Source organism: Bufo gargarizans, chromosome 6, assembly GCF_014858855.1.
Source record: "Bufo gargarizans isolate SCDJY-AF-19 chromosome 6, ASM1485885v1, whole genome shotgun sequence".
In the NCBI taxonomy this organism is placed as follows: Eukaryota; Metazoa; Chordata; class Amphibia; order Anura; family Bufonidae; genus Bufo; species Bufo gargarizans.
This window is the reverse complement of record NC_058085.1, coordinates 387362948-387507126: the sequence shown is the minus strand read 5'-3', so window position 1 is coordinate 387507126 and position 144179 is coordinate 387362948. Positions and strand designations below refer to the sequence as shown.

At 46.4% G+C, this 144179-nt stretch overlaps 3 protein-coding genes across 4 annotated transcripts; 1 reads left to right on the top strand and 2 right to left on the bottom strand.

The window, feature by feature from the left end:
• Window positions 1-1630: 1630 nt before the first annotated feature.
• On the bottom strand, window positions 1631-16465 carry PGAM1 (phosphoglycerate mutase 1). Its single transcript, XM_044297976.1, has 4 exons — window positions 16285-16465; window positions 10837-11111; window positions 8211-8391; window positions 1631-3901 (listed from the first exon to the last, which is right to left on the bottom strand). Exons 1-4 carry the CDS (start codon window positions 16421-16423, stop codon window positions 3732-3734), a joined length of 765 nt encoding a protein of 254 aa, XP_044153911.1. The 5' UTR covers window positions 16424-16465; the 3' UTR covers window positions 1631-3731.
• A 22729-nt stretch (window positions 16466-39194) lies between these two features.
• On the bottom strand, window positions 39195-69022 carry LOC122942268 (M-phase inducer phosphatase 1-B-like). The gene is made up of 12 exons (XM_044299772.1): window positions 68856-69022; window positions 64218-64324; window positions 54285-54303; window positions 51095-51125; window positions 50922-50987; window positions 50369-50488; window positions 49553-49618; window positions 48069-48131; window positions 44739-44837; window positions 43664-43788; window positions 40493-40604; window positions 39195-39455 (listed from the first exon to the last, which is right to left on the bottom strand). The coding sequence occupies exons 1-12, from the start codon at window positions 69020-69022 to the stop codon at window positions 39273-39275; spliced, it is 1158 nt and encodes a 385-aa protein (XP_044155707.1). The 3' UTR covers window positions 39195-39272.
• Window positions 69023-76232: 7210 nt separating this feature from the next.
• On the top strand, window positions 76233-127140 carry LOC122941112 (RRP12-like protein). Of its 2 annotated transcripts, none has more exons than XM_044298123.1 (34): window positions 76233-76433; window positions 84634-84857; window positions 86255-86338; window positions 86458-86534; window positions 86624-86729; window positions 88199-88315; window positions 88413-88551; window positions 89275-89402; window positions 90613-90711; window positions 90828-90919; window positions 91494-91605; window positions 91743-91843; window positions 93451-93565; window positions 93659-93801; window positions 93880-94001; window positions 96892-96956; window positions 97737-97899; window positions 99724-99878; window positions 99996-100057; window positions 102422-102515; window positions 103425-103583; window positions 107364-107444; window positions 110271-110376; window positions 110633-110740; window positions 114372-114529; window positions 115412-115503; window positions 115810-115965; window positions 117293-117462; window positions 117944-118051; window positions 123503-123552; window positions 124293-124371; window positions 125319-125386; window positions 125734-125816; window positions 126736-127140. In XM_044298123.1, exons 1-34 carry the CDS (start codon window positions 76295-76297, stop codon window positions 126833-126835), a joined length of 3855 nt encoding a protein of 1284 aa, XP_044154058.1. In that variant the 5' UTR covers window positions 76233-76294; the 3' UTR covers window positions 126836-127140. The 2 variants fall into 2 exon arrangements, with proteins under 2 accessions (XP_044154058.1, XP_044154057.1); XM_044298122.1 differs by having other exon boundaries at window positions 93877-94001.
• The last annotated feature ends 17039 nt before the right edge of the window (window positions 127141-144179 follow it).

Here is a 144179-nt window from a genome sequence, read left to right as displayed (position 1 = left end):
ACATACAGAGACAAGCGAACGCCCATTGTCGCGCGTTCCCGCTGAAGTCTATGTACGGGAACGCGCGACAAGACGCCCCAAAGAAGCTCATGTACTTCTTGGGGCGTCGGGCGTTTTACAGCGCGATCGTACGCGCTGTAAAACACTCAGGTGAGAAACATTCCCATAGGGAATCATTGGTTCTTGCCTGTTGAGCGTTTTACAGCGCGTAAGAACGCGCTGTAAAACGCTCAGATGTGAACCCAGCCTTAAAGTCAAGCTCACTGTGACCCCCTTCCCATTTGACTGATGGGCTTTTGGATTCTTTCAGACGCTATTCCACCACAAGATTTCGCGGATGCGCTGTATGATCACCTTTCCGACGCAGACTCACGTGGGCAAGTGCTTTAGAGAACATTACCCCGTATCAATGTCAGTCACACCATCAGGAACGCCTGCCATTGACTCGCTGAAGCCAAGTACACTACAGCGGAGATCAATGTGCAGGCGCCAGAAACGAGAACATACAGCTCATGCAGAAAATCTCAGGATGGAAGCGTGCCTGGAAAATCCAAAAGACCATCAAATGCAAAGGAGCGGGAAGGGGGCGCTGTGAGCTCGACTTCAAGCGTGAAAGTTGCTGCCCCCTTGACTTCAAGAACCTCATTTGCGTACAATCTGCGGGGGAATACGTTTTTCTTTACAGAAATCATGAACCTTGGACATCTTACACAAGAACATAATTAGAAACCTGGCGTCAACAGCTGTAAGGTACTGCTGGCGGTTTATGGTCCATTTTGCTGCTGACTGGTTCCCTTTAACTACCAGAAAACCCTTTAAAGGGGTTGCCTCATGTCACACATTGGTAGCATATCACTAGGATATGCTACCAATGTCCGATAGGTGCAGGTCCCGCCTCTGAGACCATCACTTATCTCTAGGACAGGGCCCCCAAAGTAAAGGAGCGTGCAGCGGGCATGTGCAGGGTGCTCTACATTCAGTTCTATGGGGGTGCTGAAAAGAGCCGAGCGAACGAGCTCAGCTATTTACGGAACCCCCATAGAACTGAATGGAGAACGCAACCGCAGCTACCTCTCCATTCATCTCTATGACAAAAGCCGAGCCAGCGGCTATTTTAAGCACTTCAATAGAAATGAACGGCGAGCACACTGCACATGCCCAGTGTGCTGTCTGTGTGGGTCTCTGCGTGGGACCTGCACCTATCTGACATTGGTGGCATACCCTAGCAATATGCCACCTATGTGCGAGATGGGACAACCCCATTAAGTTTGTCGCTGCTTTGTAACACGTCAGTTAGATATGCCTTAACCTATCCAGTAGAGCAGGCATGGCCAACCTGCGGCTCTCCAGCTGTTGTAAAACTACAACTCCCACCATGCCCTGCTGTAGGCTGATAGCTGTGTAGACTGTCCGGGCATGATGGGAGTTGTAGTTTTGCAACAGCTGGAGAGCCTCAGGTTGGCCATCCCTGCAGTAAAGGAAGGATCCAGAGAGGAGAGAGCAGGTGGTGCAGAAGCTATGGATCTTTGACAACCCCAATGGATCAATGTTTTATGACAAATCTGATACGTCGTAGAATAACACACCCTGTGCCGACTTAAAAATAATGACAGACCCCCACAACAGCAGAGTAATTGCACATCACTCCTTTATTGTCATGGTTTAAATAACAGAAATCTCTACAAAAAGGAAAAAAGTGACCACCGTGAGACAAGCGCCAGGACCTGGCCGGGCCGTATCGGTAGAGAGCATTGATCTCTAATACCCACAGAGGAGACGCGAAGCACAATAAATAGCCACAGTATCGGGATGTACTTTACCGTTAACATGAGTGACTAATGGGGCCACAGGGACTCGAAAATACAGGCCATGTGTCCGCTACTACCTGCAGTATTACACCTGAGGTGACCGCAACATTGCTATCTGGAACGTACTGGCAGAAAAGGATTGGTCCTAGATTAAAAAGCTGCACCGAAACGGGTGTACTGACCGTCTGAACCTGCACCTATAAGGAGGAGACGCTCTTGAGAAGCCCTCGAGTCTCGCTTGATATCTGGAAATGCAATCAGCTCAGAAAGAGATAATCATTCAGCTTTCCTGGAGTCCTGAACGGCAAATACACCTATGCCGGCACATAGCAGCCGAGGGAGCATCGCTACATCATTCAGGAGTCTGGGGAAAGCTGGGAGATGCAACACTGCTCGCCGTCCATCTTGCCTAGAGACAGTTAGAGTGGCATTCCCAAGATAGGGATAGCAAATGGCCAGGATACCCCATCCGGGATCACTGGGGGTCCGACTGCCTGGACCTTCCATAATCCTCAGTGGAGCTGTGAAGGGGCACCTGAATGGAGCACAGTTCGAAGGAACCTGTCCCTTTTGTTTCTGTGAATGTCGTGGTCCGACACCATCACAACACTAAGGTGGGACTGGCCCTTTAACACCATCCTGGTTGGACGAGGTTTCCATGAACCCCAGTACATGCGAGATCGGGAATGGCACAGGTTCAGGAGCAACATGCAGCCGATACCCGCATCCGAGCGTCCTTAAAGGGGTTGTCACATCTCAACATTTCTGGCATATCGCTAGGAGATGCTACAAATGTCAGGTGAGGGTCCCACCTTGGGGATCGGCTCCTATCTCCAGAACCGGGCCATCAAGGTGAAGGAGAAAGCACCGAGCATGCGCAGCGTCCTCTCCATTCACTGCTATGGGAGCGCTCAAGCTGTTTTCGGAAGTCCCATAGCAGTGAATAGAGGGGCAAGGCTATTCTTGGCTCCCATAGGGGTGAACGCACATGTGTTGCTGCTCTCCCATCACTTTAGGGGCCCCATCTGGAAAATAGGAGCAGTTTCCAGAGAGGGAAACCTGCACCTTTCTGGCATTAGGGACGTATCCTAACGCCATGCCATCAATGATGACGAGGGAAAACCTCTTTAGAACAGGAAATGGCCAAAGTGAATTTCCGTTAACTCAGGGATGCCCAATCTGCGGCCCTCCAACTGTTGCAAAACTACAACTCCCAGCATGCCCTGATAAATGTAGACTGTCCATGCATGCTGGGAGTTGTAGTTTTGCAACAGCTGAAGAGCTGCAGGTTGGGCATCCCTGCGTTAACTGGACAGCAGAGATCGACTCAAGGGCTTTTATCAAATTAGTAAATTCTTTTTAGGGGACAAACTCTTACGTCTCAGCAAATTTGGGGCTGAAATAACAAAGAAAATCCCGAATTTTGGTGTAAATGCCCAAGATGCATCATCAGTATTTAAAACGCACACCATGCTATGAATGTGACTGGCCACAGAGGAATATCGCAAGTGCATTCGAAATGGAATAAAAGTGACGCTAACTTGGAAAAAGTACAACAGAACCCGCATGGGAGCGCTGCGCAGTAAGTGCCCTTATCAACCGTAACAGAAGACTACAGAAGGGAACTACTACCCCCATCGTCTTGGACAGTTAAGTGATGTGTGACTGGACTGCGCGGCGACCACACGTTCTATCAAACTATACACATAATAGCCAAGGACACTGGAATGAAATGCACAAGCAACACACTAAAGTCGGCTCCAGCTGCGAGGGCGGTGCTGGAGACGCGAACGGTTTGCTAGGGGCGCACTACTTCAGATATAGCGGTATTTTTGAATCCCTAGCTGTCAAGTGTCGGCTTTAAAAAGTGAACTAAATAAAATAAAAAAGGGATGGATGACGCCGTCTTCTGGCAAGGACCGTTTACTTCTTGGCTTTTCCTTGGGCGGCCACGGCTTCCATGGCTTTGCGCACCGTTTCTTCGTCTCCTAGAAACTGCATGGGTTTGATGGGCTTCAGGTTCTTGTCGAGCTCGTAGACGATAGGGATGCCGGTGGGGAGGTTCAGCTCCATGATTGCTTCCTCAGACATACCTGTGAGGGAAAGGAAAAAGCCGTGCGAAATCTCAGACAGGCGAATATAAGAGCAATTCTCTACAATGGATGACCGCAAGAAAGGACTACATACATGGTGGGCGTCTAATACAGGGTCCTGCAGATCATCAATGGAAACAGTCAATAAGGGGGTCATTTACGATCAGAAATACGCCTATATTAGGCGTATTTCTGGTGCAGATGGCGGTGCAATGGTTATTTGTACTGCAATCTGCAACTTTTCCCCCGCTCACGTCAGGTTTAGGCCCATTTCATTTGTCATTTTCTACACCTGTTTTAGGCGTAGAAAATGGTCTAGATGTAAAACAGCAAGAAAGCTGGCTTACGTTTAGACCGCTGCTGGATACGTCAAAGCTATGTAGAAGCCGGCGCCTCTTCATAGCTTTGACGGATCCACCGCCAGCTATAGGGGTTATTAAGACTGAAGTCTAAAACGGCGGTCCTAATAAATGACCCCCTTGGTCTGTATTCAGCACTGCCTTATGGCCACCCCTTTATAAGTCTGCTTTCACACATTATGGAAGGGTGGTGCATGGCCAAAAACGACACACCTTGCACTATAAATTGTCGCGGGTGTTGGCCATGCAGTGTTGATTATAAATCATGCCTTTTACGCTTTCAGCCTGTAATGGACCAGTTTTAAAACCAGCACCCCACTGACTTGTGCGTTATGTCCCCCTGAGGTGTCTGTCCATTGTACAATGCGTGTAGTGCTATGTTACAGGGGTTCTCCGGGATTATGATACCGATGGCCTATCGCAGAGGGGTCCGACTCAAGACCTCTGCCAATCAACGGTATGAAGAGGCTGCGGCGCTCCGTCTGTGCTTAGGGGATCATTTACAAACAGATAAATGCCACTTTTGAAGTGTATATCTTACGCAGATTCTATCGCACGCCATATTGCAGCAGAATCTGCGAGTTCTTCCCCACTCACGCCAGGTCTAAAAAAAGGGGCCGTGGCGTAGGTGGGGATGGGCTGGCAGGCCTGTCTCATTTATTATTTTGTAAGCCTGTTTTAGTTGTAGAAAATAGTCTAAATGTAAGGGAAGCAAGGAAGCGGTCTTACATTTAGAAGCGCCAAAGATATGTAGAGGCCAACGTCGGTCTTAATAAATGTGCCCCTTAGCCCTCTTCCTGGAACACTGCGTCCATTGCTCACATAGACACAGCTTATTAAAGTGAATGGACCTGGACTGCAATACCAAGCACAGCCACTATACTATGTACGGCGCTGTGCTTGGCAAGATGCGAGGAGGCCATGGTGCTCACCGGAGCCGATCTCATATTGACGGGCTATCCTAAGGATAGGCCATCAATATAAAAATCCTGGAAAATCCCTTTAACGTATCAAAGATCAACAGAATCTGTGGCATAGGCTCCAAGTGGACAGAGGCGCCAATGCAGGTGTGAACAGAGCCTTAGCAGAGCCCAAAATGATACAGAGGAACAGTTAGTTTTTCCAATGTCAGATTAACGTACAGTGCCCGGTGTAAAGCCTGACTCTCCCGGAAAGCAATTTATGAGAGTAAACTGTGTGCTGAAGCAAGCAAGCAATGCTGGAAGATTACAGCTCTGAAGACTGAAGAACTGTGAATGCAGCTTTGCACTATAATACAATGTAAGATACATAATATTTTAAAGGGGTTGTCCGGGTTCAGAGCTGAACCCGGACATACCGTTATTTTCACCCAGGAAGCCCCCCTGAGGCTAGTGTGTTCGGTGACGTCACCGGCTCTGATGGGCGGGCTTTAGCGCTGCACTAGCCGTTTTACTGGGTAGGGCAGCACTAAAGCCCGCCTATCAGTGCGGGTGACCTCACCGGGCTTCCTGGCAGCCCCATGGAAAGCCCCGGTACGTCACCGGATCTCCTAAAAATGCCTTTGCCCTGCGCGATTTAGCGCAAGGCAAAGGAGAGCATCGGAGCATGAACTGCTCCGATGCTCAAGTCAGGGGTGCTGCCGGGGTGAAAATGGGGGTATGTCCGGGTTCAGAGCAAGCCCTTTAAAGGGGTATTCTGATCTGGGACATTTAGGGCATGTCGCAAGGATATACAATCAATGCCAGATCCGTTCCTATCTCCAGAACAGGGACTCCGAAGTGAATGGAGTGTGCACTACGCATGCTGCGTCCTCTCCACTCACTGCTATTTCTGTAACGCCCATAGATGTGAACAGGGGGTTGCCACGCATGCGCAACTTGCTTTCTCTTAACTTTGGGGTCCCGTTCTGTAGATAGGAGCGAGTCCTAGAGGTGAAAGCCGCCTCTATCTGACATTTATGGAGTATTCTAGAGATTTGCTATCAGCGTCCCTGATGGAAATACCCTTTTGACAATATGCAGCTCTCAAGCTCCCCCTAGTGGTGACCGCAGACGCAGTATAGAAGGTGATCTGCTTTAGTCAGATGGATCCAATATGATTTCTTCTGCGTCTGGAGCGGCTCTGGACCTGGTTCAGATTGATCAGAGACGTCTTATGTATTATCAAAGCCTTCCTAAAGAAAAACTGTGATAGAAGAGGCAATTCAACTGTTTTTAAAGGGGTTTGTAGGATTTAATGGATGAAATATAGGTCATCTATATCTGATCGGTGGGGAGGGCTGACTCCTAGTACCCCCTGCTGTGTTCGGATCAGCACTGCAGTTATTTCTTAGTATAGCAAGCACAGCGCCACACATCATCTAGTGGCCGAGTTTGATATTGCAGGTCAATACCATTCACTTGAATGCGCCTGATCTCCACAAAGGCCATGTGAACAAAAACTGCTACATAAACCCCTGGTAGCCGAAGGTCTTTGTCAGCCACATTTACTACTCGGCAGCGTGCTTTGGAAAGCTCTGAGCTAAGCAGATTGACGGATTTGCTTGAAACAACTTGCGCTGCATCTCTGCGTTTGATGTTCATGGAAGACTCTGCATCAAAGTAAAAGGACGGTGAATGGTGGGATCAGCGGCATGGCATCTCAGTTAGACAGGTCAATGCACGTCTAAAAGGTTGGGGTCTGATGCCAGCAGCCGGTTCACTGCCGGTTTCCCCTGAAACACCAATCCTGATCAAGCGCCGTGTGTGAACTGCAATACGACCCCATTCCTTCCGATTAGATCTGTGGTTCACTACAGGCTCGGATCTAGGGGAACGTTCTCACGGCCGCACATCTGGCAATCTGCTGAGAACGCACTCTTAACCCTTTTGGGCCTGTTTTTAATTTTTCCTTCCCCGCCTTCCAAGAGCCATTATTTATTTTTCCCTTTTCTTTCGTCGTACAAGGGCTTGTTTTTTTTTCGGGACAAGTTGAGCTTTTTAAATGGCACTGTTTATTTTACCATTGCTTGTACTGGAAAACTAGAAATTGTTTATGGGGTGAAACTGGGTGGAAAAAAAAAAAAAAAAAAAAAAAAAAAAAAGTCTGCCAAGGTTTTTGGGGTTTTGATATTACAGCGTTCACTGTGCGCTAAAAGTGACATGGTAACCTTATTCTGTGGGTCGGTATGATTACAGCAATGCTATATTTGTATAGGTTTTATTTTGTTTTACTTTAAATAGTTTCTTTGAATCACCATTTTCTGACAGCCATAACTTTCTTATATTTCCGTCTACACGGCTGTATGAGGGCTTGTTTTTTCTTATTTGTAAAAACTTTCTATAAACTTTTATTTAATTTTCTGGGGGGATAAGGTGAGCAAAAAAAAAAATGGAGAAATGTGATTTTTTTTTTTTTCTGCTCCGGCATTCACCGCACGAGAAACATTTTCGGCATTTTGAGACACAGCAGTGTTTGGTTTATTTATTATTGGTAAACTAGGGAAAGGGGGGGGGGGCGATTTGAATTTATATATTTTTTAAACTTTTTTTCCCCACTTTATTTTAAGCCCCCCTAGTGGACTTAAACATGCGATCCTCTGATCACTTCTCCCATGGCCTGGAATAATTTACCATTGCAGTCTATGGGAGGTTTGCTATGTTCCTATGGAGCCTTGCCACAGGCGGGGCTTCACAGGAATGTATTGCCGTGGTACCCTCGAGTCTTCCTAATACTGAAAGCTATCACAGAGAACAGAAGTTCGGGTCCCGGGAAAGATACTACAGATGCCGTGGTCACAGTTGACCACAGCATCTGAGGGGTTATATGACGGGGGATCAGCAACACTGCCGATCCCAGTCATTGAAACCGGGTGCTGGCTGTATTACGCAGCTGGTCCATGCAGTGTGCCCGCCCCATACTCCTTACGGCGCACCTTACGTTACTGTATGTGGTGGCGCATGCAAGGGTAAACTAAGGCAGCAACTTACCTTCAAGGTGCTTGACGATCCCTCTAAGACTGTTTCCATGAGCTACAATCAGGACTCTCTTCCCCTCCTTGATCACTGGGACGATTTCATCATTCCAAAATGGCAGGGCTCTGGCGATGGTGTCCTTCAGACTCTCACAGCTTGGTAGCTGGTCTTCTGTCAAGTCAGCGTAGCGACGATCCTGAGGGAAGGAAAAAAAAATTATAAAATCAATGAGTCTCTCACTGGAGAAAGCAGAGACTGCAGAAATCAATACACAGGAATAACAGGCTGAGGCATAGAGGCGGCCATTATTTACTCGGATAGATCTAATCACAAGGCTGCACAGTGCAGGGTCGGTCTAAACGGTGCATACATGGTAAGACCTCTCCAGTGCGGTCTGGTGTCCAGCTGTGGGACCATGTGGCGGTATTACACAACATTCAGTGAGCACTCTGCCTGATCACTAGCTCAGAAACGGCACGCACACTGCAGAAGCCTTTCCCAAATGGCACTAGGGAGTTTGGGGTAATCGGGAGCCTGCACCCCTAACTTTATCTAGTTCTCCCCGCTTATGGCAGTGCCTAAAGCAGCATAGCTCTTTTAAAGGGGTTGTCAATTATTTATTTTTTAAGGCAGAGAATAAATCAGAATTAAAAAAATAAAAATGTTATACCTACTACCTTGAACCCTGCCGGTCCAAGTGCCGCTGCTTCGACAATGATTTGCCGATTACTGGTCTCAGTGGTATACAGCAGGAGACTGTTGCAGTCAGTGACTGGCTGCAGCGGTCACATGCACAATACAGGCAAGTCACCTCTGCAGTCAGGAAAGCAAAGCCAGGGCGAAGCAGCAGCGCTGGAATGGAGAGGGTTTGGAACACTTAGTATTTATTTTAATTTATTATTCTAATAGGTTTCTTATCTAGACTCTTCTCCTGTGTGCGCACATTGTAACAAACCCCCAGCTGTGTATCCATGAGGCGGTTAAGTTGTGACCCTCTGCATGTAAAGTTAAAGGGGTTATCCTCCACTAACAAATGCTCCCCCATATGCTGGGCCCCTCACACTGATTCTACCTTCTTGGCTCCCCGTTCCGCTCCTGGTCCCTGCACAGCCACTGCTGCTTCTCCCAGTGCGCAGATGAAAACATCCCTTGTCGGTAGGGGGGAGCAGCCAATGGCAGGCGATGACGAGCCTCCTTAGTGTCACCTGCGATACTATAGGGAGACTCGTCCCCGTCACCACCTGCCATTGGCAGCTCCCCCACCCCCCACGGGGAGAAGCAGCAGTGGCTGTGCAGGGTCCAGGAGCAGAACGGGGAGCCAGGTAAGTAGAATCAGTGTGAGGGGCCCGGCATATGGGGTAGCATTTGTTAGTATCGGATAACCCCTTTAAGGCTGTATAAGTCTGGCCGATATCTCGGCAGATAATCGCTAAAGCGCATTAGCGATCATCTGGCAGTGTAATTCTACTGCCCGCTGCCTGATAACCAAGCAAACGCTCGTTCATCAGGCAATTCTGATTTTAAGGCATGCTTAAAAAGCAGCGTTTGCCGCCGGCAAACCACTAGACAGCATAGGGACGAGTGATGGCATAGCGATAGCTCCTCGCCATGCTGAGGAGATCACTGCATGTAATAGCAGCGGTGTCCTCCGCTAGCTAGCAAGCTACTGCTGATCTGCCTGTCTAAAACTGGATTTCCACAGGCCGACTGAAACATTCCCTCCCGACAGTCAGCTGCTCGTTCAGTGAAGGAGATCACCTCCATAGTATGAGGACGGGGCTATAGCGATCCCTCCTCCCCATACAGAATCATGGTTTCTGAGCAGCAGATCTCTGTTTAGACCACACAATCTGCTGCCCAGAAGCCATGATCAGTGGTGCCTGCATGAACAACAGGATCACCCAATGAACGAGCGTTTCGCTCGTCCACCCGGTGATCGGCAGCACATTTACATGGCCAGATTGTCGAGAAAGACCGGCTGCAAGGACGGTCGTTCCAAATAATCTGCCCGATTCTTGGGCTGTGTAAATGCATCTTAATACAGGCTTTGGGGGTCTGTTTCCAAAGATGTAGACCAGGGATGCTCAACCTGCGGCCCTCCAGCTGTTGCAAAACTACAACTCCCAGCATGCCCAGAAAGCCTACAGCTATCAGCCTACAGCCGAGCATGAGTAGTAGTTTTACAACAGCTGGAGGGCCGCAGGTTGAGCATCCCTGATGTAGACAATCACATATTTCGGTAATTCAACCTTTTTACTTTTGAGCAGGTTTGTACGACGAGCCCTTCTACACATGACGTTAAAGGGGAGAAGACAACCCCTATTGTCCTAACCCCTGCCCAACAACATTCCCCTGTCTAGGGTCCTGCTTTTCAGTAGCTTAGTCCCACAACTCTGGACAATAAGACACGGAAGAAGAAGCGGTCAGGACGGGCAGTGGCTCGGCACGGCAGGACTGCAGACAGGCGATTTATGGGGCACAGGTTAGGACAATAGGGGTTGTCTTCTCCTAAGCCGGACAACCCCTTTAATAATCATGTACATACTGATACACTTGCAGTTTGAGTTTATTTTCCTATATTCTGGCGGTTTGTCTACTTTAGGCCTGACTCAGGAGGACTCCGACACTTCTCACTCCTTACCTTGCTGATGATGCTATAATAATCATGGTCGGCATCCATGGAGGGTGGAGGGATATCGTACGACCGCCTCCAGATCTTCACCTGCTCCTCTCCGTGCTTGGCCGCCGTCTCCGCCTTGTTCAGTCCGGTCAGCCCGCCGTAGTGCCTCTCGTTCAGCCTCCAGGTCCTCACCACCTTCACCCACATCTGGTCAGTGCCGTCCAGCGCCAGCCACAAGGTGCGTATGGCCCTCTTCAGCACGGATGTGAAGCAGATATCAAACTGATAGCCGGCATCTGTCAGACAAAAGCGTTGGAAGCCATTGAATATCATCTATGGATCTACAGGAGATCGTCCAGTTATCCGTATATTCACTCGTAGTGGATTTGTTGCAGAAATTTTGGAAAGTTTCCAATTCATCTTAATGTGGCGTGCAGAAATCCATGCACACGGCGCAAAAAAAATAACCCAATTAAGACGTAAAGAACGTTTTCTGCAACAAGCCTGATGCATGCGAATATAAATCTGGTCTCGTGTTAAAGGTGTTGTCCCTACATTATTCAAACCAGCATCTAGATATGAAAACAGGCAATTACAGAAGTAATAAAAAACAAAGTGTATCTGTATAGCGCCACCTACTGTCTGTTCTTTTCCTTACTTCTCTGTCCACCTCAGTAAGGTTGCTGAGGGGGACGCACATGCTCAGTTCCATCTGTCAGCTGCCACCAGCCGCACCTACTGAAGCTGTGACAGGGCTCATGCGCACGACCGTATTTTGGGTCTGTGTCCCATGTCATCTGTGTGCTGTCCACATTAGTGTAGCCTTTCTGCAAAATATAGATTGTGTGTTATTCTTGTCCGTTTTGTGGACAAGAATATCTAGTTCTATCTAAGGGAGTGAAAAGATCCGAGACGTGTACACGGACAGTATATGTATTTTGCAGATCTATGGCTTGTGGACCGCAAAATGGATATGGTCGTGTGTATGAGGCCTTAAAGGGGTTGTCCGGGTTCAGAGCTGAACCCGGACATCCCTCCATTTTCACCCCGGCTAAATCGCACAGGGCAAAGGCATTTTTTTTAGATCCGGTGACATACCGAGGCTCTCCATGGGGCTACCAGGAAGCCCGGTGATGTCACCGGCACTGATGGGCGGGATTTAGCGCTGCCCTAGCCAGTAAAACAGCTAGGGCAGCGCTAAAGCCCGCCCATCAGAGCCGGTGACGTAACTGAAGTTTCCGCCCGGCAGTGTGTTATTGAAAACAGGAGAGACCTTGCCCTGCGCGATTTAGCAAGGGCAAGGGAGCACATCTGAGCAAGAGATGCTCCGATGCCAACATCAGGGGGGCTGCCTGGGTGAAAATAAGGGTATGTCCGGGTTCAGCTCTGGACCCGGACAACCCCTTTAAAGCAGAAAGGACACCTCCTGATAAAGGACATGCCCCTTGAGCTATGACAGGGAGAGCTGCAGCAGAAAGGACACACTCCCTGAGCCTAGAGAACTGCAGAACGGACAAGATTAAAAATTCATAACCATCTTTACAGGGGATGTCCAGAATTTAATACCTGATAAGCCATCAATATCTGATCAGTTGGGCTCAGACACCCCGCACCCCTGCCAATCAGCTGGTTACTGCAGTGCCGCTCCCATCACATTCCCTAACAACCGCTATATAGCTGATCGCTGGGGTTTAAGGATGCTAGACCCCCCCCACCCCCAATCTGACGTGCTAGGGTTAGGGAATCAATTGTTAAAACCCAGAATACCCCTTTAAAATAAGGCCTGCATGGGGTGAATACCCATGTATAAGGTAAGTGTCACCGCATGGGCCCACGGTGCGCTATGGTCCCTGTCCTATGGATCCTGGCCTTGGACGTCGCCCATACATAGTGCATGTTCATCTGATCTGCATTCAGACTCGGTGACGCAGGACGCTTTCAGGTCGCGCTTCTACAAGGTCAAAACCGCTACAATCCAGAGTAAATTCTGCACAACTGCCCTTGGACACGACGTGTCCTATTATCTCCAATCACAGACCACCTCCCGCACATTTCAGGTTCACCCACATTCAGCCACAGAAGGTGTTTTTCACTAATACACAGCAAAACAAGACAAAGGTCAAAACTCATCAGCCCAGAGGATGCAGCAGAGCCAGGAGCGCGCTATGTTCCGTGGCCGCTCTTATCTGTGCCGTCACTCACTCGGCTGCAGTGCAGATGTGATATTAATAGTCGTCCTCTTCTCAGTTCTATCTGTTCCTGGAGAACCTGGATGTCCAGCAACATGGCCGCCAGAAGCACAGTTTGTAGCTCCAGGGTCCCAATGCAAAAACTTTTAACAGGGCCCCCCCAACTACCGTGCTTCATTTACAGTACTGGTCCACCGGAAAGAGACCATCTGGGCCCCCTCCGGCTCTTGGACCTGGTTTAGCTACACTCTCTGCACCCCCTATGGCCACCCTTACAGCCACCACAGGGGAAGTCACCCAGCTTTCCCGGAATCCTGAATGTCTTGGGACATGTTCATACTGTGGATTTTGACGCGGCAGAATCCGCTGTGGTTTCTCACTTTGAATATCCCTGACCCGTTTCCAGTATAGCCTCACTGAAAGGAGCTAAACCGCAGGTGGGTACCCACCATGGCTTCCAGCTGCATCTGTCTGGGCACAGCATCAATAGGGCACATGTCCCTTCTTGGCGCAGTCGCGGCTTTGAACTGCGGAAAAAAAAACGGGAGGCGGACACCAAGCAGCCGCCAGTGGAAAGTGGGGGCGAAAAGCTGCACCAAAATTCCAATGGCAAATTCCGCAGCGCGAACGGGCCCTTGGAGGGATAGAGAGCAAGCTGTGCGACGCTAGGGGCCGTAGGGCCACCATTACAGCTATGGGACCGCCACCAAGAATGAAGGGGCTGCAGCTCTGACTTAACGCCCCCCACTTCATTCTGGGGATCGGTAGGGGCCCCCAAGGTTGAAAGCCAACCGAACATAACATGATGGCATATCCTAGAAATATTACATCACTTATCGGGAGGGGAATACCCCTTTAAGCTATGCAGAGGATGGATGGCCAAGGGTCTTCTTTGGGAACCCGGGAAAGCTAAGTGATCAGCCATACTCATTGCAAAAAAAAAAATTTAAATATAAAAAATCCCCTGCTTTGGACCCTGCAGCATCCAGCGACATTTCTCCCCTGGCCAAGATCCCGCCGCACTTGTATCTGACTTGATGATTCATCGTCCGGCAGACACTGAGCAATGGCGGGGAAGGAGAATGAATCATTTTCTTCCCTCCTTCGTACAGGGAATGGAGCGTTTCACGACACGGAGGAAATAAGACAGAGATTACGTAATAACGGCAAAGGAAATGAGTCAAAGAGAAATCCTCCAGCGCGCACACCCCACGGCCGAAGCTGCCCATACGTGATACGAGATCCCAGACTGCACTGCTTTGAACGGAGATAAGCGGCTGTCGGAGCCATCAGGTGGCGCTTATCACAGGGAACTAAAGGGATGTTCACACGGAGAATCTTACACATTGATTCTGGAGCATTTTCTGTTCCAAAAACTGTACAAAATTGGTTTCAAAGCCATTCTGCAGTTCACCCACATGCACATCATGGGGGGGGGGGGGAAGCATGTGAAAGAGCGGTGGGCGGCCGCATGCAGATGAGGGTACGTGCACACGGCAGGGCAGATTACGGGGATTTTAGTGCTGTCTTCGCTGCATTTCAGCACGTGTTACTTGCAGATTCTATTGCGGATGTTGATGCAGACTTGGTCCAGATCTCGCCCTTTGCAATGCAAATCTGCACAAACTGACATAACGCAGGTCCATTTCAGCACCGGGTGCATAAGATTTTAAAGATCTCATCTACTCAGCTGGTAGAACCTGTATTGCGCTGTGCACGGAGAACCCACAAGTAAAAAACACCCACAATGGGGCTGAATCCGTGTGGATCTGCAGCAGAAAGGCAACGCTCAGCCTTGGGCCTCATGCACACGACAGTATTTTGAACGTGTCCAATCCGCATTTCTTGTGGAATGCCCATGGACCCATTCATTTCAATGGGTCTGCGGAAAAATCGGACAGAGCTCGGATGTCATCCGTGTGTCCATTCATTCTGCAAATGACAGAACCCGTCCTATTCTTGTCCGTATTGCTTATGCGGATTGTACACGGAAGGTGCCTGTATGGTGCAGATCCGTGGTTTGCAAACCGCAATACGGACACGGTGGTGTGAATGGGGCTTTGGATTTCTGCAGCCGATTCCACCCTATGCGCACACCGTAAAGATAGAACACTATCAAAGGGTCCGACACTGATGGCCTGACCGAGGTGGCCATCAGGACTCGAAACCCCAGGATGGGCGATCAATGTCTGAGTGGCAGGAGACTGATCCCCATTGATCAGCAGGATGACAGGGCCCCAACTCAGGCCCCACCCAGGCACAGGGGCTCCTGGTCCTGCAGCACAGCGCCTGGCCTCCCGCCAATCAATCACCGGTCACCCGTCCCTGGACAGGCAATCAATGGCGGATTCTCGGAAAACACTTCTATTCTTTCTGCTCGTTAGGACTGGCGCACAGCACAGAATCAGCATTAGGGCTCATGCACACGAACATGGAAAATGAAGAAAAATGGAAACGACTCCGTGTGCATTCCGTGTCCGTATGTCCATTCTGCAATGCAAAAAAAATATAAAAAATAGAACATATCCTATTCTTTTCGGTTTTCGGACAGTCATTGTTACAATGTATCCACACACAAAAAAATGGATGCAACAAGGACGTCACACAGATGTCATCCGTTTTTTTTCCGCAGATCTGTGTTTTGCAGACCGCAAAATACATCCCATCGTGTGCACGAGCCCTTAGTATTCCAGCTCTTCCATCCTGCTGATCACTCATCGATCGGCCATCCTAACGACTCCTGGAAAACCCCCTTTAAATCCAATCAGGCTCTCTCCATAAACATGAGTGTACATGCGTATCCCTCGACTAGACCTGATCAAACACCCCACCTTAAAGAGTCCCTCCGCCAGAATTCATCTTGTAACCCATGACTACATGATACTGGCCGAGGACCAGGACCCAGAGTCCCTGCCAAATCCTAATGAAAGAGGATGCAGTGAGAAGAGCGGAGTCCCCGGGGCGCTGCGCCCTTGGCAGTAGAGCTGCTTGCTTGTGCTGAACGGAACTCCAATGCAGTCACAAACTCTACTGAGGTCATGTAGCATCTGATGATGGCGGAATACGTTATAATGGAGATCAGGGCGCCATGACTACCCAATACACGGCGTGCAAACACTTCATGCTCAATATATGACTGCAATCCCCCAAAAGGCGGCGGTGCACACTACATACGTGTGCATACACACATATATTAACCCTTTCCTTTAAATAATCAACCAATCAATAACATTTTGTGCATTCCTTCATCTGCACCTACACCCACTTTAAGGGCTATTACCTTTCAGTGCCTCGCCGCCCTTCTTGGCCTCCTCCACTCCTGTGTCACTTAAGTCAGCGTCAAACCAGCCGCAGAATCTGTTCTCCTGGTTCCAGGTGCTCTCCCCATGGCGGATAAGGACGATCTTGTAAGCTGCCATGTCTCCTGCTCTCCCCGGCTGTCAGACTGCGGAACAGAGTGAGGACTGCGCCTGCGCACTCACCGTTTAAGAAATGGGCGTGGAATCGTGACGTGTGCGCTTCACAGACTTGAGTGCGCCTGCGTACAAAGCGTACTTCAAACGCAGGGAACTCAACGGTTAGCCATATTTGTTTTGGGGAAATTGATTATAGGGATACTTAGAGAGTTCTGGCGGTAGTTAGAACTCAAGGTTAACGAAGGCCGACTGGGAATAGTATGTGGGGCTTCTCGGGTGCGAAATGAATGTTTATAGACATGAAGATAAGAAGGTTGCCCTTCAAAAAGATGGCTGCAGCGGTATCAGCAGGTGCTGCTGGATGTTGGCTGAGCTTGTCCTCTGTGGCACGTAAGGCACGTACCAGCAGCAGGAAGACGTGACCTTCATGAGTGTATCATGGGGCTCCTGTGACTGAACAGTGGCTGCGCAGCCCCCTAGTGGTGATTTATGGGAACATACACGTTCGATGAGGTAAAAAGGTGTCTCACCAGCAATGAGGACGGGGTCGTTTGGTGAATTGTGTCTCATTGCTGCACTGTGACCCATTAATTAGCCTGGATTCCAACTAGGGTCGCCACCTGGCTGGTAAACTGTCAACCTACCCAGTATTGCCAGTAGGAGGCGGTAATTCTCCCTTCTGTAACCAAAGAGGTATGAGATTCCTCCTTGCTACTAATAAATAATAATAATACAATTTATTTATATAGCGCCACCATATTCCGCGGCGCTTTACAAGTTCATAGGGTTCATATACAAAACAAAAATAACTGGATGATATGCAACTGAAACACTAGGAGTCAGGGCCCTGCTCGCAAGAGCTTACAATCTATGAGGAATTGGGGGTGACACATAAGGTAGTTGATTAGTAGGATTTAAGCCATTATTGAACTGACAGGAGTGGTGCCGGCCGATCTGCTTTGGGTTTGGGACTACTAGAGGATCAAGTTCAGGCCAGAGGAGTTGGTGGGGGGAGGTTTAGTCGGGGAATAGTCAGTTTAGGAAGCCTGCCTGACAAGATGTGTTTTTAAGGCACGTTTGAAGGTGGAGAAGTTGTGGATTGACCTAGTATTCCAGGGAAGAGTATTCCAGAAAGTAGGTGCAGCTCGAGAAAAGTCTTGAAGACGGGAGTGAGAGGTACGAATTATGGAGGTTATTAATCTTAGGTCGCTAACAGAACGGAGAGCACGAGTAGGGTGGTAGACGGAGATGAGGGAGGAGATGTATGGAGGTGCAGCACTGTGGAGAGCACGAGTAGGGTGGTAGATGGAGACGAGGGAGGAGATGTATGGAGATGCAGCACTGTGGAGAGCACGAGTAGGGTGGTAGATGGAGATGAGGGAGGAGATGTATGGAGGTGCAGCACTGTGGAGAGCAGGAGTAGGGTGGTAGATGGAGATGAGGGAGGAGATGTATGGAGGTGCAGCACTGTGGAGAGCACGAGTAGGGTGGTAGATGGAGATGAGGGAGGAGATGTATGGAGGTGCAGCACTGTGGAGAGCACGAGTAGGGTGGTAGATGGAGATGAGGGAGGAGATGTATGGAGGTGCAGCACTGTGGAGAGCACGAGTAGGGTGGTAGATGGAGATGAGGGAGGAGATGTATGGAGGTGCAGCACTGTGGAGAGCAGGAGTAGGGTGGTAGATGGAGATGAGGGAGGAGATGTATGGAGGTGCAGCACTGTGGAGAGCACGAGTAGGGTGGTAGATGGAGATGAGGGAGGAGATGTATGGAGGTGCAGCACTGTGGAGAGCACGAGTAGGGTGGTAGATGGAGATGAGGGAGGAGATGTATGGAGGTGCAGCACTGTGGAGAGCACGAGTAGGGTGGTAGATGGAGATGAGGGAGGAGATGTATGGAGGTGCAGCACTGTGGAGAGCACGAGTAGGGTGGTAGATGGAGATGAGGGAGGAGATGTATGGAGGTGCAGCACTGTGGAGAGCACGAGTAGGGTGGTAGATGGAGATGAGGGAGGAGATGTATGGAGGTGCAGCACTGTGGAGAGCACGAGTAGGGTGGTAGATGGAGATGAGGGAGGAGATGTATGGAGGTGCAGCACTGTGGAGAGCACGAGTAGGGTGGTAGATGGAGATGAGGGAGGAGATGTATGGAGGTGCAGCACTGTGGAGAGCACGAGTAGGGTGGTAGATGGAGATGAGGGAGGAGATGTATGGAGGTGCAGCACTGTGGAGAGCACGAGTAGGGTGGTAGATGGAGATGAGGGAGGAGATGTATGGAGGTGCAGCACTGTGGAGAGCACGAGTAGGGTGGTAGATGGAGATGAGGGAGGAGATGTATGGAGGTGCAGCACTGTGGAGAGCACGAGTAGGGTGGTAGATGGAGATGAGGGAGGAGATGTATGGAGGTGCAGCACTGTGGAGAGCACGAGTAGGGTGGTAGATGGAGATGAGGGAGGAGATGTATGGAGGTGCAGCACTGTGGAGAGCACGAGTAGGGTGGTAGATGGAGATTAGGGAGGAGATGTATGGAGGTGCAGCACTGTGGAGAGCACGAGTAGGGTGGTAGATGGAGATGAGGGAGGAGATGTATGGAGGTGCAGCACTGTGGAGAGCACGAGTAGGGTGGTAGATGGAGATGAGGGAGGAGATGTATGGAGGTGCAGCACTGTGGAGAGCACGAGTAGGGTGGTAGATGGAGATGAGGGAGGAGATGTATGGAGGTGCAGCACTGTGGAGAGCACGAGTAGGGTGGTAGATGGAGATGAGGGAGGAGATGTATGGAGGTGCAGCACTGTGGAGAGCACGAGTAGGGTGGTAGATGGAGATGAGGGAGGAGATGTATGGAGGTGCAGCACTGTGGAGAACACGAGTAGGGTGGTAGATGGAGATGAGGGAGGAGATGTATGGAGGTGCAGCACTGTGGAGAGCACGAGTAGGGTGGTAGATGGAGATGAGGGAGGAGATGTATGGAGGTACAGCACTGTGGAGAGCACGAGTAGGGTGGTAGATGGAGATGAGGGAGGAGATGTATGGAGGTGCAGCACTGTGGAGAGCACGAGTAGGGTGGTAGATGGAGATGAGGGAGGAGATGTATGGAGGATGCAGCACTGTGGAGAGCACGAGTAGGGTGGTAGATGGAGATGAGGGAGGAGATGTATGGAGGTGCAGCACTGTGGAGAACACGAGTAGGGTGGTAGATGGAGATGAGGGAGGAGGTGTATGGAGGTGCAGCACTGTGGAGAGCACGAGTAGGGTGGTAGATGGAGATGAGGGAGGAGATATATGGAGGTGCAGCACTGTGGACAGCACGAGTAGGGTGGTAGATGGAGATGAGGGAGGAGATATATGGAGGTGCAGCACTGTGGAGAGCACCAGTAGGGTGGTAGATTGAGATGGAGGGGATATATAGAGATGCAGCACTGTGGACAGCACGAGTAGGGTGGTAGATGGAGATGAGGGAGGAGATGTATGGAGGTGCAGCACTGTGGAGAGCTTTGTGTGTGAGGGTGAGAAGTTTAAACTGTATTCTGTGGTGGACGGGCAACCAGTGAAGTGACTGGCACAGATTAGTAGCATCAGTATAGCGGTTGGATGGATAGACGAGCCTGGCTGCAGCATTTAGGACAGACTAGATTTGACGACACACAAATCTACCTATCTGTTCCAGACATCACCACCTTATTATCCTGAATCCCACAGTGTCTATCTTCCAGATCCTCCTTTTCACCTTTCGCTTTCTAAAACTTAACATGGATAAAACAGAATTCATCATCTTTCCCTCATCATGCTCACCCCCCCCCCCCCCCCAACAGACCTATCTATCACGATCAATGGCTGCACACTATCCCCGGTCAATCGTCCGCTGCCTTGGAGTGACCTTGGATTCTGCCCTCTCCTTCTGACCGCACATCCAAGCCCTTTCCACCACTTGCCGCCTCCAACTCAAAAACATCTCCCGCATCCGCGCTTTCCTTAACTTTGAATCTGCAAAAATGCTTGTAGATGCCCTCATCATCTCCCGCCTAGACTACTGTAACATTCTCCTCTGTGACCTTCCATCTAGCACTCTCGCACCCCTCCAATCTATCTTCAACTCTGCTTCCCGACTAATCCACCTCTCACCCTGTTACTCCTCTGCCTCTCCGCTCTGCCAATCCCTTCACTGGCTCCCCATTGCCCAGCGAATTCACTTCAAAATACTAACAAATACATACAAGACCGTCCATAACCTGTCCCCTCCCTACATCTCTGAGCTACTTTCCCGATACATCCCCACACACTCTCCGATCCTCACAAGACCTCCTTCTCTCCTCTCCTCTTATTGCCTCTTCCCACAATCGACTCCAAGATTTCTCCTGCGCATCCCCCACACTCTGGAACTCGCTACCCCAACATATCAGACTCTCACCTACAGTGGAATCCTTCAAAAGAAACCTGAAAACCCACCTCTTCAGACAAGCCTACAACCAGTGACCCTGCTGCCTCTATACCGCCATGACCAGCTTCACCCGCACCTACTGTGTCCTTCTCCCATACCATGTAGATTGTAAGCCCTTATGGGCAGGGCCCTCTCTGCTTCTGTACCAGTCTGTAACTCGTCTTGTTCATGATTAGTGCAATTGTCTGTATTATGTACAGTACAGACCAAAAGTTTGGACACACCTTCTCATCCAAAGAGTTATCTTTATTTTCATGACTATGAAAATTGTAGATTCACACTGAAGGCATCAAAACTATGAATTAACACATGTGGAATTATATACATAACAAAAAAGTGTGAAACAACTGAAAATATGTCATATTCTAGGTTCTTCAAAGTAGCCACCTTTTGCTTTGATTACTGCTTTGCACACTCTTGGCATTCTCTTGATGAGCTTCAAGAGGTAGTCACCTGAAATGGTTTTCACTTCACAGGTGTGCCCTGTCAGGTTTAATAAGTGGGATTTCTTGCCTTATAAATGGGGTTGGGACCATCAGTTGCGTTGTGGAGAAGTCGGGTGGATACACAGCTAATAGTCCTACTGAATAGACTGTTAGAATTTGTATTATGGCAAGAAAAAAGCAGCTAAATAAAGAAAAAAACGAGTGGCCGTCATTACTTTAAGAAATGAAGGTCAGTCAGTCCGAAAAATTGGGAAAACGTTGAAAGTGTCCCCAAGTGCAGTCACAAAAACCATCAAGCGCTACAAAGAAACTGGCTCACATGCGGACCGCCCCAGGAAAGGAAGACCAAGAGTCACCTCTGCTGCGGAGGATAAGTTCATCCGAGTCACCAGCCTCAGAAATCGCAGGTTAACAGCAGATCAGATTAGAGACCAGGTCAATGCCACACAGAGTTCTAGCAGCACATCTCTAGAACAACTGTTAAGAGGAGACTGTGTGAATCAGGCCTTCATGGTAGAATATCTGCTAGGAAACCACTGCTAAGGACAGGCAACAAGCAGAAGAGACTTGTTTGGGCTAAAGAACACAAGGAATGGAACATTAGACCAGTGGAAATCTGTGCTTTGGTCTGATGAGTCCAAATTTGAGATCTTTGATTCCAACCACCATGTCTTTGTGCGACGCAGAAAAGGTGAACGGATGGACTCTACATGCCTGGTTCCCACCGTGAAGCATGGAGGAGGAAGTGTGATGGTGTGGGGGTGCTTTGCTAGTGACACTGTTGGGGATTTATTCAAAATTGAAGGCATACTGAACCAGCATGGCTACCACAGCATCTTGCAGCGGCATGCTATTCCACCCGGTTTGCGTTTAGTTGGACCATCATTTATTTTTCAACAGGACAATGACCCCAAACACACCTCCAGGCTCTGTAGGGGGTATTTGACCATGAAGGAGAGTGATGGGGTGCTGCGCCAGATGACCTGGCCTCCACAGTCACCGGACCTGAACCCAATCGAGATGGTTTGGGGTGAGCTGGACCGCAGAGTGAAGGCAAAAGGACCAACAAGTGCTAAGCATCTCTGGGAACTCCTTCAAGACTGTTGGAAGACCATTTCAGGTGACTACCTCTTGAAGCTCATCAAGAGAATGCCAAGAGTGTGCAAAGCAGTAATCAAAGCAAAAGGTGGCTACTTTGAAGAACCTAGAATATGACATATTTTCAGTTGTTTCCCACTTTTTGTTATGTATATAATTCCACATGTGTTAATTCATAGTTTTGATGCCTTCAGTGTGAATCTACAATTTTCATAGTCATGAAAATAAAGAAAACTCTTTGAATGAGAAGGTGTGTCCAAACTTTTGGTCTGTACTGTATGTGCACTGCTTATCATATGTACAGCGCTATGGAATGAATGGCGCTTTATTAATAAATAATAATAACAAATAATAATAATACGGTATCGAATGCTGCAGAGAGATCCAACAGAATCAGTAGAGAATAGTCACCATTTCTTTTTGCTGTTAGGAGGTCGTTAAAAAATGTAGTAAGGGCAGTTTCTGTAGAGTGAAGAGGGCGAGAGGCAGATTGTAAGGGGTCGAGAAGAGAGTTTGCAGAGAGATAGCTTATTAAGCGAGAGTTGACAAGACGTTCAAGGAGTTTAGAGATGAATGGAAGAGATAGAGCAGGGATCAGCAACCTCCGGCACTCCAGCTGTTGTGAAACTACAATTCCCAGCAGGCTCCATTAATTTCTGTGACCGTTCTTAGAAGAGCAGAGCAAGTATGCATGCTGGGAGTTGTAGTTTCACAACAGCTGGAAGTTGCCTACCTCTGAGATAGAGCCTTGAGAAACCACGTCAGGCGTGAGGTCCGCAGGTATCTTCTGCTGTGTGGTGGCTAAGGGTCCATTCACACGTCCGCAAATGGGTCCGCATCCGTTCTGCAATATCGGGAACGGGTGCGGACCCATTCATTCTCTATGGGGCAGGAATGGATGCGGATAGCACACAGTGTGCTGTCCGCATCCGCATTTTCGGAACGCGCCCACGATCTTCTGTTCCGCGGCTCCGGAAAAAAGTAGAACATGTCCTATTCTTGTCTGCAATTGCGGATAAGAATAGGCAGTTCTATGGTGGTGCCAGTCAGGTGTACTGCGGATCCGCAATGCATTACGGACGTGTGAATGGACCCTAACACTGCTAGCGCTTACTAGTGCGTCTCAATAAATTTGAATATCATTGAAATGTCAATTCATTTCAGTAATTCAATTTAAAAAGTGAAACTCATATATTCTATACATTATCTCACAAAAGTGAGTCCTCCCCTGACATTTTTGTAAATATTTTATTCTATCTTTTCCTGGGATATCACTCAAGATCTGACACTTTGATACAATGTAAAGTCAGTGTACGGCTTGTATAACAGTGTACATTGGACGTGCCCTCAAAATAACTCAACTCACAGGGTGAGTACGCCCCTAAGTGAGAACGGCCAAATTAGCCATTTTCCCTCCCCGGTGTCATGTGACTCGTTAGTGTTATAAGGTCTCAGGTGTGAATGGGGAGCAGGTGTGCTACATTCGGTGTTATCGCTCTCATACTGGTCACTGAAAGTTCAACATGGCTCCTCATGGCAAAGAACTCTCTGAGGATCTGAAAAAAAGAATTGTTGATCTACATAAAGATGGCCGAGGCTGCAGCACGGTGGCCAAAACCATACAGCGGTTTACCATCAGAACAGGCCTCGCCATGGTCGACCAAAGAAGTTGAGTGGGCATGCTCAGCGTCATATCTAGAAGTTGTATGAGTGCTGCCAGCATTGCTGCAGAGTTAACAGGGGTGGTGTCACGACCATGGTCATGGTCGTGACTCTTTGGTCGCATGCAGTTGTCAGCGGTTTCCTTTTGTTGTCAATCACAGGTAAGGGCTCTGTGTATGTTGCCTCACGTGTGGTTGCCACTGACAACATGATGTGGTTGGCAGTGTAGCAGCTGGAGCTGGTGGCTAGGCTGCTCGCTGTCATAGCATGCGGTTGCCTCTGGCAACGTGTGGTTGAATGTGTTCACGGTCTATGTTTGGTATGCACGGGATTTAGTTGTGTGTGCATTTCCCTTTTAGTGACACTTTCCTTGTTTGGTGATGGAAGGGTTAACTCCTTTCCTTGTGTGGGTGTGGCTGCTTGGACTATTTAGCTCCTGCTGGAAGCCAGAAGTCTGAGGGGTACTTCAGCCATGGTTTATGCTGGAGTCATCCTCCTGGTTCATTTACCATCTATCCAGTGAGGGCCACCCTTGTGGTCATAAGTATGTCTATGCATAGATGTTCTGATGTTATGCTATGTCTTGTGGTGTCTTTATGTTTATTGCAGCTTATGGTCCTGTGTGATGTGTGCTGTGTCCGTTTATGTTGTTGTGGACAGCAGCACTTGTGCATGGGTTCCAGGCTGTGTGTCTGTGGCAGGTAGGTGTGGTACTAGTTTCACTTACCTGCCACTGCCATATGCTGTATATGTTCCCCTTTCCTGTGCAGCTTGGCCAGTGAGACTCCTGTTCGTCCCCATCTAGGAGGAACAGGTCGTCTTACCCTGCTCCTAGTCCAGGGCTACCCTGAGGGCTAGTAGGGACCCTAGGTTCCGGAGTATGAGCTCTCCTACTATCAGGGTTGGCTCATACAGCTAGGAGTCAGGGTCAGAATTAGGGATGTATTAGGAGGTGACCTGCTCCCTGATCCTGTCGTCCTGGCCTAGCAGCTACTCTTATCTATGACACCGCACGGCTGAGGGTTTCCCCCACTCTCAGCCGTGACAGGTGGGGGGGTCATCCTGTCAGTGCTCAGACCATGCGCTGCACACTGCATGGCTGTCGTCCAAAAGGAAGCCTCTTCTAAAGATGATGCACAAGAAAGCCATTAAACAGTTTGCTAAAGACAAGAAGACTAAGGGCTCTTTCACACTTGCGTTTTTCTTTTCCGGCATAGAGTTTCGTCATCGGGGCTCTATGCCGGAAGAATCCTGATCAGGATTATCCCCATGCATTCTGAATGGAGAGAAGTCCGTTCAGGATGCATCAGGATGTCTTCAGTTCAGAACCGGAACGTTTTTTGGCCGGAGAAAATACTGCAGCATGCTGCGCTTTTTGCTCCGGTCAAAAATCCTGAACACTTGCCGCAAGGCCGGCTCCGGAATTAATGCCCATTGAAAGGCATTAATCCGGATCCGGCCTTAATCTAAACGTCGTTTCGGCGCATTACGACGTTTAGCTTTTTCTGAATGGTTACCATGGCTGCCAGGACGCCAAAGTCCTGTTTGCCATGGTAAAGTGTAGTGGGGAGCAGTATACTTACCGTCCGTGCGGCTCCCGGGGCGCTTCAGAGTGACGTCATCCATGCGCATGGGGCGCTCTGACGTCATTCTGGAGCGCCCGGGAGCCGCACGGACGTTAAGTATACTGCTCCCCCGCTCCCCACTACTACTATGGCAACCAGGACTTTAATAGCGTCCTGGCTGCCATAGTAACACTGAACGCATTTTGAAGACTGATCCGTCTTCAAATGCTTTCAGTTCACTTGCGTTTTTCCGGATGCGGCGTGTAATTCTGGCAAATGGAGTACACGACGGATCCGGACAACGCAAGTGTGAAAGAGCCCTAAGGCCCCTTTCACACAGGCGTTGCTGGAAAATGTGCGGGTGCGTTGCGGGAACACCCGCGATTTTTCCGTGCGAGTGCAAAACATTGTAATGCGTTTTGCACTCGCGTGAAAAAAATCGCACATGTTTGGTACCCGTCTGGGATCGGTGTTCTGTATATTGTATTATTTTCCCTTATAACATGGTTATAAGGGAAAATAATCACATTCTGAATACAGAATGCATAGTAAAATAGCGCTGGAGGGGTTAAAATAAATAAATAAATAATTTAATTCACCTTAGTCCACTTGATCGCGTAGCCCAGCATCTCTTCTGTCTCCTTTGCTGAACAGGACCTGTGGTGAGAATTCATTGCAGGAACAGGACCTGTGGTGACGTCACTCCGGTCATCACATGATCCATCACATGATCCATCACCATGGTAAAAGATCATGTGATGGAACATGTGATGACCGGAGTGACGTTACCACAGGTCCTGTTCAGCAAAGGAGACAGACGAGATGCCCGGCAGCGCGATCAAGTGGACTAAGGTGAGTTAAATTATTTTTATTTATTTTTTAACCCCTCCAGCGCTATTGTACTATGCATTCTATATTCAGAATGCTATTATTTTCCCTTATAACCATGTTATAAGGGAAAATAATAATGATCGGGTCTCCATCCCTATCGTCTCCTAGCAACCGTGCGTGAAAATCGCACCGCATCCGCACTTGCTTGCGGATGCTTGCGATTTTCACGCAACCCCATTCACTTCTATGGGGCCTGCGTTGCGTGAAAAACGCACAAAGAGGAGCATGCTGCGATTTTCACTCAACGCACAAGTGATGTGTGAAAATCACCGCTCGTGTGAACAGCCCCATAGAAATGAATGGGTCGGTATTCAGTGCGGGTGCAATGCGTTCAACTCATGCATCACATCCGCGTGGAATACTCGCCCGTGTGAAAGGGGCCTAAGGTCATGGATTACTGGAACCACGTCCTGTGGTCTGATTAAACCAACATAAACTTATTTGGTTCAGATGATGTCAAGCGTCTGTGTGTGCTTACAGTCAAGCATGGTGGTGGGAGTATCATGGTTTGGGGCTGCATGAGTGCTGCCGGCTGTGAGGAGCTACAGTTCATTGAGGGAACCATGATTGCCAACATGTACTGTGACATACTGAAGCAGAGCATGATCACCTCCCTAAACTGCGCCGCAGGGCAGTATTCCAACATGATAACGACCCCAAACAAACCTCCAAGACGACCACTGCTTTGCTAAAGAAACTAAGGGTAAAGGTGCTGGACTGGCCAAGAATGTCTCCTGACTTAAATCCTGTTGAGCAGCATCTGTGGGGCATCATCAAACGGGAGGTGGAGGAGAGCAAGGTCTCTAACATCCACCTGCTCCATGATGTCATCATGGAGGATGGAAGAGGATTCCAGTGGCAACCTGTGAAGCTCTAGTGAACTCCATGTCCAAGAGAATTAAAGGGAACCTGTCACGTGGATATTTGATTATAATCTAACTAATTATATACAATCATTAACTACTAAAAAGTGCCTTAGATGTATTCACTTACTGGTGTGACAGATGGTTACCTCATAATATACACACAAAGATGCCACATGCTAATGAGCTGATTTGAGTCCAGCGTGATGTCAGTGAGTCCAGCGTTTTTTTAGTTCAGCGCTATAGCCACTCCCCTGCCCACCTGCTGCTAATTCATATGGAAAATAACTGTCATTCAGCAGCAGGTGGGCGGGGAGAGTCAGGAGCTCATGAATATTCAGGATTCATCATTATCAGCTGGAGCTTTTCAATACAAGATGTTGGCAGATTGACTGGGTCAATTAAAGAAAGTGATGCAGCATTTTGCTAAGAGAATCAGTCACTTATTTATGTTGCCCTTAGTTAGGACACCATAAAACTGGTGACAGGTTCCCTTTAAGGCAGTGCTGGAAAATAATGGTGGCCACATAAAATATTGACAATTTGGGTGCAATTTGGCCATTCTCACTTAGGGGTGTACTCACTTTTGTTGCCAGCGGTTTAGACATTAATGGCTGTGTGGAGTTATTTTGAGGGCACGCCCAATTTACACTGTTATACAAGCCGTACACTGACTACTGTACATTATATCAAAGTGTCAGATCTTCAGTGTTGTCCCACAAAAAGATAGAATAAAATATTTACAAAAATGTCAGGGGTGTACTTACTTTTGTGAGATACTGTAGATTAATTACACAGAGTGATTTAGTTAAATTTATTAATTTCAGTGACCCTTGTTGCTTTTCTGTGGTTTGGTTTTGAGTATACTTTATATCTCTATAAATAACAATAAAACCTGATGAGAATCTGGTACTTGTAGCTGTGACTATGCAAATAGAAGTTGATGGGGCGGCCGATTTAGTATTCTGATGTAAAAATGTATTCATGCTGCTAGGACTCCTAAAGAAAGCCTGTGAGTCCTGCATCCTCCACCCTCTAATAGAGAAAGCCTGTGAGTCCTGCATCCTCCACCCTCTAATAGAGAAAGCCTGTGAGTCCTGCATCCTCCACCCTCTAATAGAGAAAGCCTGTGAGTCCTCCATCCTCCACCCTCTAATAGAGAAAGCCTGTGAGTCCTCCATCCTCCACCCTCTAATAGAGAAAGCCTGTGAGTCCTGCATCCTCCACCCTCTAATAGAGAAAGCCTGTGAGTCCTGAATCCTCCACCCTCTAATAGAGAAAGCCTGTGAGTCCTGAATCCTCCACCCTCTAATAGAGAAAGCCTGTGAGTCCTGCATCCTCCACCCTCTAATAGAGAAAGCCTGTGAGTCCTGAATCCTCCACCCTCTAATAGAGAAAGCCTGTGAGTCCTGCATCCTCCACCCTCTAATAGAGAAAGCCTGTGAGTCCTGCATCCTCCACCCTCTAATAGAGAAAGCCTGTGAGTCCTGCATCCTCCACCCTCTAATAGAGAAAGCCTGTGAGTCCTGCATCCTCCACCCTCTAATAGAGAAAGCCTGTGAGTCCTGCATCCTCCACCCTCTAATAGAGAAAGCCTGTGAGTCCTGCATCCTCCACCCTCTAATAAAGAAAGCCTGTGAGTCCTGCATCCTCCACCCTCTAATAGAGAAAGCCTGTGAGTCCTCCATCCTCCACCCTCTAATAGAGAAAGCCTGTGCGTCCTGCATCCTCCACCCTCTAATAGAGAAAGCCTGTGCGTCCTGCATCCTCCACCCTCTAATAGAGAAAGCCTGTGAGTCCTGCATCCTCCACTCTCTAATAGAGAAAGCCTGTGAGTCCTGCATCCTCCACTCTCTAATAGAGAAAGCCTGTGAGTCCTGCATCCTCCACTCTCTAATAGAGAAAGCCTGTGAGTCCTGCATCCTCCACTCTCTAATAGAGAAAGCCTGTGAGTCCTGCATCCTCCACCCTCTAATAGAGAAAGCCTGTGAGTCCTGCATCCTCCACCCTCTAATAGAGAAAGCCTGTGAGTCCTGCATCCTCCACCCTCTAATAGAGAAAGCCTGAGTCCTGCATCCTCCACCCTCTAATAGAGAAAGCCTGTGAGTCCTGCATCCTCCACCCTCTAATAGAGAAAGCCTGTGAGTCCTCCATCCTCCACCCTCTAATAGAGAAAGCCTGTGAGTCCTCCATCCTCCACCCTCTAATAGAGAAAGCCTGTGAGTCCTGAATCCTCCACCCTCTAATAGAGAAAGCCTGTGAGTCCTGCATCCTCCACCCTCTAATAGAGAAAGCCTGTGAGTCCTGAATCCTCCACCCTCTAATAGAGAAAGCCTGTGAGTCCTGCATCCTCCACCCTCTAATAGAGAAAGCCTGTGAGTCCTGCATCCTCCACTCTCTAATAGAGAAAGCCTGTGAGTCCTGCATCCTCCACTCTCTAATAGAGAAAGCCTGTGAGTCCTGCATCCTCCACTCTCTAATAGAGAAAGCCTGTGAGTCCTGCATCCTCCACTCTCTAATAGAGAAAGCCTGTGAGTCCTGCATCCTCCACCCTCTAATAGAGAAAGCCTGTGAGTCCTGCATCCTCCACCCTCTAATAGAGAAAGCCTGTGAGTCCTCCATCCTCCACCCTCTAATAGAGAAAGCCTGTGCGTCCTGCATCCTCCACCCTCTAATAGAGAAAGCCTGTGCGTCCTGCATCCTCCACCCTCTAATAGAGAAAGCCTGTGAGTCCTGCATCCTCCACTCTCTAATAGAGAAAGCCTGTGAGTCCTGCATCCTCCACTCTCTAATAGAGAAAGCCTGTGAGTCCTGCATCCTCCACTCTCTAATAGAGAAAGCCTGTGAGTCCTGCATCCTCCACTCTCTAATAGAGAAAGCCTGTGAGTCCTGCATCCTCCACCCTCTAATAGAGAAAGCCTGTGAGTCCTGCATCCTCCACCCTCTAATAGAGAAAGCCTGTGAGTCCTGCATCCTCCACCCTCTAATAGAGAAAGCCTGAGTCCTGCATCCTCCACCCTCTAATAGAGAAAGCCTGTGAGTCCTGCATCCTCCACCCTCTAATAGAGAAAGCCTGTGAGTCCTCCATCCTCCACCCTCTAATAGAGAAAGCCTGTGAGTCCTGAATCCTCCACCCTCTAATAGAGAAAGCCTGTGAGTCCTGAATCCTCCACCCTCTAATTGCATCCTCCACTCTCTAATAGAGAAAGCCTGTGAGTCCTGCATCCTCCACTCTCTAATAGAGAAAGCCTGTGAGTCCTGCATCCTCCACTCTCTAATAGAGAAAGCCTGTGAGTCCTGCATCCTCCACTCTCTAATAGAGAAAGCCTGTGAGTCCTGCATCCTCCACCCTCTAATAGAGAAAGCCTGTGAGATTTATCAAGACCAGAGTTTCCATCTCTCTGTACTGAAGTAAGATGAGGCTAATTGAGAGTCAGATGTCTTTTGATAAGGCCCCTTGCACACGACTGTATGCCCTCCGAGACATACGGTCCGTAAGCGGGCCATATGTCCCGGAGCGGCATTGATCGTGCACACGGGAGCACACAGCATCATAGATTAGCCCGTGGGGCTATTGTCCCGCACTCATATGATCTTATCAGTGCAGTGTAATCTATGATGCTGTACGCTCCCGTGCGCACGATAAATGCCGCTCTGGGACATAAGGCCCGCTTACGGACCGTATGTCTCGGAGGTCATACGGTCGTGTGCAAGAGGCCTAAATTAGTCGCATCTCTGGCACTCTGTGCGCCAGAAACTTAAAGGGGTATTCCCATCTTAGACAATGGGGGCATATCGCTAGGATAGTCTGATAGGTGCGGGTCCCAGCACACCTATATTGAGAACAGAGCGGGGAGCGCTGTGGCTGGAGGACCCCAGATTTCCCGGGGTCCGTCTACCACCAAGTGCTAATCCCCGCCTCTCCCATAGAATGCTCACATTCATTTCTATGGGACAGACGGCAATAGCCGAGCCAGCGCTCTGCTATTTTCGGCGGCCCCATAGAAATGAATGGAGGGCGGCTGCATATCCACAGTGCGCTCTCCTTCACTTTCGGGGCTCTGTTCTCGATATAGGTGCAGGTCCCAGCGGTTGGACCCGCACCTATAGGACAATGGGGGCCTATTCTAGCGATATGCCGCCATTGTCTGAGATAAAAAAAAAACTTTGAATCTACACCAGTCAGTTTCTGGTGTAAGTTACAGAAAATCTGGCAAGCTGCGCTAAGTCGTGCCCCTCCTGCTAAGCCCCAATCCTTTTCTCACTACTTTGGAAAAGTAGCAAGAAGCTTAAAAAGTTGCAAAATATGGCATGCACCATAATTTTCAGCTTTTATTATGCCACAGTAGTGGCGGAAAAGCCTCAGTAAATGTCCCCCTTTTTTTAATCTATAAGTGGGCAGGGAAAAGCAGGACTCACTGGCCACAAATCCTGAAGCAAATAATTGTATATGATATACTGTATTCCTGAGCTCAGCGTCTCCCCCTCTTTCCTGTGCTATCCTATTCTGACTGTGGATGAGGTTAAACTGAACCCCCGTTTCAAAGCTTTACATTTTCTGAGTGTTACCCGTGTTTGTAGTGGTAGTGCAGACTAGTGCCACGATGCAGCCGACAGCGTCTGTTTTAACAGAGGAGAGACACGACATGTGGCTCAGTTGATGTCCAACTTTAATATCAGTATCTTGTAATAATATACAGAAGAGAAAATAGGCAACCCTATAGGTTAACATAACAACAATTATATTCCATCTATAGTTATAACACTAACCTGTTTTAACAGAGGAGAGACACGACATGTGGCTCAGTTGATGTCCAACTTTAATATGAGCACCAGGCCCTAACTCTCCTCAACCAGTGTAATCATGTTAGAGCTCCCTCTAGTGACAGCCTTATGTTTTTGTGCTGTTGGGAAGTCTGAATTTAACCCTGTCACACACTCCCCCTGTTTTTTTAATAAGTGTCTCCTGACATTTATGCATGGAAGCAACCATAGTTCAGATCATCGCAATCGGCATATGTTGCTGGCAAAAAGTATGAACATGAGGGTATATAGATGGGCCCCTCTACCTCTGGGAAATCACAGTGCTGTTCGATCACATCTGCATGAACATTCCATTTTTGGAAAGATGGTTTTCCCAGGGTCTCATATGTGAATATCTTCTTCGGTATTCTTGTTCTCTGAGAATAGTCTGATTGTCGTGGAGGACTGTCATGTCTCTGTTCTTCAGGATCATTTGGTATAACTGCATCCTTGTCACACCATGAATCTACTTGTTGTGAGGATGGTGCTACAGACCCTTCTGTAAAGTCTATGGGCAAGTCTTGGACTTCCTCATCTAATGAGCGATGGCTTTTCAGTTGTTCTTCTGCAAGTTCTACAGGCAGGTCTTGAACATTTTCCTCACGCATACTGTGATTTTCCCGCTGTTGTTGTGAGGCATTGAGATCCCTAGGATGAAATTCTTCAGCCTCAGCTCGTAGTTGAGGAGTGATACCTTGCTCACTGTATTGAAACAGTTCAGGACAGTAGTAATACCCTTCATCTGAAGAATCTGAGTCTGTGCTTTCTGCATTGCTGTTAACTTCAGGTCTAGCTACTGGTCTGGTGTGAATCCTCTTCCCTGTTTTTCTTGGTGTGTTTTCCAGAGGTAAATCTCTGACAGGAAGCAACAAATTGCGATGAATCACTCTTGTTGGTTTATTGCCTTTTTCTGATTCAACTTTATAAATATGTTCTGGCCCTATCTGTTCAACCACCCTGTATACATCTTTTTCCCAGTAAGTGCGGAGTTTCCCTGGCCCTCCCCGCTCTGACAAATTCCTTACAAGAACACGGTCACCAGACTGAAGAGCGACTCCTTTGACATGCCTGTCATAGTACTTTTTCCCCTTTTGAGATGACTTTTGGCTGGTCTCAGATGCAATTCTATACGCTTCCTTCATTTTCAAAGCCCATTTCTCAGCATAGTCTTGAGGTGAAGCTGCTCCGCTTCCATTATCCAGGTCAAATATCAGATCTATTGGTAGACGAGGTGTCCTACCATATAGCAGGTAGTGAGGGGCGTAGCCAGTTGCCTCATGCCTGGTACAGTTATATGCATGGACTATGTGCGGGAGATACTCTTTCCACTGAGTTTTCTTTTCTTCTTCTAACGTCCGAAGCATTTGCAAAAGTGTTCTGTTCAGTCTCTCAACTGGGTTGCCTTGTGGGTGGTACGGTGTAGTCCTAGAATGGGCTATTCCTGACAACTGTCTCAACCTTCTAAAAAGGTGGTTCTCAAATTCCTTGCCTTGATCGTGATGTAATTTTTCAGGATATCCAAATACAGGGATGAAATTGTCAAAAATCTTCTCTGCAGCTGTTTTTCCCGCTTTGTTGCGAGTAGCATATGCCTGGGCAAAACGGGTGAAATGGTCCATGACTACCAGTATGTATTCATAGCCACCTCTGCTCTTCTCCAGGTGAAGGAAATCTACTGAGACAAGTTCAAAGGGAGCACTTGTTTTAACTAGCACCCATAGGTGCCCGGTCTGGTACTGTTGGATGCTTCTGTTTGAGACAGCTACATCTTTTAGTGACATAATCTGTTATCTCTTTCTGCATGAAAGGCCAGTAAAATCTTTCTCTTGCAAGCTGCATCACTTTATCTGCTCCACAGTGGCCCATGTCATTGTGTAAGTATTTCAACACTATTGGGGTTAGTTTCTCTGGAACCACTATTTTGTTCTGCCGTAGTAAAATGTCATCTTTCACACTCAGTTTGCCCCAATCATGTATGAGTTGTTTCCCTCTCCTTCCCAGGTCCGTTTTGTCTTCCCTTGAGGGTACGTCCTTCTTCAGTTTCAGATCCATCACCACTCGAATATCTTTGTCTTCTGCCAGAGCAGTTCTGAGCTTATCCTTTGTAATAATTTCCTGAGGATCAATAGCTCGAAATTTTTCTTCAACTTCTGGTTCTAGGGCTAGTGACATGGCCCAAAGATCTGCTTCATCAACCCTTGCATTGCTTCCTTTCCATATAGCAGAGATAGTCTGTGATGGAATCACCTTTGTAAATTCATCTTCATCTTCGGCCGTATTCAATGGCATCCTTGACAGAGTATCAGCATCTGCATTTTTCTTCCCTGGTCGATATTTAATATCAAAACAGAAATCAGCTAACTCCCCTACCCATCGGTGTCCCACGCTATTTAGTCTTGCTGAGCTGAGGACATAGGTCAGGGGGTTATTGTCGGTAAAAACAGTGAAAGTCGAAGCATAGTACAGATAGTCCCGGAACTTATCACAAATGGCCCACTTCAAGGCTAAGAATTCCAGTTTACCTGAGTGCAGGTGATAATTTTTCTCGGTGGGTGTCAGTGTCCGTGAACCAAACCCAATAATACGTAGTTTATTCTCCTGATGTTGGTACAGCACTGCACCCAACCCATCCTGTGATGCGTCAGTATGCAAAATAAATGGCAGGTTAAAGTCCGGATAAGCAAGAATTGGGGGTTTGGTTAGCAACGCAATTATCTTGTCAACGGTTTCCTGATGCTTTGTTGTCCATTGCACTGAGGTTCCTGAGGGTAACTGTTGTGTTCTTCCTGCCTTTACATGCAGCCTCTCCTTCGCTAAATTATTTCTACTTGTCTTCTTGGATTCTTTCTTTGTCTGCAGCAAGTCATATAGAGGTTTCGCAATTCGGGAGAAGTTTTGTATAAAGCAGCGGTAATAACTCAAGAACCCCAGTAGTTTTCTCACATCTCCCACTGTCCTTGGTGTTTTCTCTCTGACTGCTTGAATTGCTTCTGTATCTTTTGGGTCCAGTCGAATCCCATTGCCCGACACAAGTCTTCCTAGGAACCTCACTTCTTTTTTGAAAAGTTCACACTTATTTGGTCTCAACTTAATCCCATATGTACGCATTCTCTGAAAAATCTTTCTTAAACTTTCAATATGTTCTGGAAAAGTCTTAGAATAACACAGAACGTCATCAAGATAAGGTGAGCAACATTCATCTCTCAGACCTTCCAGGGTCTCTTCCATACACCTTTGGAATGCTGCTGGGGCATTCATCAAGCCAAAAGGGATCCTCACCCATTCATGTAGCCCCCATGGTGTACTGAATGCTGTCATGTGCCTTGATTCTTTGGAGATAAACCCTTGATGGTACGCACTTCCCTGATCCAAAATAGAGAACCATGAGAATCCACTCAGATTATCTAAAAGATCTTGAGATCGTGGTAGGGGATGCCTATCAGGTACAGTCTTCTTATTTAATTCTCTGAAGTCAATGCACAGTCTCAAGCTGCCATCTTTTTTCCGTACACATACCACAGGTGAGGAGTAAGATGATTTTGACTTGCATATCCACCCCCTCTTCATTAGCTTCTGTATATAATCTTTTACTTCCTGATATAAGGGTTTTGGTATGGAATTGTAGGACTTCTGCACTGGTATCTTGTCTGTTAAATTGATCTGCAGATTCAGATTAGGAATACACCCAATGTCTTCCTCCTCTTTTGCAAAAATGTCAGCCTCCTCCCACAACATCTGCCTAGCAAGTGTCTGCTCCTCTTCAGTGAGATGCTGTAGATCTACTGGCGGATTCCATTTCTCGCCTTGTAAGCTTTGGGCATTTGCTTGCATCATGGATATTGTATTCCTATTTTTTTTTTGTGTCGTTTGTTTTGCAGGTTTAATCTCATCCACAGGGATCTCTTCCATAATTGGGTAGATCATGCCTAACACAGTCCTTGGTTGAATGTATACAGTATGTTTAGTGGTGTTCTGAACGGGAATCTTTATCTGTTTTGTTCGTCCCCTGTGTATCTTCACAAGTGTAGGGAATGCTTCCAGACCCTCAAGACATTGACTGGGCAATAGTGGCTCAAACAGCACTGTTTCCTCGCCAGGCCAGGGACCAACATTACACCGAATCTCACATGATTTCCCTTTCAGGACCCTAATGCTTTGACTACCTGTATATGCTACGTACCAACTCGTTATCTTTACTCATGGGTGACAATACAAGACCCACCAAAGCATTTGCTTTACATTTTCTTACATGTAATGCCTCACTTAATAGTATGGTGACACTACTTTGATCAGAGTTACCACTGTCAGCATTTTCTTTAATCAATTCTTCAATTGCATTGAACCCTATAATTGGGGTAAAGGGGCAATGTTGGCTAACTAACATGGGTACAACCATAGTTACCTTTTCTCTATTATTCTCAATTTTTAGTTCAAGCTCAACCCATCCATCATAAGGAATAACAGACCCATTTGCCGCTTTAATTGTTAAGCATTCGTTTTCTCCTAACAATTTCCCAATAGGCTGCACTGTAGCGTGCTGCTGGTATTGTTTTATCCAGCTTGCAGCCACAATACTGATTTGGGACCCTGTGTCAACAAGTGCTTTTGTGGACACACCTCCCAAACTGCAAGTAAGCAAGCATTTATCCCCTATCAGCCTGACTACTTGTCTCCTGTCCCCACTCTTTGGTTGGAGGGGCATTTCACTAAGTTTTGTGACTGTCTGGGACTTGTCTTGAGAACTGATCACTGGTTGTCCCTCACCTGTGACCATTCCTCGTTTCCCGAGAACCTTTTCTGTTTCATGCAGCCACGTGCACTGTGACCTTCCTGACCACATTTAAAACAATGCCAACATTTTTCTCTCCCCTCATGCACACATTGCTTACATTTAGGCACAGTCTTGGGTTTAACACTGTCCTTCACTACCTTCACCGGCCCATGTTCATTCTTCTGTATTGCCCCTGCCTGTAGCAGCAATTGTACATTCTTTGTGAGAGCAGCAACTTGTGTTGTCAGCTCTCCCAGAGAGGGTTGGTTGTCACCAGCCTGGTGTCTGGATTCTCCTCCATCCTGTGTCTGGATGACATTGGCAGTAGTCAGCCTGGATCTGCCACTCAATCTGGCTTGCCTCTCTGCTTCTATTCTGGCTAGCTTGGTAACTATTTCTAGCAGCACATCATCACTTGTAGATAAGTCAGAAATATATAGCTTAATCTCTCTTCTAATCTCACTATATTTCTCACTTAACCCCTGATATAACGTGTGAAGAAACACTCCTTGTACCAAATTCTTGTCATAAGTAATTGCAGCACCAACTTGTTGGGAAGACCACAAAACTTTCTGTTTTAGCCCCATAATTCTATACACAAACTGCTGCGGAGTCTCTTTATCATGCTGTTTAGCGTTCATCAGTTCCTGAAACAAGTCAGTGCTGCTCCTGTCCTGAAGATGTGAGCGCAGGAACCTCTTCAGCTCTGCTACAGAAAGATCCTCCTTGTTTACCAGCATCTCCTTAAAAGTTCCTGGTTTCACAGTTTTCAGCACAGTTCTGATGATTTCTGACTCTGAGTATCTTTCTTGTATACCTTCATCAATCTGTCTACATACACTGCTATATGTCAGTTCAGAGTCCCAGTCTGAAATTTGCCCACCATGAATTTTAAACTCCTTTCTTGGCAGGTAAGCTGCTAAGTCCTTTAATGTAAACCCACTTTCTGCCATTTGCCCTGTCCTGTCCATTGTGTGAATTGTGCTGTGCTCTCTGTTCACACTTCCATGTGGAGTGGCAGAGTGTCTTTCTCCTAGCAAGGACTCAGCCAGTTCTTTTATCTGAAGCAGGTATGCCTTGCCACTGTCCTCCATGCTGTACACCGCTTCTCCCTGTAAATGTCCCAGGATGTACTCACAGATCTCCTGCTCACTTGAACCTGTAGCTTGGGGAACTTCTTTTCCAGCATCTCCCTGAATCTGTACAGCAAGTGAGTGCAACTGATCCTCAGACAATGTGTGCAGCAGCTTCTGGATCTGCCACTGCAGCTTCTTCACTGATGCTGCGTCCACCATCTTAGATCCTGTATAGCTTGCTTGAAGCCTCCTCTCTCCCTTTACTGTAATGGCAGCCTTCTCACTCTGTGACTGTCTTGCACGATAATTACATATCACAGACGAGCCCCCAAATGTTACCCGTGTTTGTAGTGGTAGTGCAGACTAGTGCCACGATGCAGCCGACAGCGTCTGTTTTAACAGAGGAGAGACACGACATGTGGCTCAGTTGATGTCCAACTTTAATATCAGTATCTTGTAATAATATACAGAAGAGAAAATAGGCAACCCTATAGGTTAACATAACAACAATTATATTCCATCTATAGTTATAACACTAACCTGTTTTAACAGAGGAGAGACACGACATGTGGCTCAGTTGATGTCCAACTTTAATATGAGCACCAGGCCCTAACTCTCCTCAACCAGTGTAATCATGTTAGAGCTCCCTCTAGTGACAGCCTTATGTTTTTGTGCTGTTGGGAAGTCTGAATTTAACCCTGTCACATGAGCTTGGACCTCACCGATTACTACAACTCCAATCGGTGCCATGCCGCGTTCAGCTCCTCTAGGTCTTTCTCCAGTTCACCGAATGCGTTCTAATAGCCGATCATCGGAAGCCGCTGTACTCTGCTGAACCGATCACAGCGCACAGACCTTCTGCAGACTATTGTGCCCATTAATATGACACCTTAAAAAAAAAGTTTCCTGTAAGGTCTTCTTTTTAAGGCAGCAGGAGATAGATCTGGAGACACTAAGGTTGGGTATATGCAGCACCAGTTTCTAAAATGTAATAATTTATTTGTAATTGGACATACGCTTTATAGAGAAGAATAGACTAGAGTGGTCTCCTGAGGGAAGCCTGAGAGGCCAGCGGGAGATGGTGGGCACTACAGCAGATCCCCCACCGATAGTATCGTTTGACCCCTCTGTGATTGGTGACAACCATTTACAGTACTATGGTATAGCTTTATTTCCCTTGGTTGTCAGGTTGCCATGATTTCTGTCAGTGTAGGTCCATTCAGTCACTGTAGGCCATGCCTTACAATTTCAGTACGCTCTGCGTTGTAACAGGACTGAAGCTTTTGCTGGAGGTCAGAGGCTTAAACAGCTCTTTACGGATCCTTTGGCCCGACAAGTTCTTCTTCTTTTTTTGGTAATTTTTTAATTGGTCTTGGAAATCCTTGTGAACCATTTTTATGTAACCTTGCGGTTCACACAGTTGCTGGAAGAAAAAAAAAATGCATAAAAAAATCAATTGAGGGACCACAATCATCAAAAAGATTTGTAGGCAGCATTTCAGGATATAACTATTGCTGTGCAAATCCAGTCATTTGCATCAAGGAGCTTGGAAGCTGGGTTTTAAGTCTATGGCAGGGACAGACTGGGAACTTAAAGTGGCCCTGGAAAAAAATAATAATCTAAAAGTGGCCCCATGTTGTAGGGGTGGGGGTCCAAATTGACAGAAGGTGGAGCAACACAAGTAGGTGTGGAGCCTGCAATACCTTCAGTGGGGCTGAGCTGCAACTAGGCCATGAGACCAATGTACGGTGATGTCACATCGCCAAGGAAGAGGTCCCGGCACTCATGGAGCACCCAGCCTCTTCTAACAGCTGATCACCAGTGGTCCCGATGTCAGACCCCTGACAATCTGACATCGATGACCTATCCAGGGGATCGGTCACCAATATAAATTCCTGGATAACCCCTTTAGTGGTGGAGAATGAAGAATACCTTGGGGTCTGCACATCAGGGTAGCTGTCACTAACCTAAAAATAATTTTCTGCATTCCTGTCAAGCTTCTTCCAACGCCCTCCATTAGAAATTTGTCACTTCTGTAGTGTTCCGTGAGCGCTTAGGTCTCTTCCTAGGCAAGTGACGTCACGTTCCTCGGTCACATGACCTAGACGCAGCTCAGTCCCATTCAAGTGCCACTATCAAATGTGCTTGGTGAGCGCCGTGGCTTCCTTAAATAGCTGATCGGTGGCAGTGCCGGCAGTTGGACCCCCACCAATCTTATAGTAATGACCTAGCCTAAGGATGGGCCATCAATATGAAAATCCTAGAGAACCTCTTTAAATAGTACAACCCAAGAAACCCTGGGACACTCCAGGAATATTTCAATCTGCCCCACGTGATTTATATTCCTGTTCACTATCTCTAAATTTACTCTTTCATCCCCCTGAGAATATTTTTTAAATGACCTATCCATCCTGTTTCCTGCACTCAGTCTTGTTCTCCCCTCCCCAATGAAATACTTACTTTATATGTTTCATAGAACTCCTTATAGCCACCCTTTAAGAGATAGAGTTCAGGGTAGCAGAGATGTGGATACTGGTTTGCTTTCCTGTCCAGGTTTCTTAAAGTCCGACACCTTGAATGCAGAAAGTAAAGCTTTTAAAATGCAAAATAGTGATTTTATTTTTATGCAAATAATATGCTTGGTGCACCCTGGGTGGTGCCACTGCAGTCGGTGCACCGGGCTTTCCCTGCATCATTGCTACCGGCTCTGAAATCACTGGGCATCTGTATGACTGAGCGATGGTGCACTGAACAGAGCAGCCCCAACCAAGGTGCACCGAGCAGAGCAGCCCCATTCAAGGTGCACCGAAAACCTTATCTGCATAGTAAGTGGCGTAACTAGAAATGACTGGGCCCCACAGCAAATTTTTAAAGGGTCACCCCCACCCCCAGCCAGGCAAATTCTTTACAACCCCCTCCTTCCATGAAACCCCCACTCCTGTGGGTAGTCAAGATCGCTCTCTCAGACGAGGCCGGGCAACCGCTCCGTCCGTTTCCTACAGTGTCTCTGTATATCATGTTATTTTATAATACTGTTGAGGGGGCCCTAACAACAAAATCTTTTAGTCCTCCCCCTGGGTGGACCTCTTCTGAGTTCAGGCCCCAAAGCAGCCGCTTCCCCTGCTTCCCCCATAGCTACGCCCCAGTCAGGAGTAGAAGACATAATTATGGTTATGTTTCAGGGCACCTAGCCTCCATGGTAGTAAGCTTAGTTTAAAAGCGATTTGGGAGGTGACAGACTCAATTTAAAGTGGTAGTTCAGCTTTTAGATCATTCGGATAGGTCAATATCAGATCTGTGAGGGGTCTGACACCTGGCACTCCCACCGATCACCTGTCCTGGAAAATAACAGTGCATGAGGCAGAAGCAAAAGGCTCCATCCATTATGTAGTGGCTTGGTCCCGTGATGGCTGCAGCCAGTCACTGTGCTGAGGGGTCATGTGTGCTAGAATGGCACATCATTAGAAACAAGCCATTCTAGACTGCTGAGGCCATTGACTGGCTGCAGAGGTCATAAAACCAAATGGTTATGGTCTGGTGGGGACCCAAAGTACCTAAGAACATAGCCCGAGTGCGGGTACAGCAGTTCCTATACAGACAGGTGGTGGCTCATAATTAATGTACTGGCAAAAAACATTAGGGAAGGCCTAGAAGAGAACAGCGGGGGTCTCCAAAACAACATACAGGTTGGGCTACTTTCACACTGGCGTTTTAGCTTTCCGTTCAGGGCTCTCACAAGCGGTCCAAAACGGATCAGTTTTTGCCCTAATACATTCTGAATGGATAAGGATCCGCTCAGACTGCATCAGTTTGCCTCCGATCAGTCTCCATTCCGCTCTGGAGGCGGACACCCAAACGCTGCCTGCGAAACTGAGCCAAACGGATCCGTCCTGGCACACAATGTAAGTCAATGGATCCGTTTTCTATGACACAATCTGGCACAATAGAAAACTGATCCGTCCTCCATTGACTTTCAGTGGTGTTCAAGATGGATCCGTCCTGGCTAAGGTAAAGATAATACAACCGGATCCGTTCTGAACGGATGCAGACGGTTGTATTATCTGAACGGATCAGTCTATGACGGATCCGCACAAAAACGCGAGTGTGAAAGTAGCCTTAGCTGTCAGACAAACGCTTGTTGTCTCCCAGCTCTTCATCCAGATACCCCCATACATATGCACTCTTGTATTGGCCGAGCATGCATGTGCTCTCTGCTAGGCACCTCCAGCAGCAGCTTATCTCTCTCTATGGCTATTCCGTTGTGTTTCCGTTTCCTTTTCCGTTCTGTTTTTCCGTATGCCATGTACAGTATACAGTAATTACATAGAAAAAATTAGGCTGGGCATAACATTTTCAATAGATTGTTCAGAAAAAAACGGAACGGATACGGTAGACATACGGATGCATTTCTGTATGTGTTCCATTCTTTTTTGCGGAACCATTGAAATGAATGGTTCCGTATACGGACCGTATACGGAACACAAAAAAACGGCCCGTACACACTACAAAAAAAACGTTTGTGTGAACTAGGCCTTAGGGACCATGTTGAATTCAAGATGTTGATCCTTCTTTCCTCTTGTTGTTGGGGGAAGAGGTCGGTGCACCACTATAAAACTTAGATGGTTGCCTATCCTGCCAAATTCTGTGAGTTCAGCTGACCTAATGTGTATGGTCATTTTCAGGTGACAATTTTCACCTCCGAACCAATTTTATTTAATCTAAACAGTTGCTGAATGCTTTCATAGGGGTCGTATATCTGTTTTTCTGAGCTCCAATACCTGCATTTATCTTCACACTTCCATAGAGCAAAGTGGTAACATTCTGTCTGTCTGCAGCCACCGATAGGGGGAGCTATGGAGCTTATTGAATGCAGCTTTATTATTGCTTTTAATAAATCCATGTCCCATGGCAATGCCCTCTGATCAAAGACAGAGAGAGAGGGGGAAATAGACAGAACTAGAGTAAGATTGGTTCTCCAAGCACTCCAATGTCCAAGTCTGTGATGAAATCTCGTGTCTGCAGAGCCAGGCTTCTTGAGGTTTTCTTTTTGTTTTTGTTTTGTTTTTTTACTAGCGCCTCACCACCCAGAACATGGTGATGCATACACTTCATCATCTCTGGTTGAAGGCCATTCCAAAATTACTAAAGCAGAGACTGCTGCAGTCACAATAATGGTCACCATACACATTAGACAACTGTCAGCCGGGCATGCAGGCTTCAAGGTATCAGCCAACCATCTAATCTCTATGGGAGGGTCCTGACTCTACCGTCTCAACTGACTCAACTCTGCCATGATTCTACCGTCACGGCAGATGTTGGGGGAAAAAACAATCGGGCATCTTGAATATTAGCATATCTGATTAGTTGACAGAGATGTATTGCACCGACGTATTCCCTTCTCCCCATGGAGAACACATGCACGCTCATCTCAGCCGGCCTGTATGTGTATACTGTCGGCCACCAGCTATGTAAGGTGTGCGGCCACCACAAGGCCCGAGCAGCACCTCACAACCAGGGGGCGCCTCTCCGGTGAGATCTGACTCCCAGTTTGAGAGGGGCTACCATAGAGAGTGTTGGTTTTCTTAAACGGTACAGATAATGGATAGATGATTAATAATTGGTTATACGCACAGTTTGGGAGCTCTTTCAGAGGAGAATTCACAGTGAAAGATTACTAGTCTTCTGCCCTGGGGAAGTGATGGACTCTTAAAAAAATATTCCGAAATCTGGTCTTCTTTATATAAATTCAGGGCCCCCTGTTAAAAGCAAAAGGCACATTAGAGAACATAAAGGGGAGCATAGTAAAACATGTGACTGTCCACTGATCCAGCTCATTAGCACAGAAGCTCCAAAAAAACTGATTCTCCATCTTTAAAATGACTATTAAAGGGTTCTTCCGCTCTTGTCACATGTGTGATTAAAGGGGTTTTCTGGGAGTAAAATATTGATGACCTATCCTCAGTGGGTGTCCAACTCTCTGCAACTCCACCAATCGGTTACTTGAAGAGGCAGCTCTTTCTAGACCAATTTATGGCGCTGTGCTTTGTATGCTGTGAATAAGACGAGCTTAGTTGCCAACAGTCCCAAGTTTGCAGGGACTATCCCTAATTTTCAAAGACGGTCCCGGCAAATCTGGGTTGTCCCAGGCCAAAAATGTGCGTCACCTATGTAAGCCCTATCTATAAATGGGCGGTCCTGGGGGGCCCCCAAATTTACTAATTGCAATGTTGGAAAATATGCATGAGCACTGTGGCCCTTGGAGCAGGTGTCGGGAGTTGGACCCCCACCGATCTGATACTGAAGACCTATCCTGACGACAGATCATCAATATGGTACTCCCAGAAATCCCCTTTAATTTGATGTATCTTTCTAGAGATGCCACATCTTTATGCGCATGCCACTGGTAAATCCAATGCATTTTACAAATCCTTTGGGCCATCCTCCCTTTTGTAAAAATTTCCAAGAACTGTCTGAAGAGGTATAAAAAGTATGTAAAAAATATATATAAAAAATAAATCTGTCACGTGGCATGTACACAGGTGTTTGCTAAATCTCATCCAGACTTTCACAGCACTATGTTCTCTTCACTACTTGAATAGTGCATTCATTCACCCATCCATTCACTGTGTGAAAGCTATGTTGTATAAATGACTTTATGAATAAAATACATTATAATTTATGTCCTGTCAATGGGTCAGAATCATACCTTGATATGACCTCCAGCATATTCATAAGGATAGCGGCAGTCCACAAGATGGTACGTCTGTACAATCTCTATATATCCTCCTCCGAGTACATGCGCTAACTGTGGACAAAGCATCAAGAGTTAAAGGCTATGGACATCTTTTTTTCAATTGCAGTTTACTCATTTTGGGCTACAAATCATTTTTACTAAAAATTTTCAGCTGTTTCTTAGCCACATGGGTTAAAATTCAGTCTGTTTTGCAAACTGTGACTTTCTGTATTCTTTGAATCCGGTTATCTGCCGACTCATGTGTAGCTCTTATTACTGATCCACTGATCTCCTGACCTCATAAACACTTATATAAGCAATATACTTAACAGTTTGATAAGAACTGACCTATCATGAGTGTTTATGAGGTCAGAGATAAGAGCTACACATGAGCTGTAAGATAACAGGATTCAAAGAAAACAGAAAGTGACAGCTTGCAAACAGACTGATTTTTAACCCCTGTATCTCAGAAACAGCTGAACATTTTTGATAAACACCAATATTTTTTTAGCCCAAAAAGAGTAAAATGCAATCATAAAAAATTCTCCTGAAGGTGTTGTAAGAAGGTACAAGGAATTATCGTGGATGATAGGTACGTCTCACCGAGGTTCCTGGCCTCTGTGGAGTGAGATCCGGTTTTTATGTGTCAGCAGCAGTTGCTGTTTGACACCTTAATACTTAGTATGGCTGTATAGCTGATCCGGGACGGCTCTTACTGGAAGTAGTCAAAGTGCTGGGTGGGTGACTACTCCCCATGCTCCAGGCCGGGTTTTACCAGGCCTAAAAACCAGCCAGCACTGCCAGGTGAGGAGGATTACCTCAGTCTGAGAGTGGAGCTCAGGAGTAGTGATGAGCGGCAGGGGTCATATTCGAATTCGCGATATTTCGCGAATATTTTTTAGAATATTCGTTGAATATTCGAAAATTCTCGATTTTTTTCTTGAAAAAAAATCGGCAAGGTAATGATTGTGTAATATGCGAAATTTCGTAATTCGAATTTTCGGATTCGAATTTTTATTGCGAATTTTTCAACTTACAACTATTAGACAAAGAAGATTATAGCACTATATTAGCTAAATTGCTCTATATTCGATTTTTTGAATATTCGCTATATTGCTATAACAGTTTTTTCGAATATTCGTAATATATAGCAATATAGCGAATATTTGAAAAAACTAATATAGAGCAATTTAGCTAATATAGTGCTATAATCTTTTTTTTATAGTTGTAATTTTTTTCCAATCTGAACTTCAGATGAGAAAAAAATTACAACTATTAGACAAAGAAGATTATAGCACTATATTAGCTAAATTGCTCTATATTTGTTTTTTTTCGAATATTCGCTATATTGCTATAACTTCGTTTTTTCGAATATTTGTAATATTCTAAAACAAGAATATATAGCAATATAGCGAATATTCGAAAAAACGAATATAGAGCAATTTAGCTAATATAGTGCTATAATCTTCTTTGTCTTAAAGTTGAAAAATTCGCAATAAAAATTCGAATCCGAAAATTCGAATTACGAAAATTAGCATATTACACAATCATTACCTTGCCGATTTTTTAAAGAAAAAAAAATCGTGCATTTTCGAATATGACCCCTGCCGCTCATCACTACTCCTAAAGTCAAGTATATTGCAGCCTTCTTATTGGCCCACAAGCTAGAAGCAGGAAGGGATGATCTGATTGTACTGATTAAAAAAAAAAAAATCGGAAAGAAAAAATAAAATAAAAATAAAAAAATCTGAAAAAATTCGAATATTCGAAATTGCGAATATATAACTATATTCGAAATATTCGCGAATTTTCGAAGTACCTATATTCGCGATAAAAATTCGAATATTCGTGATCAACACTACTCAGGAGGTATGTGTGCTGGGATCTGAGGCTTGTGCCGTGCTGGAGGGCTGAGACCCGTCTGTGAGGGAAACGGGCCCCCCAAAAGCCTGCTATGGACTGCTGGAGATAGGACTGCCAACAAGGTGATTTTTCCTATGTGGAATTTCCATTGTGTGTGAACTAACACCAAGACTGCAAAGTGACGTTTTGTTTTTGCTTTATGTGTGAATAAACACGGAAGTTTGATTTAAGAACTGGTAATTTGCCTCTGTACTGCGTCCGCACACCCTATCTACCAGAGCAAATCCCCACATCCATAGCCTTTAAATAATGGACAGCAATATTGTATGATGAGCTATAGGGTGTTTTGAATGGGAATGTTTCATTTTCTGGGTCACTATGGTGAAAAAATCCTGACATCTTGCAGTTTGACTGTTGAGCCTCACAATTGGCTAACACGTCCTGTTCTATACAGGTCACTTCTCATTATCATCACAGGCAGGATTATAACAACAGGTAATACTGCCGCAGCTCATCTCCTCCCCCTCCCTGCACAATGACCTCTTCACAGAGCATGCCGGCAACAGTCTCCCATACAAGGAAGTCAGTGAGTCATTTGCAGACTACAGGTTCCTGTGGTCCATGTGCTAAAAGCAGCTCAGGACCGATGGCTGCTGTTCCATACAGAAAATAGAAAAAAAAAGAAATTCAACTGTCAGAAAATAAATGAAACAGACTAGAAAAGGCAGAATAAGTAACACTATCTGGTTCTAATTAGTAAAAGAAAAATATAGATAATACTTCCCCTTTAAGAGATTGGGATACAGTTATAGTACAATACACTGCATTGGAGCGGCAGATACCCCCTGCCATTGAACAGCTTTAGCCTTATACATGGGATTGCTTGGCAGCACCTCCCTTGTAAACACCCGTAGGTAGTGACAATGTCCCTTGTCTGGGACCTCCGAGTCCCAAAGGTACCATCAACTTAGAGAACCTTTGCTATTAAAACCAGTAATTCCAGTACCGGTCAGACAGTACTAGTTTTGCCGGCTGCAGATATCATGGGGAGGTAATTTGTAGCTTCTCTGTGTCACTAAAAGAAGCAGAGGACACGCTATGGCGCTCACTGAGCACTGGTTGCCTCTAGGTGGCAGCATATGGCTCTGTGTAGACAAAGTATGCACTGAAGTAAAGGCACCACATGGCACGCTCAGGGTATTGTGTGCAAATGTATTTAGGAACTATATGGCGGTATAGTCACATATAAATATGGCTGTTACCATGGCTGCTTTAAATATTGACTGCCCCTCTTTCTTCCCTCACAATTAGGTCAGGTCTATATCTCATCAAAGGGCTGGCAGGACGTGTGAATGGACCCTTAATCTTCCTACCGTAGAAGTCAGGTTTTTGTACCGATAAGTGTATGTGAATATTAGCCTCACGAAGAGCATTACTTACCGTGCCGCATGTTATATATTTCAGGTCCTGATGGTTTCCCCGTTCTATAGGTAGGCTGTAAGGCTGTGAAGAGTACATTGACTCCTGTTACATTGTAATGTGTTCTGGTAACATTTAGATTTTTTGTTATTTATAAGTTATTCTACTTTATATAGAAGAGTAGAATTCCTCCCTGCTGACTGCTTCCAAAGATGAAAATTACAGTGTAAATATTAGTGTATTTTCAGCCAAACGCAGCAGACAAGCTAAGGGTACTTTCACACTAACGTTATTCTTTTCCAGTATTGAGTTCCGTCCTAGCGGCTCAATACCGGAAAAAAACACTTCAGTTTTATCCTAATGCATTCTGAATGGAGAGCAATCCGTTCAGGATGCATCAGGATGTCTTCAGTTCAGTCTCTTTACAGTATTTGGCCTGCAGTATTCTCTCCGGCCAAAATTCCGGAACACTTAGCCGGAATGCCAGATCCGGCATTAATTCCCATTGGAATGTATTAATGCCGGATCCGGTACCAAGTGCTCCGGAAAACCGGATCCGGTTTCCCGGTCTGCGCATGCACAGACCTTTAAAAATGCTAAAAAAATAAATACCGGATCTGTTTTTCTTGATGACACCAGAGAGACGGATCCGGAATTTCAATGCATTTGTCAGACGGATCCGGATCCGTCTACAAATGATATCCGTTTGCATACGGATTTCCGGATCCGGCAGGCAGTTCCGACGACGCAATTGTGAAAGTACCCTAAGGCTAGCTTCACACATGCAGCAAAACCGGATAGTGCTGCTTGCCCGCCGGACCCCATTGGCTATAATGGGAACCGGCGGGGATCCAGCCAGTCAAACATTGCTGCAAAAAACGGTTTTCTGTCCGACCGAATCCCAGAATTTATGCCGGGGTGCAACCAGATCCCCGCCGGTTCCCATTATTGTCAATGGGGTCCAGCTGGCAAGCGGCACTATCCAGCTACGCCAGATCCAGAGAACTCCGGCTGCCAGAACAGCCTACCAGATCGCTGTGCTGCATGTGTGAAAGTAGCCTAAAGGACATATAATATACCCAAAAAAATTGCTGATTGCTGATGATTTTGCTATGAATGAACAGCACAAACCATGACAAAAAAAGGCGTCAATTACATGTGAAAATTACTTTGGATATCACCCTGTCTATTACAAAGGGTGACATCTGCAATTGACATGATGTGGATTTAATATCTGCACTGCAGGTCGGTTTATGCGATGTGTGGATGAAGGTTCTTAAAATCTTATCTGCTTTGTTGGCACTGTACAAGGCTGCGGATTTTCCTCAAGTTAGGTCATCAGTATCAGAAGTATGGGGGTCCGACACCCGGCACCACCACTGATCAACTGGTTTGGGCAGCCGCATTCACGGAGAGTCTGCAGCGGACGGAAGTCATACTGCGGCTCTGTTCCTATTTGCTTTTATTTTGTGTTTTTCTCAATATTGTAACAGTTTATCGCCTACTTTTGAGAAGTCTCCAATGAGGTCCTCACTTTCATCTTCATTGAACGCTGGGCTGATGTCTCCCATCTAAAGAGAATAGCGGAGAAAAGGGCAAATGTTAAGATTTGTGACCATTTTTATGTTTTGCATTTATTTTTCCAGTTTTTGTTTCATTTGTAAGCTGCCAGGGGTGTCCAGCAGCAACTTATTTCCCTCTTCCTATTGGCTAAACCCAGGGGATCGAAAGTAATAGCTGTTGGGCTATCTAAGGTGTATGTCCAGCTAAAAGAAGCGTTGTCACCTCGCCTGTCATGTCTGTTTTAGTAACTACTTGCATTCCCCATGTAATAACATGTCATCAATGTTGTGCCATTCCTCTATTATTCATACCAGAATTTTATGCATGAAGGTCCATCCGGGTGTTACCAGTTAAGGGTGTGTCCCTGCACAGCCTGACACTTGGCAGCACTGATTGGATAGTGTCATACTGTGCAGGGACACACCCCCAACTGGTAACACCCAGCTAGACCTTTATTGCAAACCGCCAGCAATTCATTCATAACTTCTAGCAGGAATAATAGAGGAATGGCACAACATAGAGCCATAAGAATAGATGTCCCAGAATTAATATTACATGGGGACTGCATGTAGTTACTAAAACAGGCATGACAGGGGAGGGGACAGGGACGTTTTAAAGAGGACACGTCTATTTTTATTAAATACTTGTATTCTCCAGAAAAATAATTATGGAGCATCTTTTCTTACGACTCTACATTGTGCCATTCCTCTGTTATTCTTCCTAGAAATTTATGACATGCTAGTATAGAGATTTTTTACCGAAACCCTCTTGCTTTTTCTGTGGACGTCTTTGTGATGTTTCTCCGGTATCTGATCCTGGTGTCCTGTAACAAGCTCTGAGCTTTGGAACAAGTCTAGAAGCTTCAGGCGAGATTTTTTCTGGATAGACAAAGAAAAAATTAATAAAAAAAAATAGGGGGGTCATTTACAAACAGATACAGTATACGCCACTTTTGTGGCGTATATCTGTCGCACGCCATGTTGCGGCAGAATCTGCAACTTCTTCCCTGCTCACTCCAGGTCTAAAAAGGGCTCACAGCGTGGGGGCTGGGAAGGGGACGGGCCGGTAGGTCTCTCTCATTCATAATTTACTAGAAAATGGTCTACATGTAAGACAGCAAGGAAGCCGGCGTAGACTTAGAAGCGGCGGTGGATACGCAGACGTTATGTAGAGGTTGGCGATCCACCGCCAATGCAGTGGCTTTATTAAGACCGGCGTCTAAAATTCCAGTCTTAATAAACGTGCCCCATAGTGATCAGTATAACCTGCACGGATCTTGGCCGCACACAGTCCGATAATTAACCATCGTACCTTTCTTGGGTCCTTACGACATTTGTTCTCATGGTCTCTCACATTGACTTTTCTAGCCGCCTTCTTCTAGATACAGAAATAAATGTTAAAAAAGTAACTTTGGATACAGGCCCCCCCCCATCCCCCCTTCTATAATGGGTTATAGGATATTATCATAGACGGAGGACACTCACCGGCTTGTAGCTGGACTGGAAAGAAGAATCGCTGCAACATAAATGAATGAAAGAATGGATTATTGTAACATAACAAGACCCTTTAAGTGGCTTGTTTCCTCCTAAACTATCCCTTTAATCCGAGGGTGATGAAGTTGGCTCCTCGTTTTCTCTGCAATATGTCAACCATTCAGATAAATACATGGGCTGAATGAGCAGGAATAGCTGACTCCCTCTGGCTCATAGTGTGGGATGCCGAGCGGGGGATGCCCCAATAATAGGGCACCTGGACAGGGATAGTTCTGCCATTATAAGGATTTAGGCCCATAGGTTTTATAATTGTGGGAGTTTACCAACCCCATCTCCTCTAACTATAGACATTTGCATGCACCCCACTACCCTCCAGGTTGGCAGACTTTCTAGGTCAGATTCAGTGTCCCAGAAGACCAAGTGATCCCACAGTAAACTTTTTTTTTTTTAGGTGGATCCCTTTACGTTGTCCTTGACTTTTATAAGAAATTGCTGCATAGAGCCCAGTACAGGACGTCAGGACATAACCCGACCACCAGCCTTGTGCGCTGGACTTTGGGGGGCGCTGCTGAATCTATGATGTCTTGCTGCTGGCATCGCAACTGCACTGTAGCTTCTGCCAATGATATCCATGAATATATTTTCTTGATATCTACACTAAGTGATAAAAAGAGCATCTAAAAAACTTAATGTGATTGAGCTGAGATTGATAAAGTATAAACTGCTAGTGGTGCCTGGGCAATGATCCCACAACCAAGGTGGTGCCCCCTTTACTTTTGGGTTCTGCAGCGGGGTATATATATAGAAGCAGGGTCACATTGATACTGCATGCAATCCCCCTTTGCATGGTAGCAGTCATACAGATGCTGGATGTTCTCCTGTGGTATGTCACTATCAGGCACTATGCATGATGGCAGTAGGCGCTCTCCAGCCCTCCATCCTGCAAACTCTGATGCGGCCATTACCTACAGAACCTGCTTTCATCACCGAACCCAGTTGCTTTCCACGAGTCTGCAGGAGGGTGGGAGAGAGCCTACTGCCATCAAGGGCGGATTGGCCATAGACCTTACAGAGAAATTTCCTGGTGGGCCGATGCCCATGGGGTCACCATCCCTCCTCTCTTCTGCTGGCCAGGTACATAATGAGCTCTCAGTGGTAATTAACGTTGTGAGAATCAGAAACTCATGTATCCCAGGCACCGGCAACAGAACGTGCCCTCCTGAATTCAACTGATGTGGTCCACATCTCACCTCCTAAGACCCCTGCTCCATATCTTAATCAGAGACAACTGGAGGAGCACAGCAAATGGCATCTAATGATGGCCACAAGAGGAGGGCAGCTTTTGGGGCAATATATTGTGCTGCACTGTGGTATATGGTTATGCTGGGACAGTATTTTGCACTATGGTATTGCTGTCAATTTGGACACCCCTACAACATGGGGCCAGTTTTAGTTTTTTTTTCCAGGGCCACTTTAAGTTCCCAGTCCGCCCCTGACTGCCATCATGTATAGTGTCTCTTTAGTGACATACAACAGGAGGACATCCAGCATCTGTATGACCGTCACCATGCCAGAGTGCACGCCTGTATCGCAGCAAAGGGAGATGCCACTCAGTATTAATGTTACCCTGCCCTAACATATACCTAAAATATAGGGGGCACCACCTTGGTTGTGTGATCATTGACCAAGCAGCGCTAGCAGTCAGTCTCAACATATTAAGGTTTCCAAATGTTTCTTTTTTCATTTTCCACCTGTGTGTATATATATAACACAATTCCATTGTGCAAAAGTCACCCAAAAGAGGAGTTTCACTTTAAGGATAGGCATTGCCACCCCGAGTGGGTGTCCATCTTACCTTGTATTGCAGACGTGCGGTTTTAGGACAGGAGTCAGTTCACTTGGGAAATCTACAATGTAACAGTAAATATATAAAAATAGATGTAACGCCTCAATTAAAGTATAAATAGTCCCAAAGTGATGTAGATTTTAAAAACAACTGATTATAAGCCGCTGCATTGCTAGCATAGACAGTGACCAACGTAGGTCAGAGCACCATAGAGATTAGTGGCGGTCACACGCAACTTAGTAACCGCACATGCTAACAACATGGCAGTTTACAGAGCAGGGGTCAGCAACCTTCGAAACTACAATTCCCAGCATGCTCCATTTATTTCTATGTGAGTTCTTAGGAGAGCAGAGCAAGTACGGTATGCATGCTGGGAGTTGTAGTTTCACAACAGCTGGAGTGGTGTAGGGGGGGGGCCTACCCCTGTTGTAGAGGACAACACCTGAAACTGTTGGATATGGACATCTGGGATTTTAAAGGCACAGAAGGTGTAAATCATCATCACCTGGAGGGGGCATAAGATGCTTTTAAGGCTACTTTCACACTAGCGGTAATATTTTCCGGTATTGAGATCCGTCATAGGGTCTCAATACCGGAAAAAAACACTTACGTTTTGTCCCCATTCATTGTCAATGAGGACAAAACGTAACTGAACAGAACGTAATGCTCCAAAATGCATTCCGTTCCGTTCTCATACCGAAGAGCAAACCGCAGCATGCTGCGGTTTTCTTTCCGTCCTGGGATGCGGAGCAAAACTGATCCGTCATGACCCACAATGAAAGTCAATGGGGACGCATCCGTTTTCTCTGACACAATCTGACACAATAGTAAACGGATCCGTCCCCCATTGACTTTCAATGGAGTTCATGACGGATCCGTCTTGGCAATGTTACAGATAATACAACTGGATCCTTTCATAACCCTGCCGGATCCAGAAAAAACGCTAGTGTGAAAGTAGCCTTAGATCATTTACATGTATTTTGAGGGGATCAGATGACAATGACTACAATGTACCTATTCAAAAGAGTGATACATTGTTTTGCATTAGTTCTGATACATTTGTATCTTTTCCATCAACAGATCTCCTGAAGATAAGATGATCAGGAGGTGTGCACTGCATAAATCCCCTGCGATCGACTGCAATCTCCAATAAAGCCTGGCAGTGAGTGTGCAGTTATCCTGCAGCGCCACCACAGGAGAAATTAGTCATTACACAGTGCCCATTAAAATCAATGGCCCATGCCCTCCAGAACTAACATGAGCAGGGGATCCCTAGTGTGGTATTCGAAAATATGTCTTCAAAACCAGGCATTTACCAGATTTACCCTGCCTTACCTGAAGGCAGCATAAAGTACTGAGAGAAAAACATATGATTTATACTAAAATGAGCGCGCTGATTCCAAATATAAACTCGGAATTTGCCTGACACGTCTAGATTTTTAAGTTATACATGCAAAGCCTATTCAGTTATAATATTAATGCATTATATTGGAGTTATTCCGATGGACATGTCCAGACCTGTCCGGACGCGCTGAGGCTGATGTCAGCAGTAAGTATATAAGGCAAGCTGGACAGATTTGGATAAAGTGATCTGTTATAGTGCTATCAGTTTTGAAACTTAAGATGGATAAACGCAAATGTGTTAACGATCCAGACAATTTCTGCTACATATGTGGCAAATACACTACTTATAAACAGCGCAAGAATCTGACAAAGTGAGTGCGTCTTGCTTACAAGTATTACTTTGACTGTAAAATTGGAGATCAAGAAAAAAGCTGGGCACCTCATGTTTGTTGCACTGTGTGTTTCTCTTGGCTAAAGCAGTGGTTGAATGGTAAAAGGAAAGGAATGGCTTTTGCAGTGCCTATGGTTTGTCGTGAGCAGAAAAATCACCATTCAGACTGTTACTTTTGCATGACTAAAATCGCCGGATATTGTCACGGGAAGTATAGGGAAGGAAAGACAACCACAACTAAACAACAACAGACTAGGCCCCAAACCTAGGGAATAAAGAGGTCATCTCCTAGCATTCCCTAATACTCTCCCTAAGCTGCTAACAACATGTGCAAATCTCAATGGTAGAAATGCACATGCACAGGAACCTGAGACTGCTGAAACACTGCACCAAACCCTCAGCTTAGGGAACAGGGAAAGAGGCAACCTGCTCCTTCCAAACTGAAGGAGCTAGTGTCTCCATGAGGCCTAGTCAGGACAGATACACCAAGAAAAGGGAAAGGACTTAGCTTGAGATGAAACTGGAACAGGAGAACCACCACACAAGCAGAGCCCTCCACAGAAGAGCTATCAGCCGCAGGGAAACAAGTGAGAGTCAGAACATATAAAGAGCCACCTGACTGATAATGAGCAGCATCTGCGAAGGGGTGGAAACCTGTCAGCAACAATGAAAACAAGAGAGATCTGTCAAATAGACTCCTGAGTTTTCTGTCTATTTAAACTTCTAAGATCTCTCCCCTCCCAAGGCCGGTGGTGACAGTACCCCCCCCCCCCCTTCTACAGTTGACCTCTGGGCACCCAGGACCAACTTTATCAGGGTGGGCTCTGTGAAAGGCCTTCAGAAGCTGACAGGCATTCACATCAGTCGCCGGGACCCACATTCTCTCCTCTGGACCGTAACCCTTTCAATGAACGAGGTATTGAAGGGAACCCCGAAGGACACGAGAGTCAACAACTCTGGGAATTTTCTACTCCAGATTCCCGTCAACCAAGACAGGTGGAGGTGGCAAGGAAGATGGTACAGCAGGTTCCACATAACTCTTTAACAAAGATTTATGGAAGACATTATGGATCTTTCAAGTCTGCGGAAGTTCTAGGCGAAAAGAAACCGGATTAATAAAGGTAGAGATCTTGTATGGACCAATAAATCTTGGACCTATCTTCCAGGATGGCACCTTCAACTTAATGTTCTTAGTGGACAACCACACCAAATCACCCACATTCAGGTCCGGACTAGACACACGGTTCTTGTCAGCCATATGTTTATACCTATTGCCCATCTTTTTTTAATTGATTTGAATATTCCGCCAGATAGATGACAAGGAAGAAGCAAATCTCTTTTCATCAGGTATACCAGAGGAACTATTCCCAGAGAATGTACCAAACTGTGGATGAAACCTATATGCACCAAAAATGGTGACTTATCAGTGGACTCCTGGCGACAGTTATTCAAAGTAAATTCAGCCAAAGACAAAAATGAGGACCACTCCTCCTGATTCTCAGCAACAAAACACCTCAAATATGTCTCCAGATTCCGGTTAGTGCGTTCAGTTTGCCCGTTCGACTGAGGGTGAAAAGCCGAAGAGAAGGACAAACGAATCCCCAGGCGAGTACAGAAAGCCTTCCAGAATCTGGACACAAATTGAGTCCCTCTATCAGATACCACATCAGAGGTAATGCCGTGTTATTTCACAATGTTATCGACAAATGTCCGAGCCAGAGTTTTGGCATTGAGTAAACCAGAAAATGGAATAAAGTGTGCCATCTTACTGAAGCGGTCGACCACCACCAAAATCACCGTCATCCCCGAAGAACTGGGCAAATCGGTGATAAAGTCCATGGACAAGTGCATCCAGGGACGGGCTGGACAAAGGAAGAAGAGATCCTGAGGGCCGAGTATGAGTCACCTTGGCACGTGCACAGGTCTCACAAGCTGCCACATAGCCCTCAACACTCTTACGTAAACCCGGCCACCAGAATCTCAGAGAAAAAGGATCAACAGTGGATCTGCTCCCAGGGTGTCCAACAAAGACAGTATCATGATGTTCCTTAAACACCTTGTGACGAAGCTCAGAAGGAACAAACAACTTCCCTGGGGGACAGGAATCAGGTGCCTCTCCCTGAACTTCTAACACCTCCGCCTCCAGTTCAGGATAGAGGGCGGATGCAACCACCTCATCAGCCAAAATCGGACCAGGATCCTCAGTATCACGCCCAACCCCCACCCCCAGGAAAGCTACGCGACCACCGATCCGCCTTGAGATTCTTGACCCCAGGGCGAAGGACCCTGCGACAGAACTGCACCAACTCCCACTTCTGATGGGTTTGCCTCAACAATAAATGGCTGAGACACATCAGGCTGCACCAAAATGGGAGCAGAAGAAAAACATTTCTTTATAGTGGAAAAAGAATGTAACGCCTCTTCCAACCTGAGAAATCCACCCCTTTCTTAGTCATGTCAGTCAGAGGTTTGACAACAGTGGAATAATTCAAGATACATTTTCTGTAGTAATTGGTAAACCCCAAAAACCTCATAAGTGCTTTCTGATTCTCGGGCAGATCCCATTCCAAGACCACACTGACTTTTTCGGGATCCATGCGAAAGCCCGAAATCGGAAAGCAGGTATCCCAGAAAAGAAATCTCTTGAACAGCAAACACACATTTTTCTATCTTGGCATATAACTTATTCTCCCGGAGGATCAGCAAGACTTGTCTCAAATGATCCTGATGACTCTCCATGTTGGGCGAATAAATCAATATGTCATCCAGGTATACGACAACAAACCTTCCCACCAAATTATAAAAAATTTAATTGATGAAATGTTGAAATACTGCCGGAGCATTGGTCAGCCCAAAAGACCAAGTTCTCAAAATGACCCACAGGAGTAATAAAAGCTGTCTTCCATTCATCCCCCTCTCTGATCCTGACCAGATTATATGCCCCTCTTAGGTCTAATTTAGAAAACACCTTAGCTCCAACAATCCGGTTGAACAAATCTGGGATCAGGGGAAGGGGATAAGGATCACGGATAGTGATGCGATTCAACTCTCGGAAATCTAGACACGGTCTCAATGTCCCATCTTTTTTCTTTACAAAAAAGAACCCCGCCGCCATAGGGGACTTAGCTGGTCTGATGTGTCCCTTTTCCAAACTCTAAGTAATATACTTTCGCATAGCAACTCTTTCGGGTTCAGACAGGTTATACAACCAAGACTTTGGCAACTTAGCTCCGGGAATCAGATTGACAGGGCAATCATATTCTGTATGAGGAGGTAACTCCTGATACACACCCTCAGCGAACACATCAGAGAGAAATGGGGGCAACATCTTAGCGGATATCCCAGCAAGAGATGTGACGAGACAGTTGTCCATACAGTAATCACTCCAGCCTTTGATCTGTCTCGCTTGCCAATCAATGGTAGGGTTATGTTTAGTCAACCACGGCAACCCTAGCACCAGAGGAGCCGGCAGACCCTTCATTATAAAACAAGAAATACCCTCAACATGAGAATCCCCCACCCTTAAATGGATATCCTGCACCATGCGAGTCAAAGATTTTTGAGAAAGGGGGGCAGAACCAATAGCGAAAACTGAGATCTCTTTGTCCAGTGCATTAGATTTAAACCCATGCATCAGGACAAACTAGTAATCCACAATGTTAGCCCCTGCTCCGCTGTCCAAAATTACCTCCACATCAATATTTTTCAAATCTAGCGAACAAAACTTATTGGTAACTCCTTTTTTAAAAAAAATTTTATTCTCGCCTTGATATTTTACATAGGGACAAACATTAATAAAATGACCCTCTTTACCACAAAAAAAGCAGAGTCTCTTTTTAGCCCTGAAGTTCTTATCACCTGGGTCTGGAGAGACCCGTCCCAATTGCATAGGCTCATCTCCAAACATGGGCTCAGGTGTCTCAGTACCCCGAGTGTCAGAGGGGACCGACCTACCTTCGGGTAATACGTCCCGAGAGAACGGAGTCTTGCACCTTTCCCTCAGACGTCTATCAATTCGTACCGCAAGAGACATGGCAGCTTCTAATGAAACAAGATTTTCATGGAGTGCTAGGGCATCTTTTAGTCTCTCAGATAGCCCCTGACATAACTGACTCCGGAGATCAGGGTCATCCCACTCAAAATCAGTTGCCCACCTCCTGAATTCAGAGCAATAGGACTCAGCAGACCGATTTCCCTGTTGCAAGTCGCGCAACATAGATTCAGCCAGAGAAACTCGATCTGGGTCATCATAAATAAGTCCCAAGGCTATGAAAAAATTATCCACCTACCTGAGGGATTGGAATCCGGTCGGCAAAGAAAAGGCCCAGGATTGAGCGTCACCTTTTAATAAAAAAATAACAATCCTCACCTTTTGACTCTCGCCACCAGAGGAGTGAGGGCGTAAGTGAAAATAAAATTTGCAAGACTCCGTGAAGCGAACAAAGTTGTCACTTCCTCCGGCAAATCGGTCCGGAAGGGCGATCTTAGGTTCAGAGCAGGTCTATACCCCACTGGCGGAGACAGATGCCTGATACCTTGCAACAGATTCACTGCTACCTCCAGTGACAACCCCTGCATGCGATCCACCAGTGCAGAGACAGGATCCATGACAACACAGAGCAGGGGAAACAGTAAAGGTATTAGGCGGCTGATAATGTCACGGGAAGTATGGGGAAGGAAAGACAACCAAAGGGAACCACAACTAAACAACAGACTAGGCCCCAAACCTAGGGAATAAAGAGGTGACCTCCTAGCATTCCCTGATACTCTCACTAAGCTGCTAACAACATGTGCAAATCTCAATGGTAGAAATGCACATGCACAGGAACCTGAGACTGCTGAAACACTGCAGAAAACCCTCAGCTTAGGGAACAGGGAAAGAGGCAACCTGCTCCTTCCAAACTGAAGGAGCTAGTGTCTCCCTGAGGCCTAGTCAGGACAGACACACCAAGAAAAGGGAAAGGACTTAGCTTGAGATGAAACTGGAACAGGAGAACCACCACACAAGCAGAGCACTCCACAGAAGAGCTATCAGCCACAGGGAAACAAGTGAGAGGCGGAACATATAAAGAGCCACCTGACTGATAATGAGCAGCATCTGCGAAGGGGTGGAAACCTGTCAGCAACAACGAAAACAAGAGAGATCTGTCAAATAGACTCCTGAGTTTTCCGTCTATTTGAACTTCTAAGATCTCTCCCAGGGCCGGTGGTGACAGATATTCAAAGAGAAACAAGTCAAAAATTGTGTATACTGACTGTGAGTCTGCTCTTAAACCAGTACCACACGATGTACAGAATCCAGTGCCTGCCCCTCCCACAGCAGGAACGGCAATTGAAACAGATGGTTCTGATCCTGATGAAGATGATGTATTTCCTGATCCAGAACAACTTGAGGGTCAGCCGCACCTGCTGAGCCAATCAGATTTAGATGATCTAGTAAGAGATCTGTCATTATCTAAAGAAAAGTCAGAACTGCTAGCTTCTAGACTTCAGGAATGGAATTTGCTATAACAAGGCACTACAACTTCACACTTTCATCACCGACACACCAAGTTAGATGCATACTATGCAATGGAAAGCGATGTCTGTTTCTGTACTGATGTAAATGATCTTATGATGGAGTTAGATGGTGCACATGTTCCCGATGAATGGAGGCTAGTCATAGACTCTAGCAAAATGGTCTTGTTGCACAATGGTAACGAAAAACCATCTGTTCTATTGGCTCATGCGGTTGGAATGAAAGAGACCCATGCTTCTATAGAGTTAATTTTGAAAATGATCAAATACTCAGAACATAAATGGAAAATTTGTGCTGACCTGAAAGTGGTAGCACTGCTGCTTGGCCTACAGTTAGGGTACACAAAGCATATGTGTTTCTTGTGCCTATGGAACAGTTGTGATGACAGCAATCATTACAAAATGAGACAGTGGCCTCTCAGAGTCGAGCACACAGTTGGTCAGTACAATGTACAACACAAATCACTGGTCGATCCACTTCAAGTTAATCTTCCACCACTTCACATTAAACTTGGTTTAATGAAAATTTTTGTAATTGCACTTGATCGTGATGGAAATGGTTTCCAGTATTTGAAGGAGAAGTTTAGCACACTGAAAACTGATGCTAAAATAAAGGCTGGAATTTTTATTGGCCCCGAAATCAAAAAACTAATGCATGATGACACATTCAGAACAAAACTCAACCCTCTGAAACTCGCAGCTCGGGATGCATTAGTCCTTGTAGTGCAGAACTTCCTTGGGAACGGACGAGCTGCAAACTATGCTGAATTAGTAGACAACATGCTTATAGCACATGAACAACTTGGCTGCTGAATGTCATTGAAAGTGCATTTCTTACATTCCCATCTTGACTTTTTCCCACCCAATTCGGGACACGTAAGTGACGAACGTGGAGAGCGGTTCCATAAAGATATTTCTACAATGGAGAACAGGTATCAAGGCCACTGGAATCCCAACATGATAGGGACTACTGCTGTTTTTTGCAACGGGAAAATATGACCATTCACAAACGCTAAAGCAGATGCCTGAAGCCCCTATAACAGTACTGGGCCTCGCTCAAGTAAGACTTTTTAACTGAAAAACTAGACTTTTTGAAATGTTGTCATTCCATTCAATTTTCATACACTGTTTACTACGCAAACTTTGCTGCAGGTCAGGTAATTGTTGGAGTAAAACTCATTCTGTTCAAAATTATTCAATGCTTTCCAAGTGCTTAATTCAGTTAGGTATACTTATTACTTATGCATAGCAACATTTTGTGACGTGTTACAACAATTCTGACTTCGGATTTGTAATCCGCACACTCGATTTAGTATAGGACGAAAAGTTTTTTTGTTGCGTGGTGTACAGCGCTGGGTCATTTACTTCGATATGCAGCCATTTTCATGAAATTACCTTTCAGTGATAGGCACCTACAGTGTAGTCCTTGATATTGGTGAGTGATGGTCTTCCTCCACCCTCCCACCGCTGATTGACAAATTTCTCCCTATTAGGGCTAATTTAGACAGCCGTATGCTGTCCACAAAAATGCGGATCCGTTATTTTTTTTGCGGACAGTTCAGCATGTCCGCAAATAAGAAACAGAGTGCCGGAGGTTTCTGACCCCTGTTGTAGAGGACGACACCTGAAACTGTTGGATATGGACATCTGGGATTTTTTAGGCACAGAAGGTATCAATCACCTGGAGTGGGATAAGATGCTTTTCAGATCATTTAGGGCTCTTTCACACTTGCGTTGTCCGGATTAAAGTCCTGGTTGCCATAGTAGTAGTGGGGAGCAGTATACTTACCGTCCGTGCGGCTTCCGGGGCGCTCCAGAATGACGTCAGAGCGCCCCATGCACATGGATGACGTGCCATGCGATCACGTCATCCATGCGCGTGGGGCGCCCTGACGTCACTCTGGAGCGCCCCGGGAGCCGCACGGACGGTAAGTATGCTGCTCCCCCGCTCCCCACTACACTTTACCATGGCTGCCAGGACTTTAGCGTCCTGGCAGCCATGGTAACCATTCAGAAAAAGCTAAACGTCGGATCCGGCAATGCGCCGAAACGACGTTTAGCTTAAGGCCGGATCCGGATTAATGCCTTTCAATGGGCATTCATTCCGGATCCAGCCTTGCGGCAAGTGTTCAGGATTTTTGGCCGGAGCAAAAAGCGCAGCATGCTGCGGTATTTTCTCCGGCCAAAAAACCTTCCGGTCCGGAACTGAAGACATCCTGATGCATCCTAAACGGATTTCTCTCCATTCAGAATGCATGGGGATAATCCTGATCAGGATTCTTCCGACATAGAGCCCCGACGACAGAACTCTATGCCGGAAGACAATAACGCAGGTGTGAAAGAGCCCTTACATGTATTTCGAGGGGATCAGATGACAATCACTACAATGTACCTATTTAAAAGAGTGATACATTTTTTTTTGCATCAGTTCTGATACATTTGTATCTTTTCCATGAAGATAAGATGATCAGGAGGTGTGTGCACTGCAACTGCTGTGACAGGTGACATTCTCCACTTTAGACAAGGATCCATCGTCTTTCATACATTTGTTTATCCCTCATTTATTGAAGTCGGTTGGGTTGACGTGATGTGACGGATAATAAGTGATGTCATCGGTCACCTCCCTGCTTACATCAGTGGTTGGAGATACACTATAAAGGAGTCTTTCCGCTGTATGAAGTAATGGCATATCTGCAGAATATACCATTCACTTTGGCTTACTGGGCCCTGTTCTCGTGATCAGTGGAGGTTGCAGAGGTTGCATTAGACCTGTGGATGACCCCCTATAACCGCAGGACCCCTTTAGGCGTTGTAGCTCCTTCGCGGCATTATCCACCACAGCTGCCTTTTCATCTTGCACTGCGGTCAGTCTTATTCACTGGAATAGAGATGAGCTGCAAGCCACTTCATTCTTAGGCCTCATGCACACGAACGTATGCATTTTGCGGTCCGCAAATTGCGTATCCCAAAAATACGGATACCGTCCGTGTTGCATCCCCTTTTTTTTGCGGACCCATCGACTTCAATGGGCCTGTGGTTGGCCTTTTGCTTCCAAGTGCAGGACACGTTCTACCCTTTTGCGGAATGCACATACAGATGCAGAAAGTACACGGATCATCCATTTGCTTTCCACATCCGTATGTCCGTTTGGCAAACACACAGAACATGTCCGCAAAATGCGGGCCACAGACTCATTGACGTCAGTGAGTCTGCATAAAATAATGGGGACGGTGCACAGACCACATCCGTATTTTGTGGATCCGCGATTTGCAGACCGCAAAATGGATGCGGTCGTGTGCATGAGGCCTTAGGACCCGGAAATCAGATCCCTACTGATAATAAAGTGATATGAGATAGGCATACCCCTTTACATCTCTCATAGACTGTGGGTTTCGATTCTTCACTGCTTGTAAGATCTCTGCTTGCTGTCAGTAAATGGGAACATTTTAGTTTCCATTCAGAATACAATGTGCAATCCCCCCCCCCCCAGTTTGTTACATTTGTATCTGGTCTAAACATTGTAATCTCCAGGCTCATGCCTCGGACCTGCGCTGATACATTGTAACAGTTCTCTGCTGCCAATGTACTTATCTCACTGAGGATTGCCTAGATTGGAGATAAACTGCAACCCCCTCAGATGTCACGAGTATTAGATCTCTGCCGGATTTCAAACTCTGAACTTGTATGTCTCTGACAGCAAGCGGAGATCTTGAAAACGAGCAAGCGAAGGCGAATTCGAAAGCTGCATGACGTTTCATCATCCAGCGATTTATTTGCCGAAGACTGGACAATCCCTTTAAAGCCAATCAATCTGTAAAAAGAGGCAAACAATTGACTGGAGAGCAGTAGCCGGGGCGTGCAGATCAGTGCCACCGCACGCTGGCAGTGCAGTCAATAGACGCGACAGCAACGCATTGATTGCTCCATGACGCCGGCGCTGTGACTCTGCACTGCCTGGTGACACAGTGTGTGCATTTCGTCGTCAGCCGGCTTTGTGTGGGAGTGATGCGGCTGACCTGAGAGCGCTGCAGTTCCCATGGCAGTCTGTTGCAGGCTTGGTGCCTCCGTCGGGCTTGATTGCTGGGAGTCTGGGGATAATTTCAGCTTCCTCCTTGGAGTGACACTGAGCAAAGAGAACAAAGGGAATTAAGCGTCTATTGTTGTGGCTTCAGCCCAAACCAATGGCAACCGATCAAACAGAAATGAATGCAGGCGTGAAACCACAAGATGTAGCCCGCGCAGAGTTTGTTTTACACAAAAAGGAAGTATTACAGCAATTTAATCCAATAAAAAAAATTTAAATCCAATGGATATAAATTCTCGAGTCGTCCTCTAATGCCTGCAAAATATTCCTTACTGTTATCTGCTTCTGGAAAAGCTGGGTGTCAACCGATATCTTGCATTGCAGCTCTCGGGGGTTGTCACCCAGCTTTCCGTGAGTCCTGATCAGCATGAGGCTACATGCACACGACCGTATTTGTTTTGCGGAACACAAATTGCGGATCCGCAAAAAAACTGATGACGTTCAGTATGGCATCCGTTTTTTTTGCGGATCCATTGTAATAATGCCTATCCTTGTCCGCAAACTATAAAAAAAATAGGACATGCACTATTTTTTTGCGGAGCAACGGAACGGACATACGGATGCAGAGAGCACACTGTGTGCTGTACGCGTTTTTTGCATCCTATCCGCAAAAAAGCGGATCGGACACGGAAACAAAATACGGTCGTGTGCATGAGGCCTGAATGATTAGTTGTGCAGTAATAAGGGAGTTCAGGATACACCACTTCTTAGCTAGGCAGGATTTCTTTTCAGGAGTCTGGGAAAGATAAGTGACAACCAGATTAGGAATTCTAATGACAACCATATTGGTTGTCACCCAGCTTTCCTTGAATCCTGAAAAGCAAATCTTCTTAGTCATACAGTAATAAGGGAACATATTGCTGCACACAAAGGCAGATTTGACATGAAGGGGATCTAGTAAAGCTATGTGACAACCCAGATTAGGAATTCTAATGGCAGCTACCGTATATTGGCTGTCACCCAGCTTTTCCTGAGTCCTGATCAGCATAAATGATTACTTATACAGTAATAAGTGTGTGCAGGAGGTACCTGGGAAACATGGGTGACAACCAGATTAGAAATTCTAATGGCAACCAAATTGGTTGTCACTCAGCTTTCCTTGAGACCCGAAGAGCAAATCTTTTTAATTGAGCAGTAATAACTGATTTGGGGATATAGAGCTGTTTATAGGAAGATTTGCCATCCAGAAAGCTGGGAAAGTTGGGTGACAACCAGACTAGGCATTCTAATGGCAACCATATAGGTTGTCACCCAGCTTTCCTTCAGTCCTGATCAGCTAATCTTTGTTAGGGCTCGTTCACACGACCATGTGAAGCCCGTGCCCATTTTGCGGACCGCATTTGCGGATCCGCAATACACGGGTCCCTTTCCGTGGCCATTCCGCATCACGGATGGGGACCCATTCATTTCAATGGGCTCCGCAAATCCGGAGATGCGGAACGGAACCATGGAACGGAACACTACAGAAGCAGTACGGAGTGCTTTCTGAGGTTCCGTGCTTCCGCACCGCAAAAAGATAGAGCCTTCTCTATCTTTTTGCGGAACGGAGGGATCGCGGACCCATTCAAGTGAATGGGGCCGCGATTCCTATGCGGCTGCCACACGACATGTGCCCGTGCTTAGCGGACAGCAATTTGCGGTCCACAGCACGGGCACGGGCTTTACACGGTCGTGTGAACGAGCCCTTAAGCAGTAATAAGAGAATTTTGGGGTATATGTCACTGCATAACTAGATATGCCATCCACCAGGCCGGGAAAGCTGGGTGACAACCAAATGGCTGTCACTCATCTTACCTTGAGTCCTGGATAGCAAACATAATTAGTTATGCAGTAAGGGAGCATAGGATGTATAACTTCATATTTCAGCAGATTTGACATTCAGGGAATGCTGAGTGACAACCGATATAAGAGTTCCCATATTGGTTGTCACCCAGCTTCCCTTGAACCCTGTAAGGTAAATCTGATTAGCTTTGCAGTGTGAATAGCGGGCAGGACACATCACTGCATAACCGGGGCGCAGACTGGTCATTCAGGAGTCTGGGAAAGATAATCCAAAGGATTGCAACCATATTGGCTGTCAGCCAGCCTTCCCAGAATGAAGTGTAACTAGACAGACGGTATTATTTAGCTACTGAATGGTAGTACTGTATGGGCTTTGTATGGCCATATAAACTTTAGGGCTCATGCACACGATCATATGTATTTTGCGGTCCGCAAATCATGGATCCGCAATACACACGGGTGACGTCCGTGTGCATTCTGTATTTTGCGGAACGGAACAGCTGGCCTCTAATAGAACATTCCTATCCTTACCCGTGATGGGGACAATAATAGGACATGTTCTATATTTTTGCGGAACAGACATAAAGAAACGGAATGCACACGCGGTAACTTCCATTGTTTTGGAATGGTTCTGCATACAGTCTTAAAAAAAACAAAAACGAAAGGACATGGAAAGAAAACACGTTCCTGTACATGAACCCTTAGTGTCCGCAATGCACGGGCACCGACAGTGCGGCCGCCGTATGCGGTTCACAGACACATTCATTTGAATGGGGTCCGCGATCCGCATCCGATGGTCTGCACTGCAAAAAAAGTAGTGCACACACTATTCTTTTGCGGTGCGGAGGCACGAAGAGAAACCCCACGGAAGCGCTCCGTAGTGCTTCCGTGGGGTTCCTTTCCTCCATTCCGCACCAACCTTCTGGATTGTGGACGGGTCTGCATCCGTGATGCGGTGCCAGAATGGCCGGGGCCCGTATTTTGAGGACCCGCTGTTTGCCCGGTCGTGTGCATGAGCCCTTAGGGTGACAATTCAGGAGCAGTGGTTGGACCTAATATTAACATCCTACGTCTTCATTTACAAACGTCCCACTTGAATCCTATTGTTTACTAAACCAAAACCAGATGATACAACATAATACAATACAATGTAAGGCTACTTTCACACTGGCGTTTTGAATTCCGTTTGTGAGATCCGTTTCAGGGATCTCACAAACGGTTCAAAACGGATCAGTTCAGCCCCAATGCATTTTGAATGGATAAGGATCCGTTCAGAATGCATCAGTTTGGCTCCGTTCCACCTCCATTCCGCTCTGGATGCGGACACCAAAGCGCAGCTTGCAGCGTTTTGGTGTCCGCCTGGCGATGCAGAGCCAAACGCAGGGGCGTAGCTAAAGGCTCATGGGCCCTGGTGCAAGAGTTAGACTTGGGCCCCCCTTCCCTCAGTGCTTTGTGTGTCTTCTTATGCAGCACAAGGGTATTTGGGCCCCCTCAGGCTCCTGGGCCCGGTAGCGACTGCTACCTCTGCACCCCCTATAGCTACGCCCCTGGCCAAACGGATCCGTCCTGACTTACAATGTAAGTCAATAGGGACGGATCCGTTTTCACTGACACAATATGGTGCAGTTGAAAACGGATCCGTCCCCCATTGACTTTCAATGTAAGTCAGGACGGATCCATTTTGACTTAGGCCTCTTTCACACTTGCGTTGTCCGGATCCGGCGTGTACTCCACTTGCCGGAATTACACGCCGGATCCGGAAAAACGCAAGTGTACGGAAAGCATTTGAAGACGGATCCGTCTTCAAAATGCGTTCAGTGTTACTATGGCACCCAGGACGCTATTAAAGTCCTGGTTGCCATAGTAGGAGCGGGGGAGCGGTATACTTACAGTCCGCGCGGCTCCCGGGGCGCTCCAGAGTGACGTCAGAGCGCCCCATGCGCATGGATGACGAGCCATGCGATCACGTGATCCATGCGCTTGGGGCGCCCTGACGTCACTCTGGAGCGCCCCGGGAGCCGCACGGACGGTAAGTATGCTGCTCCCCCGCTCCCCGCTACACTTTACCATGGCTGCCAGGACTTTAGCGTCCCGGCAGCCATGGTAACCACTCTAAAAAAGCTAAACGTCGGATCCGGCAATGCGCCGAAACGACGTTTAGCTTAAGGCCGGATCCGGATCAATGCCTTTCAATGGGCATTCATTCCGGATCCGGCCTTGCGGCAAGTCTTCAGGATTTTTGGCCGGAGCAAAAAGCGCAGCATGCTGCGGTATTTTCTCCGGCCAAAAAACGTTCCGTTCCGGAACTGAAGACATCCTGATGCATCCTGAACGGATTTCACTCCATTCAGAATGCATTAGGATAATCCTGATCAGGATTCTTCCGGCATAGAGCCCCGACGACGGAACTCTATGCCGGAAGAAAAGAACGCAAGTGTGAAAGAGCCCTTAGACTTTTTTTTAAAAGAATAATGCAAACGGATCCGTTCTGAATGGATACAAGTGTTTGCATTATAGGCGCGGATCCGTCTGTGCAGATACAAGACGGATCCGCACCGAACGCAGGTGTGAAAGTAGCCTAACATAACACAAAATCAGATGATGCAACATAATGCACAATACAGAACAAAATAATACATTACAACGTAACATAACACGAGAAAGAACAGGACAACATAACACCATACGCTACACAACGCAATACAATGTAACACAACATGAGATAGTACAACATGACATGATGCCATATAATACATCACAATACAATGTAACTTTCTCAGCCCGGTACCTGTCTCCGCAGTGTAGATGCCCCATGTTCCCAGAGAGGCAGGTGACAGGTGAGAGCCCCAGATCTGGAGAAAAGCTCAGCACTTCATCCAGGCTGCTGTCACAGCTGCCAGGGTCCTGGTCACTGCTGACCCTTGGCAGGACATCCACCTCCAGAGCACAGGACATTGCAGGGCTGATCTGCACAGGCTGGATGGATGCAGGGCTGTTTATGTTTAGATGCCCTGCTCTAACAAAGGCTTTGATCTGCTGCTTGTTTGAATGTCCCTCTCTGTCACAGCATAATGAGTAGTGCCTGGTGATGGTATCTACAACAAGCAGCCAGAGAACAGCTGACTAGTCCTCAGGAGGCTTTGAGAAGCCAAGTGTCTCCCAGGTCCTGTTTGTGGGCAGAGCCGCCTCTTGTGAAGCTCTAACAGTCTGGATCTGATGCTTGTAATTAATTCTTGCACAGTTGATCACCGGCGACCTCATAGCTTCTGGTATTAAATGGAAAGCACCATTTTTAATTATAGGGTTCATGGTAACATGACGTTGTTGCAAAATCACTGTAAAATACTGGAAACCAAGTCCAAGCAACCATGCTGGAAATATTGCAGGAGTTGAGATGCTACATGCCCCTTTTTTGTTCCCGTTGAAGTTGCACTGCCCCGGTGACTAAATGCCACATGAAAATGACCATAATTATCAAAATTTTTGGCTAATATACAGTATCTCTATGTGTTTGTATAATATTTTTTTTTCACCATAGGAAACTAATAAAGGGGTTCTCTGGTTTGCATTATTGATAACTGAACCTCAGTACAAGTCATCAATATCAGATTGGCGGGGGTCCGACGCCGGGCACCCCTTATGATCAGCTGTCTGAAGAGAACGCAGTGCTCCTGTGAGCGCCGCCTTCTCTTCGCTGTTTACCCGGTCACCGTCGGCATTGCAGCAGTGAGCAGGGTAATGACAGCGTAACACAACTGCTCCTGCCTATTGAAGTGAATGGGACGGATGTAGATGGCGAGCAGTAAAACAGTAAAAAGAACACATCGCTCACATAGGTGCATGCCGTCTCCTCATACGGCCGATCAGCGCTGCTGCCGGGTGTCGGACCTCCACTGATCTGAGATTGATGACCTATCCTAGGCCTAGTCAAAAAGATATGTAGGAGCAGCACACAAAGGTCTCAGCGACTGCACCAGCCACGCCGCAACCGCAGATCCTAGATAGATAAATAAGTAAAAGGCGACGGCAGCATCTCCGTCTCTTCTTTATTGATAGTACTTCAGTCATTTAAACTAGCCAATATACAACCAGATATATTCAAGTCTTTATTTACATAGCATTATATATTAATATGGGTGAGCTGGTGGTTATAAAGTATAAATGAATATGATCGGACTCAGTTATACAGCATCTATGTTTTTAGCCTTGTTTTAACTAGTCACTTTTTTCTCTCCCTCCTTTTTATAGATTCTGGGTATAATGCGATGGTGTGGACCGAGATACCTGGACTCCACTGCTATTAGATTGGGCATTTATACATACATTTATGTATGTGTTATTATCGATGTAGCCGAAACGTTGCATTTGTCGCTGTGTGTGCACATTTACTGAAGTACTATCAATAAAGAAGAGATCGGAGATTGCTGTCGCCTTTTACCTATTTATTTATCCTAGGCATAGGTCATCAATATTGGAAACCCATGATGTTAGATAGGCTCGTCACCGTCTGCCATTGGCTGCCCCCCCCCCCCCCTCCCTCGACACCAGATATTTTCATCTGCGCATGGGGCACGGGGAGAAGCAGCTGCGGCCGTGCGAGGACCAGGAGCGGCACGGGGAGCGGGGAGCCAGGTAAGTAGATTCAGTTTGAGGGGCCCTGGTATATGGGGGGCATTTTTTAGTCTCAGATAACCCCTTTAAGCTGGGGCTGGGGATTTGGGCTGCGACACCCCTCACATGACCAAAGATTGCAGCGCAGCCATTGGGTCACAAGTTGTGACGACCATAACCCAGAATTGTAAAAAATCCAGGATTGTTCCAGTGTCATAATTACAGTCATGTGAAAAAATTAGGACACCCTTTGAAAGCATGTGGTTTTTTGTAACATTTTTAATAAAAGGTTATTTCATCTCCGTTTCAACAATACAGAGAGATTAAAGTAATCCAACTAAACAAAGAAAACTGAAGAAAAGTCTTTTCAAGATCTTCTGTAAATGTCATTCTACAAAAATGCCTATTCTAACTGAGGAAAAAGATAGGACACCCTCACATGTATTCCCTCTTAAATTGGCTCAGATCTCACACAGGTATATCACACCAGGTGCACATAATTAGTAGATCGTTACTCTGCATGTTGAATGAGGCTTGCCCTATTTAAACCTCAGACATTTAGTTTGGTGTGCTCCTGACTGTTGAAGTGAGAGCGAGCACCATGGTGAGAGCAAAAGAGCTGTCAGAGGACTTCAGAAAAAAGATTGTAGCAGCCTATGAGTCTGGGAAGGGATTTAAAAAGATCTCAAAAGATTTTGAAATCAGCCATTCCACTGTCCGGAAGATAGTCTACAAGTGGAGGGCTTTCAAAACAACTGCCAACATGCCCAGGACTGGTCGCCCCAGCAAGTTCACCCCAAGAGCAGACCGCAAGATGCTAAAAGAGGTCTCCAAAAACCCTAAAGTGTCATCTCGAGAACTACAGCAGGCTCTGGCTACTGTTGATGTAGAAGTACATGCCTCTACAATCAGAAAGAGACTGTACAAGTTTAACTTGCATGGGAGGTGTGCAAGGAGGAAACCTTTGCTTTCCAAGAGAAACATCGAGGCCAGACTGACATTTGCCAGAGATAAAGTTGACAAAGACCAGGACTTCTGGAATAATGTTCTTTGGACAGATGAGTCCAAAATTGAATTATTTGGACACAACAGCAGAGGACATGTTTGGCGTAAACCAAACACAGCATTCCAAGAAAAGAACCTCATACCAACTGTGAAGCATGGAGGTGGAAGTGTCATGGTTTGGGGCTGCTTTGCTGCAGCAGGACCTGGTCAGCTCACCATCATAGAATCCACGATGAATTCTACTGTGTATCAGAAGGTGCTTGAAGAACATGTGAGACCATCAGTTAGAAAATTAAAGCTGAAGCGGAACTGGACCATGCAACATGACAATGACCCAAAACATACTAGTAAATCAACCAAAGATTGGCTGAAAAAGAAGAAATGGAGAGTCCTGGAATGGCCAAGTCAAAGTCCAGATTTGAATCCCATTGAGATGCTGTGGGGTGACTTGAAAAGGGCTGTACGTGCAAGAAACCCCTCAAACATCTCACAGCTGAAAAAGTTCTGCATTGAGGAGTGGGGTAAAATTTCCTCAGACCGATGTCGAAGACTGGTAGATGGCTACAAGAACCGTCTCACTGCAGTTATTTCAGCCAAAGGAGGTAACACTCGCTATTAGGGGCAAGGGTGTCCTATCTTTTTCCTCAGTTAGAATAGGCATTTTTGTAGAATGACATTTACAGAAGATCTTGAAAAGACTTTTCTTCAGTTTTCTTTGTTTAGTCGGATTACTTTAATCTCTCTGTATTGTTGAAACGGAGATGAAATAACCTTTTATTAAAAATGTTACAAAAAACCACATGCTTTCAAAGGGTGTCCTAATTTTTTCACATGACTGTATGTAATTACAATTTTACAGAATAGCCAATGCAAATTGAAAAAGAAGGTTCCTACCCTAAGGGGTACGTGTCTCATCCACATAAATTTCAAGACCCAAGGTTACTTAGCAGAACATTGCCCAGAGCACCACACTGCCCAGCTGGCTTGTCTCCTTCCCATGGTGCTCCTGGTGCCATCTCTTCCCCAGGTAAGTGACCCTCACAGCCCCGGCTGACCGCGTCATGTAAAAGAAAACGAGCAGTCTGCCTTCTTCCATTGCTTCGTGGTCCAATTCTGATGTGTAATCATGTGTCCACTGTAGGCACTTTCGGCAGTGGACAGAGGTCAATATGGGCGATCTGACCGATCTGTGGCTATGTAGCCCCTTACACAGCAGGCTGTGACCCCCTGTGTGCTCTGACATCTTTCTATCATATGCAGCAGTAACTTTTTAGCAGTCTGTGCTATAGTATCTCTTCTGTGGGATTGGACCAGGCCGGCGCCTTCACCCCCCATGTGCATCAATGAGCCTTAGGCACTTGACTAAATGGATGTTGCCAGCCTTGTCCACCAGATCCCCCCACCCCCAGCATGGCTACTTTTTAAATATAAAAAAAACCTTAAAATCTTGCAGCCAAAACAAACTCTAGGCATTACCCACCCAGCCCCAAGATGTCTAAATGAATGGAGCAGAAAGTAAAATTCATTTTTCATGACTTCACTTTATAGTAACTCAACCCTGGTAACAATTAAATGAGTAAAACTATAATTTTTTTTTACCTTTTTCTTCCCATTCTATGCTGAAAAAGCTGAAAAAAAAGTTAATTATATTAAAATGGGAGAGATATTCAGTACTGTGTAAAAGTCTTAGGCAGGTATGGAATACTGCAAAGTATGAAAAATGCTTTAAAAAAATAGAAGTGTTAATAATTAATTTTTATCAACATGCAAAGTGAATGAACAAAAGAGAAATCTGAATCCAATCAATATTTTATGTGAAGCCTTTGCCTTCAGAGCAGCATCAGTTCCTCTTGGTGCACTTGGAGGAACTCGGCATGTAGGTTGTTCTAGACATCTTGGAGAACCAGTTACAGATCTTCTGTGGATGTAGGCTTGCTCCACAAGGCTGAAGTTGGTTTCTTATTCACATCATTTGTATTATTTTTTTGTTATTAATTTTGAGGAGACCTAATCCCAAGTAGTAGAAAAAGTTGCAGTGAGCTGTCCTTAAAGGGGTTGTCCAGGTTCAGAGCTGAACCCAGACATACCCACATTTTGACCCAGGCTACCCCCCTAATATGAGCTCTGATGCTCATATTAGGGGGCTGACTAGGTGAAAATGTGGGTATGTCTGGGTTCAGCTCTGAATCTGGACAACCCCCTTAAAGTAAATCAGTAGAAAGCGACATTAAAATACAAATGACGGGCACAAAAAGGGCATAAAAGTGGGCACAAAAAGTGTGATTTAAAAAATCTATTGAATTTGGGCCAGTGATCTTACACTGCCAACATACAGAGGGTGATGCCCCTCATCAGATACAGATCTTGTGCCCAGAACCTGTTCGGACCAGGCTTAACTCACGTCTATCTAATGCCAGGCATTGCCCTCTGTATGTTGGCTTGGCGAGATCATTGGTCCGAATTCATTTAATTCTATAAATCACACTTTTTTGTGCCCACTTTTATGCCCATTTTGTGCCCGTCATTTGTATTTTAATGCCGCTTTCAACTGATTTACGGTACTTTAAGGACTTTTTCTATTATTTGGGATAAGGTCGCCTCAAAATTCATTCAAAAACAAAAATAAAAAAATACAAATGATGTGAATAAGAAACCAACTTCAGCCTGGTGCTTCCTCCAATCCTTCTGTCTCTTCATCTAATCCCAGACTCCATGATGTTAAAATCAGGGCTGTGGGAGCCATATCATCACTTCCAGGACTCATTGTTCTTCTTTACCCTGAAGATAGTTCTTAAAGGGGGTTTCTGATACTTTTATACTGATGACCCATCATCTGGAGCGCCTTCTCCGTGCTCACCACACACAGCGCCGTACATTGTATAGCGGCTGTGCTTGGTATGGCACTCAGCTCTATTCACTTCTATGGGGCCGAGCTGCGCCTAGGCCACGTGACCAATGAACGTGACGTCACTTGGTCTAGGGAAAGCTGCAAGAGGCCCCGACACTACTGTGAATGCCGGTGACATCTCAAACAGTTGATCAGTGGGAGTCCCAGCTGTCGGACCACTATCGATCAGATATTGATGACCTATGTATAAAATAAAATAATAATAATATGACCAATATTAACGTCTCAGAAAACCCCTTTAATGACATTGGCCGTATGTTTGGGGCTGTTGTACTGTGGCAGAATAAATTTGGAGCCAATCAGACGCCTCCCTGACAGTATTGCACTATGTATAAGTATCTGTTTGCAATTGTTTTTCACTTTGCGACAAAACTAAAAATATTTTAGAAATCATAACAAACATAAACAAAGATTTAACATATAAAATGTTTAAAGGGGTTGTCTCACGAAAAATATTCTACAGTTTTCAAATCAGCATCTGGATCTGAATACTTTTGTAATTGCATGTAATTAAAAAATTAGCATAGCTTCTGAGCTATTTAGTAAAATGTAGCTGTATAGCGCCACCTGCTGATTGTTGTTTGTTTTTTTCTTAATTCTTTGGCTCACTGAGAAGGCCGCACATGCTCAGTTTCATCCATGAACTGCCTTCTGAGCTGTGATAGGGAGAGCATGGACACGCCCCCTGAGCTGTGATAGGGAGAGCATGGACATGCCCCCTGAGCTGTGATAGGGAGAGCATGGACACGCCCCCTGAGCTGTGATAGGGAGAGCATGGACATGCCCCCTGAGCTGTGATAGGGAGAGCATGGACACGCCCCCTGAGCTGTGATAGGGAGAGCATGGACACGCCCCCTGAGCTGTGATAGGGAGAGCATGGACACGCCCCCTGAGCTGTGATAGGGAGAGCATGGACACGCCTCTGAGCTGTGATAGGGAGAGCATGGACACGCCCCCTGAGCTGTGATAGGGAGAGCATCGACACGCCCCCTGAGCTGTGATACGGAGAGCATGGACATGCCCCCTGAGCTGTGATAGGGAGAGCATGGACACGCCCCCTGAGCTGTGATAGGGAGAGCATGGACATGCCCTCTGAGCTGTGATAGGGAGAGTATGGACACGCCCCCTGAGCTGTGATAGGGAGAGCATGGGCACGCCCCCTGAGCTGCGGCAGAATGGACACACCCCCTGAGCTGTCAGCTTGATATAAATCTAGCAGTAAATGTGGAGATCTCTGGATCCATGTGAGGTACAGGGCTGGTTCTAGCTGTGTTAGAAAGAGATTGTCATTTACTATATGATGTCTGATTTTCATTTTTTACATTTGCCATGGGAGAACCTCTTTAAATCCTATAAAAGGGTTCATTTTCTTGATGCATTAAAAACACAATGCAAAACTCTGACTAAAAGAAAAATACTAAACTCAGGGTAAAAGACCTTGTATAATGTGAGGCTGTTGCGTTCTATATTTTTTTTTATGTGTTTATTTATTTATTTTTGGGGGGGGGGGGGGAGATCTGTAATCCGTGCAGAATCTTCCAGGATGACCTCCCCCTGCAGTACCATTTCTGGCCACCAGAGGCCGCTGCTCCGCAGTCCCGTCTCCTGGCCGCGCTGGCACCATAGAGCTGGTGCCCGGAAGTGAGCGCTGTGTGTTGGAGGCCGCACGTGGATACGGCGTGGACAGGTAGATCTCAGAAATCATGGGGAAGACGGGGAAGCTCCGCTCCGGTACCGCCGGGAAAGTAAAGCGCTGGAAGAAGGGACACAGCAGCGAATCCAACCCACAGGCCAAGCGGCACCGGGAAGCTGCGAGAAGCCGGTTCTTCAGCCGCCCCTCAGGTGAGGACAGACAGCCGTGCTGGGACAGAGACTGGCACCGGTCCGCAAGATAGATGGGACTTTCGTCAGCTAATTTTCCAGATCACTGCTTACTGTCAGTGAATGGCAACACGGATTGTTTACATTCAGAGGTGCCCTGATGATCTCACGCTGGCACACAGAGGATGCTTTGGGGATAACACTGGGGGTCTGATCACTGGGACTCTCCATGATCATGAGAATGGCGGTCCCATGTCCCCCCATTGGAGAGGTGGGTCAGGTCCAGCGAGCACACCACCGCTCTATGGCTCTGCTGGACATAGCCGGGGACAGCGCTCACAGACGTCCCATAATAGAGTGCATGCAGGTCTGTACCACCCCAGTCATACGTGGCATGTGAGACCTCCGAGGCGGTTGCATTGTTAGGACCCCCAGTGGTCCGGCAGGTATTTCCTATCCAGTGCATAGGGAGGAAACGGGTTATTGAAACACCCCTTTAAATGGTTTATCCCTCGTGGGGGATATGAATGCTTATGTGTGTGCTGGGGGTCTCCCGCTTGGGACCTGGTTCTGTTAGCGAGAGTGGATGTCTGTAGAAGACTGCGTCTGTTCATTCCTTTCTGTGGAGACTTAGGGCCACCTGGAGTTCAGCATCCGGGCCCATAGCACTTAGCAGCTCGAAGGCAGAGCATGCTGCCAAGACACCGCGCGGGCCGGACCAGTATAACCAGGGCGCAGGCGCAAGATTACAACGCACTGGAAGAAAAAAAAAAATAAGCGAGAAATGAATAATTAACAGAGGGGCGGTGCTGGGCTCCGAGATAATGGGTGCAGTTGGGCTCCTTATAGAGGTAATTTGCATATTAATGAAAGCGATTTTTACCCTAATTGACAGGACAGATGGGGATAAGACCAGTAGATTTTAAACTAAATCGTGGAGACTGATATGATGGTGTGAAAATCGCTAAAATCCAGGAGACAGAATCCCTTTAAAGGGGTTGTCTCATCTTGGACAATGGGGGCATATCGCTAGGATATGCCCCCATTGTCTTTTAGGTGCGGGTCCCACTGCTGGGACCTGCACCTATATCAAGAACAGAGCCCCGCAAGGTCGTGGCTGGAGGACTCCGATCTGGCCACCCCCAAGCCGGCTCCCCCTAGAGGTTTATGGGAGTGTACCGCGCATGCGTGGTCCACGCTCCCATTCATTTCTATGGCGTCGACGGAAATGGCCAAGCCAGTGTTTGTCTATTTTCGCCGGCCCCATAGAAAATGAATGGAGGCCGGCTGCTCATGCGCAGTGCTCCTTCGTTCACTTGCGGGGCTCCCAGCGGTGGGACCCACACCTATAAGACATTGGGGGCATATCCTGGCGATATGCCCCCATTGTCCATGATGAGACAACACCTTTAAGAGCTACACATGAGCTGTCGGATGACATGATTCTAAGAAAACACAGTCACAGCTTGCAAACAGACTGATTTTTAACCCCTGTATAGGGATGAGCGAACTTGTGTTTTCAAAATAATTTTTATTAAAAATATTCAGCTGTTTCTTAGAACAGGGGTAGTGTTGAGCGAACTTGCGTTTTCAATGGTCGGGTTATCTAAGAATTCTGTTATGGATTCCGCTACCACGGACCGTAACAGAGGGTGCACCTAATTTATGATGCACGCGCCGACCGGGGTAGATTTCCAGTATCATTGACTCCTGTTTCCAGGTGTAAATGGTAAATTTGCCAGGGTCACGCTATTCCCCAGTGGCGAGGATGGCAAACAAAGGCCTATCCTTTTTTTTTTTTTTTATCGCAGAAAGGGGCCTTGCAACAATTTTTTTGTATTTTTTTTGTTTACCAAATTGGCATTATTAAATGGCCCTCTTTTGTGTTGATGTTAAAAGGGGATTTATCCTCTAGATAAGTGATCAGTATCTGATCTGTGGGAATAAGACACCCAGAACCCCCGCTGATCAGCTGTTTGAGAAAGCACCGGGGGTCCTGCGAGTGCCGCAACCGTGTCTCCGCTTTTTCTAGGCCGAGTAATGACACCTTCATCGGTCATGTGGCCTAGGAGCAGCTCAGCCCCATAGAAGTGAATGGGGCTGAGCGCGATACCAAGCACAGCCGCTAAACAATGTACGGCGCTGAGAGAAGGCCGCTGCGCTCACAGAAACGCTGGTGCCTTCCCAACATCTGATCGGCGGGGGTCCCTGGTGTCGAACCCCCACCGATCAGATACTGATGATCATCAGTAAAAGAAAATCTCAGAAAACCCTTTTAATGACCGAGGAGTGTTGGACTTGACAGTTCTTGGGGGGGTTATTTACGAACATCCTTAAGGCTACTTTCACACTAGCGTTCGTCGGTCCGCTCGTGAGCTCCGTTTGAAGGGGCTCACGAGCGGACCCGAACGCTTCCGTCCAGCCCTGATGCAGTCTGAATGGAGCGGATCCGCTCAGACTGCATCAGTCTGGCGGCGTTCAGCCTCCGCTCCGCTCGCCTCCGCACGGACAGGCGGACAGCTGAACGCTGCTTGCAGCGTTCGGGTGTCCGCCTGGCCGTGCGGAGGCGTGCGGATCCGTCCAGACTTACAATGTAAGTCAATGGGGACGGATCCGTTTGAAGATGCCACAATATGGCTCAATCTTCAAGCGGATCCGTCCCCCATTGACTTTACATTGAAAGTCTGGACGGATCCGTCCGAGGCTATTTTCACACTTAGCTTTTATATGCGAAAATAATGCAGACGGATCCGTTCTGAACGGAGCCTCCGTCTGCATTATTACGATCGGATCCGATCGAACGCTAGTGTGAAAGTAGCCGAAGACAGTTTTTGGCCTAAAAAAAAGTTGTAAGTTGCAATTTTTGAAAAGCCTGTGCAACGATATTTAATTTATGATGGGGCCTGATCCTTGTCATAAACTAGGCGGCTCCTCTGGCGGTGCACAAGCTATCAATGAGAAGAAAAAAATGAGGTTGTGGCGCTCGCCAGACCTGTTTCACACGGGAAGCACGGATTGCGCTGGGAACCAAGCGCCGATTCCAAACTATGGCAACAAAGATTTGTGCAGGTATCCAGCTTCCATACAGTGACAGCCTTTATTCTTAAAATACAGTGGATTCACATCTACGCGTTTCGGATCGATTACTTCTGATCCTTCCTCATGACAAAAGTGAACAGTTGCACTGTGGTTAAGGCCTCATGCACACGACCGTTGTTGTGTTCCGTTCCGTGATCTGTTTTTGTTTCTGTATGCCTTCCTTTATTTTTGGAGGATCACCAGACATGAAGGAAAGTAAAAAAAAAAAATCTAAGACAGGTTTGTTACGCAAATGGTAGGAAAAAAACGGACGCGGATGACAATCTTGTGTGCCTCCGTGTTTTTTAGCGGTCCCATTGACTTGAATGGGTCCGCAAACCGTTTTCCGCGAAAATAATGGGACATGTTATATATTTTTTTACGGACTGGAACCACGGACGCGGATGACAAACGGTGCATTAGCCGAGTTTTTTTTACGGACCCGTTGAAAGTCAATGGGTCTGCAGAAAATCTGGAAAAACAGCACAACGGACACGGAATAAAACAACGGTCGTGTGCATGAGGCCTTAAGTAGACGCAGCTACTGATTGCCAGATGAGCACAATTAATCTAGAACACGCCCAACGTCCATTCAGTAATCCATTGTTATAATACAAGACCATATAAAATGTATAATACAAAATAGTGCAATTTATGTAGAATTATAATATTTAACATATAAATAAAAAAAAATCAATAGTGCAGAGTCAGAGCATGCCTGCGATTTAACCCTTGCGGAGCCAAAGTACCCATAGAAAAAATCCAAAAGACTTCCCTATTCAAAAGCTTACCCCCCCCCCCCCCCTTCCAGACCTTGTACTTGAAGGCCTGCTCCGTTGCCCTGGTGTACCGCAGCATAGTGGAGACTAACAGCTGAGACATGGTATGTCTGATAGATGCCTCTGAATTCTTGTCTTCAAGCTGTTAGTTGTGCAACCAACAACCTGCAGATGACAAACGGAGCATGTGGTGCAATATACAACGTAGCTGCTATTACAATTGATATAGTGTTTAGACACAAAAGAGCGTTGCATGGAAAAAGAAAAGATGGAGGAACCGACTTGAATGTAGCTACAGCACGTACAAATGTGATGGCCACACTTGTATGTGCCCTTATAGTTCAACCAGGTGGATACATTGCGGTTTTTTCCTCTGCGTACAAACTGAATTTCTGAAGACTGAATTTCTGAGCCAAAATGGGCGCGCAATACACTTGATACCAAGTCAGGCGATACCGGTCCATTGTTCATCAAAAGTTAAAGCCGCATATAAACTGCATATTTCTTAATATTCAGGACTATAACTTGTAACTAGTGTTGAGCGAACTTGTGTTAAGTTCGGCGTCTAAAGTTCGGGTTATCGAAGTATTCCATTATGGATTCCGCTACCATGGACCATAACGAAGTTTAGAATCCACAACGGGATACTTCGATAACATGAACTCGAACTTTAGACGCCAAACTTAAAACACAAGTTCGCTCAACACTACTTGTAACAAAAGATACGGTATTCTCCTTTTTGCCGTCAGTGCGTCTCCGCTTGCTTCTGATAGGTAAGTGCCTATCGGGAACAACAAGATCAGTTCTGGACTTTAATGCAACAAATTTCTGAGCCCGATCTATAGTCCATGATGGATAATCTCGAAGGAAACCAATGCCATCTCTTTGTTAAAGGCTTGATCACCAGAGCAATTGCGTCTTGCTTTGATATTGTATATCACATGTAGAGGATGGCAAGAGGTAGCAAATAAAGTAGTGTTGCCAGCGATATCCTTGCGATATGTATTTGACGAAACAGTACTGGTAATGACCTCTCCTGTTAAAGTGAGGTCTTAAAAGGGAATGGCGGAAGCATCACCAAAAAAAGAGAATTTTAAATGGCATTTATTATCATTGAGGAAATCGCCAAAAGGTGGGACGGCCGCCACACAAACAGTAGGTCATCAATGTAGCGACCGTACCACCTCAGGCAAGTCCCCCAAGGGTTATGAGCTGAAAATAAGTAGGGATGCTCCCACCACGCCATGTAAATATTCGCCATAGATGGCGATAATTTAGCCCCCATGGACACACCGGTCCGTTGTAGAAAGAAGCACTGATCGAACATAAAAAATAGTAATGTTTTAGCAGAAAAGAAGCCACCTGGCAGATTAATTCCTGAAACTCCATAGAAAAATTGCCATATATTTTAAGAAACCATTGTGCGCTCAGTGTGTAAAATTATCACATATCTTATTCTTATTTTTATTATATATATATATACATACATACACATACACTGCGTCATGCAAGGCAAAAAGGTATTTTTCAATTAATTCCTGAAAGCGGTCCAAAGCAATAGATCTAGATTGTATAGGGTAGAAATCAGGATAGGAAGTTTGGAAATCATAAGAAAAATCCCTCATAGGACTTGAGTCCTGTTTGAGACAACATTGTTGCATGTAGGATAAATCGGATAACTCTTCAAAAGATAAAGAGACGATATTTTGTGGAACTGAAGACTCATCGTGAGAAACCGGTGCAATGTCCTCAGTCATCACAAGCTATTAATGACCAGTATATTAAGTCGATCTTTGATTGACCCGCATTGAGTCTGCAGAATGTTGGTGACTTTTATCCAAATATGCGCCTCCGCACTCGGCGATCCTTCACTGGTACAAGCTCAAGTCACGACACTGCGCCGCTGCTGCAAGCGAGACGATGCGCAGCGTAATATTGAGGAGGAAGTAACGCTCGCACAAACAGCTGGCCATCAGGGGTGCCGGGAGTCGGACCCCCACCAATCAGATATAGGTGACCTATCCTGAGGATAATCCATCAGTATTACTGGCTGCACGACCCCTTTAAGAGGTGCGTCCCGGTACTTTCCTCCATACAGTAGACCTAGTCCTGCTCTCGGCTGAGAAGTGCGCACAATTATATCTAGTGTAGAAAAGGCTCAGTGCGCTGAACAGCCTGGACTCCATTGTACCAGTGAGATTTGTGCCGTTGCGAGTCCCGAAGCAGTGAATGGAGAGGACACGGCACATGCCCAGCCGCCCCTCCATTCACTGGTATGGGACTTCCGAAAATAGCCAGACACGCTCACTCGTCTGTTTTCCAAAGTCCCATAGCAATGAATGGCGAAAGTGGCACATGCATGTGGGTTGCACCGGGTATCAAACTTTCGATACCCAATCAGTATTTTTGTACCCAGATCGATCCGATACCAGGATTTGCTATTTTCCAATACTATGCTGTGCTACTGCGCAGCCTAGTATCTTTGAGAGAACATGGCACGTGCGCGCTCAGCACGGACCCTGATCTCCTGAGCCGGCACAGTGGAGTAGGAGGGAGTCCCTTCCCACTGTGACGCGACTGCCGCTGCCACCAATGACAGTAGAACTGAGGAGGAGAAGGGGAGGGACTGTTGGCCACTGTGCCACCAATGAAAGGATTAAGGGGATGGTGGGAGAGGCCACTGCGCCACCGATGCATATAATTAACCTTTTAATCAAATGTGCGCTGTGGGTGCTGGCTCTATCACACAGCCGGCACCTGCCCTCAATGACAGGGCGCGGTGATAGACACGGTTCGGCAGATTGCCGTGCCCTGTCATTCGGGGCAGGTGCTGGTTGTGTGATAGAGCCGGCACCCACCGCGTACATTTGATTAAGAGGTTAATTATATGCATTGGTCAACAGTCCAGCCCCCCCCCACTCACTTTATTATTATCATTGGTGCCCTCCACCCTAAGTATTTCCATTGGTGGTGCAGTGGCAGCTTCTGATCGGAGCCCCAGCAGTGTAATCCTGGGGCTCCGATCTGTTACCATGGCAGCCAGGATGCTACTGAAGCCCTGGTTGCCATGGTAATCTCCCTGCTGCTGTGTGCACTATGCACAGGGAAGCAGGGAGCATGTGAGGTCCTAGTCACCCTGATAGATCTCTATTAGGGTGAATAGGACAAGGGATTGAACGATCCCAGGTTCTAGCCCCTAAGGCTACTTTCACACTCGTGTTTGGTGTGGATCCGTCTTGTATCTGCACAGACAGATTCGCACGAATAATGCAAATGCTTGTATCCGTTAATAACGGATCCGTTTGCATTATTCATAAAAAAAAAATCTAAGTTAAAACGGATCCGTCTTGACATATTGAAAGTCAATGGGGGACGGATCCGTTTTCAATTGCACTATATTGTGTCAGTGAAAAACGGATCCGTCCCCTTTGACTTACATTGTAAGTCTAGACGGATCCGTTTGGCTCTGCATAGTCAGACGGTCACTAAAACGCTGCAAGCTGCGTTTTAGTGACCGTCTTCAAAAACGCAACGGAGACCAAACGCAGTCAATTTGATGCATTCTGAATGGATCCTTATCTGTTCAGAATGCATTGGGGCTGAACTGATCCGTTTTGGGACGCTTGTGAGAGCCCTGAAACGGATCTCGCAAGTGGACCCAGAAACGCCAGTGTGAAAGTAGCCTAAGGGGGGAAATAGTTATTAAATAAAACGGGGAAAAAAAGGAAAAAAACAAAGCAAAATATTTTGAAGTTTGAATCACCCCCTTTCCCAATTTGACATATAAAATATATAAATAAATAAAAAATTAACATATTGGGTATCGCTGCGTCCGAAAAAGTCTGAACTATTAAAATATTAAATATATCTCCTATGCGGTGAACGTAGAAATAGAAAGAAAAAAATAAATCACAATTTGCTTTGTCCCCCCCCAAAATATAGGATAGGACTGTTCTATTATGGGCTGGACGTTCCATAAAATGCGAAATGCACGGAGCCTTTTTGGTGTTTTATTTTTTTCGCGTGGTATCGAGTATCGCTGTACTTTTTTATGGTATGAAAATTGAATCAAAATTTTGGTATGGTGACAACCCTAATGCCCAATGTCCTCTCCCACTTTGGGACCCTTTTCTGGGGACAGGCGCAGGTTTCAGAGGCGGGACCATGTTTAGTTTTTCGATGCATTGGAGCAATGACGTTGCTTGTGAAGCCGTGCATTGCCCCCTCTAAATGTTCCAGCGCAGACTGTCCTGTTTTCAGCTCGCACAGTTTTAGGTTTGGGACGCGGGCATTTTTAAGCATGTGAAATCGTCCGTCCATCTGTGTAGTCCTGACCTTGTTCTGATTTGCCGTCCTCTTTCCAGGTAAAAGTGACCTGACGGTAGACGCACTCAAGCTCCACAATGATCTCCAGTCCGGGACGTTCTCCATACAGAAGAAACCTGATGAAGACATGGAGGAGGACGCCGAAATGGGTGTGACAGAAAAGTCAGGTGCCACCTTCCTGAGTGGCTTGTCCGACTGCACCAATGTTACTTTTGGCAAAGTGCAGAGGTACTGGGAGTCCAACTCGGCGGCTCATAAAGAGGTAGGAACGTCCTAGATGAGCTCTTTGTGGCCCACTAGCGGTTTCGTGCTGTATAAAAAGCCCTGCTCAGATGCGTTAGGCCCTGAATGGAGAGATGCCTTGCTGACTGTCTCCATCAGGACAACCTTCTCCGTATGCCTTTTATAGGCCCTATCCTGCTGTGGATCACTCTTTATCAGTGGCCTACACTTCTCACAGCTGAGGGTCTTCTACAGTAGTGTGAACAATCCTTTTGATTTAGGCCACGTGCACACAGATGTATCAGTTTTGCAGTCCACAAATTACGGATTTCAGCCGCGTTCATGCTGCAATTTTCTCACTCCCTTCACTTGAAGTGGCTGTTCTTGTCTGCAAAATGGAACGGCAACACGGGTGTGGACAGCACACAGATGACATCCATGTGCTGTCCGTATATTTTTAGTGGCCCCATAGAAATGACTGGGTCTGTGCGCAAAAAATGCACACCCAAAATACGGTTATGTGCATGTGGCCTTATACGTACCAACAGCACAAACCTCACTCCTGTCCTGATAGTTTGCAGTGTGTGTACGTCCTGAATGAATCTCAATGTAGGACAGTCTCTGCCTGGGTTATCCACGTTATGTCCAGTGAAAGGAATAACCTACGGACATCTCAGCACTGCTTTTTTTTTTTTTAATGTTTATTTGCATCCTTAATGTGAAATTAAGCAGTTTTTCTTAAGTAAACATCTGTCCCGATTTTGCTTCTTCAGAGTGTGTGTAAGTCCTTCAGCTAGCCGGCAGTGCTGCTGAATCTGGCAGACATCAGTGCTGTTTGACAAAACGGAGGGGGGGGGGGGGAGCAGAGAGCTGTCAATGTTAGAGATAGGTGCAGTACACAGCAGATCAGACTGTGAAGACAAGGCCGAGGATACAAGGAAAGCAAATCACACAGAATGTAAACGTGGAGGAAAGCACACACAAGGCAGTTTCAGGGAGAAGGCAGCAGCATCCTGGACACACAGATCTAGCATGTATTACTGGGAGGGACACAAAGTTTGAAACTTGAAGCAGGGTGCAAAACTGAATATTAGGGTGCCTGGAAATGAACAGCATGCCAAAATGTATCAGTATTAAGTACTCAGATTACAAGAAAGTACCCCTGATGCTATGAGCATACACTGTGCTGCCTATTAAGATGGACACTGGTCAAGCACCACGTAGACATGTTGTGTGGCGTGTGCCCCCTTGGGTGCATGTACTAAAGGTTGAAATTGCTAGCCCTTACAGCATCTAACTTGCATGCATAGTAATGTTTTCTCAGTCACTGCAGCGTGTCGATGGTACAGTGATAATGGCTGCGTCTGCGCCATGCGATGGTGGGTGACACTTTCCACTAACGTCTGATTATTTTTTATTTTTTTTCCCCTGCCTCAGATCTGCGCTGTGCTGGCAGCTGTGACTGAAGTGATCCGCTCCCAGGGAGGAAACGAGACCGAGACGGAATACTTTGCAGCCCTGGTGAGTCTTTCTCCTGCATCCATGAGGGGCGGGGGTCAGCTGTGTAACGTCTGGGTAAAGTTGCAATGTGTCGGTGTGATGCAGAGGTGGTTCTGATCTGCTGTGTGTTTTGCTCATAGATGACCACCCTGGAAGCGGTCGAGTCCTCAGAGTCTTTGGCTGCCGTTGCCTATCTGCTCAATCTGGTTATGAAGAGGTCCGTGGGGTTATCCTTAAATCTATGTGACACTATAATCCATTGCACCTCATCATTATTTTGTGCCTTGACGATATGTTGTCTATCAGGCTTCCAGGTCCGGTGCTGATTAAGAAGTTTTCCGACACATCCAAAGCTTTTATGGACATCTTAGCGTCCCAAACCAACACTGCCAGTGTCTCTGCTGTTAGATGGGTAAGTAGTAATATATACCAGATTCCGCACTGGTTTTCCCTGCACAGTGTTGCTTCCGGTCATTCAGTTGAATAGTACCACTGTGCAGGGACCAACGATTGAGCGGACCCAGTGCTAAATCAGTGCGGCAGGCCTTTCCCAGGATTGCTGGGGGGTCCCAGCGGTTTGACAACTCCCACCGATCTTAATGATGGCAGTTCTATGTCTGCTTCTAAGGGTAAGGACAGATGCAGTGACTATTTTCAACTGCAGATTTGCAGGATTGGCAGCAGGTATCACCCTGTTCATTGCAAAGGAGGAAAATCTGTGGCAAATCTGCAACAGAACTGAAGTTGGCCGGCCGTCTCCAGGATTCGGTCAGAATGTATGACTCTGTATACAGTGAGCTCCCTCTTGTGACAGCTGTAGGTAGTTGCTGTGGCAAAGCAAGATAAAGCAGTGCTGTGCCCCATATAACTGAAAGGCCTCTTTCACACGGGCGTTGCGGGAAAAGGTGCGCGTGCGTTGTGGGAACATGCACGATTTTTCAGCGCGAGTGCAAAACATTGTAATGCGTTTTGCACGCGCATGAGAAAAATCGGCATGTTTGGTACCCATACCCGAACTTCTTCACAGAAGTTCGGGCTTGGGATCGGTGTTCTGTAGATTGCTATTATTTTCCCTTATAACATGGTTATAAGGGAAAATAGCATTCTGAATACAGAATGCATAGTACAATAGCGCTGGAGGGGTTAAAAAAAATAATATAATAATTTAACTCACCTTAATCCACTTGCACGCGCAGCCCGGCTTCTCTTCTTTGCTGTGTACAGGAAAAGGACCTGTGGTGATGTCACTCCGGTCATCACATGGTCCATCACATGATCTTTTACCATGGTGATGGATCATGTGATGACCAGAGTGACGTCACCACAGGTCCTTTTCCTCCACACAGCAAAGAAGAAGACGGAAGAGATGCCGGCTGCGCTAGCAAGTGGATTAAGGTGAGTTAAATTATTTTTAATTTTTTTTACCCCTCCAGCGCTATTGTACTATGCATTCTGTTATAAGTGAAAATAATAAAGATCGGGTCCCCATCTCGATTGTCACCTAGCAACTGTGCATGAAAATCGCACCGCATCCGCACTTGCTTGCGGATGCTTGCGATTTTTACGCAGCCTCATTCACTTCTATCGGGCCTGCGTTGCGTTAAAAACACACAAAATAGAGCTTTCTGCGATTTTCATGCAACGCGCAAGTGATGCGTGAAAATCACCGCTCATGTGAACAGCCCCATAGAAATGAATGGGTCTTGATTCAGTGCGAGTGCAATGTGTTCAACTCACGCATTGCACCCGTGCGGAAAACTCGCCTGTGTGAAAGGGGCCAAATACTCTGCTTTTGTGGCAGATGTGACACTGACGCCAAAGTATAATTTTACCGTTTCTGTTTGCAGCATAGGACTGACATGTTACATTTCTTGGTTGCAGATCATCTCTTGCCTGGCTGTATTGCTACGCAAGCAGGACCTCTCTGTGTGGAGTTACCCGTCCACTCTGCAGGTGTACCATGGGTTATTGAGCTTCACTGTCCATACAAAACCAAAGGTAAGAGGATGCATAGGGTGACCGTGCTCTGTGACGCCAAAACAGGGGACAAGAATGTGTGTGGTTTACTAAGTTGTGTCTTTTGTGGATTTAATAGATTCGCAAGGCTGCCCAACTTGGTGTATGCTCCATCTTAAAGGGCAGCGAGTTCATGTTTTCCGATTCGGCCCCCGCTCACCACCCAGCCGCATCATCCACAGCTAAATTTTGTATCCAGGAAATTGAGAAGTCTGGAGGTAAGTGATCTGGAGAATGAGGGTTATGATTCCTAACTTTATCACAGGCGATAATGCAAAATAGGAACTGGGCGCAGCTGACGCCTGTTGTACATGACTCTCAGCTTTACTCATCTTTGAAACTCATTTAAAGGGGTTATCCAGGAATGGATGATGATGACCTATCCTCAGGATGGGTCACTATTATCACATCAGCAAAGGTCCGAATCCTGACAGCTCTCCAAGCACAGCGCTATACGTTGTGTAGTGGCTTTGCTTGGTATTGCAGCTCAGCCCCATTCACTTCAATGGGGCTGAGCTGCAACTAGTTAATGTGACCGATGTACAATGACGTCACATGGCCTAGGAAAAGGCTTCTAACACCTGATTGGTGGAGGACCCCTGCGCCAATCTGATATCGATGACCTATCCTGAGGGATAGGTCATCAGTATTTAATTATTGGATAACCACACTAAGGGTTGCCCGCAGACATTGCCGCTGAGCCATGGTGTGCTGCGAAAAGCTGTATAATTACATGGCAATTAGATTTAATGTACTGTAAAGAAGACGGTAAGGACGACATACTGGGACCTGGCATGCAGTTGGAAAGGACATTGGTACGCATTTTGAGAGGAGGGCAGCTGCTCCTGATCAGACGCCCTGGCTGCACTTTACCGCTCATCATCTCACATTATAGAAGTTGCTGTGATAAAACTTCACCCTTAAATTTTCATTGTCTCCAGGCAGCAAAGAAGCCACCACCACCCTGCACATGCTGACCCTGCTGAAGGACGTGCTGCCGTGTTTCCCTGTCAGTTTAGTGAAGTCTTGTTGCGAGACCCTGCTGAAAGTCATGACCCTGAGTCACGTGGTGAGTCTCCTCCTGTTAAGCCTAGCCTATGACAATGGGTTCCCCCGGAGTCTTTCCGCAGGTGCCCACCCTTCTACTTGCGCACACAAAATAAGTTGCACAATACCCCAGCGCCGGGACCCAGTGATGTGCAGTCTCCTTGCATGTTAGGGGGAAAACATTAACCCTTTCAGCCGTTTTCGGTTTTCACTCCCTGCCTTTCCAAGGCCATTTTTTTATTTTTATTTTTCCGTTCACTTAGCCGTATGAGGGCTTGTTTTTTGCGGGACAAGTTGCACTTTGTAATGCCGTTATTTAATATTGCATATAGTGGGGAGCTGGAAAAAAATTCCAAATAGGGTGAAATTGGAGGGAAAAAAATGCAATTCCGCAACAGTCTTAACGGTTTGGTTTTTACGACGTTCCCTATACTGTAAATCCGACCTGTTAGGTCTCGTTCACACTTCAGTGTTTAGTCAGTGATTTCCATCAGTGATTTGTGAGCCAAAACCAGGTGCAACTCTAAACACAGAAAAGGAGCAGATCTTTCCCTTCTACCTCATGTCTGTGGAGGCTCCACTTCTGGTTTTGGCTCACAAATCACTGATGGAAATCACTGACCAAACACTAAAGTGTGAACGAGGCCTTACTTTCATTCTCTGGCTCAGTCTAATTACGACGATAACGCATATTTATAGTTTTCCTTGTGTTTTAATACTGAAAAAAAATAAAAACCTTGAAAAAAATTGGGGCTCATTTTTTGAGGGGCAATCTGTACTTTTTATTCATACCATTTTAGGGTGTGTACGACTTTCTGATAATTTTTTTTTTTTTTGGGAGGTGAAGTGACCAATCTATCCATTTTGACATTTTTTTTTTGGGATAAATATTTTTATATTTTAATAGTATGTGCGTTTTAGCAGGCGGCGATGCCCGTGATGTGTATTATTATTTTTATAGTTTTACATAATTTTATTTACATTTTGGGGAAAGGGGGGGTGATTTTAATTTTGAAACTGGGGCGACCTGGAAGTAACACATCAAATCCCTATTTACATTGTGTCCCTGTCAACGGCGTCCGGATGATATAAAGGGCCCGGGAATGTTCTTCTGTGGGAAGAATGAATGCTGGCGGCTGGTGGGAGCCATTGTGTCTGCATATTGCGGTATACAGTGTGGAGTATCCACACATTACTATAATATATGGTCTTTTATTTTCTCCATTTTGCAGTTCATCACCGCCTGTGCAATGCAAGCTTTTCATGCCCTCTTCAGCTCCAAGCCCAGCACCCAAGCACTGACTGCAGAGCTCAATGCCCAGATCATCACGGTCAGTATATTCAGTGCTCGCTCATCTCGTGTAACGCGTGCAGTTGTACAGAAGCTAATGGTGTGTGCTTATTATTATACAGCCTGATCTATAGGTTCATTTTACTTTTCTGACAGGCTCTGTATGACTACCTGCCCAATGAGAACGACTTGCAGCCCTTGCTTGCATGGCTGGCGGTAATGGAGCAAGCTCACGTAAACTTGTCTCGGTAAGGGGGCTAATTATGTATGCGGGATAGTCCCATAGATACCGATGGAAGACTAACATTAGGAAAAGCCATTAACTCCTTCCTGACATCCCCCGTTCATGTGCGCCGGATGTCTGATCTTTAAAGATGGCTCCCAGGGCAGAAAAAAATCCCAATTTATTCCCGTAGTTGTGTTGCTATCTAGTTAAATGTCACGTTCTGTAGTTTGGTGTTTCACCACTAGATGGCAGATACCATGTGCTGTTAATACACAGCAGTGGTGACCACGAGTCACATTTTGAATGATTCATCCCTCTTTGACAAAGGCAAACAGCATTTTATTTTTAGGGAGCAAATGGTTAAAATACTTGACACTGACTCAGTTACACACTTTAAGACAACCACATGTGCCAAAATTTGCAGAAAGACTGTAGATCTTGGGGTACGGCGACACACGTAGCGACCTGGTCCGCACAGTAGCGGCGATCCCACAGGAATGAGGCCAGTCACAAGAAATGCAAAAAAAAGTGAGGTTGGACCGATGGATGTAGCATTTGAGCAATGTCTGCTGTGCTAATGTCTCATTTGTTTGCAGATTGCAGAGTGACTTGTGTTTTGGTCACCTTTCTCGTCTTTTCTCTACGTCCATGAATTGCCTCCTGTCCCCCCACAAGCAGGTCGTGTCAGCAGCTGCTGGCACATTGAAGGTATGTGCTCCGTCATAGTTTTGGGTTAATAACGCAAGCGGGTTCATGAGGAAGATTGTTTAACCGTTTGACTGCTGGTCAATAATGGTTCTGCCGTTTGCCTTTCATGAACTCTTCTGTGTTTGCCCTTTCCCCAGTCTCTTCTTACAGAATGTGTTGCGCCCCACATTGCAGAGATCGGAACGGTGTCTTCCTCTTCAGTAGCCGGACCTGCTGGGCACATCTATAAAATGTTTAAGTGAGTCCCCCAGCCCCATATAAGCCTGTTCTTCGTCTTTTTCACATCTGACTGTATATCGCTCCCTCTGCTCTTAGAGTGAGTTCACACATGAGGCAGGTTTGTTTGCTGAAGGTTCTGCAAATGACAGTTCAGCACATATGAATGGGGACCCATCGGGAAGAAAAAAAAGCTTGGAATATTTGCCATGGTTTTCGGTGGAAGTTTCACCTGTAAAAACTGCATTAATATAATGCAATATCTAATCGGAGGGCTCTGACTCCTGTTTGAAGAGGGTAACGGTGCTCTGGTGAGCGCTGGGGTCTGCTCACAGCATGGTAAGCACAGCGCCGTACATTGGACAGTGGCTGTGCTTAGTATTGCAGCCCAGTTCTATTTACTTGAATGGGACTGAGCTGCACCTAGGCCATGTGACCAATGAATGTGACGTCACCAGCCTGGTGAGCAACGTGGGCGATTGAATCGGGTGAGCGGGGGCTGGTCATCTATTGATGAGATATAAGGATAAGTCATCAGTATCCTGCTCCCCTGAATATGCCTTCACTGCAGCTATACACCCATGTCAGTGAAATGTTCTGAATGTGAACAAGAACCGCTGTCCTTTACTGACAGCAAGCAGAGATGTTCAGGACTTCCAATGTTCTTAAAGGGGTGGTAAAAGATTGGGAAAAACATGGCGTTTTTTTCCCTTCATAAACGGAACCGCAGCTGCAGGCTGTTTGTAGTATTGCAACTGAGACCTGTTTTCTTTAATGGGGTTGTCCGGGTTCAGAGCTGAATCCAGACGCAGCCCCTCTGTTATAAGCATCGTTGCATTTCACGCTCCGATGCTCTCTCTTGCCCTGCTAGGCGGAGGCTTCTGCCTTGCATTGTTCCCGGTGACATCACCGGCACTAATGGGTGGGCTTTAGTGCTTCCCTAGCGTGTTGCTGGTGGCTAGCCCACCCATTAGTGCCGGTGATGTCTTCTCCCTCACTGCTGCGGAAACCTCCACCTAGCATTCCCATGGTGAGACCCGATACGTCACAGGATCTGCTGAAAAAGCCCCTGCGGACAGGGCAAGGAAGAGCACTCAGAGGGGCTGCCTGGGTGAAGGAGATATGTCCGGGTGAGGAGCTGATTCTGGTAGAAAGCAGCCATGTTTTTGGTACATTATTTCTTATTATACACCCCTCAGAGCCAACTGAACCTCATTTTAAAGACAAAGCAGGGACTTGGTTTCTATGTGAGTAGCTTGCTTCTTTAAAATGAGGATTTGCGGTGTGTAATATGCTGCCAGACACCATCTCCTTCCCCACAGTGTCAGTAATAGTCCACCTCCCCCATCCAATGGTCAACCAAAATTTCCATTTAATGTAAGCACAAATCGTCAGCCAAAGCCTTCCCATTGCATAGCCAGAAGCCCCCTCCGTTTTTGCTACAATGCCTCCCCTCCTATTGCACACAGCCGCAAGAAGTAACCTTCCCTGTGCTGCCTTCTCTATAAATATATAGTACAAGCCGTATACATTTCAAGATGGTCGCTACGTATAACGGGAGCCGCCGCTGTGACGTGTGCTCTCTGAGATATGGAGTAGATCACTGGTTATTTGTGTGTATCTTTTCAGGTTTGTGGAAGAAGGCCTATCGTACAAATTTCATGCCTCCTGGGCCTTCGTCCTCCAGGTCATGCAGACCTTTTTTGAGGTTGCTGGGAAGTTTTGCCACCCAATTATGAAGAAGGTAATCAGCGGTATCCAGTGACACGATGAGATGGCGATACAGTAACATCTTCTCCCATGTGCTCGGTGACCATCTGACCATTGTCCATTGCAGTGTTTGCAGACGCTCGCTGACCTGCGGATATCTGCTCATTTCCCTCATACCGGAGAGCTGGATCGTGCGGTGGGAGCGGCCGTGGAGAGCATGGGACCCGAGGTGGTCCTGAGAGCCATCCCGCTGCAAATTGATGGCACTGAGTAAGCGTCTTCTTATGGTCTTGGGAGGGTTAACAGCAGAAATGAACTCCTGTGTATAAAGATCTGTTCTTTCAGCAGGGACAACTCCGACTTCCCGCGCAGCTGGCTGGTGCCCGTGATCCGGGACTACGTGAAGAACACGGAGCTGGATTTCTTCGCAAGATATTTCCTGCCCCTGGCTGAAAAACTAAAGAAACGAGGTGCTTCAGAAATGTCTTGATCTTGGTGCATGTTGAAAACTTGAACATTTTAAAATGTAATCATTGGGGAGAATTTATGAGGCTCTGAACTCCAGAATTCTTTCTTTAAGAAGTGTTCAAAATAAGGCTTTGTGAAGTTTGGGGGGTTTATTTGTGCAGCGATGTTGGGACATTTTTCTGCTGCTTGCTCCAGTTGGGAAAGTGAGGGGTAAGTTGTGGATGATAAATCTGGCTTCAAAGGGTCACATAAAGTGTCACAAAGTAAAGGAGTGTTGTAAGATCTGAAGACAGAAATGTTACACTTACAGATGCAACATATATTTAATGCAAAACTCGCCTAAAAAAAATCCCCCTCATGATAAATCTCCCTCCGTAGGTTTTAAAGGGGTTCTCTGAGTGTTAAATACCAATGATCTATCCCCCAGGATAGGTGATCAGTATTTGAATGGTGGGGGTCCAACTCCCGGCACTCAGCTGTTTGAAGAGATCATGACGCCCTGGTGAGCTCTACTGCTTCTTCCTAAGCCGGTGTTGTCATGTTCACCGGTCACATGGCCTAGGCTCAACTTAGTCCCATTCAAGCGACTGGGCTGCAATACCAAGCACAGCCACTATACCATGTATGGCGCTGTGCTTGGTGCGCTGCAAGAAGGCCGTGGCGCTCACCTGAACACCACAGACTCTTTAAACAGGTGTCGGACCTCCACCGGTCACATACTGATGACCTATCCTGAAAATTATTAGTGTTAAACATTTGGACAACCCGTTTAATTTAATCTCTACTTAAGTTCTGTGCTTGCTCTCAGTGATTGGTAACATTCTCGTTCATAGGCATAGGCTAGAACCAATATGTCTTACGGTTGAGCATTTGCTACAATTGTATCCAGTCTAGACAATCATTTGTAAACTAAAGGGCTGCTACATTCTACCTGCACTGATACATTGTAGCAAGGAAAGAGAAAAGGCCGTGTGTCTTCAGCTCAATAGATACAATTGTAGAAAATCTCAACTTTGAGCAGTGTTGGGTCAGGGTTAGGCCGGAATTACACGCCGGATCCGGAAAAAACGCAAGTGTACTGAAGGCATTTGAAGACGGATCCGTCTTCAAAATGCGTTCAGTGTTACTATGGCACCCAGGACGCTATTAAAGTCCTGGTTGCCATAGTAGTAGTGGGGAGCAGGGGAGCGGTATACTTACAGTCCGTGCGGCTCCTGGGGCGCTCCAGAATGACGTCAGAGCGCCCCATGCGCATGGATGACGTGCCATGCGATCACGTCATCCATGCGTGTGGGGCGCCCTGACGTCACTCTGGAGCGCCCCGGGAGCCGCACGGACGGTAAGTATGCTGCTCCCCCGCTCCCCGCTACACTTTACCATGGCTGCCAGGACTTTAGCGTCCTGGCAGCCATGGTAACCATTCAGAAAAAGCTAAACGTCGAATCCGGCAATGCGCCGAAACGACGTTTAGCTTATGGCCGTATCCAGATTAATGCCTTTCAATGGGCATTAATTCCGGATCCGGCCTTGCGGCAAGTCTTCAGGATTTTTGGCCAGAGCAAAAAGCGCAGCATGCTGCGGTATTTTCTCCGGCCAAAAAACATTCCGGTCCGGAACTGAAGACATCCTGATGCATCCTGAACGGATTTCACTCCATTCAGAATGCATTAGGATAAAACTGATCAGGATTCTTCCGGCATAGAGCCCCGACGACGGAACTCTATGCCGGAAGACAAGAACGCAAGTGTGAAAGAGCCTTTAGTGTTCAGCCTTTGGATGAAAGAAGAATGTTCTTTTCTGTTGACAGCAAGCAGAGATCTTAGAAATGGCAAGAAATAGAAAAGCTTTGTTTATATTCGATGATGTAGAAAACGTGTTGGATTTCTTAGTATAGAGATGCTTGTAGGTCCCATACTACATGCCTATTCACTCAGTTTGTGAGTGAATAGTCTTATAAATGAAAGGAAAAAGCTTAAAGGGGTATTCCAGTAGTTAAGTTATCCTCTATCCATAGGTCAAGGGATAACAGATTGGTGTAGCTCCTACCACTGGGACCACCACCAGTCATAAGAATGGGTACCCTTAGCGGGCTCTGAGGGGAATGGGGCCCCTGTTCTCTTGATCAGTGGGGATCCCAGCTGTTGGCGCTCCACCGATCTAATAATTATCCGGGATAACTTTTAACGATACAAATAGAGGCTATAGGCAGAATCTGAGCTGCACCTGAGTGGTTAATTGCCGTGGATCACTGCGCTCTGTTATAGACGTTGGGTGCCGGCGGCAGAATCAGACGGCACCCAGCTTCTATGACAGAGCGCTGCGATCCTCGGCAATTAACCCCTCAGGTGCAGCTCAGATTGTGCCTATATTTGTATTGCCTCCTGTATTTGTATTAAACGTTTGTTATCTTCATTGGTGGCGCAGTGGCCACAGCCCCTCCCCTCCTCCGCCCCTCTCTCGTCATTGGTAGCAGCGGCACATGGGGGAGGGAGAGACTGCTGAGGAGAACATGGCGTGCGCTGAGAGCAGCGGGCTCTATGTTCTCTGATACTAGGCTGCGCAGAAAAAGGCAAATCCTGGTATCGAATCGATCCGGGTACAAAAGTATCGATTGGGTATCGATAATTCGATACCCGGTGCACCCCTAGTCCAGTCGGACAATCCCTACAAATTAAGGGGATCTAGCAGTTTGTGGAGCTCTTGTTTCATTAGTTGTAATGAGAAATCGGCAGAAATGATCCTCTGTGTTAATGTGGGACAGAGTATATACTATATCTGTATGTGGCATATTTGCTCTTTAAAATGAATTTTGATGGTATATATTCCTTAGGAATTAATAAGGACCTGGTGTAACTAGCTCTAATGTGTATCTGCCCTGTTAACTCTTCATAGCCAGTGAACTTGCTGAGGCTGGGAGAAACCTCGAGGCCAAGATCTATGAGACACTACAGTGGCAAGTAAGTATGTGGATGCGCTGTGTACAACATGGCTGAAAATATAGAAGCCAGTGATTGCAGACTGAGAAGCCAGTGGGTATCTGATCAAGGTTATTGGATCGGGTCCCATTTGTGATTCCTTTTAAAGGGGTTGTTCACCCCTGGGGACCTTTTTCTACAGACCCCCCCCCCCCCCCCCCAATGTGGGAATCATACTTGCCTGATTCCTCTGCTAGATTCCAGCTCCTTCACATGTCACTACTGCGGATAGTCATTGGGTGCAGCTGCTGCATGACCCATGTCAACCTGGATGTTGACGCATGGAGGTCTGAGAGCTGTGGCGCCCAAGGAGGATTGATGGCGTCAGAACCTAGTGGTGGAACCAGTCAAGTATGATTCCAACCGTCTCAATCCTCGCTGGGAGGGGGTGTGCAGAAAAGGTCCCCAGGGGGTGATCCACCGCTTTAAGGTATATGTTATGGGATTGCTGCATGTGGCAGTGAATTCCCTTATAGGATAACTAAACGTGATCCTAGTCTAATCTGGTCACACGGCTGCTGCTTGGGCTGTGTTGTATGGATGTTCCAGCTTCACGCTAGTGATGGTCTATCATCGGGATAGTTCCTTAATATCAGATCGTGGGGGATCAGCTGTTTAAAGAGACCACAGCACCTGAGCAATCGTGGCAGCTTCTTCACTTCGGCATAGTAGAAGTGGTGCAGGGTACTTTCAGATTTGTCTCATTTAAGGGAATGGGACCCCAAACGATCTGATCCTTGATTTGCCCTGACTGTTTTCCAGATCTGGACAATGTTACCGGGGTTCTGCATCAGGCCCACAGATGTTGCTGCCTGCTTCAAGAACATTGCAAAGACTTTGGGAATGATCATCTTAGACCAGCCAGACCGCCGTCTCACCGCCTGTCAAGCTCTGCGCACCTTAATTAACAAAGGATGCGAAGCAGGTACCAGAAGACGGACGCATATGTGTGATGTCTGTCTGTCCCAGATCGTCGCTTGTTCATGTAGCATCTCTGATGTGTTCGTAAAGAACTGTCACCTCTCCTGACATGCCTGTCTTGGCAACTACATGCAACCCCCCTGTAACAATTCTGGAGCTGTTGTGTGTTTCGTCATTCCTCTATTATCCCTACTAGAAGTTTATGAATGAATTGGCAGTGGTCTGCAATAAAGGCCTATTGGGGTGTTACCAGTTGGGGGGGGGTGTCCCTACACAGTATGACACTGGCAGCACTGATTGGATAGTGCCGGACTGTGCAGGGACACCCCCCCCAATTTGTAACGGGTAATTCATTACGTCTAGCAGGAACAACAGAGGAACGAAACAACTTGGTCATAAAAATAGATGCTCCAGAATTGTTATTGCATGGAGAATGCAAATAGTTACTAAGGCCTCTTGCACACTAACGTGTTTTATTTTCCGTGTCCGTACTGTTTTTTGTTTTTTTTTGCGGTCTGTATGCGGAACCATTCATTTCAATGGTTCCGCAAAAAAAGTGAAAGGTACTCTGTGTGCATTCCGTTTCCGTATATCTGTTTCGCTAAAAGATAGAACGTGTCCTATTATTGTCTGCATTACGGACAAGGATAGTACTGTTCTATTAGGGGCCATATGTTCTGTTGCGCAAAATACGGAATGCACACGGACGTCATCCGTATTTTTTCCGGATCTGTTATTCGCGGACCTCAAAATACATACGGTCGCATGCAAGAGGCCTAAGACTAAGGAGAGAGGACAGTTCTTTAAGGTGTGTCACATATTATGCCCTCTGTACATTGGGGATTACCCCTTTCTTTGACACTTGGACCTTCTCGTCTGTTGTCGTACCTTTCCATTGAAGTTAGTGTAATCCTCAAGCAGCTCTATTGACCTCAGTAAGAAAATCTGGTGATAGACTTTTAGGGTCCATTCACACATCTATATGTCCGCAAAACACTGACACCGGCAATGTGCGTTCTGCATTTTGCTGACCGCACATCATCGGCATTATAATAGAAAATGCCTAATCTTGTCTGCGGACAAGAACAGGGCGTGTTCTATTTTTTTTTCGGGAACGGCATTGCGGATCCGCATTTCCGGATCCGGATAGCACATAGTGTGGCCTCAAAGAAATGAATGGGTCCGCAATTCCGTTCTGCAAAATGCGGAACAGAATTGCGGACGTGTGAATTGAGCCCTAGATGGGTAGGTCAGAAGAGCACTGCATAGTCTTGCATGTGTTGTATTGCAAAAAGCAGGAGGCGGTGTGTTTGTCCTGCCATATTGGCTCAGTGACTAAAGGGCCTTTTACACGGCGTGAGTACCAGCTGAACGCTTGGTCCTGTGTAGCTAGCTATGCGATCCTCAAACACTTTTCAGCTGATGGCGTCTTTTATACAAGTAAACAGGGGATGTGCTGCCCATCATAATGGAAAGCAACAGCCGCGTGCACAATTGACATTACGAACAACTTGTCCAGCAAAAAAACAAGGCCTCATACTGCTAGGTGAACGAAAAAAATAAGTTATGGCTCCAGGAAGGCAAGGAATGAATAATGAAAGCGCAACAAGGGAAATCGCCATGTTCTTAAAGGGTTAAATGAACAGAGTAAACTCCCAGTTCGTCTTGATCTTTACATTGCTCATTCCCTATTGTCACTTTGCAGCGCGGTGTGGGGAAATTGCCAAATATGCTGAAATCCTCTCTGACTAATCCGCAGGGATTAAGCCTCATGCGGAACGCAGACAATCCGCCGCTCGAGCTAACAGTCATTTTTATTTTGGGACAGAGGCAGATAAAGCTGAAGTGAGCCGACTAGCCAAAAATTACCTTCCGATATTGTTCAACGTGTACATTAAAGCACCTGCGCCAGGAGAGGGCGCCGCACACAAGGCGCCTGTGATGGAAACCATCCGTGCTTATCTGACTGTGACAGACCAGCAGGTGAGGGGTTAATGTGTGTGGGGGGTTTATCATTGCACAGAAGGCTTTTTGCTTGGGGCGCGGGGGTTCTGATTTATGTCACCTGTTTTTACAATTTGTCTTGTGCTTCATTGACAGCTGGTCTGTGATTTATTAGCGAAAGCCAGTGCGAAGGTGGCGGAGAAGACGGAGGCCGAGAAGTGAGTGGCTGTTTTTATGGAGATTTTATTTGGTGCTTTTTAGGCTGGGTTCAGACCTGAGCGTTTTACAGCGCGTTCCTACGCGCTGTAAAACGCACAACAGGCAAGAACCAATGATTCCCTATGGGCATGGTTCTCACCTGAGCGTTTTACAGCGCGTACGATCGCGCTGTAAAACGCCCGACGCCCCAAGAAGTACATGAGCTTCTTTGGGGCGTCTTGTCACGCAATCCCGTACATAGACTTCCGGGAACGTGCGAGAATGGGCGTTCGCTTGTCTCTGCGCGATTGCAAACGCCGGTACAATCGCGCATACAGAGCGCTCCATCCCGAACGCTCAGGTCTGAACCCAGCGTTAAAGTGGATATTCCCCACTCATGGGGATGGTAGGTATAAAGTTTTTGACATTTCGAGGACCCCACACCTCTCCTGACACGTCTTTTTTAGTAACTGCTTGGCTTCTCTATGTAATAACAAGTCTGTTGTGCCATTCCTCTTTTATTCCTACTAGACGATTAGGAATGAATTTTCAACTGGGTGTGGGGGGGGGGGGGTGTCCCCTCCTCCAAACTGGTGACACCCACTTGACAGTTTGGTTGAATGCAGTTGTTTATTAAAACAGACATGACAGGAGTGGTGACAGCTCTACCCTGGTCTATATCTCCTGTTTGGGCTATTTGGTCCCCCCCCCACTCCCCACTATGAGCTATACTATGCAGCCTCTGTGGCAGACACAGGTTGTCCATGTCTTGCTGGCCTCCCTCCCCAGCAAAATCATCTGGGGGTGTCTGCTATATGAATAGGGTTGACTGTGAGCAGGTAATTTCTTCAGCTTGCCTTCCCCCTTTTTTTTTTCTTTTTTTTTTAGGGTTTTTAAACACTTGATAAAAAATCCTCAAAAACGTTAAAGGGGTTTTCTCATCTCGCCGTTACTAAGGTAAGTTGAGACACATTCCTGACCACCTCCCGGCCAGGAACCACAGGGTGCTCTGCTGTTTCAGTAGCTCTCATTGCCGTGCATAAGCGCTACTGAAACGGTGCAGCAGCACAAGCGATGGTGTTTCTGAGTTAAGGAAACCGCATCGCTTGCGCTGCTGCACCGTTTTTCAGTAGCGCTTATGCACAGCAATGAGAGCTACTGAAACAGCAGAGCGCCCTGTTGTTCCTGGTCGGGACTGTGTCTCAACTTACCTTAGTAACGGCGAGATGAGACAACCCCTTTAAAAATAAAATATATAGATATAGATATATAGAGAGAGAGAGAATTTTATTTAAATTTTTTTCATTGCATTTAATGTAATATTATTATTATTTTTTTATATTTATTTATTTTTTATTTATTTTTTTGCTGTCAAAAGTTCTCTAGAGAAGCCTGTGTGAAACCCCTTAAAGTCAGATCCAGAACATGCTGTTTTTAAAAAAAATAATTCCAAACACAAAAAGGGCTGTGTATGTGGACTTTGCAGTAATTGCAGCTGTTAAAAAATGGGAAAACCCCCCCCCCCCCCAAAAAAACATGAAAATGCAGTGAAAAACACTGTATGAATCCAGCCTTAAAGGGGTTGTCTCATTTCAGCAAGTGGCATTCATCATGTAGTAGAGAAAGTTTAATGAGGATCCCCACTTGTTAGACGGGTTCCTTGACAATGAAGTCCTCATAAACTGTCTTGCTGGGACCTCCAGTGGTCAGCTGTTGGGGGAACCTGACAGTCAGTGTTAAATTTCCCTACAGCGCCACCATAGGTTAAATCAAGCATCGCACAGTGTCCATTCTCATCAGTGGGATGTTTGTGTAATGCAGGACGGGTCCTCCAGAGGGAGAGACTCTCTCTGTAACCGCTCTCCACTCCGGCCAAGAGATGAGATTTCTGAACAGAGGACCCCGCTCGATTTACTCAGAATTCTCTAATAGGGTGTATGAAAATGGTTTGTTTGTTTTTTAAACTGGACAACCCCTTTACAGTGGGGAAAAAATGTCCCAGACAACAACAGCAAAAGTCCACGATTCGGTGACTTCCTGGATTAGGATTGCAGTGAGACCACCCTCCATCCAGGCCTGATTTTTCTTTAACATATTCTCAGTTCCTCCATCTTTTGTGTATATCAGTCTCTTCTTTTAAGAAGCCCCCCCTATAGAAGACCATTTTTCGGTTTCAGTGAAAGAGGAGGCCTTTTGAAGAGGTTTCATTGTAATCCTATTCTAATTAGTCTCAAACTCTAGGACTTTTGGTCCTGTGGTCTAAGAGTTCCTGTAGGTTCCTGCTGGGCATATACAACGTCTTTCGTATTGTATGGCTGTACTAGTAAAGGCCGGCCTGATAATACTTAATGATTAACTTTTGGTCTTGTCCTTGGTTTTCGCAGGCTGTATGTTCTGGATCTCATATCAGCGATGGCACCTAATGCCGATGAACCATCAATGACCAAGGTGTATCAGACCATCCTGCCATTACTTGAGGTCAGTACGAAGTTATTACGCGTATAGACAATTTCCATTTTTGCATAACGACAGCGCAGTCCTTGTATTGGGAGAGTTTGTCATTTTCTGTCCAACTTTGAGGCAGGTTTGCAAACATTTGGGTTTCAAGAGTCGGTCTTGGTTAAAAGACTGCTGAAGTAGGGCTAGGGCTACGTGACAATTTTTATAATGATAGTCTATTTGGTGAGCGCTCATCATTTAAGCCATTTTTTTCCTCCATAAAGTGGCATAAGAACATTAATAACTTTGCCCCATTGGTAAATTTCCTGTGCCAAATTTAATGGGGGTTGTCCAGGATTAGAAAAAACATGGTTTCTCTTTTCCAAAAATGGCCCCACTCCTGTCCATGGGTGCCGTTGGGTATGGTAGCACCGCTCCATTTACTTCAATGCAGCTGAGCTGCAGAACCAGACACAAACCATGGACAGGTGTGGCGCTGTTTTTGGAAGAAGGAAGCAATGTTTTTCTAATCCGTGACACCCCCTTTAATGTAAAATGCCAGAGTAAAAATGTGGCGTAGATTTTAGTTTCTGTTTGCACCAGATTCTCACCTAAATCTGTCTGGCTGTAGCCGGCCCTGCCCCCTCCCGCTAAATCCCACTTTTGAAAAGTGTTGAGGTGTAAAGAGTTGCAAATTATAGTGCAAATAGGCCGTGCCACAACTCACTCTGTTTTTTTTTTTTTTTTTTTATATTTATTTTTTATGGCACAAATGGTGGTAATGCTTTGGTAATTTGCCCCCTTTGTCCTCTACTTTCTCACTTGTTTGTAAGGTCTCTACTTGCAGACAGTGAATGGAAACTGTGAACGAGCAGCAGAGGTTCTCTCTGTTAGAAATCAATTAGCAGTGTCCATTCCTACAAAGTCTGTTTCATTTTATTACATCAGGAGAAAAACCACAGCATGCAGAAAAAGGCGTACCGGATCCTGGAGGAGATCTGCGGAGGGGAGAGGTCCCCGTGCAAAGATTTTGTCAGCAACAACTTGGAGGAGCTGAAGACCACTCTGCTGGGTTCTCTGAAGAGCGCCTCGTCTCCTGCCAAGAGGGTGAGTCCATGCGTAGTGATACCTACACCTGTGTGAGGCAAAGCAATCCGGCTGGCTGTTCCAGCAGAGAAGAGCCCGCCGGTGTGCTCCGGATGGTGCCGCACGCCTGCCGGACCCCGTTAACTAGAATGGGATCTGAATAAATTCACGCAGCGGTTTTTGTCTGGTCAGGAGAGACGGATCCGTATGACAAATGCCTTCAGTTTGCATGCGTTTTGACGGATCCGGCAGGCAGTTCTGACGACGGAACTGCCTGCCGAATCATCTGCCGCAAGTGTGAAAGTAGCCTTATTAGGGAGAGGAGACACAGAGAGGGGAGTTCATGTGTCATTCTCATGGCTTTAACCTATGACTTGCTGTTTGCAGTCTTAAAATTGTGCAATATTTGTAAGATGCGTACAGGGCGTTTCTAGATCCCTGAAGATAATGTCTGTAGATGGCTTTGTGCATACGTTTAGTACAAAACCAAAAAGGAAAGTTGTACTTATCTCATAGTGTTATCCATCAGGTCTACAGTATGGTTGGGTTCACATGTACCCGGCCATCCTTTTCAGTTTCCCTCCGGAGTACTACAGATACTCATTCCAGGACTTCATTTTTCCACCATATTAACTGTGTAACTGATCCCTTAGATTTCTGTGGGATCATTTGTGGCGTCCAGTGCATCAGTTTTGACATTTCCTAATGACATTGCATGCAGAGGTTTTCTGCACTTTCAGGCTACGGACGCCAGACTGGTGCACTGAAGTGCACATACATCAGTTGTGTCTGGCTCCTACTGGCCAGAAACAACTGATCTCTGTGTGGACCCAGCCTGTGTTTGGATATCAAGCAGGGTTTAGTGTGGTATTTAGTAGGCATCGACCGATTATCGGTTTTACCTTTTATTATCGGCCGATATTCAGGATTTTTAAAGGTATCTGCATCTATTTTGCCGATAACTAATCGGGAACAAGGATCGTGCTGCTGTCAGTGCTCTCCGTGTTCCCTCAGCAGCGTAGGGGAAAAGGAAGCAGCGTCTCCCTCCCCCCTGTGCTGCCGCTGCCACCAGTGTTGTTAACTCATTCTATCAAATTCAGCAGGAGGCGGGTGCTGGCTGCAGAATCATATATCCGCACCCCCTGCCGCACCTGAGGGGTTAACTGCCCGGATCGCAGCTACTGCTCATAGAGGTCGGGTGCGGCTATATAATTCTGCAGCTCCCGCCTCCTGTATATGAATTAATGGGCGAGTTATCTTAACTGGTGGCGCAGTGCACCCCCCCAACCTTAGTATTAAAAACATTGGTGGTGCAGTGCGCCCTCCTCACCCAAGCCCCCCATTATTAGTCATTGGTGGCAGTGGCCACAGAGTCCCCTCCCCTCTTCTCATTGGTGGTGCAGTGGCAGTTCTGATCGGAGCCCCAGCAGTGTATTCCTGGGGCTCCGATCGGTTACCATGGCAGCCAGGACACTACTGAAGCCCTGGCTGCCATGGTAATCTCCCTGCTGCGGTGTGTACTATGTGTAAGGTCCTAGTCACCCTGATAGAGCTCTATTAGGGTGTATAGGACAAGGGTTCTAGCCCCTAAGGGGAATAATAGTTAGTAAAAAAATAAAATAAAAAAATATTAAGTATAAATAAAAAAGAAAGATTTACAAAAAAAAAGCTAAACGTTAACTATAAACATGTTCATTTTCAGCAGATTTGTGTAGGAATTTTTAGTTTTTTTTTATAAAAATGAAAATGCACAGAATATCGGTATAAATTATCAGCTATCAGCCTGAAAGTTCACAGATTATCGGTATCGGCCCTAAAAAATCTATATCTGTCGATCCCTAGTATTTAGGACCTTGCGTCTTGACCAGCAGTTTTACACAGGACTTGCGGGTAGACCGACTCTGCTCTTATGTTGCGCAAACATGACAGTCCCAAAGGAGTACATACAGCCCGGCCAACACAGTCCTGCTTTACTTAAAGGCAACCAGTCATCAACGTTATGCTGACCTCAATGAGGGCAGCATATAATAGTGACAGAAATGCTGATGTCAGCGGTGTGTCATTCATGAGCAAAAAGTAAGTGGTTGCTGAGAACCAGCATCATAATCATTGCAGCCCAGGCCTGGAAAAGAGTCAGATCTACCTGAGAAGGGTCCTGGTTATTATAATCTCCTGCTCTCTCACCCATCTGCTGATGATTGGCAGTTCTCTCCTAGAGAGAAAGGGAGAAAACTAGGTAGAAGCCGGTCAGTCATCAGCAGGTGGGCAGGAGAGCAGGAAGTCATGAATAACCAGGACTCTTCTTAGGTGGCCGGGCCTCTTTTCCTGGCCCAGTCTGCAATGATTGTGATGCTGGTTCTCGGCAACCACTTACTTTTAACTTATAAATGACAGATCGCTGAAATCAACTCACCTGTCTCTACTTTATTCTGCCGTTAGTATGGACAGCATACAGTTGATGACAGGTTCCCTTTAACTTCTGCTCTACGACATCTGCCCATTGTATTCTCCCTTTAATCTTGAGCAGTACCGCTTGAACTGCAGGGCACCCCATGGTACGTGATGAGGCGTATCATGTCTTGCCAGCTCCCCTCTTACTGCTGGACCATTCTGCTCTCCGAGGACATGATGTTTCTATCCCGCAGAGGTTCTCTCTGATTGCCCCTTCCCAAAAAAATCAGCCCAAGAACTGGAAGCTTTAAAGCTAGCCGTAGACACATTAGTCTTTTGTCACACTAAGGGTACTTTCACACCAGCATTGTTGGCAACGGAACTGCCTGCTGGATCCGGAAATCCGTATGCAAACGAATAGCATTTGTTTCCGGATCCAGATGCGGAGCTGTCTGACAAATGCATTGCAATACCGGATCCGTCTCTCTGGTGTCATCTGGAAAAACAGATCCGGTATTTATCTTTTTCACAGATTTAAAGGTCTGCGCATGCACAGACTGGGAAACCGGATCCGTTTTTCCGAAACACTTTGGTACCGGATCCTGCAATCTGGCAAGTGTTCCGAAATTTTGGCCGGAGAAAACACTGCAGCATGCTGCGGCATTTTCTCTGGCCAAATACCGTAAAAGGGACTGAACTGAAGACATCCTGATGCATACTGAACGGATTGCTCTCCATTCAGAATGCATTGGGACAAAACTGAAGCGTTTTTCTCCGGTTTTGAGCCCCTAGGACGGAACTCGACACCGGAAAACTTTAACGCTAGTGTGAAAGTAGCCTAATGTGTTTGAGGAGCTCCCCACCCTCCCCTGAAGGATGACGTCATGGGAGACGAGGATGAAGCAAAATTTTTATTTTCACCCAATCCTTTTGTTCTTCCGGGAGGTAAGTCACCCCCAGAAGTGTGTGGCAGCGGTTTTCCTCAGTCTTAGGGGCACTGCTGGACCCCAGAAGCACATTATCCACACCACGTACACCTGTCCTCCTCCTGTCAAGGCCACAGAAGAGACGTTTAGAAGCTCTGATGATGGAGACATGTACCTCGCAGACTTTATTTTATTTAGATCTTTCACCCGAGCTGAAAGGTTTCTATTGATGCTGATTTCCCCAGAATGGACGTCCCCCTGTGGCTTCACTTTATTAAACAATTTCTTGTTTATTCCTGCCGCTGCTTTATTACGGCCGTCAATTGAGCTGTAATAATTGGGAGCATTTGCTTCTTCATTGTCGGAACAAGATGCAATTATTTCAGATTTGTGATGTCTGCGGCCGTCGGCCCAGATCCTGTGTACACAGTAGAGAGATGTGATTTATGTGACTTTGAACTTTCTCTTTGCTCTTTTTTGGCAGCCGCGTCTGAAGTGCCTGATACATATCGTCAAGCAGCTCACAGCCGACCATGAGGAATTCTTGACATCTATTATTCCTGAGGTAGGGGCTGATTTTAATGTATTGGGTGTAGGGGCAGCAGCTTATTCTATAGACTGTCCTGGGACCCCTGGGATTGTCCGTCCACGGCTTTTTAAATTTTCATTACTGAGGGTTATGGTCCCAGCTTCTTTCTATAAATGGTATCTATTTTAATAAAAGCTTCTGCTTTTTAAAGGGCTTGTGTCCAGGATTTTTATATATAAGGACAGGCCATCGATATCAGTTTGTGTCTGATACCTAGTTCCCCTGCTGATCACAAGTGGCTTTGGAACGACGCAGCTCCGTCCACCGTGTAGTGTGTTGTGCCGTTCCTTTGTTACTACTCCTGGAAATGTATGAATACATTGACTCCTGAGCATTACCACTCCCCATGGTCAATCTGTTGTGTCCCTGACACAGTCAGCACTGATCAGAGGGAACCTCTTTCTAGGGCCTCTCTGCTCTGACATAGGGGTTGCCATAAGCAATGTACCCCAGTTTTTCACGCTGTCCTGGCCCTTGCCCCATAGAAATTAGTGGGATCTGTGTGAAAAACGCAGTTGCTAGATGTTGTGCGTTAGGGCTCACACACATGACTGCGATCGTCCCCGGAATCCTGGAACAGTGAGTCCAGTATAAGAGATCCGCTATCAGATATGAACTGACTCCAAAGGGATTGGACATCCCCTTTAAGTCATCCTCTTCCATCAGATTATTAAAGTGGTTTACAAAGATCGTAAACCAATGGGAAAAGAAGGGGATAAAATAATAACTGCTCACCTGCTAAATCCCCCCCCAGCCATGACGGTGCTGCCACTCCCAGGCTGCAGCCAGTCACAGGCCACGGCGGTGTGCATCAAGAGACCGCAGATATCCGTAATTGGCTGCAGTGGTCATGTGTGTAGACACGGTGATGCTTTAATAGCTGGGGATTTAACAGGTAAGTTACAATTCTTTTTGTCGTGTTATGCCTTTTCTCTTTGGCTAGTTTTAAGATGATATCAAAAAACCTCTGTAAATATTCTGTATATTCACAATTTTGTTGTGAAGATGGGGTGACGAGCCATATTGCTGTCGTTACTACTTGATTAATGGGAAGAAAGGGATGCAAATGAGCTCTTAACAAGCTCTGCTTCCAATGCCACCAGATGTAAGGTAGCTATCCTATAAGTCTATGTTCGACCCTTTTACCCTTAGGATACTGGAGGTTTTTTCGTTTTTGAGTTTAGATTTTTCTTTACCATCTTCCTTGAGACAACTTTTTTTTATATTTTTCCGTTCACATAGCTGTATCAGGGCAAATTTTTTGCATAAAGTTGTACTTTCTAATGCCACCATTAAATAGGGCATACAATGTAGTGGGAAGCGGGAAAAAATTTCAAAATGGGGTGTAAGGCTGCGTTCACACTTCAGTTATGTGATCAGTTATGTGATCTGGTTTTGGCTTACAATAACTGATCAAATGATTACACCTGATCTCTGGTTTTGGCTCACAATAACTGATCGAAATAACTGACCAAATAACTGAAGTGTGAACGCAGCCTGATCGGAGAAAAAAAAAACACAATTCCTCCACTTTTTTACGGGTTTTGTTCCCACGGCGTTCCATTTGAGGCAAACTTTGAGAATTTTATTTTTTTACATCACTATATTCTGACCCCAAAACTTAGTTTGTAGTTATATCTACTGAGCTGTGTGGGGGCTCATTTTTTGAGGGACAATTTGTATTTTTTATTAATACCATTTTGAAGTGTGTGACTTTTTGATTACATTTTATAAAAAAAATTTGGGTAAGAAAAGTGATCAAAAAATGGCAAATTGGTGATTGACCCTTTTTCCATTATGCCATTCGCGGTGTTGAAAAAATATTAGTACAGGCTCTTCAGTCGCGGTGATACCCATGATATGTTTATTTTTTTATTCTAGGGAAAGTTTTTGTTTTGTTTTTTACTTTTAAAAATTATTTTGAAGCTTGTATTTGAGCCTACAAAATCCATTTTTTTTTATTCTGAACAATCATGGATTTTTTACATCCATTAATTAGGAATTGCTAATTTTTTATGTTGGCCTGTAACCTGCTGGCCAAAATAAGAATTGCAGCTTAAATGCCCTTGGTCTCTTCATCAATTACCGGCATCGACCGCAGAGATGCCATTAAGAAGCCCGGAAGCGCATATGCCATGATCTCACTTGATCACAGCATCTAAAGGCTTTAATGACCATGATCGGCATTATTGCCGGTCGCGGTCATTAGCTGTGGAGACCCGCCGACCATAACGCCCGCTACATGTGCGAGCGGGTGCCATGTTTGTACTTTGCTCCAGCGCCGTACATGTATGGCGCTGGAAGCGATGGAGTTAAATAGGACTTGAGACATGACTGATATTAAATAAGCCAGCACCTCATCTGCAGCCCGCTGTTTCGAGGTGATTGCCCCTGCTCAGTGCAGAGAGTACTGACTTAACTGGATGAGAGGCCTAAGTCAAGATTCGAGGGGTACTTTCTCTCCTTGGGGGAGAGAGCGCCTTAATAGGCGTGAGGAGACTTATAGGCCATACATGCTCCTCTGGAATTCTGGGAAGAAAGGGATGGAAACAGCTGTCTGCAGATGAGGTGCTGGCTTATTTATTATCAGTCATGTCTCAAGGCCTAATTAAAGGGTGGAACATTGACTTATAGGATAGCTGCCTGCCTTACATCAGGTGGCATTAGAGGCAGAGCTTGTTAAAAGCTCATTAGGCATGTATGGCCTATAGGTTACAGCTTGTGCCTTTCTAACAGGTCAGAGAATAAAAATATTTTGTAGGAGTGCTTCTTTAAGCAGATGTTATATTTTTTTGGTATAAGGTGATGATTTGTACCAAAGAAGCATCTGTGGCAGCGAGGAAGAATGCGTACACCCTTGTGGCGGAGATAGGTCATGCCTTCCTGCGTTTCTTCAGTGATCCAAAAGGTAAAACTGGTGACCAAAAATAATGTACTGTAATCCTGTTTTAATTTTAGCAGACGGTGGATATCACTATCTGACTGCAATTCTCGTTGTATAGAAATGTAACACAGAGGGGTTACAGTGTAACTAGAGGAACCACCTCTAATGTCCGTCTGCTGCATCTAAAGCCTGCAGATTAAGGTGCTGGGAGCAGTATGGGTTGGTATGTATTTGTTTTTTTATATCTGATTACATCAGGAGCATTATTTTCCTCTTGCAGAAGCCCTGGAAAGATACCTAGCGGTTGTCTATGCTGGATTGGCTGGTTCCGTCACCATGATTACCTGCACAGTCCTCACCCTGACCAGACTCGTATTCGAATTTAAAGGTAAGCAATGGATCCTGGACATGTAAAATGTCTGGACAAGTTTTTTTTACAAAGGTCTTTTATGATATGTTAATCACATGGCCTAAGTGTTACATTAGTGGGGATAGAGGTCGCAATAACACCTGTAAATACGTCCTAGACGACTATACAGGCAGTTTTACTCTTTGCAAACAGTTTCATGCCTCTCTCTACAGACAATATTGGGGTCCATTCACACGTCCGTAGTGTATTGCGGATCCGCAATACACCCGGCCGGCACCCCCATAGAACTGCCTATTCTTGTCCGCAATTGTGAACAAGAATAGGACATGTTCTGTTTTTTTTTTTCCCCAGAGCCGCAGACCAGAAGATCGTCGGCGCACTCCGGAAATGTGGATGTGGACAGCACACTGTGTGCAGTCTGCATCCATTCCTGCCCATAGAGAATGAATGGGTCCGCACCCGTTCCACAATTGGAACGGATGCGGACCCATTCTGCGGATGTGTGAATTGACCCTTAGTCTGGAGCGCTGTGTTAATGCAACCTGTGAGGTGTGTGCAGTCCTTGCCGACTGCAAAATTAATCCTGGTGCAGGTAGCAGGAACTGAAAAGAGCTCACGGGCTGCATGAATAGAGCTCTTTGCTTCACCATGGGACAAAATGGACAAGAATAGGACATGTTCTATTTTTTGCGGAACAGACCTATGGATGCAGACAGCATACGGGTGTGCTGTCCCATTGAGATGAACGGATCCGCATCTGATCTGCGAAAAATGCAGATCTGTTGTGGACCAAAACTACGGCTGTGTGCATGATCCCTAATAGGCTGTCACAGTTACAGTGGTAGGATATAATGCAGTGGTATACAAGGTGTACCACTGCATTATAAAAGCAATGTTCCCTAGTGGGCGTAAAAAATAAAATAAAGGGTAACAAAGCTTATTTACAAAATAAAACAATTTTTTCCATATTATGTCACACCATGCTTTCTGGAACCTGTTTAATAAAGAAACCATGTTATTTAAACCCGCCCGGTCAACAATGTAAAACAATAAATTAAAAAAAGCTGAAATTATAGAATTGTTTCTTTTCTAATTCACCCTTGCTCCAAAAAATACTAAAGATGAATCAATAACTCCCATGTGTCCATAATTATACTGACTCCGAGAATAACACATGCTACTTATACAGCACAGTGAATGTTGTAACACTAGTTATGTCACACGGAGAACGTTGTAAATTTAAAGTGCAAAAAACACTGGCAGAACTATTAGCCGAATTACCACCCCCCAAAAAATAGTAATAAAAGTTAATGTTATATGTACCCCAAAATGGTGTCACTAAAAAAATTCACCTCACAAAAAAGCCCTCATACACCCACATCAACAAAAATAAGTTCTGGCCAGAAAGCAGGACCCCAACACAGGTTGTGAATGAGGGTAACCCTATCCTTATAGTAGATTAGTGATCATCAGATCTCCTCAACCTAAAGCTGGCCACACACACTAGATTAATATAGGCTGAGTTTGCCGGGATCGGACGACCATCTGACTTGTATGCGTACATCGAGGGGAAAGAAGAATCGGGCTGATCGATTTCAACATGCTCGATACGAGTTGCTGCCAGAGGGATTTCACAGAGGCTTCGTCCTCTCTCCCCGTTCAGAACATATGCACACAACCAAGTGTATGGTTGGGGCTTAACGGGGTTGTCCGGGCTACAGATATCGGTGACCAATCCTTAGTATAGGATATCAATTAGGGATCGACCGATTATCGGTTTTACTGATATTATCGGCCGATATTGAGGATTTTAACTGTTATCGGTATCGGCATTTATTTTGCCGATATTCCGATAACAAATCGGGAACACAGATCGCGCTGCTGACAGCGCTCTCCGTGTTCCCTCTGCAGCACAGGGGAGAAGGAAGCAGTGTCTCCTCCCCCTGTGCTGCTGCTGCAGCCAATGGGAGAACAGGGAACAAAAGGAGGGGAGGAGCTATGGCCACTGCACCACCAATGATGTTAACTTACTCATTTATTCAAATTGAACAGGAGGCGGGAGCTGCAGGATCACATAGCCGGCTCCCGACCTCTGAGCTGTAGCTGCGATCTACGGTAGTTAACCCCTCAGGTGCCACGGATCGCAGCTACAGCTCATAGAGGTCGGGAGCCAGCTATGTGATTCTGCAGCCAGCCTGTATATGAATGAATGAGATTTATTTTCATTGGTGGCGCAGTGCGCCCGCGGCCCCCACCCCCACCCCAGTATTAACAACATTGGTGGCGCAGTGCCCCCGCGGCCCCCCCCCACCCCCACCCCAGTATTAACAACATTGGTGGCGCAGTGCGCCCACGGCCCCCCAACCCCAGTATTAACTAACATTGGTGGTGCAGTGCGCCCGCGGCCCCCACCCCCACCCCAGTATTAACCACATTGGTGGCGCAGTGCGCCCGTGGCCCCCCCACCCCAGTATTAACTAACATTGGTGGCGCAGTGCGCCCCCCCATTGATCGTTGGTGGCAGTGGCCACAGGATCCCCTCCTCCTCCGATTGGAGTCCCAGCAGTGTAATGCTGGGGCTCCGATCGGTTACCATGGCAGCCAGGACGCTATTGAAGCCCTGGCTGCCATGGTAAGCTCCATGCTGCTGTGTGCACAAAGCACAGAGCAACAGGGACAGTGTGAGCTCCTATTCATCCTGATAGATCTCTATCAGGGTGAATAGGACAAGGGTTCTAGTCCCTAAGGGGGCTAAAAGTTTGTAAAAAAAAAAATAAACAACAAAAAAACCACCAAATTAAGTATAAATGAAAAAGATTTACAAAAAAAAAATACACATTAACAATAAACATTCATTTTCAGCAGGAATTTTTTATTTTTTTTTCAAAAATGAAAATTCACATAATATCGGTATAAATTATCGGCTATCGGCCTAAAAGTTCACAAATTATCGGTATCGGACCTAAAAAATCAATATCGGTCGATCCCTAATATCAATATCAGATTGGTGGGGGTCTGACAACTGGCACCCCCGCTGATCAGCTGTTACTGGCAGCCATGTCTCCGGAAGCTATACAGTGTACACATGGAGCAGAAGGCGGACAGCTCCATACACTGTGCAGTGGCCGTGCCGGGGTACTGCAGCTCAGCTGCCGATCCATGCACGGTATAGTTTCTGGCACCTGGCTGAAACAGCTGATTGGTAGGGGTTCCAGGTGTGAGGCTTTCATCAATTTGATATGGTTGACCTGTCCTTGAGGACATCAATATTTGTAACCCAAACAACCCCTTTAAGGGCTCATGCACATGACCGTATGTATTTTGCAGTCCCCAAAACACGGATACGCAAAAAAAAAATAAACACGGGTGACATCCGTATTACATTTGTTTTTTGTTTTTTTCCGGATCCAGTGTAACAATGCCTCCGCAAAACGGACAAGAATAGGACATGTTCTATTTTTTTTTGCAGAACTTGCACACGGAAACGGAATGCACAGTCATTTCATTTTTTATTTTTACGGGCTGCAAAAAAAAAAACGGAATGGAAACGGAAAAAAATAATTAGTTTGTGTGCATAAGCCCTAAGACTCTGGGTACTGTTGTGGAGTGGACGCGGTGACTGATGTAGGGTATAACTTTCCCATTCCAGATCACACGGGGGTGGCGGTGATCGAGCAGCTGCTGCAGAACGTCTGCCTCTTGTTAAGTGCTAAAACGAGGGAGGTCGTGAAGGCGGCCCTGGGCTTCATAAAGGTCATTATCTTTACCATGGAGCTGAAAGTTCTCACCAGGCACCTGCAGATGATGGTAAGTCATGTTGTAGTGCAGTAATTAAATGATACAGGCATTTCGCTGGAGTTGCGGGAAGACACATGGACCGTGTGTTTCCCGGGCTGATCGCAGTCGTGTTCATGAGCCCTTATTCAGTTTTTCTTCACACCTGTGAAAAATGCATGCAAAAAAAACGCTAACTCTGAACACAAGACAAAACTGATTGAACTTGCGTGCAGAACTATCCGTTTTTTCTTAAACAGATCCTGAAACAATCCATATCGCTCCTGTGAAAGAGCCCTTAATGATCAAGTCTGCGAAATTTTACAGACCCTCGAAATACACAGAGAAATACGTAATAATGCAAACTATAAAGGCACATGTGATGAATAAATACGTCCGTACGATCTATATTACATGACAAGAGCACGTATAGAGGCCGCTGGGTCAGTATGGACCTCCCAGACTACATGGATGTATGTGTTAGAAGATGGTCCTGTTGTAGGGCTGTAGCAAGGGTGCCCATACCATAGAGGCAGACCGTGCATATGGGTTCCTACTCTGATTAGTCGGGAGAAATTCCCGTAGGATTATGCACCTACAAAGAACAAAGTGGTGGGTGATGGGAAGTGCTGAATGCTCCAGACCTGGGAGGACAGGGTGCTGCGGTGTGAACAAGCACCAGCAAGAATTCGGATGTTGATATTGCTGTGGAACGCTTTATATATATAAATATATATATATGAACTTGGGTAGGAGTCCAGATGAACTTCCTGCTGGAAGAACAAGTGGAATGTATTCTATAGGTGTGTTTTACATGAGTAATCCGTTACCTAAGGAGCTGGACCTGGTTTATCATAGTGACCATGTGAACCTTTTTTTCCTTATGAATCATTTTGTCTCCCGATCAATCTGTAGATAGAAGCCATCGGCAATATAAACAAGGACATGAGGCGCCATTTCCGCGTGAAACTGAAGAACATCTTCACAAAGTTCATCCGCAAGTTTGGGTAAGCTGACAGGATGCGGTAGAGGTGTATGGTGAGAATAGGTGTTATTGGTGGGGGGACAAAGTATAGGAATACAGGGGAAAGGTACAGATCCATAGAAAGTGTATGGGATCTGTATTCCACACACTGGAAAAGCAGAGCCGATGGCAGCTGTTGCACCACCGTGGTTTCAGTAAAGGGTTAGTTACCCTTTAAGATGTTTGATAAGTTGTAAAACTGTTTCTTCAGTGGCCTCTTTGCTGGATTATCTGCACTTTTATGTCGTTCTTTCTGGCCTGCATTAACAGTATCATTCTTTACTGCCAGGTTTGAGTTGGTGAAGGACATGCTCCCAGCAGACTATCACAAGGTCCTCGTCAACATCCGGAAGGCTGAGGCTAAAAACAAGAAGCAAAAAGCACTAAAACAGGCCGCATCCAAGGAAGATGAAGATGATGATGGCGCTAAGCCCAAGGGAAATGAGTAAGTAATAGAAGGTTACAGGGGGTGTTTGAGTAAAGTTAGGCCCCTTGCAGATGAGCGTTCCTCCCGCAGCGAGTCCACAACGCAGCACCCGGCCTGACCTCCCAGCACTGCAGGGGGTCACATAGCATTATATTGATTTTATGATGCTATGTAACCCTTATAGTTCTGGAATGTATTGGATAACACTGGCATAATGCTGTCACTGTTATCCAATACATTCCAGAACTGTAAGGGTTACATAGCATCATAAATCAATATAATGCTATGTGAATCCCGTCAGTGCTGGGAGGTCAGGCCAGGTGCTGCGATGCGGACTCGCTGCGGGAGGAACGCTCGCCTTACACTCGTCTATGTCATTCCCTGCCCAGTACTGCCGGTCTGATCCTGGCCACTGCTGCTATGACGTTATCTTCTTGGCTGTGGTGATGACTTGCCCGTATACTTCTGGCTGCATCGGTCATGTATGGTATACAGGTGCATTGTCACTGCAGCCAAACCCAGCATGGAGAACTGAAGCAGTAGCGCTGGTATATATTTTCTTCATGGTATACATCGTTTTATTACTTTATTAAAATGCTGGGACATTTTTTTTTTTAAACTTCTTTAATGAGCAATGAACACTAAGGGTGCTATTAAATATGCAGCCGGCCAAGCTAACCACACGCAGTTTACCAATGGTTACCACCTATACTTAAATCCGCAGCAAGAAGAGGCACAGCCTTCCAATTAGTGGTAATCCGCAGGTGCCTATAGTAGCTTGGCCGCAAACATGCTGGCACCCTAAATATTATCTTTAATCCATCCGCAATTGCCCTCAGTGACAATTGGACAATCAGAACTTTTGGTATCTGTAGTGTGCCCATGGCATGTGGCACTGCAGGCACATTGTAAAGTGAGTACAGTTTGGGCTGTAAGAATCTGTACACGTGACTCATTATTAAACTTTGTTATTATTGTGTCCAACTTTATGTGCTGTTTTTATTTAATTTTTTTAAATAAATTTTTTTTAAAGACTGGACTGCAAAATCTGTATAGATAAATCCTAAGGTTCTGCAGCCACCACTAGGGGGAGCATGCTGCATTCGGTTTTATTGTAGAGTTCATTGTATAATACATTATGCAGTAAGCTGATAAGCTCCCCCTAGTGGTGGCTGCTGGAATTTAGCATGCTATTCTTTTATTTGTTTATCCTATGCAGGGGATTTGCACTCCTCATGGAGGTATAATCGGTACAGAGTTTAAAAAACTTTAGAACTTTTTTTTTGGAATGGGAAGTGCACCTTGAAGAGCTGTGACTCACTCACTGGGATTCTTTCATTTTTAGCATAGAGGACATCTTGGCAGATACAGATGAGGAGGAGGAGGAAGAGGATAAGAAGCAGACAAAGCAGCAGAAGAAACAAGTCAGGCAGATGAGCAAGGCCTGGCTCAAGGAAGGAGAAGGAGATGAGCCGCTAAATTTTCTCGATGCGAATGCTGCTCAGCGCGTACTAGGTGAGTTATAAAATGAAAATAACCTGTGGGGGGTCTGTCTGTGCATCGTAGGGTTATAACACGCTGTTATTTATGTGCTGTGGCCTAGATAGCCATCTGTCCTAGTTTAATGGCTATTGACACCATTTGGATTTTTTTTGTAATGATTGCTTTTTATTCAGTTTGGGCTAAAGATCATTTTTTCAGCTGGTCTTTATTAAAACGTTTCAGCAGTTTTTGTGATACGTGTGGTTAACAATCAGTCTATTTGCAGACTGCTTGCCCTGAGTTCCATCTGTCAAGCCTTAGCTCTGCTATGGCTACTGATCGCCTGACCTCATAAACACTCATTTAATCCGAATTCTTATCAGTTTAATAAGCAAGTTCTCTCCAAGAACACAGTGTAATAGCATTAGCGTGTCCTATTACTCTTCCATGGTCCGCACCATCAGAATAACTACGTATTATTGTACCTGACATATGAAGTATTTCTCTTTCACAGCCACAAAACCAGGCGTGAAGAACAGCAAGAAGAGCCACGACTTCAAAGTCACGTCAGACGGCCGGCTCATTATCAAGGACGATGAAGCTAAAGAGGAGAAGTCAAAAGGTACGTGCGCTACTTGTGTGACCTGGACACATACCAGAGGAGATGTCACTAGACCTGCGGGGCATTGCCTATACCTGTATGTGAACTGTAGATGTCTCTAGCTGAAATACTGAAAGGGGTTGTTTCTCACTTCAGCAGATGACATTTATCATGTAGATTAAGTTAATACAAGGCACTTACTAATGTATTGTGATTGTCCGTATTGCTTCCTTTGCTGGCTGGATTCATTTTTCCATCACGTTATACACGGCTCGTTTCCAGGGATTACGGCCACTGCTGCAGCAGCAGCACAAATGCGAGCTTACGCCTATGTGCACGCCCCCGGCCCCGGCATCCAGAGAGTCTGGGGCTTTTTCCTATAGTGATCAAGCACGACCACCACTGGATTGCAGAACCCCAGGCGCCTAGATCTTAAAGGTGTTTTCTGGGAATAAAATATTGATGACCTATCCTCACGCTCAGTCATCAATATTGGATCTAGGATGATTGGCCACCTCTGCTGATCAGCTATGAAGAGGCTAGTGAGCGCTGCGGCCCCTTCCTAGGCCGGTGAAGTCACGTTGATCACGTGGCCTATGTGTTGCTCGGTTCCTTTCAAGTGAATGGGCTTGGGCTGTAATACCAAGCACAGCCACTATACAATGTATGGCGCTGTGAGGAGACTGCAGTGGCCACCTGTCTGCTGCAGTCTCTTCAAACAGCTGATTGGTGTCGGACACCTAACGATCACATATTCTAATCCTGGAAAACCCCTTTAACCACTTCAGCCCCGCTAGGTGAAACTTCCTTCATGACCAGAGCACTTTTTACACTTCGGCACTACACTACTTTCACCGTTTATCGCTCGGTCATGCAACTTACCACCCAAATGAATTTTACCTCCTTTTCTTCTCACTAATAGAGCTTTCATTGGGTGGTATTTTATTGCTGCTGGCATTTTTACTTTTTTTGTTATTAATCAAAATGTAACGATTTTTTTGCAAAAAAATGTCATTTTTCACTTTCAGCTGTAAAATTTTGCAAAAAAAACAACATCCATATATAAATTTTTCGCTAAATTTATTGTTCTACATGTCTTTGATAAAAAAAAATGTTTGGGCAAAAAAAAAATGGTTTGGGTAAAAGTTATAGCATTTACAAACTATGGTACAAAAATGTGAATTTCCGCTTTTTGAAGCAGCTCTGATTTTCTGAGCACCTGTCATGATTCCTGAGGTTCTACAATGCCCAAACAGTAGAAAAACCCCACAAATGACCCCATTTCGGAAAGTAGACACCCTAAGGTATTCGCTGATGGGCATAGTGAGTTCATAGAACTTTTTATTTTTTGTCACAAGTTAGCGGAAAATGATGATGATTTTTTATTTATTTTTTTTCCTTACAAAGTCTCATATTCCACTAACTTGCGACAAAAAAAAAAAAATTCTAGGAACTCGCCATGCCCCTCACGGAATACCTTGGGGTGTCTTCTTTCTAAAATGGGGTCACTTGTGGGGTAGTTATACTGCCCTGGCAATTTAGGGGCCCAAATGTGTGAGAAGAACTTTGCAATCAAAATGTGTAAAAAATGACCGGTGAAATCCGAAAGGTGCACTTTGGAATATGTGCCCCTTTGCCCACCTTGGCATCAAAAAAGTGTCACACATCTGGTATCGCCGTACTCAGGAGAAGTTGGGGAATGTGATTTGGGGTGTCATTTTACATATACCCATGCTGGGTGAGAGAAATATCTTGGCAAAAGACAACTTTTCCCATTTTTTTATACAAAGTTGGCATTTGACCAAGATATTTTTCTCACCCAGCATGGGTATATGTAAAATGACACCCCAAAACACATTGCCCAACTTCTCCTGAGTACGGCGATACCAGATGTGTCACACTTTTTTGCTGCCAAGGTGGGCAAAGGGGCACATATTCCAAAGTGCACCTTTCGGATTTTGCAGGGCATTTTTTACACATTTTGATTGCAAAGTTCTTCTCACACATTTGGGCCCCTAAATTGCCAGGGCAATATAATTACCCCACAAGTGACCCCATTTTGGAAAGAAGACACCCCAAGGTATTCCGTGAGGGGCATGGCGAGTTCCTAGAATTTTTTATTTTTTGTCGCAAGTTAGTGGAATATGAGACTTTGTAAGGAAAAAAGAAAAAAAAAAGAAAAATCATAATTTTCCGCTAAATTGTGACAAAAAATAAAAAATTCTAGGAACTCGCCGTGCCCCCCACGGAATACCTTGGGGTGTCTTCTTTCCAAAATGGGGTCACTTGTGGCGTAGTTGTACTGCCCTGGCAATTTAGGGGCCCAAATGTGTAAGAAGTACCTTGCAATCAAAATGTGTAAAAAATGGCCTGCGAAATCCGAAAGGTGCCCCTTTGCCCACCTTGGCTGCAAAAAAGTGTCACACATGTGGTATCGCCGTACTCAGGAGAAGTTGGGCAATGTGTTTTGGGGGGTCATTTTACATATACCCATGCTGGGTGAGAGAAATATCTTGGCAAAAGACAACTTTTCCCATTTTTTTATACAAAGTTGGCATTTGACCAAGATATTTTTCTCACCCAGCATGGGTATATGTAAAATGACACCCCAAAACACATTCCCCAACTTCTCCTGAGTACGGCGATACCAGATGTGTGACACTTTTTTGCAGCCTAGATGCGCAAAGGTGCCCAGATTCCTTTTAGGAGGGCATTTTTAGACATTTGGATCCCAGACTTCTTCTCACACTTTCGGGCCCCTAAAAAGCCAGGGCAGTATAAATACCCCACATGTGACCCCACTTTGGAAAGAAGACACCCCAAGGTATTCAATGAGGGGCATGGCGAGTTCCTAGAATTTTTTTTTTTTTGCATAAGTTAGCGGATATTGATTTTTTTTTTTGTTTTTTTTCTCACAAAGTCTCACTTTCTGCTAACTTAGGACAAAAATTTCAATCTTTCATGGACTCAATATGCCCCTCACGGAATACCTTGGGGTGTCTTCTTTCCGAAATGGGGTCACATGTGGGGTATTTATACTGCCCTGGCTTTTTAGGGGCCCTAAAGCGTGAGAAGAAGTCTGGAATATAAATGTCTAAAAATGTTTACGCATTTGGATTCCGTGAGGGGTATGGCGAGTTCATGTGAGATTTTATTTTTTGACACAAGTTAGTGGAATATGAGACTTAGTAAGAAAAAACAAAAACAAAAACAAACAAAAAATTTCCGCTAACTTGTGCCAAAAAAAATGTCTGAATGGAGCCTTACCAGGGGGGGGGGTGATCAATGACAGGGGGGTGATCAATGACAGGGGGGTGATCAATGACAGGGGGGTGATCAATGACAGGGGGGTGATCACCCAGAAACACTGCCTGATCACCCCCCGGTCACTGATCACCCCCCCTGTAAGGCTCCATTCAGACATCCGCATGAATTTTTACGGATCCATGGATACATGGATCGGATCCACAGAACGCATGCGGACGTCTGAATGGAGCCTTACAGGGGGGTTATCAATGACAGGGGTGATCAGGGTGATCACCCCCCTGTCACTGATCACCCCCCCTGTAAGGCTCCATTCAGACGTCCGCATGATTTTTTACGGATCCATGGATACATGTATCGGATCCACAAAACGCATGCGGACGTCTGAATGGAGCCTTACAGGGGGGTTATCAATGACAGGGGATGATCAGGGTGATCACCCCCCTGTCACTGATCACCCCCCCTGTAAGGCTCCATTCAGACATCCGCATGATTTTTTACGGATCCATGGATACATGGATCGGATCCACAGAACGCATGCGGACGTCTGAATGGAGCCTTACAGGGGGGTTATCAATGACAGGGGGTGATCAGGGTAATCAGGGTGATCACCCCCCTGTCACTGATCACCCCCCCTGTAAGGCTCCATTCAGACATCCGCATGATTTTTTACGGATCCATGGATACATGGATCGGATCCACAAAACGCATGCGGACGTCTGAATGGAGCCTTACAGGGGGGTTATCAATGACAGGGGATGATCAGGGTGATCACCCCCCTGTCACTGATCACCCCCCCTGTAAGGCTCCATTCAGACATCCGCATGATTTTTTACGGATCCATGGATACATGGATCGGATCCACAGAACGCATGCGGACGTCTGAATGGAGCCTTACAGGGGGGTTATCAATGACAGGGGGTGATCAGGGTAATCAGGGTGATCACCCCCCTGTCACTGATCACCCCCCCTGTAAGGCTCCATTCAGACATCCGCATGATTTTTTACGGATCCATGGATACATGGATCGGATCCACAAAACGCATGCGGACGTCTGAATGGAGCCTTACAGGGGGGTTATCAATGACAGGGGATGATCAGGGTGATCACCCCCCTGTCACTGATCACCCCCCCTGTAAGGCTCCATTCAGACATCCGCATGATTTTTTACGGATCCATGGATACATGGATCGGATCCACAGAACGCATGCGGACGTCTGAATGGAGCCTTACAGGGGGGTTATCAATGACAGGGGGTGATCAGGGTAATCAGGGTGATCACCCCCCTGTCACTGATCACCCCCCCTGTAAGGCTCCATTCAGACGTCCGCATGATTTTTACGGATCCATGGATACATGGATCGGATCCGTAAAAATCATGCGGACGTCTGAATGGAGCCTTACAGGGGGGTGATCAATGACAGGGGGGTGATCAATGACAGGGGGTGATCAGGGAGTGTATATGGGTGATCACCCGCCTGTCATTGATCACCCCCCTGTAAGGCTCCATTCAGACGTCCGTATGCTTTTTGCGGATCCGATCCATGTATCCGTGGATCCGTAAAAATCATACGGACGTCTGAACGGAGCCTGACAGGGGGGTGATCAATGACAGAGGGGTGATCAGGGAGTTTATATGGGGTGATCATGGGTGATCAGGGGTTTATAAGGGGTTAATAAGTGACGGGGGGGGGGGGTGTAGTGTAGTGTGGTGTTTGGTGGGACTGTACTGACCTACCTGAGTCCTCTGGTGGTCGATCCTAACAAAAGGGACCACCAGAGGACCAGGTAGGAGGTATATTAGACGCTGTTATGAAAACAGCGTCTAATATACCTGTTAGGGGTTAAAAAATTCGGATCTCCAGCCTGCCAGCGAACGATCGCCGCTGGCAGGCTGGAGATCCACTCGCTTACCTTCCGTTCCTGTGAGCGCGCGCGTTCACAGGAAATCTCGCGTCTCGCGAGAAGACGCGTATATGCGTCCAGGAGGAATAAAGCAACCACCTCCCGGACGCATATACGCGTACAGTGGTCGGGAGGTGGTTAAGGAAGATTCTAATTTTCTCAAATCATATGTACTGCTGGGTCATGGGGGGGGGGGGAAGCACTTAACATAATATGGCATTGATACTTCAGACTCTTGTTGTACATCTGTAATCTTTATGGCCGAGGCTTTTTTTTAAAACTATTTGTCGTCTTGATTGACAGGCGTGGATGAGGAGATGGCAGATCTCATGGAAGAAGTTGGGCTTCGAACTGTAAGTTTTGGCACACAGTCACTTACCATTTATTGAACAGTAATGTGCAGGTATCGATTAGGTAACTCTACTAGCGGTGAGATCCACAACCACGTTCTCATATAATGCCGCCATTACGTTACATCTGGATGTGCTCAGATCAGGCCAACTAGAAATACGTCTGTGCATTAGATGCGGTTGTACTCACGATATGTGGGAACACAGTCTTCAGTAACATGTCGCGTCTAGGCTTGTGCCAAGTTTATATAGTATCTCGTATCCAAAGGATAGGTGATAAGTGTCCGGCTGCAGGGACCCTGGTCACAAGAATGGGAGTCCTGCGTGCCCCTGTATGATTGGAGCGGTGGCCGAGCGTGCACACTCACTTCATCTCTATGGCACCGCCTGACATTGCCTAATACTGTACCGAGCTTCTCTTCGTAGTTTCACAGAGCGTGTGCACTCTCTCTCGTCTCATTCATACAGGGGGTATCCCCGATCTCATGATTGGTGGGGGTCCCAGCAGTCAGTCTGCGTGGATCAAACGCCTACCCTTTGGTTAGGGGATACTTTTTTTCAAAAATGCAACATCACCGGTATCCTAGCACACGGTATAGGGCAGCGGGTCGCTTCCAGTACAGACGTAGCGTTAAGAAGGATGTTTGTTTGTGAAACGGATTAATGACCTGCTGCCTTTATCTCGACTCTGTTCCCGCTTTCTTTGGAATACTTGATGACCTATTTCTTATCGGTGTCCACAGAAAAAAGCGCAGAAGAAGAGATTCCGGGAAGATAATGATGAAGATGGCGAAACTGCAGAGAAGACGGCACAGTATAAAGGTAAACCGACCTAAAGATGGCTGCTGGTAATCCATCACACGCATGTATGTCCTCAGGACTAATGACATGTGAGATAGTCGCCATCAAGGGCTTTGTCATTCCATAGGGAAATCCTACTGAACCGACTGATAACGGGGAATAGTAGATTGGATTTCACGTCACACAAGAATTTAAAGGGTCTGTACCAGATTTTAAATGTATTTCCTATCCACAGTATGGGGGATAGGTTTCTGATAGGGTCCAACCACTGGGGCTCTTGGCTTTCACAAGAACAGAATCCTACTTCCTCCTGTATAAATGGAGTGGCGGGCGAGCATGCACACTTGCGGGTTAGGGTCCCATTTTATCACCATCAGTCAGACACTTATCCATTTAAATGTGAACGTTCCTGTTTACACCCAGAGCCTCTACTTGCCCTGATACTTCTCACAGCTAAGGACTGGGGGCAATTGAATCCAGTCTAACTACATACAGCAGTAACAACAATCTGTTTCAATGCAGGTAAAATGTTGGACGTTGTAGTTTTTGCAACTTTTTATTGTTTTGAGACGACCATTGTATAGACCGTTGTCCATGTTTTATTGCTTACAACTGTTACTGGTGAAGTTCTCCCCCCGGGAGCTCCATTCAGATCTATGTTCCTTGTCAGTTATGTGGAAGATTTGTCAGCGTAGGCGCTAGGATACATTTACTGTAGGAAATAGTGAATTTCATGCTGTGTTTAATCCTGTGCATTGATAGCACACATCATGCGGAAGACCTTTCCCCTGGGATTTAACTCGCTTGGCCTGACCTTCATTATATTACAGCTTTATGGTCTGGTAGATACAGATAATTTACCTATAAGCAGGGGATTACAGCTCCTTTCATGTCGCGTACCCGCTCTGTCATGTCATTGTATTCCGCATCAGCCATGATGATAAATTCTTGTTTCCTTATCTCAACAGCTGGTGGTATGGGAATACACAGACCTCTTTCCAAAAAGCCCGAGTTCGGAAGAGCCTACAAGTCGAAGGTAACTTCCATAATGCAGCAGCTATCTAAATGTATAGGCTTATATTCAACCTCTAGTTTTATAAGTTTTTCTAGCAGAATTCCCTGGTGAGGAGGGGATTACCATGCTCTATCACATTCCATATCATGGAGGTATTCTTCCCTAGATGCATTGCCCCCCCCCCCCTCCCCCCAGGGAATAATATAGTCTATATCTTCATAGTTCTGTCCTGAATGCTGTCCACGGGCCCTTTATGAATGCCCCTCATGGCTCAGTATAATTAGTGGTTTGCTGTTGATTGCACTGTCTATGTTGAGGGTAGTAGTTCTCACTTTGGCTGTTTTTTTTTGTTTTTTTTCTCTTTCCAGAAAGGAAAAGGTGACATAAAACAGAAAGGCAAACACGACCCTTACGCCTACATACCCCTGAACAAGTCCAAGCTCAACCGCAGGTGAGACACGCGTTACCTTTAAAGGGCAATGACCGTATTGTATACCAGTATTGTACATCGGATCGCTCCTTAGAAGCCAGGCTGCTGTGACTTTATGTTCAGGTGAAACTCAAAAAATTTGAATATCGTGCAAAGTTCATTTATTTCAGTAATGCTACTTAAAAGGTGAAACTAACATATGAGATATCTCGCTTTGCATGTAATGAGTCTATTTCAAGCCTTTGTTATATTTTGGATGATTATGGCTTACAGCTTATGAAAACCCAAAGTCACAATTTTGAGGTCCCCTTTGCTCAGGGGGTATGGATTAATTAGCTGACTAGAGGGCGACACTTTGAGCCTAGAATATTGAACCTTTTTACAATATTCAAATTTTAAGTTGCATTACTGAAATAAATGAACTTTTGCACGATATTCTAATTTTTCGAGTTTCACCTGTATTTCTCGACATTCATGCTATTCACAATGCCAGTGTATGACCCAGTAAAGCCTATGTAACATGATATCTGAGTAGGGTTGGAAGCAGTGGATAAACCAAAATGCAACCCTTAATGAACTATACCAGTTATCCACAGACCTACAACTTCCAGCAGGCTGTGCTGCGGCTGTCATAGCATGCTGGGTGTTGTAGTTTTGCAACAGTTGGTGTGAAGAGATCTCCAAGTCCAGATTATTACAACTGAATGGAATGACACTCGTTTACGATGCTTCTTATATACGTAAAGATAGTAAAGCAGGCATCCTCAAACTGCGGCCCTCCAGCTGTTGCAAAACTACAACTCCCAGCATGCCCGAACAGCCTACAGGTATCGGCCTACAGGGCATTGTGGGAGTTGTAGTTTTACAACAGCTGGAGGGCCGCAGTTTGAGGATGCCTGCAGTAAAGGGTTAATGATCACTGACTTTTTGTCTCCTGCAGGAAAAAGGCAAAGATGCAGGGTCAGTTTAAAGGTCTGGTAAAAGCAGCACAGAAAGGAGCCCTGAGCGGGAAGAAAAAGAAGAATGCCAGGAGATCATGAGAGCATCACACCCATCATCTCCACAGCGCTGTGTGCAATCGTCTGCCTGGTCTGGTGCCCTGTGTATGCGCGTTCTGCCCATGGACAGACAGTTATGGTTTGAGGTTGACTGAGCGGTGATAGTTTCAGAGTATGAAAGGGACATCTTCATCACTGCTGTGAGGAGGAGCAGTGAGGGGAACTTAAGAGCGTTGGCAGAAGTTCCTCCCCTCTGCTCCTTTGCTCTTTGTTTTCAAGGGACACGATTTCATGTGGTTCAATAAGACTGTGCCGTTTGTTGTGCTGAATAAACCTTGATCACTATGGGACGTCTTCTTCAATGGATCCTTGCATTAACACCCGGCTGCCACATCCATTCCACTGCTGTGTTCCTGGAGGCAGGAGGATACTGCTTTAACAGCTAACTACAGACACTCATTTCTGCAGAAAACCATCACCATATGGCAGAAGTTTGTGGCTAACTTTTAATAATGTTTAGTACAGTATTTCTATGGAAGGTCTTGGTTGTCCTTGTGGGGACCGAGCAAGCATAGGAAGGTCTTACAGGCAGCACTCTCTATTACAAGTACCCAAATTAGATTTCCCCCAGAAGTAAATGGTCTCGTTAGAGACACCTATGGCAGGGGACCACCATTCTCGTGATTGATGGAAGGTGCGGTCCCAGTTACCAGTGATCGGTGATAACTTGTAACCAGAATAACCCTTTAAGGCTCCATTACGGGTCAAACATGGACTTATGGGGTCGGCGGCACTAGAGTCAATTTTTTATCCTTCTATATAGTATATCATAGAGTATGTAAAAGATGTTTAGTTACAAAACAGGAGTTTTTTTTTGTTTTTTTTTCCCCTTTTCTCTTTGACGTGAATACCTCCAGCTTAGTTCTTTTTATCTGAATCTATTAAATATTCTCTGCTAATAATTTCTTCATTTTTCTTTATATTGGGCAGAGCTACAATTCTCCTATATAAACTTTAAAGGGAACATGTCACCAGGATTTTGGCCATAATTCTGGGGACATGGGCTGCTAGATGGCCGCTAGCACATCTGCAGTACCCAGGTCCCAGAGCTCTCTGCGCTTTTATTGTGTTAAAAAAACGTTTTGCTCCATATGCAAATGACCTGATATGAGTCCTGTATCCGGAGATATGAAGCACGGACAACTCTAAATTTCCCTCGGAAACAAGGGAAAAAAAGAGAAAAAAGAGCGCACAATAGGGTAGTATGTTCAAAGCACCAAATAGGGATATCAGGGTGAGAAATATCCAAACTCACCTTATAGGGTTGTGCTCCAGCAGGCACAACACTACTGTATACTTGATAGAAATAAGACCATTTGAACCAGGGTTGCTGCCGCAGATTTTTGGGGATCTTTTGGCTGGGATGTCCAGTCCCTCCAAAAGAATTCGTAGGTAAAGAGAAGAAGAAGTTCTGCATCGGCGCAAATCCACCAGTGTGACCAGTCTTAATAGATTATTTTAGTTTTTAATTGGAAACAACGCGTTTCGGGGATGAAACACTCCCCTTCATCAGGTTCATATATACATAGCAAGTATTACATTATTTATAGGTGAATAACTCCAGAAAAACCGCCAAAAACGATGTACCTGGCTGACGCCCCTTGTGGGAGGAGTTATCACCAGGTGTCATCTGCATTTACAATATTTTCGAATACCATAAAATAAGTGTGACTGTGAACAGTTTATATATAAAGATCGCATGGGTTTTATCTAAAAATTCTTTGTAGATCATATTTCCTTTCTGCAAGTCAAACACATTTAGTATCGCTCCCGGTCATGTGATCACTGGTATTAGTGTCACATGACTCGGGAGTCCGGAAGTCTATGCTGGCATGGTGCCGCTGCTAGCATAGGGCGGAAGTAGAGAGGCCCCGGTCGCTTCAGACTGCGCATGTCTGCGCTGGCCGGCGGCTTGGATCTCTCACAGGATGGTGGCCGCACTATGCTTGCTCAAGCTGCGCATGCCCGTCCTGGCCTGCAGCTAGGATGTCACATGATCGTATCTTTGCGATCATGTGACCTACCCCACTTGTCGTTCTGGTCTAGGGGATACTGTGGATCGGTTTATAGAGCTAGATCGAGCTCATTTAAAAAAGTGTATGAGACACATAAATAGGTCAAATGAAAATGTTTAAATAACCAATAGGGGTAGTGATAAGAAATGGTAGATTTCTGTATGTCTCCAGTAAAGGGAATTGTATACAGCAGATATATCAGTATAAGTAAGAATGCATCTATAGAAATATATATATATTATGATAATAAAAATAGATCTTTATATATATTTAATAAATAAAGCATGAATTAAATATGTATATAAAAATGTGTATATGAAATTCCATAAAAAATTCCATAAAAAAATGTGAAATCACATAAGACTATAGAAATATATATATATATGTATATATATGAAAAAAAAATTATTAAAATTTTATAAAAAAAAAAAAAAAAGTGTATATATGTATATAAAGGTAGGAATAGATAGGTAGATAAATCAATAAATAAATATCCCCATTATAAATTAATTTCAAACGCCTCATTCAGACCATACGGGTTCAAACTATTGATTTTAAAAATCCAATACATCTCTCGACGTCTGATGTACTGGGTGTCTGTTTGGAGATGTAATGGAATATGTTCAATAGGTGTTATAGTGAACCCCGCTGGGTTCCCTTCATGGTGTTCTGTATCCGGAGAGGAGTCCAGCGGAAATGAGCCCAGCACCGCCCCGCGTCCTCCGAATCTCCTCCTTGCTGGCTGACGTCACAGAGCTGGAGCGCCGAAATCTCGCGATGCGCGAGATAGCGCATGCGTAGTTCGTTCCCTGTGCTGATGCCAGTACAGGGAATGAACATGATGCCGACACTGCGCATGCGCTAGCTTGCGCATCGCGAGATTTCGGCGCTCCAGCTCTGTGACGTCAGCCAGCAAGGAGGAGATTCGGAGGACGCGGGGCGGTGCTGGGCTCCTTTCCGCTGGACTCCTCTCCAGATACAGGACACACATGAGGTTCATTTGCATATGGATCAAAACTTTTTTTTAACACCATAAAAGCACAGAGAACTATGGGGACTGGGTATTGCAGATGTGATAGCGGCCATCTAGCAGCCCATGTCCCCAGCTCTATGGCCAAAATCCTGGTGACAGGTTCCCTTTAAAGTCAAATCATATAATTCTGTCTGCCTGCAGCTGCCACTAGGGGGAGCTCACAGCGTACTGTGTTGTCATATGTCTGCATGCTGTGATAAAATAACAGCTCTGAGCTCTAAAGATATAAGGAAATAATCTAACCTCTAAAGGGAAGTTGAGAGCTGGACATTCACAAAAACGAGTGCTAGCATGCTGTATATTGTGGAGAGATTTTGCTGTGACATTACTAACTTTTACAATCCGCAATTTAGGGAAAAGAAGCCTAGATCTTATAGCTTCTCTGACACACCATGGAAAGTGCTGCACATTCTTGCTTAGTGCTACATCTTCTGCACTTTCAGGATTACAGCTTCAGACATTGCATGGTGAACTGACGTCCCCTGATCCCTAAAAGGAAACATTTTTGAACATACTAAACTGCTACCAGCACTAGGTTGGCAGTTGGGAAAAGCTGGGCAGACATACCTTTTCTGGAGCTTATATTATCAGGAGTAGTGTTAATACACAGCTTTACTCTTCCAGATTCTGCCCATGCAAGTGCCCAGGTAGTGGAGCGTCACTGAGGAGTGCTCTCTGCCCTGAACTGCTTCACAGCCTCTTGCCTGTTGTGAATGCTGTAGCATCCAAGCAGGAGACCAGTACAGCTGAAACTTAGACCAGCGGGCACTTGCAGGAGCAGAATGAAAGTTCATATTCCCACTGCTCATGATAATGAACTTTTATTTTTGCAGATTCTGCTCCTGCAAGTGGCCAACCAGTCAAGTAATGATCTGATGCTCTCAAGAGTTAATTAAAGCTCAGAGCCCCAATACTTATGCACTTGGCTAGCAGCTGCAGGTTTCCTCTTCACTCCTGAATTAAACTTTATTGCCATCCTGAGGACACTGAAAGGACAAAACGTGATAGCTGGAGCTGACCAACACCGAAGGGCAGCTTCTAGGGAGGTCTTTTGTTCTGCTGAGAAATTATTTTGTGATGCACTGCGGTATTTGACACTGCTGGGGCGGTATTTTGTCCCTCAATATTGTATTGTTGGCCCTAACTTCTTTCAATTTTGACCCGCTTACAACATGGGGCCACATTTAGTTTTTTGCCCCCCCCCCCCCCCCCCCCGGGCCACTTTAAGTTCCCAGTCCGCCCCCTGATGTCAGTTTATGATGCTGTTTACTCCACAGATTTCACACTTTGCAATGCAGAGAATGAAATCTGTGGCAAACCAGGAGTGGAATTTCTGTTGCGTAATCATGGAAATTCTGGTGTGGAAAAATTGGCCCCCGTGACTGTTACCTTAAGGATGAATTCACCCAATGGGAGTCATTTTTCAATAAGTAAATCTACATGAAATTCCACAACAAAATCCACTTGTATTACATGTGGACTTCATTGAGGATTTCACTCTTTGCATGGTAATGAATGGAATCAGCAGTGAAACTGCAGCATTTTTCCATATGCCTCCCCAACGGCACTAAACAGGAGAGTACCACGCCTCCCAGGGACAGGAAACAACATGGAGAACAAAGATTTAAAAGCCTCCTCCCCTTTACCTTCTGCAGTTGTTTCCTGTCTCTTGGGATGAAGTGGAGACAAGCAGGTGTTACCTCCTGCTTAGATACCGCTCAGCCTTTGGTAAGTTGTCCCTGGCTATGTTCAGGATGGCTGATGCAGAGCGGCGGCATCCGGGACAAGAGACTGCTCCCTCCGTCTGCTTTGGCCTAAGTCCTGTGCTGCAAGCAGCCCTGGGCAATTACGCTCCTGCAGGGTCTATGGGATGAAGGTATGTCGGCATTGCGTCTCTCCTGGAGGGCCGGAGTCTCGCAGGAACTGGTCATGTGGGCGCGGCTTGTGGAATGCACATCGGCGTAGCGAGCAGCCGCGTACCACGTGACCCGGAAGTTCAAGTCTTGAGTTCAGAATCGGACGCATCCTAGATCCAGAAGGAAGCATGTCCCTGCCTCCAGAGAAGTCTGATGATCCTCCCAAGGTCCTCAGCCCGGTAAGCCGCCTCCTGGGTGAAATGATTGCTTTTTATATGCACAATTGGGTGATATATATTCATTTCTCGCCCAATTTCCTTGGGGGACACAGAAGACCTTGGGTATAGCTCATCTCCATAGGAGGCGTGACACTAAGTGAAGACTGTTAAGCCCCTCCTCCATCAGCTATACCCTCAGCCTGGAGAGAGAGACTGCCAGTTTTTGCTTAGTGTCCAAGGAGGCAAGACACTCCCTGCTACTGCAGGACTGTTTTCTCCTTGTTTAAATTTTGATTTTTACTTTTTCTTTTCTTTTTGTTCCAGATCATCAGGGACAACAGAGTCGCACTAGACCTCTCTGTTTCTCCCGGGGTTGAGCTGCGCCAGTGCCGGTCACCCGCACTGCTGCCTCCCCCACAGAAGACAAGGTGGATCAGGGCAGCCCAGCTCCCCTACATCCCGCCAGCGCAAGGGTCGCCCGCACGCCAAGTCCCTCTCCCAGCGTCCTGCCACTACGGTGCCAGTAGCTGAAGGGGCGACCCTGCTGGAATGGACCGAGGGTGAAGACGACTATGGTGAGAGAGTGGCTTCTCCAGCCCTACGTCCCCCACCCCCCACCCTGGTCTCCTGCGTGCTTGACCCCCCATACTTGGACCCTTCGGTCACTGCTGGACCTAGGCTGGCCCCTGGGGTGCTGCGGGGCGACATTCCACTCCCTGCTCCCTCCCCTCCCTTCTGGCCCTCATGGGACATTTTAGCAGCAGAATGCTGCGAATAGGCAGCCACATCGCCTCCCTTCACATATCAGCGTCCCTCCTGGAACGCTGTGCTCACATCCTCACGGGCACCCGGTCTCAGGGTCCCCCCATCGCCTCACCGATGCGCTGCTCTGGACCGGGGGCCTTTTCCTGACGGCAGTGCTGCTTGGGCGACCGCACCTCCGGCGCTTCTAACCGAGCCGCACCTCCGAGCTGGGCCGCGCTTCCTCCCGGCCCCCGACTGTTCCGGCCTGCGGGGTAGACTCCCGCGGCCGGCATTGGCTTGAGCACGATGCTCCAACGATTCCGGCCGGCCGTCGGCGACTTCCGGCCGGCCGGGCGCCGTAAATTTTGGTCCAGGCTTCGGCCTACTGGGCCGCATTCCGGCGCTCCACCCGGGCCCCTGACTTCCGGTCCGCGGGGTGGGCTTCCGCGGCCGGTTTGTCCAGGCAGTCCGCTCCGGTTTCCTGTGCGGCCCCGGTCAGCTGGGTGCCGCAGAAAATTTAGGCCCCGGCTTCACGGCCTGCTAGGCCGCAAACTTCCGGCCTCTGTTGGAGGGGGCGGGAACTTCTCCGGGCGCGAATTCTTCCCGCCTGGAGGTTCCCCGCCCCCAGGGGATCGCGGCGCCGCCTCCTCCTCCCTTCCAGGTTGGTGGCTGTTAACCCTTCGGGTACCGGCCCCCGTGCTTCTGTTTGTTTTGCTCGGCTGATGGGCCTATATGGCTGGCGCGCCCCCCCCTCTACTTCTATGCTGGGCACCTGTATGGTGGCACTTCTTTCTGCCTCAGTGAGGCTATTTTTTATTTGGGAATGCATAACATGGTTAAGCTAATGGATTTCTTGTGCGCTGCGCAGGACGCTGCAGCCTTATCTCAGTAGCGCCGCCTGTATGCGTGCTGCTTCCATGAGCGGCATGGTGTCGCACTCCCCGGCTGGTGCATGCTTCCCTTCTTTAGCCCTCTCCGGGATGCAGCGCTGGCCAAGTGCATGCGCCCTCCAGCTATGGTAACTGCCATGTGCAGACAACCCCTTCCTAGGCGAAATACTGCACTCTCTCGGGATGCAGGCTTGCCTGGTGCATGACCCCCCGCTTAGGTGGAATACTGCACTCTCACCGAATACGGTGTTGGCCATGTGCACGAGAACGCTGCACTCGTTGGATTCGCTGCAGGCCATGTGCACGAGAACGCTGCACTCGTTGGATTCGCTGCAGGCCATGTGCACAACTCCCTTCCATAGGCGGAAGGCTGCACTCATTGGATTCGTTGCCGGTCTTGTGCATGTCCTCCTTCCATAGGTGGACTCTGCACTCTCGCCAGATACGGTGTTGGTCTGGTGCACGACCCCCCTTCCATAGGGGACCGCTGCATTTTCACTGGATTCACTACCGGCCATGTGCGTGATTCCTTTCCATAGGCGAAATCGCTGCTCTCACTGGATTTGATACCGGCCATGTGCATGACCCCCTTCCATAGGCGGAATGCTGCACTCACTGGATTCGCTGCCGGTCTTGTGCATGACCCCCTTCTATAGGCGGAATGCTGCACTCACTGGATTCGCTGCCGGTCTTGTGCATGACCCCCTTCCATAGGCGGAATGCTGCACTCACTGGATTCGCTGCCGGTCTTGTGCATGACCCCCTTCCATAGGCGGAATGCTGCACTCACTGGATTCGCTGCCGGTCTTGTGCATGACCCCCTTCCATAGGCGGAATGCTGCACTCACTGGATTCGCTGCCGGTCTTGTGCATGACCCCCTTCCATAGGCGGAATGCTGCACTCACTGGATTCGCTGCCGGTCTTGTGCATGACCCCCTTCCATAGGCGGAATGCTGCACTCACTGGATTCGCTGCCGGTCTTGTGCATGACCCCCTTCCATAGGCGGAATGCTGCACTCACTGGATTCGCTGCCGGTCTTGTGCATGACCCCCTTCCTCTAGGCGGAATACTGCACTTCATTGGTTATGGTGCTGGGCAGCCGGCCATGTGCATTACCCCCTTCCATAGGCGGTATGCTGCATTCTCATTGGATTCGTTGCCGGTCTTGTGCATGTCCTCCTTCCATAGGTGGACTCTGCACTCTCGCCAGATACGGTGTTGGTCTGGTGCACGACCCCCCTTCCATAGGGGACCGCTGCATTTTCACTGGATTCACTACCGGCCATGTGCGTGATTCCTTTCCATAGGCGAAATCGCTGCTCTCACTGGATTTGATACCGGCCATGTGCATGACCCCCTTCCATAGGCGGAATGCTGCACTCACTGGATTCGCTGCCGGTCTTGTGCATGACCCCCTTCTATAGGCGGAATGCTGCACTCACTGGATTCGCTGCCGGTCTTGTGCATGACCCCCTTCCATAGGCGGAATGCTGCACTCACTGGATTCGCTGCCGGTCTTGTGCATGACCCCCTTCCATAGGCGGAATGCTGCACTCACTGGATTCGCTGCCGGTCTTGTGCATGACCCCCTTCCATAGGCGGAATGCTGCACTCACTGGATTCGCTGCCGGTCTTGTGCATGACCCCCTTCCATAGGCGGAATGCTGCACTCACTGGATTCGCTGCCGGTCTTGTGCATGACCCCCTTCCATAGGCGGAATGCTGCACTCACTGGATTCGCTGCCGGTCTTGTGCATGACCCCCTTCCATAGGCGGAATGCTGCACTCACTGGATTCGCTGCCGGTCTTGTGCATGACCCCCTTCCTCTAGGCGGAATACTTCACTTCATTGGTTATGGTGCTGGGCAGCCGGCCATGTGCATTACCCCCTTCCATAGGCGGTATGCTGCATTCTCATTGGATTCGCTGCCGGCCTTGGGCATGCCTTCTTCCCTCAAGCGCCATGCATACACCCTCACTGACTGGGGTCGTTCTCTCGCTGATAAGTTGCTGGCCGCGTGCAGGACCCCCTTCCATGGTGGGATGCTTGCAACTCACTAAATCCACTGCCGGCCATATACATGTTCCCCCTTCCGTGGGCGGTGTACGGCACTCTTACTGGATTCGCTGCCGGCCATGGACATGTCTCCTTTCCTCAGGCAACATACACACACTCTCACTGACTGTGTTTGTTCTCTCGCCAGTGTGCTGCTGGCCAGGTGCCTGACCCCCATCCATGGCGGGGTGCTCGCATTCTCCCTGGTTGCAATACTGGCCATGGGCATGGCTCCCCCTTCTGGGCAGCATACTGCACTCTCACCAGATACGTTGCTGGCCTCTAAGATGGGTGAAATGCTTGCACTCCCATTGGATACGGTGCTGGCCTTGTGCGTGACCACCCCTCATTCCATGGGTGGACTTTTTGTACGCTCACAGGACTCACACCTGTCCTTGTATGTGCTGTGCTGGACTTGTACTTGTCCCCATTCATTGGCGAAGTAGTTGTACTCTCACAAAATTCGGTGTTTGGTGGATTATTGCACACTCACTTAATGTTAGGATTACCCTGTGCATGTCCCCTTTTCACTAGGTGGACGTCCTGCTGGATGCGGTGTGGCCATGTGCATGGCCCTCTTCTGGGTGGAATATGGTATGTCTTCCTTCTCTGAAGTAGGTGCTGGTCTTGGGCATCACCCCCTTGTTGGGCGGGCTTTGCACGCTTGCTGCCCGCACTGTTTGCCAAGTACATTGCCCTCTCTTCTGGGCGGACTGCTTGCGCTCCGTCGCATGCCATACTAGTCTTGTGTGTGTCCCCCCTCCCGGTTGCACTTTGCACTTCTGTGGGGCTCTGTGGCTGGCCCTCCTTGCTGTATGACTATTTCGCAGTGGGCGGACACTCTTGGGGGCTGCTACTCTGTGCGTTGTTGGGCCGTGTATGCCTTCTCCTTCCGTAGGTGGGTTGGCTTTCTCACTGCTTATGGGGCTGCTTGTACGTATGCCTCCATTCTTCCTGCGACTTGTCGTTTTTCTCTTGGGATACGGTGATTGCCGCCGGCCTGGCACTCTTCTCTGAGGAGATCTTTCTGTTCACCTGGCCTGGATGGGCTCTATTGTTCTCTACTGCAGCGAGCTGGGTGGTATCCGTTCTCTGTTCGGAGGGTATATTTGGTGTTTCCGTTGTGACGGTATCCACCATATTCGTTGGCCCTTCCGTCTGGGGAGTGTTTGTGGTTCCTGGATGCGTACCCATTAGTTACCCTGTGGCGTTGCTTCCCAGCGCAAGCTGTCACATGGTCGAGAGCGCTGTCTCCAGCGTCCCTCGCAGTCTACGTTGGCTCTGGCCGGATTAGGGTTCCCTCGCCTGTTGCCATTCCTCCTCTTGGATGCGTTTTGGTTTGAGTCCTTCCTGTTGGCACCCTCCGTGCTTCAGTTTGTTTTGCTACCAGGTTCTAGCCGCTCTTTTTGAGCAGGTCGCCCAACTTCTCTTGGTTGCTCGATTACCGAGGTCAGGGACCTCCACTTTCGATTCGTTAGGGTATTCGCCTTCTGCGAATTGGTGAGCCGGACATCTCGGAGTAGCGGAGTTCTGCTTTTTGAGCGGTCCTGTGGCTTCCCTGTTGCCCACTCCTCCTTGCGGTTGGAGGGTGTCATCCGTCTTCTCGGCTATTTTTTCTCTCGACGGCTCTGTTTTGGCTTCTCCTGGGTCAGTTTCACTCCGATGTGGCTTCTGCCCCGGCCAGGCTTCAGGGGCTGTTCCTTCACTGCCCTCCCCCCTGGGGAGACCATGGTTGTTCATATGGATGGTCCCGGTGTTCCTTATGACCTCGTACTGTCTCCATTGTTCACACTGGCTGTACTAGCTGTGTGCCTATTACCGGGTTTGCCGCATTCTGTCCTCCCGCTGGGTGCAGATTACTTTTACCATTCTGGGCGCTGGTCCTGCTTGGACTTTACCTTCTCGGTAACCTGGCGTGCCTACTTCCCTTTCGGTTCCTTCCGTTTGTCCATCTGCTCCCCCACTCCGCGTGGATTCGGGACGGCGTTGCTCGGGGGCCGACGGGACCAGTTTTCCCAACCTTTTTGCCGTGTCACTGATTTGCGCTTACTCGCATTGGATTTCCTCCCGTCTGCCCAGACGAGTCCAGCGAGCACACTAGTGTTAGCTCCCGGCCGTGCTTCGTCCAGGTTCTGTTGTCTGACTTAGGGTCTTCCCTGGGGTTCTTTAGGAAGCTGGGCATTCACCCAATTCTGCCTTTCTCTTCCCGTGATTCGGTCTTCTCCAGTCTGGCCTGGACCTGCGACTGGGACTCTGTTACTTGAAGTGTCTGCAGTTTTTTGCTTGGACATCTCCGACTCTTGTCGACGCTCGGTCTCTTGTTTCCAGGAGGTCCGCGCCAAGGTTCACGGCTCCTGGGTGCTTTCCTCCGCTTAACCACATGGCTATTGCTGTGGTTACTGCTCAAGGGCAGGGCTCTGTTTTTTTGGTGTCACCGTTCATTTCACCAGAGCGGTTGGTGCTTCCGGGGCTGGAGGCATGGGCTTCAGCCATGTCATTGTGCAGGGTGGCCACGGTCTTCCTTGCACTCTTTCCCAGGTTTTCCTGGGTGCGTACTCTGGCTTCGGCGGCGGTTGCTGCCTTGGGCCGCCTGGTTTTTGCAGGTGGCATTCCTTGCTGCCTTCGGGTGCTTCGCCTTGGTGCTGTGGTCCCTCCCCTCTTGGACTGCTTTTGAACGTCCCAAGGTCTTCTGTGTCCCCCAAGGAAATTGGGCGAGAAAACAAGATTTTTGTATAACTTACCAGTAAAATCTCTTTCTCGCTCTTTCCTTGGGGGACACAGAAGACCTTGGGTATAGCTCATCTCCCTAGGAGGCGTGACACTAAGTGAAAACTGTTAAGCCCCTCCTCCATCAGCTATACCCTCAGCCTGGAGAGAGAGACTGCCAGTTGCGTGTCCAAGCAGTGAGAAAAGGCAAAGTCCAACCAGTGGAAACAACAAGCCAACTACCCAACGGGTAAACAAAACTCGGAAACCGTGTAGAAAAAAACCAATGAATGGGTGGGTGCTGTGTCCCCCAAGGAAAGAGCGAGAAAGAGATTTTACTGGTAAGTTATACAAAAATCTCGTTTTTTTTTTTTTTCCCCCTGGTAAAGGTTCCCCATATAAAAATGTGCTCCTTACTAAGGAGTAATTCTTAATTTTCAGGGCAGGGATGCTGGTAAAAGCGGGGAACCTACACTAAAGAAGAAATGTGCTATCTGCAAGAAACAATTACCTGGTCATAGTAAAAAAAAAACTTTGTCAGAAGTGAACAGAATAAAATGTCAGAAGAGGCACCTTCGCTGGTGGATAGCCTGAAAACTTTGATTAGAGAGAAAGCTAAAATAGCCACTATGCCACAGAAACCCTCTACATCCAGACCAAATCCAGAAATGCATATGGACTTGGATTTTGATTTTGACGAGAGAGAAAATTCTTCAGACTCTGCCTCTTCTGAAGATGAGTCGGGAAGACCCTCATGTTCTATTGAGGAGACTGAATCGCTTCTCAGGACTATTAGGGCTACTATTAATCTTGAAGAATCTAAAGAAACTCATACGATTCAGGACCAGATGTTCAGGGGGTTAGGAGACCAGAAAAGGCAATTGTTCCCGGTCCCTAATAACATAAAAACACTCATTGCTGAGGAGTGGAAAGACCCGGAAAAGAGATCGGGGTCTCAAAATTTTTAAAAGGAAATATCCTTTTAATGAGGCCGACTTGGCCCTCTAGGATAAAACCCCTAGAGTAGATGCCCCCATAGCTAGTATATCCCAAAAAAATTCTTTACCATTCGGAGACGTGGGTTTATTGAGAGATGCCGTGGATAAAAAAAAATGTGAATCTGTTCTCAAGAGATCTTGGGAGGCGAATACATCTCTGCTAAGACCCAGTATAGCTGCCACATACACTGCTAGAACCCTTTCCTTGTGGTTGTCCCAGCTTGAGGAACTTTTAGTATCTGGTACTCCTAGAGAAGACATTTTTTCCTTCTTGCCGGTCTTAAAACAGGCCTCAAATTTTCTATCTGACGCCTCGGCCGACTTAGTTCAACTTTCCGCTAGGTCTATGACTCTTTCCAATACTGCCAGAACGTCTGTATGGGTGAGATCCTGGTCAGGAGATGCTACTTCTAAGAGTAGGCTTTGTGGCTTTCCCTGTGAAGAAGACAATTCGGTTTAGTATTGGACGATATATTAGAAAAGGTGTCTCGACGTTCCTTTCGGAATAAAAAAAAAAGGAACAGACCGGAGTAAAAGAAAATTCAGGTTCTTGGCAGCCCTCAAAAGGAAGAGGTAGGCGTTTCCTATTTAACCCAGATATATGGCCCCAATGACTCTAGCGATGTTTTTTATAGAGCAGTACTGGAGAGGTTGCTAGGGGACCAGATAGAAGACAAAATAGTGGGGGGGGGGGATTAAATTTAGTAGCGGATTGGGGGGCGGACAGAAGGACAGATAGAAATGCTAACCCTCCTAAGCAACGCAATTCTCATATTTTACAGGATCTAATGGAGACTTTAGGTTTGGTGGATGTCTGGAGAACGTTGAATCCGGAGGGATGTGACTATACATATTACTCCTCAGTGCACAAATCGTGGTCGCGCATCGATTACTTGCTGGTTTCAAGGAGTATATTCAGGAGATGCAAGTCTTCCTCTATAGAAGACCTAGTGATTTCAGATCATGCGCCGATTGTTATTGGATTGCAGGATTATACGCCTAGGGGAACCGACTACATATGGCGCTTCCCTTCGGATTTATATGAAACTCCAGACTTCCACAAACTGCTGATAGGTTGGTGGGGTGAATACATTAGCAATAACGACCAGCCGGATAATGCTCAATTAACCTGGGATGCTGGGAAGGCGGTGCTGAGAGGGAAGTTAATTTCGTATGTGGCGGGTCTCAAAAAGAAAACTGGAGTCGCATGGGACAAAACTCAGAGAGGCTTACAGAAACGTTACTTTAAATCCAACGGACAAGTCAGAAACGGTGTGGAAGGCAGAGAAGCGGGAGTATGAGTATTGGTTGCAGAGGAAGGAGCTTTTATACAGATCAAAAGCGGACGCGCAGCTTTATAAGTATGGAAATAAAGCAGGGAGATTATTAGCGAATCTGGCTAAGGGAAGCCAACATATGACCCCGATCCTAGCCTTAAAAGATAAAGATGGATTATTAAAATATGACCCCAGGGTTGTAAATGAAATCATCAGGGATTATTATAGCAGCCTGTATAAAAATGAGAAGGAGAATGTGGAAGTTGGAGAAAAATGACTAGATTCTGTCACCCTCCCGAGTATATCCCAAGAAGACTTGGACACCCTTAATGCCCCTATATCGGTTCAGGAAGTACAGACGACCATCTCAAATCTAAAATTAAGGAAAGCCCCAGGTCCAGACGGATATACGGGAGAATTTTATAAAATTCTGGGGGGGGAAGAACCTCGGCGCTTTTGTCAAAAGTTTTTCATTCCCATACATCAGGGTTGTTACTTCCGGAAACTGCTAATACGGCCCATATAAAACTAATCCCGAAACCGGGTAAAGACCCCCTACAGGCCGCTTCATACAGGCCGATATCATTAATTAATACGGATGTCAAAATCCTTTCCAAGATATTAGCGGAAAGATTAGCACATATTCTCCCTAAGATCATATCTGATTCTCAAGTTGGTTTTATCAAAGGTCGCTCGGCAGTTACGAACATCTGGAAGGTATTAACTGTATTGGATGAGATAAAAATGAGGCCTGAATCACCTCCAACCCCAGCTTTGCTAGCAATAGATGCGGAGAAAGCGTTTGATAATGTAAGCTTGGGATGGATGAACAGGGTTTTGGATAGGATAGGGCTAAAAGGGAATTTCAGAACATTTATCCAAGTGTTATACGCTAATCCTTCAGCCAGGATACACACCCCGGGTTTTCTCTCATCGACATCTGCCATAGGCAAGGAACTAGACAGGGATGCCCACTTTCACCGTTACTTTTTAATATTGCCTTGGAACCTTTATCCCGTTATCTTACCATCACCAAGAGAGAGGGAATTAAGGTAGGCTCCAGGGAAGTAAGACACGCTTTATATGCAGATGATCTTTTAGTTTTCTTGGCAAATCCCCAGAGAGACTTGCAGCCCCTGATTAAGGGACTATCAGATTTTGGAAGCGCATCAGGCTTTAAAGTTAATGCGGACAAGAGCGAACTCCTGCTTCTCTCCCAGACATGTCAGACCAGGGACTTAGACCATCGCAATTGTCCGGTTAAAATCGCCAAACATACGGTCCGTTATTTGGGAATCAATATAGGGAAAACCCCAGAGTCGATCTATTCATTAAATTACCCCCCTATGATGCAGAAGATTCAGAGAGACGTTGATAGGTGGTTGCACCTCCCACTTTCTCTAATGGGCAGATGCTATTTATTGAAAATGGTCAGTTTTGCACGCCTATTATATCCTATGCAGACGATACCGCTGTTAATTAGACATGCAGACATACAAACTTTAGTCGGCGTTACGCTACTTTATATTGAGAGGCAAGCGCCCGAGGATTTCTCTACGAAAGCTCCAGCTTCCAAGGGAAAAGGGAGGTGTGAATTTCCCTGACATCAGGAGATATAACCTAGCTAGCAACCTCAGACATGCCCTAGATTGGCTCTCAGGAAGAAATAGGTACTCCAACTATAATCTAGAGTCGGCACTAGCTGCTCCGTGGTCTTTAGTAGCACTCCTCCACACGAAATATGCTAACTTGCCACCTTCTATGAAAAAGAGTCTTATAATAAGAGACACGGTAGCTACGTGGAAGGCGGTACGTAAGTATGGGCTTCCGTTTGTGGAAGGCAGGCATAATAGGCAATTCCGTGAATGGAGGATGCAGGGAATACGATCAGTAAATGATTTATTGCATAATACCGATCATCGATACCTTAGTTTTGAAGAAGTATGTAACAAGTTCACACTGACCTCAGGGCACTATTTGGCGTATCTCCAGGTCTACAATTTTCTGAAACCTAGGTTGGAAGATCTTAGGAGAGAATTCCCCAAAAATAGGTTTGATCTGCTAAGAGGCACAGCTTCTACCCCATTGTCTTTATGGGATTTACAAGGTAGACTACATGAGACGTGACAGGAAATCTCCCCTCTACAGCCATTTAGGGTGTGGGATAAAGAGCTTACTGGGCAAGGGACTCATGAAGACATATTGAAGGGTTGGCTATATCTGAGGAAGGTCATGCCCCGCGAAGTTTGGAGGGAAACTCAGTTTAGAATTGCACACAGAGCCATATATGGGTTTTATAATTTGCAAGCGTCCATACTGGCAAAGAAATTAACGCAATGCCCAAAATGTGGTCTGGAGGATTCCAACTTACTCCATGGAATGTGGGCATGTCCAAAAATAGCGGAATTCTCGACAGCCTTTTCAGAATGGCTTAAAAAATACTTTAAACATCAAGATGACATTAGCCCTAGGGCTTATCTTGTTCCACTATTATCCCTAGGGCACGAGGCTAGCTCAAATCATACATGTATGTATTCTAGCGGCAAAACGGTGCATACTCAAGAACTGGTTACAACAGATTACCCCCTCGATAGGGGAAGTAATCATTCAGGTAGAATGGTGCTTGCATAGGGAGCTTTATTCGGCAGAGCAAAACACAGATAAAGCTCTGCAGAGATTGACCAGGTGGAAGGGCTTTATTATTAACGTTTTAGATCCCACTGAGATTAAAAGGCTAATGGATCCTTTGAAACAAACATCCTGGTACTTACTGGAGCAAATGAAAGGTACTTTAGGTAAATTGGAACAGTAGGACTTTTATTAGCGTCAATGGGAAGTCGATTATTAGGGAATAATCCAGTCTCTAGGGTGGAAGTTAAATTTAGACAAATCGGACATGGTTCCCAGCAAGAGAAAAATATTTCTGGGAATTTTGTTGGACTCTCATCAGATGACATCCTTTCTCCCAGAGCAAAAGAAGATAGACATGGTATCAAGAATCTCGTCATTTTGTCATTTTATAAAAGTATCTCTTCGAAAGATCGTGGTGATTTTAGGGCTGATGACTTCAGCAATAGTGATAGACAAACATCGGCCAAGACGATTCACGATCACATGTTCGCGAACTGCAAGTTCGCGGCAGGCCCATTTACTTTAATGGCAGGCAAACCTGAAAAACCGTTGGGTCATATTTGCAGCCGCCACATACTTACGAAGTGCAAAAATCGTCCCACAAGATGGACCGTGACATACCAGAGGGGGATCAATGGCAAAAATTCCCACAAAAAATGTATTTTAATCAGGGGCAATTTTTATGCATCTTAAAGGGAAACTGTCAAAAATGTGTCCTGCTGGAGCCTAGAAATTTTTTATTTTAGACCACGGGAGTACAGGCCCCAAACATTAGGCATTCACCGGACAGAAAAGAACAATTGATAATGTGGCTAGAGGTACCGTATTTTTCGCCCTATAAGACGCACCGGCCCATAAGACGTACCTAGGTTTTTGAGGAGGAAAATAAGAAAAAAAAAT

What these genes read in the sequence shown, in the direction of transcription:
- PGAM1 (XM_044297976.1), bottom strand. Translation starts at nt 16,423, where the DNA reads ATGGCAGCTTACAAGATCGTCCTTATCCGCCATGGGGAGAGCACCTGG. An exon ending in ATTATAGCATCATCAGCAAG is followed by an intron (nt 8,392 to 10,836) that starts GTAAGGAGTGAG and finishes TCCTTCCCTCAG; the next exon opens with GATCGTCGCTACGCTGACTT. An exon ending in GATCGTCAAGCACCTTGAAG is followed by an intron (nt 3,902 to 8,210) that starts GTAAGTTGCTGC and finishes TTTCCCTCACAG; the next exon opens with GTATGTCTGAGGAAGCAATC.
- LOC122942268 (XM_044299772.1), bottom strand. Translation starts at nt 69,022, where the DNA reads ATGTCCTGTGCTCTGGAGGTGGATGTCCTGCCAAGGGTCAGCAGTGAC. An exon ending in TCCAGTCCAGCTACAAGCCG is followed by an intron (nt 50,988 to 51,094) that starts GTGAGTGTCCTC and finishes TTCTGTATCTAG; the next exon opens with AAGAAGGCGGCTAGAAAAGT. An exon ending in AATATATAACATGCGGCACG is followed by an intron (nt 44,838 to 48,068) that starts GTAAGTAATGCT and finishes CTTTGTCCACAG; the next exon opens with TTAGCGCATGTACTCGGAGG.
- LOC122941112 (XM_044298122.1), top strand. Translation starts at nt 76,295, where the DNA reads ATGGGGAAGACGGGGAAGCTCCGCTCCGGTACCGCCGGGAAAGTAAAG. An exon ending in GGAAATTGAGAAGTCTGGAG is followed by an intron (nt 88,552 to 89,274) that starts GTAAGTGATCTG and finishes CATTGTCTCCAG; the next exon opens with GCAGCAAAGAAGCCACCACC. An exon ending in CCATCCTGCCATTACTTGAG is followed by an intron (nt 102,516 to 103,424) that starts GTCAGTACGAAG and finishes TTATTACATCAG; the next exon opens with GAGAAAAACCACAGCATGCA.